This window comes from Mesocricetus auratus, unplaced genomic scaffold (genome assembly GCF_017639785.1).
Source record: "Mesocricetus auratus isolate SY011 unplaced genomic scaffold, BCM_Maur_2.0 Super-Scaffold_100025, whole genome shotgun sequence".
NCBI classification, from domain to species: Eukaryota; Metazoa; Chordata; class Mammalia; order Rodentia; family Cricetidae; genus Mesocricetus; species Mesocricetus auratus.
Genome location: NW_024429206.1, coordinates 9,642,766 through 9,786,944, shown reverse-complemented (window position 1 = coordinate 9,786,944; position 144,179 = coordinate 9,642,766). Strand labels below are relative to the sequence as shown.

The 144,179-nt window shown below is 48.9% G+C and overlaps 4 long non-coding RNA genes across 5 annotated transcripts; 2 read left to right on the top strand and 2 right to left on the bottom strand.

The window, feature by feature from the left end:
• Positions 1–56,379: 56,379 nt before the first annotated feature.
• LOC110342613 lies at positions 56,380–61,985 on the bottom strand. Its single transcript, XR_002384739.1, has 2 exons — positions 61,888–61,985; positions 56,380–57,525 (listed from the first exon to the last, which is right to left on the bottom strand). It is a non-coding gene; the product is annotated as an uncharacterized LOC110342613 (long non-coding RNA).
• A 9,855-nt stretch (positions 61,986–71,840) lies between these two features.
• Positions 71,841–93,572, top strand: LOC121134005. 2 transcript variants are annotated; one of them, XR_005871005.1, is made up of 3 exons: positions 71,841–71,914; positions 84,821–84,907; positions 92,002–93,572. It is a non-coding gene; the product is annotated as an uncharacterized LOC121134005 (long non-coding RNA). The 2 variants fall into 2 exon arrangements; XR_005871004.1 differs by lacking the exon at positions 71,841–71,914 and having other exon boundaries at positions 82,539–84,907.
• Positions 75,690–77,706, bottom strand: LOC110342601. The gene is made up of 3 exons (XR_002384726.2): positions 77,592–77,706; positions 76,446–76,588; positions 75,690–75,868 (listed from the first exon to the last, which is right to left on the bottom strand). It is a non-coding gene; the product is annotated as an uncharacterized LOC110342601 (long non-coding RNA).
• Positions 93,573–118,394: 24,822 nt separating the features above from the next.
• On the top strand, positions 118,395–120,611 carry LOC110342611. Its single transcript, XR_005871018.1, has 3 exons — positions 118,395–118,750; positions 119,215–119,321; positions 120,310–120,611. It is a non-coding gene; the product is annotated as an uncharacterized LOC110342611 (long non-coding RNA).
• Positions 120,612–144,179: the final 23,568 nt, after the last annotated feature.

Sequence of the window (144,179 nt, the reverse complement as noted above, 5' to 3'; positions counted from 1 at the left end):
GTGTTGAGTTTGAAGATGACAAAGGACACTTTGCTCTAACACACTGTCAGGGAAGCCGCATCAGCCAGAATTCAGAGGTTTAAGCAGCAGAAAACATATAGGTGACTTATAGCAGTAGGAAACCTGGACAAGGACAGGTGGGTGGACAAGGACAGGGAACCCCGGAACCTAGGGAGATAGGGTAAGTGGAGTTTCTTTAATGTCTCATGCACAGGATGTGTAAAACCCAACCATTTCCTCTTCCTGGTTCATTCATGTCGAAGGTTCATTTCTTTGGGACACATAGCAGGGTAAGCTGACAGTTGATCTAAGAGCACATGGGGTGTCAGGAAAATGGGGTCCTAGAACAGGACCCCTTACACTGAACAGATAGTATGAACTTCCATCTTCCCCTCTGCCTTCCTCCTTTGTCAAAATCAGGACAGGCTAACTGCTTTCCAGGGAACCCACAGGGCACCGGGCTGACCAATGAAACAGACTATTGGAGGCATGATGGTACAGGGAGGCATTCTGGGAAAGACTGTGATTTTTTTTCTTAAACGTTTGTTTATTTGCCTGGTGTGGTGGGTGGCTCATGCCTTTAAATCTAGCACTCAAGAGAGACAGGCAGATAGATCTCTATGAGTTCAAGGCCAGCCTGGTCTACATAAAGAGTTTTAGGCCAGTCAGAGCCACATGGAGAGATCTTGTCTCAAAACAAAAACTTTGTTTGCTTGTTTATATGTTTGTGTGTGTGTCTGTGCATCAGCATATGTGTGAGGTCACCAGGCCTGGTTTTCCTTTATAAGAGTTGCAGCAGTCACGGAGTCTCTTCACAGCAATAGAAACCCTAAGACAGTGTGTGTGCCGGGCAGTGGTGTCACATGCCTTTAATCCCAGCACTCAGGAGAGTTCAAGACCGGCCTGGTCTACAAGAGCTAGTTCCAGAACAGCCTCCAAAGCCATAGAGAAACCCTGTCTCAAGCCCCCCAAAAAGACAGTGTGTGTACTGCTGTTACAGAAGAACTCAAGTTTGGTTCCCAGTACCCACATCAGGCAGCTCACAACCACCTGTAACTCCATCTCCCCTGGGCTGACACCGTCTTCTGGAATCCAAGGGTTCCAGTGCACATGCATGTGCATTCACTTGCGCATTCTCAAGCATGCACACACACACACACATACACACACACACACATACCACTCACAATTTAAAAATACAAATTAAACAAAAAAAGATGCGGAACCTGGCAAGTCCCTGGGCCAAGTTCAACCAGAAGCCAGTTTGAATTTTGCTGTTTTGTTTTAGTATAGCCAGAGAGTTAAGAATGTTTTTCTTTTAAGCATTCTTAAAAGATTGTTAAAATAAATAAACCAAAAAGAACATGTGTACTGTGTTGACCCTCAGAGTGAGAGAAAACAGAGCGAAGGTTCTGAGGCAACTCGGGGGGAATGTGTACAGTGTGTCCAGTCTTACAGAATATAATTTTGAATGTCCATCTAAAAAATTATATTTGACATGATGTCAACTATGGGAAGCTATGTCTTGTGCCCACAGGACTCCAAGGAAAATGAAACCATTTGTTTGGGAGTTGTTTAAAATGGTTTGTTTTTCTTAACTGAATTCTTTCTTGAGCTGAGGGGGTAGATTAGGGAGAGTTCTTGCCTAGCTTATGTGAGGCCCTGGGATCAATCTTTGGAATGCTCTTTTTCTCTCTTACACACACACACACACACACACACACACACACACACACTTCTTACCTGAAACAACCCAGATGCTCATGGATAGGGAATTAATTATATGGATGTATCCTTATGATGCAATACTACGCAACTGATAAAAGTGATGGTGCAAATGCATTTTGCTTGAGTTGCAAAGATGCTTGTCGTGTATACTCAGTTAACATCTATCCATTCATGTATTTGCTGGTCGCAGTGCTGCCTATGAAACTACGATAGGCAAGTGCTGCCACTGAGTCATCCTCTCAACGCTTCATTTTGTTCTGAGACGAGGTGTCGCTATATAGCCAAAGCAAGCCTTGAACTCACAGTCTTCCTGTCTCCGCCTCTCAAGTGCTGGAATTTAAGGTGGGCTCCATCACATCCAGCCACTAAGATTTTCACCCATGTTATTTATTTGTAAGAATAAAACCCACCTTTAGATCCCGGCTATGCAAAAGTTGGTGGCAGGCTGTTTTCCAAAGATGATCTTTAGGATCTTTGAAGCTGGTTCCTAGATAGAAGGCAACTAGTACTGATGAACTGGGGCTGATCTGAGGCAGATAGAGCTAAGCTTCCAATTTGGAAGCCAGCCTTTGGGCTGTCCATTTAGGGGAATGAGTTGTTCAGCCATACGGGCAGCTTGAGGCTGTTGGACCGGCTCCAGCACACTCCGGTCCCCATCCCTCTTTGGTGACACTCCGATATCAATATTTACCCACTTCTCGCTCATAGCTCTCAGTAGAGTTTTTAAGTACAGTCAGAGCAGCCGGCACCTAGCTTCTTATCAGCTCTGTGACCATGCATGGTGGCTGTAAAACTGCAGATAAACTCCCCGGGGGGGCAGGGAGGGCCCCACCTTATCACACACCTACTGCAATAATTAACCATGAGGGGAAATGAAAACAAATGCTGAACAGCACATGCCTACTTGTACCTCAGCTTGTGAGCTCAGTGAGTTCCACAGCAGGTGTGCTGAATCCCCGCTTCGCTATTGCTCCTTCACCCGGAGACCCTGTCCTTACCTGCTGCCAGCCTCCCATGCCCTGCCTCCAGTTACCATACTGCGCCTGTCACATCTGGTCACTAGCAAGTGAGATGTTCCTGCCAGAGGCTGGCTGGAGGATTAGACAAGCTATGGACCATGATGGACCTGCCCCGCAAGGATGCTTTGTGTTCCATCACACTAGTAGTTGGGGTTTTGTCCTTTGGAGGTCGGGAGGGTGGGAAGGAGTGATTTTGGGGTTTTCAGGCAAGAGTTCAAGTAACCCAGATTGGCCCTGGACTTGATTTATTACCAAAGATAATCTTGAACTCCTGATCCTTATGTTCAGACCTCCCAAACGCTGCGATTACGGCCTGCTGGCACCACCATCTTTGGCTTTGTTGTTTTGTTTTTGAGAACAAGTATCCCTGTGTACTCATGTTTACATAGCTACTCACTATGCAGCTCGGACTGGCCTTGAGTTCAGAACAATGCTCCTGCCTCAGCCTCCTGACTGCTGGGGATTACAGGTGTGAGTCACCATACCTGGCTTGATGACGCAATGACTATTGTCTGCTTTTTATTGCCTGGTGTTCCCAGGCGTTCAGATTATACATCTATTACACAAATGCAACAGGCATCTTGCCACACCAAATAGCACACAATGAGCACATTCAGACATTCAGTCAACAGCAATGACTTCTAAACCCTGTTAAGTAAGTGGGACTGTTGGGTAGGCTGTGGGAACATTGAGTATTTCAAACAATTAAAACAAACTTATAAAGCTGTATCATGGAGATGGGCCTGGTAAGGAAGGCCTGTCATCCAGTTACCCAGGAGACTGAGACAGTAAGATCACAAGTTCAAGGCCAGCTTGGGCTACATAGAAAGTTTATGGCCAGACTGGGCAACTTAAGGAGACCCTGTTTCAAAATGAAGTGGAAAAAAAAAAGACTGGGGATTTAGCTCAGTGATGAATACCTGCCTAGGATATTTGAGGACCTAGGTTCAATCCCTAATGACACTACACACACACACACACACACACACACACACACACACACACACACACACACACAATGCTCCTGAACATCTGCTGCATAGATGTTGTATGCAAACATAAGTTGCATCAATGTTGCAGGCAAAGGGGTTAAAATGGGATGGGAGCACTGGGCTGTCATCCTTAGAGAGCTTCCACACAGTCAGTGGAGGAGCCTGGCTCACCACACAGGGTGTGTGTGTGTGTGTGTGTGTGTGTGTGTGTGTGTGTGTGTGTGAACATCAAAGGCAAAGTTCCGGAGGCTTCCAGGAGAGCAGCTTGGATTTTCCCAAAGAGCTCTGGAGTTGCCCAGAGTCTAAGTAGGGAAGCCACCATCCACCTCCCCATCACAGGGAAGAGGCCACATGCCTCTCAACACTCCTCTACATCAGCATTTCATTCCAATGCAACATGAAAGGATAGCCTGCTCCTAGCCCTTCTCCTGAACCCATAGTGGTAGCAATGCAGGGAAGCCTCGAGTCTTAGCTGCTGGAGAAGGTAGGCTTAGGATGCTACCAGGCCTCAGCAGGCCATCTAGCATCAACTACGTCAGAGGAGTGGATATGGGATGAGAACTCCAGGATGACATTCGCTATGCTTCTAGAGCACAGTCCAAGCTAGACATAATCTTGATCTCCAAACTGGCCAGTTTCTTCCCTCTTGCCTCTTCCCCACCCACAGGCAAAAGAAGATGGAGTGAATGCCACCTGTAATATATTAGTGACTGTCTTCAGACAGGGATAACTGTCTCTGAGCTCCTTTGACCATCTGGTAGACCTCATCCGTGGCTTACCTGGTTTCCACTCTTTTATTCTTCCTTGGAAGGGCTTGGCATGCAATGTGTCAGCCTGGAGTGGGAGAAGTGTAGGATCTGAGTGGATCTACTATAAATATCCTGGTCATGTGATCCAATTTTAGCCAATAAGACCTAAGCAGGAGGCTTCTGATTTCTTGAGGAATGAAACCACAGTTGTCATCATCTGGCTAGCACTATGGACCAGCATCTGGAGGAGGGTCTCTGAGACAGTGATCCTGATGTAGCTGGGTATAATTGACATAACAGGAGAGTCAAGCCAATACTAAAATTCTGTTTGGGCAAAAGATAGAACCTTATTTGTTCAGCCACTGTAATGATTTTGGTTACAGAGATCAAATATACTCCTGGCTGGTTGAGCACAAGCAGATCACACATGGGTGTCAGTTTAGAGCCAATAACAGCATCAACGGGATGTCTGGAAGCTTGGCTATGTTTACCAGGCAACCATGGCACCTTCAAACTCAACGCCCGATAGGGCTGGGACATGGGAGAACTGGCCCCCAGATGGGTGACTGTCCTGGGTAGGTTCAGTTGCTGTGATTGACATTGTAACCAAAGCAACTTGGGGAGGAAAAGGTTTATTTTAGCTTACAAATCTCAGGTCACACTTTGTCACTGGGGGGAGGTCAAGACAGGGACCTAGCAGTAGAAACTGATGTAGAGGCCGCAGAGGAGTGCTGCTTACTGGCCCTGTTTAGTCAGCTTTCCTATGTAGCCCAAGACTATGCAACTCAGGGGTGGCACCACCACAATCAGCTGGATCCTCTGACATCAATCATTTTGGGTTTTTTTATTTAATATTTTTTCACTGTATATACTAACCCCACTTCCCCCTCCCTCCCCTTCTCCTGCCCCACCTCCTCCCCATCCATCATTAATCAAGAAAATGCCCCCACAGGCTTGCCTATAGGCCATTCTTAAGAAGGCATTTTTCAGCCGGGCCTTGGTGGCGCACGCCTTTAATCCCAGCACTCGGGAGGCAGAGGCAGGCGGATCTCTGTGAGTTTGAGGCCAGCCTGGACTACCAAGCGAGTTCCAGGACAGCCTCCAAAGCCACAGAGAAACCCTGTCTCGAAAAACCAAAAAAAAGAAGGCATTTTTCTCAGTTGAGGTCCCCTTGTCTCAGATGCTTCTAGCTTGTGTCAAGTGGACGCAAACCTAACCAACACAGTGGCAGATGAGTTTGAAAGAGGTAAAAAGTGTCTCCATACAACTTGATAGAGATGAGGAGGTCCCAGACTCTCCGAATTCTGGCTGAGGCCTGGGGTTAACTCCCCCCCTGCTAGCCTCCTGTTTCCTCCGCAGGTGGTGACATCTTGCTTCCCTGAAGATTTTATGTTCCCACCTCTCTCCCCTGCTCTCCTTGCTGCTGGCTGCCCACCTGCTGTATCCCAGAACATTTGCTGAGTGAGGGAATCAACGCACCAATGAGCCTGTCTTACCAATGCCAGCCTGAGCTCCGGGGCTAATCCATGATTTTTCTGTTTGACTTGGGAAGGCACCCCGTAATTTGAATTCTGCAAATTTACCTTCCTAATTCTGTCCTTTGACTAACACAGAAATTGCTTTGCACGGCTGGAGGGAGGGAGATGGGCTATGGAGGGGATGGGGTTTACAGGCGCCAGGTGGATGGTCCCTATACCGCCAGTCCACAGCTGCCCAGAGAGAAGGCGAGCTGTCGGTATTTGAAGCATGGGTGTGTGTGTGGCATGGGGGTGGGGGATACCTGGTATCCTGCTTCTTCATTAGTTGACAGATGCAAATGGGTCAGATGAAACCTTACCTCTCACCTCAGGCTTTATGCTGGCCCCTGTCACCTACAGAGTGATTAAACAGTGCATTCCAAGACCCGGCTATGAGATACACTCATCACTGTACAAATGGAACAAGAATCTTTGAATGAACGGCATGATGGGGACAGGGGTTTAAGATTTAGACCCTGATGGAATCTGGCCTGGCCATGTGTCTTTTAGTTCATCCCACTCCAGCCTCAAGACCAGTATTTAATGTAAATGACAGACACCATTGCTTCCTCCAGAGCCTTCATTCACCTTGACCCAGCACACTCGGCTCCTGTCCATAAGAGCAGCCAGATGTCTTGCCTGTGCCCCTTGCGTGACCTGCAGCTGGAGGAGGGTTGTAAATGCTGGCTGTGAGCTCAGAGTGCCTGCTAGAACAAGGGTCCTGTCACTAAGCTAGGCTTTCTAATGTCAGCTACCTCGGGCCTTGACCCAATCCAGGTCTGTAGGTTCACAGCATCCTATAGCTGGCTTTGCCCTGGGCTGCCTGCCTTCCAGAACTAGAGGCTGATCTTTGTGGATCTTCACAGGCACAGACCCTATCAGGTGTCGCTGCTCTTTCCAGACAGCTGTCATTCATCAAATACCTATCAGATATCAACCATGGGTCCAACCTGTGCCAACTACTAGAGGCTTCACAGTGGTCCAGACAGATGTAGTCATTAACCAGGAACCCATGGGAGAGACAGACATGGAACTATAACTTCTGAGTGATGCATAAAGCCAGAACTGAAGATTAAGAGCTCCATGAATTCCCAGGGCACTTAAAAAAACAAACAAAAATAAGCAAGCAAACAAACAAACAAACAAAAAACCCAGGGTCTCATTTAGCCAAGGCTGGCTTCAAACTCACTATGTAGCTGAGAATAACCTTGAATTTATGATCCTTCTGCCTCCACTCCCAGAGTCCTGGGCTGGCATACTGCCAGTGTATGCTGTGCTGAATATGAAAGCCAGGGCCACATGCATGTGAGACAAACACATTGCCCACTGAGCTACCTGTGTCCCCAGCCTCCCTGGCACCTTATAAAAAGGAAAGGCCAGCAGAATGGGGAAGACAGACAAGATACCACATGCTAAATGGGCACCTGAGGGGCCTGACACTGCCCCCGAGATTCCTCCCTTGAAACCAGTTCTCTTCTCTTTCAGGAAGGGAAGATACCTTGCTAGCCAAGAGGATCCCAGTGACTTTCCTAGCCACAAGCCCCCAGCAGCCATGCTGATAACTCATCTCTGGGGGAGCATCCAGAACCTCCCATAGCAGCCTCGGTGGTCACCCCAGATGGTAGGTAGCTTTATCGTGCCCCACCGTGTGACAAGAGCATAATCTCTCCAAAGAGAATGTATGTATGTTCCTGCCTGAAAGGGAGGTCAGAGAGACGGTCAAAACCTCTAGGACTACACATTTTGGTCCCAGATAACACAGCAAGGGGCTTGGCAAGGCCTCTATGATTCTTAGAAAACCCCAGAAGGAAACTGTTGTCCCTAGGAGATTAGGTGAGACCAGAGACACTGAGACCCTGAGGTCTGAGAAGGTCTGGAGAGGGTGGGGTCTGAGCAAAGAGCCCAAGGCAAAAATGAACTTTAAAACATTAGGTTCTGTCCACAAGCCTGCAGTCCCAACGGAGAGGCAGGAGGATGAGAGTACGGGATACTGAGCTACATAGTGAAACCCTGTCTCAAAAATAGTAAATACTTTTTTGTTAATTAAGAGTAATAAAAATTCCAATTGGAAACTAGGTTCGTTCCTTTTTCTCCCCCATGCCAGTTCTTAACTGATGCCTACTCAGTGTGTTCCCAGAGAGACAAGTTGTTCATTTGGGTGTCACGAAAAGCCCAGCAGTGTGAATGCTTCCAAGGATGGAATTTATTTGGAAAGAAATTACTTGATTACTCAGGAAAAGGTGCAACGGCAACGGAAGTCCTGTCAGGAAGCAGGGGAGGCACATCTGGTAATGGGACATAATTTCTTTATGCAAATGAGGCTTAAGGTCCCCAGGAAGATGCTTTCCCACTTCCTGTGGGAACACTGCTCCACCATTCATGTTTGGGGTGGGGGTGAGGGTTGGTGGTGTTTACTGTCTTTTCCCTCTCAGCCACAAGTGCACAATGTGTCAGAGGAGACCCTGGCAGCAAGAAGGTCCCAAATTAGTCTACTATCCCAGGCGCAAGCTCATTTCTCTGTCAAAATCTTTCGTTAGGCTGGGATTTGAAAGTGGCTAGGAAGGTCTACGTGAGAAGCAGATGTTGGGGTGGGGGAGAATGGGAAGGCCACCAGACCCCCAAATGCAGGGGAAGATAGGTGGTGGGAGAGTATGGGACACCTGTGTGCTCTGAAGAAACAAGTGTGACCCTGGGAAACTCCTCAAGCTCCACAGGAACCCCCACATCTGCCATGGCCTAATGCTATCACTTTGGTTCCTCTGCAAGGCTCTGTCCCAAGAGGAAAAGTTGACCTGGTGTGTTGAATGTAATGTCTTTAAGGGCCCAGTTACAGGTTGATTTAGAGTGTCCCAAGAAGGAACCAATAGATACAATAAATTCCCCTTACACATACCCTTTGTCTGCAAGGGACACATCCCAAGACCTCCAGTGGATGCCTAAGCCACACGTGGTCCTGAGCCCCATAGACCTATGTTTTGTTACTCTTACAGACCTGTGAGAAAGCCTGATTTATAAATCAGGCACAGCAAGAGGCCAACAATAACTAGTAATGAATGAAGACAATTAGGGTCAGGAAGGTGGCTCGGCAGGTGAGGGTGCTTGCCCACAAGCCCAAGGACTTGAGTTCAATCCCTGGAATCCACACGATGGAAGGAAAGGACCAACTCCTACAGATTGTCTCTGACATCCACACATACATCATGGCACAGGCCTAGATACACACAGATGCATGCAAGATAAATAAATAAAATGTAATTTTAAAAAGTTTAAAAAGGAGTGGACCAATGATAAGATCCTGTAACAGGTTATATTTAAATCTAAATACATATATATATATTTAAATCAATGGCATAATTTTGAAACAAGGTCTCTCTAGGTAGCCCAGGCATCTCAGAACTCAAAGTCCTCCTGCCTCCACCTGCCGAGTGCTGGGATGACAGGTGCGTACCACCACACTTGACTGTAGATTTTTTTATAGTTTCCATAATTTTACAGAGACTGGAAGTAGATGGAGAAGGAACACAACTTATATCCACATAGCAGCATTAAGAGGTCAACAGGAGGGCTGGAGAGATGGCCCAGAGGTTGGGAGGGGAACACTTACTGCTCTTCCAGAAGACCTTAGTCCAGTTGTCTGCATCCACACGATGGCTCGTAACTGTCCTCCAGTTCCAGGGGATCCAACCCCTCTTCTGGCCTCTGAGTGCAGCAGGCACGGTGCACATACATACATGCAGGGATTCACACTTACACATAAAAATAACCAAGTCTTTTTTTTTTTTCCCAAGACAGGGTTTCTCTGTGTAGCTTTGGCTGTCCTGGAACTCATGCTGTAGATCAAGCTGGCCTTGAACTCATAGACCCGCCTGCCTCGGCCTCATGAGTGCTGGGGTTAAAGGCGTGTACCACACAGAGCTAGTCTTTTTTTTTTTTTTAAGAGTCGTTTGTTTTTAATGATTCACTTATTTTTATTTTTTTGTGCATTGGTGTTTTACCTGCTTGTATGTCTGTGTGAGCGTGTGACAGTGTCAAAGCCCCTGGAGCTAGACTTAGAGACAGTTCTGAGCTGCCCTGTGGGTGCTGGGAATTGAACTTGATCCTCTGGAAGGATAACCAGTGCTCTAAACAGCTGAGCTATCTCTCCAGCCTGAGAGAGATTAATACAAGTGCTTGCCTCGCATAATTAGGATCACATGGCAGTCCCATCACCCCTCTTTGCAGACAAGAGGCAGGGCCAGGTTTGGAATTCCCTATGAGTCCTAGTTCGAGTCCAAATGTCAAGGCCTTAGGGAGGCAGGCATGGAAGGAGAAGTGTCAGTCTTGATTGGAGCTTGAACCCAAGAGGAGTACAGAAGATACCTGTGTCCCTCAAGCCCAGAATCAATTTGTCCTCCCCTGCCCTCCCTTCCATTCACACTTTCATAGATGAGTCAGATGATGTCCTCACCCATACCCAGCTATCAAGACTGTCCATCTGTCTGGACATCAGCCTAGCCCAGGGAAGAGAGATTAAAGACCTCACACATCCTGTGGATGGAGGCCAGCATCAGCTGGTTCCCTGGCTTTCTAGGAAGTGACACTGGCTTCCAGCTCTAGTCAAATCTGTACATACCTACATCGGGGCTTTCTCTCTGGTGAAGCACTGAAGGATATGCATTTAATGTTTAAAATGACCTGGAAAACCAGGCATAATGGAGCTTGCCTGTGTTCCCAGAATTCAAGAGGCTGAGGTGAGGGGATTGTGAATTTCAGACTGGGTTACAGTGAAACTCTGCCCCACCTCTCGCTCCTATCCAGGTTCTCAAAACAAAGGCAAACAAGACAAAAGGGACTTGGAAAACGAAGGAAGAATTTTGCTCTCACTGTATACCTCTGGTTGGGCTGGAGCTCACTATGTAGACCAAACTGGCCTCTGTCTCTAGAGTGCTGGGATTTAGCAGTCCCCTCTTGGCAGAAAGTTTTGGGACACTCATTGTAACTTCTTTATCGGCCCAGACCCGATTAAATCTTGAGGGACTATTCTGGTATTCTTTTTACACATAAAAAAAATAAAAAATAAAGTTTTAGTGCGTGCACAGACGCACACTAGGGACAGGCACATGGGTATACCATGAGGTCAAATGATGGCTTTCAGAGTCAGAGGTAGTGAGACTCTAGGTCTAGCCTCAGGCTATTGAGCCACCAGCCCAGGCCTTTTCTGTACTGGGCCACACTGAAGATCCACAGGGAATTCACACCACGATGGTCAACCTTAAACCTGCTGGCCAGGAGGTCTGGGAAGGAGCTAGCCCTTGAATGGGAAAAACAAAACAAAACAAAAAACAAATAATTAAAAACAAAACCCACCACAATAGAGCCAATGAGAGCACAGTATGCAGATTAGAGAGTCGGGGCCACCCAAGCATTGGCTGATTACTGGCTGACGTCACAATGGCCCAGCCTGAAGAGCTGCGGGCAAGTTATTTGAAAAGCTTTGGGTTTCCTGCGTTTCCTGTCTTTGGGGAAATGTGTTCACGTGTGTATCGGGTCGACAGGCGTGGGAGGGGTTTGTTTGGTGGCTCTGCTGCCCCTGACAGTTAACCAAGGTTGGAAACAGAACCGACCGCAGGGGAAGCTGTGAATTTCACATGACCTATGGGGACTTCGCAGCTTCTTCGGAAGCCCAGGCGGAGCTAAGCTTCTATGATTCAACCCGGGTGATTTAAAAAAATAATTTAAAAAAATTTTACTTTTTCTTTTTGAGACAGGGTCTCACTGTGGAGCCCTGGCTGGCCTGGAATTCACTGCCTTTGACTCCTGGTTACTGGGATTAAAGGTGCGCCTCATCACTCCCTGCCACCATGTGACTTATTAAAGCAAAAACAAAAACCCTCCTTGCTTCTTAAAACCATGGGGACTCTCCCAACAGCTCTCTCCATGGGGAATTCCCTCGTCAACAACAAACCATTCACTCAAGATTTCACTCAGTCAACACAGGGAAGTCATCTCTCGTTTTCAGTTGGATGGAGAGGACACTGAAGTAAGTGAGACCCGGCTGATCTGTGTGTTTGTTCTGTCTACCCAATGGCCAGGCCAGGACCGCACAGCCACATACAACGGTCCAGTGACCACAGTACAAGCATCTGATGGGAGAAACAACTATGGTTGTATCTAACGGTGACTGTCTTTGTCCACATCAAGATGATGATCAATAATGAGCCGGGCAGTGGTGGCGCATGCCTTTAATCCCAGCACTCGGGAGGCAGAGGCAGGCGGATCTCTGTGAGTTCGAGGCCAGGCTGGACCGACATGCCTCCAAAACAATACAGAGAAACCCTGTCTCGTAAAAACCAAAAGAAAAAAAAAAAAGAAAAAAGAAAAAAGAAACAGGGGCCATCAACCTTTTCCTGAGAGCCCTCTGTGGAAGAGAAAGAGTCTTTTGTAGGTTCCCTGGGCAATGGAGGGACAGTGGAGAGGAAGGTCGGCACGGGGTGGGGGAGATTGGGGCTGGTCACAATGAGCTGCTCTGCCCCCTCTTCTCTACAGGCCACAAACACCTGCCCGGCCAGCAGGGCACACCTGCTACCCATCACTCCAGGAAAGGGCTCCCAGCCAGCCCTGGAAGGCAGCTTCTATTCTAGGCCAGATTCTGGCTGCTTGGAGTGTGGAGAGCTGTCAGCCTGCTCTGCAACCCCAGCTGAGCTCCAGGCCCTGGCAGACCACCCTCCTCCCACCCCCAACTTCCTTCCTGATGCAACTGTTGCTCTGACCCGGTTGTCCTAGGTGCTACACTATAGCCACGGAGGTGTGGAGGAGGAAGCCTGTATTTGCGGGGTTTACCGTCCATCACTCAAGGGGATGTGTGACGTAGCACAAGCTAATATCACCCCCACCTACCCACTCCCTGAGGACAGGGCTGAATCTGCCCATTTTACAAAAGACAAAACTCAGTGGAGGTGTATGACCAAGAGCCAAATCCTGATGTGACCTTCAAAACAGACACTCTGTCTGCCACACCAGGGGTTAATTTCACAAAATGCATTAACAGGCATCCCAACCGCCTAGGTCCAAGCTTTGCTTTTGCATCTTTTTGCTGACCTGACAGCTTTCCAGGCTGCTTTTTTCCTCTCCTGCAAGCCTGGGGTCAGCATCACCCTTCAGGAGGCTCTCCCCCAACCTGTAGCAGGCCATACCTTGTTTGCTTCCTTCTAAACAAGAGACTGAAGTACTACAGAGGCTGAGGGAGCACAGACGCTAGAGGAGTAAGGGGTTGAGGGAGCACAAGTCTGAAGGAGCACCGGGGCTGAGGGAGCACGGAGGCTGAAGGAGTAAGGAGTTGAGGGAGTACAGAAGTCAAGAAAGAAGGAACTCAATGAGCTCAGTTGAGGACCTGGAATCAAGCCCCCAGCTCTGAACTCTAGCTCATCCCATGCATTTCAGGGGACAGAGGGGCTCAGTGGTGGTACAGGAAGGGAATGTCCCCAGCTGCCTCAGAGTAGCTGCAGAGTTAACTTAATGATGAAGTAATTAAGCTGCCCATCTCTCTTCTCCAGGGAGTACAAACAGCTTTATAAACCCCAGGCCTAGGGTGACCTGGCAGACAGACAGTAAACAGTTTACCGGGTGGGGAGGGAGTGTGTGTGTGTGGAGTGGGGGATGGAGGATGGGAAGGCACTAAGGAAACTTGGAGACCAGAAGGTAATTGTCCCTCCAGGCCTGCAATTTAACTTAACCTTGGAATAAATCCACAGCTTCTCTATCAGCCCTGTGTCTGACACCTTTTGTCTGGCCACTCCCTGGGTCTGACTGTCTCCAGTGCCTGCCCAGGAACTCACTAGCCACTGATGGGGTTCTGCATGCGGAGGTGCATTCCTCCAGGGGCCATTTACATAAGAGAGACTGTTTATAGAGCTCCCCAAAGCTCTGCATCATATGATACTTTGTTGACTTGGCAGGGCCTCCTGTGTGGTGGACAGGAGCTCTGCGTGGGAGGCACCCACAGCCTAAATGCGTTGTGCAAATTGATGAGATCAATGGGAAGATCTGTGATGATCAGGACAGTCATTGTCATTTGTTCATGCAAGCCAGTGTGTGTGTGTGTGTGTGTGTGTGTGTGTGTGTGTGTGTGTGTGTGTGTTACATGTTCATGTAGGTGAGGGTAAGCACATGCATGATGGGGGATGTCTTTCTGTATGCTGTGAATATGTTTCTCTATTGGTTGATGAATAAATGCTGATTGGCCAGTAGCCAGGCAGGAAGTGTAGGCTGGGCTACCATACTAGGAGAATTCTGGATGATTTGGTGGGGAGGGGGGGACATATGTGAATGCATTCCATTTTAGTAGCATTAGGTATTATTATTACATATGACCTCCTGCTTTTCATTGGTGATTAGAATATTACATTTTTCACTTCAAATAACTTTGGACCAAGTTAAATGGCCCGGCATGGTGGTACACACCTGCACTGCGAGAGGCTGAAGCAGGAGGATTTCCAGTTTGAGGTGAGCCTGTCTTGGAACACCAGCACCAAAAACCAGGGTGTTGGTCAGTAGTCGAGCTCCTGCCCAATATGCCCACACCCTGGGCTCCAGCGGAGGAGGAGGAAGAGGGAAAAGGGGAGAGAGGGGAGGCTGTGGCAGATGTGGTCTGCAGAGGTGACACGACCATAAGAGAAATACTTAGACAGGAGATCTGCCTGTGCCCTTGTCCCCAACCCGGGCAGAGCCGTCCTCCCTTCTCTTCACTGGACAAATGTGGTTCTCGTCCCGAAGCTCACCCTATTTCTGAAAAGACCCCTGGCTTCTCAGAAATATGACCTTGATCATCCTGGAACATCTCTCCATGTTCATGCCAGACTCATGTCACCAGCTGCATGGAGCCAGCTGAAGGGAACCACTTCCAAGGACCCGAGTTACTTTTGCTTCAGTGGACTGGCTTTCCACATAAAGATACTGAAAACTGCATTTTACAACTTAGTCTTGGTCCATTCTCGATTCAGTTCACTTATACACTGACAACACACACAGTTATTTCAAGACTGTGTGTGTGTGTGTGTGTGTGTACTTTTTTTTTTTTTTTTTTTTTTGGTTTTTTGAGACAGGGTTTCTCTGTGGCTTTGGAGGCTGTCCTGGAACTCACTTTGTAGACCAGGCTGGCCTCGAACTCACAGAGATCCGCCTGCCTCTGCCTCCCGAGTGCTGGGATTAAAGGCGTGCGCCACCAATGCCCGGCGTGTGTGTGTGTACTTTTATGCTTGCACATGAATGTGCAGGTATGTGTATCTATTACTCATGTGGGACACTGGGTATTTTCCTCCATCACTGTCTACCTTACTACCCTGAGATAAAAATCTCCCAGTGATGTAGGTGCTGCTAACTGTTTCAGCAAGGCTGGCTCACTCCCATTCTTGGAGTCTGCCTCTCTGGGCTCTGCTGCACATTGGAGTCACAGGCATGTGAAGCCATGCCGTTTTTATATTGGTCCTGGGGGGTTTGAACTCAGGTCCTCATGATTGCAGAACAAGCCCTGATACCCAATGAGCCATCTCCCCAGAACCAACAGCCACCATTCCTATTCCTGCAGGTTCTGATGAGAGGCAGGCTTCAGAATGGGTTAACTGTGTTGAATGGCCAGCAGGCCCGAGCATCCCAGACCAGCATTCCTGTACAATTCAATTTAATGTTCATAAGGTATAAGACAGGTGCTCTTAGTCCTTGCTTACAACCGATGAGAACAAGGCCCAGAGAGATCCAGAAACATGTTCAACCTCACACAGTCAGCGAGCACTGTCAGGAAGGCCTGGTATTCTGGTCCTTGTTCTGGTCATCTGCAGGATGCACGGGGGTTAAGAGTATCTGGGCATGTCAGTGGTCACTCCCATCCCTCTGGTGGTGAGATGTCCTCAAAGCCTCTTGAGACACCAGGCACCTTCCTCCAAATCTCCAACTCCCTTCCAAGAAGCAGGTGCTCCAGGTTCCCTACTTCCCTACTGTTGAAAAGGAGAGAGACAGACAGAGACAGAGACAGAGAGACAGACACAGAGAGAGAGAATTTTGTATATTCACCAGAGCCACTCAGACTGTCAGACGGCTCCCCATCCCCTTGCAGCCTCCTCAGGCCTGACAAGTGTGGTCAAAGCCATCACAGTCCACATGAGCTACACAACAATAATCTCAAACAATTGTGACCTAAGACAAAGCTTCCGCTGGGGAAGGAAAATCCAACTGAGTTAGCAGTTTGCAGCCCGGGAGCTTCTTGAATTATACATGGGCAACCCCCCCCCCCTCCACCCGAAGGCGGCTGTTAGGGCCTCAAGGAGAAGATGTATAATTTTGGCCCTAGCATTCTTGGAAGACACTTGCTGGAGACAGGGCCCCCTCCCCAGCGGAGTGGTAGTTGCCTCCAAATCCATGGGGGGGGGGGGATGCTGGGTGTCAGATGCCACAAATCGTTTCCAGCCGCCAGCAGGAGAAATGCTCTTCTCCCCCTCTGTATCTAAAAAGATCTAGAATGCAGTCCTCTGTCTCTTGGAGAGGGGAGGTCTCTTTAATCGTGGCAGCTGTGTCGGAGACCAAGGTGACATTGTTCTCCTTCTGGGCTGGGAACAGGGAAAGGGTTGAAATACTCAGAGTCGGAGACTGTGGCCTTGGCTCTCAAAGACCAGTGGGCTCATCCAGGGTGCACTCCAAGACTTATCTCTGGCACTAGAGTTCCAGGTGAAGATGGCCTTGACACTTTACAGTACCTAGTAGGGAAAATGCCAGTCCTGGTTTGTTTCATGGAGAACCAGGACCTGTAACCATGGAATGCACTCACCCAAAGGAAGTCCCTGCTACTCTCTTCAGGTAAGGACATCTGAAAGATGTGAGCTGGCTGTGGCCACTGTGTCAGAGGTAGTTAATAGTGTGGGCCACTTGTGACAGTCATGAGACAGAATAGCGCTGTGTGGCACTGAGAAAGCTATTGTGACTCTCAGAGTCTCAAGTCCCCCCCCCCCCATCTGTAGACTGGGCTAGGAGCCTCATTGAAAAAAAAAATCCTGGAGGGTTTTTGTGTGTGTGTGTGTGTGTGTGTGTGTGTGTGTGTGTGTGTGTGTGTGTGTGTGTGTGTGTAGGCAACTTGAGTCATTTTTGTTTTGTTTTGGGACAAGGTCTCATGGAGTTCAAGCTGGCCTAGAAGTTCCTTGTAGCTGAGGCTAGCCCTGACTTCCTTGATCCTCTTGCTTCCAGCTCTCAAGTGCTATAATTACAGGTATAAAGGGCCATTCCTGGCCTGAAATGGGTTTTAAGTGGTCAATGTGTGTGGGGAGGAGTGGGGGGAGCAGTGAATTTTAAGGGCCTGCAAGCCTAGCATTTAGCTGGTTAAAGCAGAAAAAACATCAAGTTTAAGATCAGTTTGGATGCCAGCCATGGTGTTACATGTCTTTAGTCCCAGTACTCAGGAAGCAGAGGCAGGCAGATCTCTGTGGGTTCAAGGTCAGCCTGGTCTACATAGTGAGTTTCAGGATAGCCAGGGCTATGTAGAAAGACCCTGCTTTGAAAAACCAAATAAACAAAACAAACAATAACAAAAACCCCAACCAAACAAAAAGACTAGCTTGGGTAACAGGAGGAGAGTTTGATTCAAAAGTAATCCTCTAAGAGGGAGGGGACCGAAAAAGAAAGTAAGTGATGTTATTTGTATTTAAGCCTCTGTGTGTGTGTGTGTGTGTGTGTGTGTGTGTGTGTGTGTATCATTAGAATGTATGTGTGCAAATGCATGCATCAGCAGAAGAGACTAAGTGTGGAAACCCAAAAAGGGCAAATACTTCATTATTTAGATTCGAAAGCTACTCATTAAGCAAGACTAGAGCACTGAGGAAGAAAAGCTGACCTCCGAGTGTAAAACGTTATCATAAGTAATGATGATGATTAGGAGAGAGCGAGTGAGCTTGAGGCTGGAGAGGCCAGTGGCTGTGAACCTCGGGAAGCAGGAGGTCACTGCTCAACCCTGTTTATTTACCTCACAGAGAGCTCTTAACACATCAGAAAGGTATTTAACCCTCACCCCAACAATTGGAAGAGTAAATCTGGATGCAGTGGATTACCTCAGCCCTGCTATCACAGGCAGATGTCTGTCAGTTAAATAAAACAGACGCAAGGGCCCCGGGATGGGGATGTGGCTCAGTAAATAAAGTACCTGCTGCACACAAATGTGAAGGACCTGAGTTTACCCAGCACCCATGTAAGAGGAAGCCATGCTTCATTTACACAGGATCACTGGGAGGTGCAGACGGGAAGGGTCTTGTCACTGGCTGGCCAATTTAAGTTCAGTAAGAGACTTTGTCTTAGGAAACAGGGTGCAGAACAATTTGAGGCACATGCCTGACCTTGACTTCTGACCTACATACAGGCACACGCCTGCACACACACACACACACACACACTCATGCACTGGAACACATGCACACATATGCACACTTGAAAAGCAGTTGCTGAGACCTGCCAGAAAGATCAACCAGGAGCAGCTTGCATACTTGTTCATGATTGGCAGGTCCTCATTATTCACGACTTCAGTGATACAGGGACCCTGCCGTTCTGCTAATGTTCATAGCCCAAGTCGCACACAAGTAAGTCTCTTTTTTGGCCCTTGCAGGTAAAACATGGCTCAGTAGCAGCTGTGGCTGGCGTTTATTTGGTTAACTTTCTCCAGTTTTTTACTTTAATCCTACAAGGCATCTGGATACAAACTGTCAAAAGCCACAGAGATAAGGATTCTGTGATTGGGTTGTGTTTCTTTTCTCATTATTTTGTCAAAATACTGAACTGAAAGAAGCTACAGAGCTTATGGTCCATCGTGGTGGGGGCTATGGGCCATGGCAGCCTGAGGCAGGTGGCTACATTGTGTCCACAGTCAGGAAGCAGAGCCAGAGAAATGCTGGTGTGTCCAGGACCCAGCCCTGGGATGATGCCACCCATGTTGAGGGTAGCTCTTCCTATCTCAACTGACAGAGTGTAGATACTCCCTCACAGGTCGGCTTGGAGGTCTGTGCCCCAGGCACTTCTCCATCCTGTCAAGTCAACAATCGATAACCACCACCATAGTAACCACCCTGCTGGTCCAGGACTGAGGGATTCTTCTGGAATGTAGAACCACTGAGCAATCGGAGATAGCCACCAGTGACCCTCCCAATGCTTCCCCATGAGTGTGTCAATCAATCCCAAGAGTGACAGGGATCAAAATTAGCTTGTGTCTCGCCCCAAAGATCTCCCACCTACCCCTGCTTGGCAAAAAAGACTGTGAACCTATCAACAGCAGGAAATGGCAGGTTGAGGGGCCGAGGGGAGTCACACAATGCAGGGAGATGTCTAGAAGGTTCACTGATAGACTACTGTGGGATCAGATGACCTTGGGGATGGGAAAGCTTTGGGCATTCTGAGATCTCTGCCCCTCCTCCAGGTGAATGGAGCTGTGCAAGATTCGAGCCCCAGACATTTCCCTCCCTTCCCAGAGCTGATGTATAAATACCGTGTGTGTGCGTGTGTGTACATTTCTTGACATATTGACGAAGCCTCAGTTTGCCAACCTTCGGGGCATAATGCGGGAACTATTTTCCCCCTAATCTGCTGTAATGACATGTTTTATTATGCTATTTCAGGCATTTCCAGTGCTTTTGCTGTTTCATGTTTTATGTATTTTAACTAATGCTTTAATTTCAGTACACTGCACCCTAAGGGGACTTTATGAAGCTCACTTTGGAAAATCGACAGGGACTCTCAGAGATGGCAGGGGATGACTCGATCCATACACTGTGCTATGGTATCAGAGGAGGGGTGGGCCAGAGAGGCTTGAGCATTCTCTTCACAACACAGGTGTGTCCAACCTGTGACCTTCAGGCAGCATGTGTCCTGGGATAGCTGTGACTGTGGCGCTACCCATCTGTAGATAACCCCATCATATCCCAATTTCAAAAGATTGAACAGGGGTGAGCCTGCACTGTTGTTTGAATGAGCCCTTTAATTTACAGTTGGAGAGGCATCCCCACAGAGATAAAATGATGGTATCTGGGGTTGGTCCCTTTTCAGAGTCACTAGGATTGCAGGGGGCAACAAGGGTGAGCCCTGTGATAGCATGAGTGGTTTTATGTGAAGAGAAACTGAAACACACCTGTAATCCCTGCACTCCAGAGGCTGGAGAGGGAGGGTTGTGAGTTTGAGGCTAGCCTGGGCTACATGGTGAGAGCCTGTCTTGGAGGGGGAGGATGGGGAGAGATGGAGGCAGTGACTTGATAAAGCTTAATTAGAAAATCAACAGAGGGCCGGGCGGTGGTGGCGCACACCTTTAATCCCAGCACTCGGGAGGCAGAGGCAGGCGGATCTCTGTGAGTTCGAGGCCAGCCTGGTCTACAGAGTGAGTTCCAGGACAGCCTCCAAAACAATAGAGAGAAACCCTGTCTCGAAAAAAAAAAAAAGGGAACTGTGGAAATGGTTCAGTAAGCAAAATGCTTGCCATGATGGCATCAGAATCTGAATTCAATCTCAAAACCCACATTAAAAAAACAAAGTGTGTGTGTGTATTGTGTGTGGAGGTGTATGTGTGATTTGTGGTGTATGTGGTGTGTGTATGTGGTATGTGGTGTGTGTGTGTGTGGTATGTGTGTTTGTGTGTGTGGTATATGGGTGTGTGTGTGGTGTGTGTGTATGTGGTATAGTTGTGGTGTGTATGTATGGTATGTGTGTAAATGTGTGTGGTGTATGCGGGGTGGTGTGCAATTCCAGTACTAGGAGCCAGATGCAGGTGGATCTTTGGGGCCCGCTGATCCGCTAACCTAGCCTTATTGGTGAGGTCCAGGTTAAAGAGAGACCCTGTTCCAAAACCCAAGGTGGAGATGGCTCCTAAAGAATGATACCCAAGGCTGACCTCTGAGCAACATATGTAAACACACACGCGTGTGCGCACACACACATAGTACTCTCCTTAAAAAGAGAGACATTAAAAGGGGTGACTACATTGTTTAGAGAGACTATTGCCATTTACAAGAGAGGGAGTTTGTTCCTGCAACCATAGGAAACAGATGGAGACACTGACTTGATCATTGCATCTCCCAGCACATCACTGAAAGGTGGGCAATGAATGGCAAGTTTATTGGGCAGAAAAATCTTTGCTGCCTATTCCTGCCACCTGGATGACAGTCACCCGAAGATGTATTTCAGACCCTGGAGATGTGGTGTCACAAACCGCTGGGTTTCATTCTTAAGGGGACAGCGGGAGATAAGTGCTGTCATTTTTTGTTTCCTACATCAGAAGGAAGTAGGCTACAGCCCAGGAGCCAGCTAATTGTTTTTTTTTTTTTTGTAAATAAAGTTTTATTAGACAGAGCAATGCCCATTCACTTATCCATGGTTCATGTTTTTGGGGCAAAGTTGAATGGTTGCTGTGGAGACAGTGTGACTCATAAACATATTTACCATTTGGCCCTAAGCAGAAAAAGTGTTCCAACTCCTCAGTAAGTCAGGACGAAGAGTCTAAGTTCGGAGACACTTAGCAACTTGCTCCAGGGACATCAGTATGTCTCAAGAGCCTGGGCTGCAAGCCTGGCCTTAAGGGAAGTGTTTGGTCAGTGCCCTAAGTGCCTCCCTTGCTTTCTCCTGAGCTCTCCTTCCACAGGACTCCCAGTGCTGGGCATTGCCCTGGGCTCCAGAGTGGTGGCTCTTAGGGGCACCTGAAACACAAAAAGCGATGGCTGGAGAAGCCTCTTAAAGAACGCAGCTGCAGACCCACTTTCCAAACACTCACACAGGCAGTAGCACAAGGTGAGGGGTCCCGTAGTTAACTGCTCAGCTGGGCCCCGTTTCAGTTTGGGGGCTGTCTCAGTCAGGACTTATACAAAACAGGCTTCTCTCTCTCAGGGCCTCGGGTCTACCCCTCGATGAAGGAGACAACCCCCCCCATACACACACACACACACATTCCCACATCTAGGCATCTCTGCTGACTCCCTCCCTGTCACCCCAGGTTGGGGCTCTCACGCTGCCCCATCTTTACTGCAAACGACAGAGTTTCTTTCTCGTTTCCTCTTTACTTAATAAAGCTGCACTATGTCCCGTTGTACACCCCCAAACACCCCCTACACCCTCATCCCCCACCCCTCCCCATGCATTCCTCCCTTCTGAGTCCTCTCCTTCCGAGCTGTAGGAAATGTCTTAGATTCTCTCGCTGGGGTGTAATGGTTAAATTGCTACCAGCTGATTAAATAGCATAGCAGCAGCCCAGGCTGTAATCCTTAGCATCCAGGAACCCGGGAAGGCTGGGCCCAGCGCCCTGCTTAGCCCTTGTGACCCCCCCCCTGGCACCGCCCAGCTTCCCTCCTTTCATTTGTTCCAGCTGTTAACGGAATCCTCTGGGAAACCAGGGGCCAAGGGAAGAGGGGAAGCTTGAGGGGAGGAGGGGAGAGGAGAGGAGGACACTCGGTCTCAGCCATCCAGGCTCAGCTCCAGGAGTGTTGGCCCCCAGCCCTACCCCTCCAGAAGACACACACACACACACACACACACACACACACACACACACACACCCCACACACACCTTTGCTCACACTCATGGACATACAGCCATCCCTCCCCTGAACCATGCACAGCCACACAAGCCCTCTCACATGCAGAGGCACACCCTGCACCTTAGCTCATTCTTATGCACACAGACCTGGCACGTGCGTTCACACCCTAAAACCCCTTTCTACTCAGTTGAGTGAGGACCAGAAGAAAGAAGGAGCCCCCCACCCTTCCTCTTAGGGAACCCCTCCCATTTCTAATCCTCCCCACCCAACCAGGGAGGGATTGAAAAACCACTCCACTCTGCCAGATTCGGTCAGGTCAAGAACATCATGGCTGTCTTTTTGTTGTTGTTGTGCAGGGGTGGTGGTGGTAGGATTTGAAGCAGGGTCTTGCTGTGCAGCCCAGGCTGGTCTTGAACTCACCAAGCCTCCTGGGTGCTGGGATTATAAGTATAAACCTCCAAGCTCAACTAGGGCTCGAAGCCTCTCTGAGCCTCAGTCCCAGATAGGGACAATGGCCTTGCAAGGTGACTGTGGGGATGAGATGAGCTAGGCACACACCACCCTGGCCAGCCTGGCACAAGGCGTGTGTTATAGCATATCCAAAAGACTTGATGAAGGATAAGTACGTGCAACCCCAGAATCATCTTCCAGTGTGAAACTGTGTGCCCTGAACTTTCGGGTCCTCAACCCTGGCACTTTTAGAGTAGCCGGGGGGCAGTGCATGCTGCTGCCCAGATGAGCTGAGTCTGCACCAGCTCCATCCAACATGGAGCTTGCTTTCTTGTCGGGTGCTGACTCTTAGGCTCCTGCAAGCACCAACCCTGGCCTTATTGGAACATGAGAGAATGTGCTTCATACATCATAGGGCTGAGAAGATTGCTCAGTGGCTAGAACAGTGACTGCTCTTGCAGAAGACCCAGGTTTGGTTCCCAGCAGCAGACGGTGGGTCATAACCATCTGTAACTCCAGTCTCAGACCTCCTTAGGTACCAGACTCGGAATACACACACATCTATACAGGCAAAATGACACCCATTCACATAAAACAAAGCTAAATAAATCTTTTTTTAAAAAAAAATTTACACATGATAGAGTTCAGCAAGCATAGGGCCAAAGTTCAGATTCCCACCAATCACAGAAAAAAACCAGCCATGGGCACTTACCCACGAGCCCCGCATTATGGAGGCAGAGAGGAGAACCCTTGAGCTTTCTGTGCAGTCTGTCTAACTGAATCAGTGAGCTCCAGGCTCAGCGAGAGACCCTGCCTAGAAAATAGTAGTTGACTGAGGAGGATACTAGATGTTTACCTCTGGCCTCTGTGCGCACACCTGCGCACGTGTACGCGTGCACGGGCGCGTGCGCACACACACACACACCAACACACACCAACACACATGCACAGCTGCACACACAGACAAAATCACACCTGGTATAACCTTTCTCTATTCCTGCCACCACCACCACTCCCCCATTGCCAAAACTGATCAGAACAACAGAGGATATTTCAGGGGCCTATTGACAGCAAATGCATTTCAGAGTTGCCAAGACTGGGGTTCAAATCCTGAGTTTAGCCATTTCGTAGTTCAGCAACATTGCTGACATCAGTTTTCTCCTCTTTAAAATGGGAAGAAAAGTTGCCTCCTAGGTGAGTCTGCTCACCAAGTGCCTGGCACTCATAACCTAGCTCTTAATAGTTTCCTTCCTTCCTTCCTTCCTTCCTTCCTTCCTTCCTTCCTTCCTTCCTTCCCTCCTCCCTTCCCTCCATCCATCCTTCTCTCCTTCCTTCCATCCTTCTCAAAGAGATCCTCCTGCCTCTGCCTCCTGAATGCTAGGATTAAAGGCGTGCGCCACCACCTCCCCGCTTAGTCTAGCCATTCTAACTCTTGCTTCCAGACAGAGGAACACTGGCCTCAAATGGCTCTACTTGGCTCTTCCCTTCCCTGCCTCTTTCCCTCCTTCTCTTTCCCCTTCTTTCTTTTGTTTTTGGAGGACAGGTCTTTCCAGTAGTCCCCAGTTTTACAGCTCCCTCTACAGCCTGCCTGGCTTCCTTGCCTGTGGCTTGAACCCAGCACCTTCATCTGCCACCTCAGCTGATTCTTACTGCTCTGAGCTGCACTCATGAGGTCACCACCACTTACTGAGTTGATACTCCGCTGTGTCTCACGCAGCCATGGCAAAAAACTGCAAATACCCAATGGATCCTAGCACCTGGGAGGCAGAGGCATATGGATCTTGGTGAGTTTGAGGCCAGCCTGGTCTACAGAGCAAGTTGCAGCACAACCAGGCTAAACACACACACACACACACACACACACACACACACACACACACACACACACGGCAGCAATACTTCAAATGCATCCCTTGCTGTAATTGGCTGCATTTTCTGGTTATCCCTGTTCGTGAAGTCATTTGTGGTGATGGACTTGTGAGGAGAAATCCCAGTCCAGTGCTGTGTAGTTCTCCCAAGTCTGTCTGGTGACTGCATCAGTAGCTGGAGATGGTAAGCAGGGAAGCAGTTACACTGTGGAAATTCACACGTGGTACTCATCAAGTTTCCTTTGGAGGACCAGGCTTTAAACATTTTAGCACACTGTTGGATGCAATTTTGACAGTAAATCTCTGCCCACCTCTTGTTTTGTTCTGTTCTGTTTATTCTGCAGAACCCAGAGCTTCATGGGCTCCAGGCAAGTTCCCTAACCATAGAGCAACATGACCCAGCTTTTGGAGGCCTCCTCTTCACAGACTCAGCCTTGAGATTCAGGAATGTTAAGTGATTTGCCCAGGGTCAATGACTAGGAAGTAAGTGTGTGTGTGTGTGTGTGTGTGTGTGTGTGTGTGTGTGTGTGTGTGTGTGTCTCGGGGGTACAGCCAGAATGTGATTCCAGTTTATGTTATTTTCATAGCACAAATAGACCTTCCTGCCTGTTGAAGGATAAATAAATAAAAGAATAAATAAGTAAATGGCAGGTAGTCGTTCCTTCCCAAGCAGTATATGCCTCAGCACTGCCCTGGGTCTGGTGGTTAGAAGCAGGAAGTGATGGGATCTCCAACCAGCTAGAAAGTCTCTGAATCAGAGTAAGGAGTGCTGAATGTTCAGCAAGCTGTCCGCGGGCTGGAAGGGGAGCGAAACAGCAAGATGACAAGTTCAAGTTTAAAACCAACTGAGACCTCATCCTGAACACTTGAGCATCTGAGAGTTGGCGAGCAGCCGGCCAATTAAAAGCAATTTCATCTCTAGCGCCTCTTGGAGAGTTATTTAAATAAGACTTAAAAATTAATCTCTCATTTATCCCCAGAATAAAACAACATGCCTTCCTCCCCCTTCAGCTGAGCCACTTGATTCAAAACGACGAGGTGTACTGTGAAATTAACCTTATTAATCCCAGGCCCGAGCGCCAGCTCTTCCCTGCCTGCGCAGACCTGGCACAATCCCTTGCCTCTCTGCTACATGAGTATTTTTTATGTAAAATCAAAGTCCCTCTTGTGATGAAAGGAAGCATCAGATCAGCAAATATAAGAAGAGACAGAGTCTCACCAGTTAGCATCATTTGTAGGGTATTCAGGAGGGTAGAAAGCATGGCCTGGATACCCTGTGACCCCTGTGCTTAGGAACTTTCTAATCCTGGTGGGGATTCCAAGGTTGGAGGACAGTCAGGGAGGAAACACACACACGCACACACACACACACACACACACACACACACACACACACACACATAGGGACTGGAGAGATGGCTCAGAGGTTAGGCACTGGGTGAGTGTGGCATCTGCCTGTAATTCCAGCTTCTGGAGGGGGGGGCAGGAGATCCCCAAGCCAGCTAACTGGGGAGAGCAGCCATATAACTCTAGGTTTGATTGATAGACCCTACCTCAATAAAGAAGATGGAAGAAGAACTGGGGGTGATCCCTGGTGTCAGCCCCAGCCTCTATGCTCACACTCATATATCCACACCCACGTGAACACACACCGTCTCTCTGAACTGCACCACCACACACTCAATGACTCTTAAACTAAAACAATGCCGAGATGCCATTTTGATAAGCTGGACCTCAGGGAAACTGAGGCAGGAAGACAGAAAGTTCAACTCCTACCTGGGCTACAAATGAGTTCAAGACTAGCCTTGGCAACAGAATGAGACGTCGTCTCAAAAGCTAAGAAGGGGTGGAAAGATGGTTCAGTGGATAAGAGTACTGGCTGACCTTGCATAGTATCTGAATTTGGTTTCCAGCACCCACATGGCAGTTCATAATTCCAGTTCTAGGGGATCCAACATGGTCCTCTGGCCTCCATGCATACTGGGCACAAAAATAATGCACCCATACACATATAGGCAGAATACCCAGATGCAGAAAATTCTTTTTAAAAAACTTAAATCTTAAAAAAGATTTTAATTGCTGGGTATGCCTTTAATCCCAGCACTCGGGAGGCAGAGGCAGGTGGATCTCTGTAAGTTCGAGACCAGCCTGGACTACCAAGGGAGTTCCAGGACAGCCTCCAAAGCCACAGAGAAACCCTGTCTCGAAAAACAAAACAAAACAAAACAAAAAAAAAGATTTTAATTAAAAGGGGAAGGGGATGATGAATGTAGCTCACTAGTATAGCACTTGCTGAGGGACATACAAGGCCCTAAACTCAATCCATATGAAAAATAAAAAAAAAATGTGTATTCAAATTGATGTCAGGAGACAACAATGATGTTCATTGCTCATGAGAACTTGGTGAGCTGCATGAAGTGACTTAAATATGCAAGAGGACCTCAATGCCATTTTATAAATGAGACATTGGTGCTTGTGGATTTGGGGGGTCTACAGGGAGGAATGTAGCTCCAGCAACCTTCCCTAAAACACTAAAGCATAATCGACTTTTTTTCAGAGTCAGTTTCACTGAAGATAATCTGCCAAGTTGTCCTACCGTGATTCCCATCCAGGTCTCTGAGACCCCTGCAAAGTTCATGCTCTTAAGGGCAACTTTTAAAATGCATTGCCTCCTACAGGCCATGGGAAGCTAGAGAACGCTTGATCGGGAGTGAGCCTGCTGGAATATCATCATTTCAGAGGTCGGAAAGTTGCCTTTCCTGCCTCACATCAATCTCTTTTATGCTGGGTTCACTGCCTCTGGTTCGGTTTCTAGGAGACAGGCAGACCTGCTCATAAAACCCCCAAGCCCGAGGAGGAGGTAATTAAGTCCATCTCAGCTGGCTCCTCCCAGCCCTTTCTTCTTAAGGACCTGTTGGCTCTGGCTTTGATCTCTGCTGCTGTGCCCCGAAGCTCCCCAGCCACTGGAGTGTGGGAATAGCTAAGGTCTGGCACTCTTGGGACAAGAGAGGGGCGCAGGAGCCTCAGCCTGGCCCTGTCACATGTTATGTGTCCCCTAGTGACAGCTTCCGACGTCTGTCCTGTCTGTCCATCCAACCACTTTTGCACGACTGAGATCCAGATTCAGGGATTTCTTGGAGGGATTCTGCCTCTTACTCCAACAGGGAGAGAGAGAGAGGAGAGAGAGAGAGAGAGAGAGAGAGAGAGAGAGAGAGAGAGAGAGAGAGAGAGAGAGAGAGAGAGAGAGAGAGAGAGAGAGAGAGAGAGAGAGAGAGAGAGAGAGAGAGAGAGAGAGAGAGAGAGAGAGAGAGAGAGAGAGAGAGAGAGAGAGAGAGAGAGAGAGAGCTGGGAAGGGACAGAGACAGAGACACAGAAAGAGACAGAGAAACAAAGAGAGACAGAGGCAGAGACATACGGGGGGCAGTGAAAGAGAGAGCAGAGGGGGTGGGGAGGGAGCAAAAGCTGCTTCCTCTGTGTTGAGTCACTCGGACCCCTCCCTGCCCTGTGGTCTCCTCCCCCCCCCACCCGTTCTCCCTCAGTTCTGAGGCAGCAGCTCTTGCCAAATGACTCACTGACGTGGGAAAGTTAATTTATTTTGGCAGACATTCCCCTAGCTCTGAGAAATGGAGACTGCACACCTATTGCCTCAGAAGACACAAATTAGGGTGGTGATTCATTCATTCCCCTCCCTTCATTCATTCTCTGAATCCTGGATTGTTCCCACCCCATTAAAATTCTGCCTATTGTTTTCTCTTGGGGTGTGTGTAGGGGGAGATGGAAGCTTAACCAGGAGCTCTGTGAAAGTGCCTACTCAATGACAATGCTACACAGCTAATCCTGACGGAGCAGTCAAGAGGTGTGTGTCTGCCTGGCAAACCTTCCAGAGAGTCAGAGCCTGAAGTTCAGGGAGGTTGAGGTGACCCAGCCTTATCATTACAGCTGCTGCTAAGTGACAGTAAGCAAGTCCAGGAGCCCGGCTGCTGCAGTCATGACTTACTTGAGTGAGGTTCTGGGCAGGTGTGGGGCTCTGCTAGCCTCGTGTCATGTGTATCTATCTATGTATATATCTATGTATCTATGTATATATCATCTATCAATCAACCATCTATCACCTATCATCTCTCTATCATTTATCTATTATCTATCATCCAACTGTCTATCATCTGTCTATTTCTATCTCCCTTTATCTCTCTCCAGAGTGTTGCTGTGTAGCTCTGGCTTTGCCTGGAGCTCACCATGTAGTCCAGGCTGACCTTTTATGTTCATCCATCCTCACACCTCAGCTTTCCCACTGATAGGGCAACAGTCCCGATACCCCAGATATTTGAGAGACAGAAGCATGGGGGTCACAAGTTCAAGGCCTGTTGTGGCTCCTTAGTGAGATCCTGCCTTAAAAAGAAAAAGCTTTTTGTTTTTGTTTGTTTGGGGGTGTTTGTTGTTGTTGTTGTTGTTGTTTTACGAGACAGGGTTTCTCTGTATTGTTTTGGAGGCTGTCCTGGAACTGGCTCTGTACACCATGCTGGTCTTGAACTCACAGAGATTCACCTGCCTCCCGAGAGCTGGAATTAAAGGTGTGTGCCTCCAACACCTGGCTCAGGATTCTGTTCTTAACACACCATACATACCCACCTACTCTCCCCACCTCCCCACCCCCACACGCACCATTCTATTATTTATAGCTCAGGCTCTCAATATACAGTTGATGATGACCTTGAATTTCTGATTTACCTCTGTCTCCCATTGAAATTACAGGTGTGCAGCACCAGCTCAGGGCTGGTGCTGCTGGGGTTGGAACCCCGGGCTTTATGCTTGCTAGGCAAGGGTGTTATGGGTGAAATCTCTGACCAAGCCCCTGGCATCCATATACCAAAGATTCTGGAATTTTATGGTGGAGGTTCCACCCAAGCCTCCCCCCAAACCCTGCTGCATCTCAGAAAGCCTGACAAATGATGGCCCCTCCCCCAGAGAGACTCAAGACCACTCCCATGGAGTATTTAAACTGTCCCCCAGAGAACAGATGTGGTTTTTCCAATCTCCCTTGTCCTGTCTCCTCTCTAGGGGGCTGGAAGGCCATCCGGGAGCGTTGTATCCATTAAACGTGAGCTTTTTCTAATTTGATTTGATTTGGTCTGATTTGGATTGCTGCATCGGTGGAGAGGCTTATCAGGGTATAGAAACTTTTCAAAGGGCTCTACTAACTAGGCTGCAAAGACCATCTTAAGATGCCCTGTTATTTTAATTACATTTATTTATTTTTTGATGGGAAGGGGATCTAAGTACCACCCTGCCCATGTGGAGGTCAGAGGACAGACAGCCTGTGGAAGTCTGTTCTCTCCTGCCCCTGTGTAGTCCAAGGAATTGAACTGAGGCCGGTCAGGCTTGGCAGCAAGCACCTTTGCCTGTGGAGCCCTCTCGATGGCCCAGATACCCCTTTCTTATGTTCATACTCACAATCGGGTGAAGGGCGGTGTTTTAGCTGAGCACACCTGGTCCCAGACAGCAGATCCTGTGTTCATGCTGTGTTCTCACCAAATACCAGGGCTTCATTCTGTGATACAGACACCCCACTCCCACCAGAGTGACTTAAATTCTGACCAGTGGAATGTGAGTGTGAGGGATAATGGATGGTCACTTCTAGGATCCGCCTTACATCTCCCAGGATCCTTTGCTGCCACGGAGGATCTGAGGACGGGGATGTCAGGTTTACTGGGATGTTCTTATTATGGTTTGTATCTGAAATACCCCCAATGGCTGCATTTGGAAGCTTAACAATGACTTTTGTGGCACTTTTGGGGATGGTAAAAACTTTAAGAGGTGGGGGGGTCAAGTCACTAGAGGGGGAATACACTTAGAGACTATACTGAGCCTCTTCTCCCCTTCCTTCCCTGTCTCTCAGCCTCTACAGCATGAGCAGCTTCCCAATCTTCCACATACCAGACCCAAAGGCAACAGAAAAGTTAAGCTATAACACCATTTTCTCCATTTTTTTTTTCAAGGCAGGGTTTCTCTGTGTAACAGTCCTGGCTGTCCTGGAACTCACTCTGTAGACCAGGCTGGCCTGGAATTCACAGAGATCCGTCTGCTTCTGCCTCCCTAGTGCTGGGATTAAAGGCCTGTGCCACCACAGCCCATCTTCTCATTTAAGCTGATCTCCCACAGGTATTTTGTCCCAGCTATGGAAAGTTGACCAACACAGGAACCCATTGGGGAGGGCTATATTTACAGTTGTCAGCACCCCTCCAGGAACACAGTTGCTTTAAGATGGGTTCTGTGGCAGAATGTGGTCTCCCGTTTCTCGGAAAAGGGCTCGCCCTGTGAGAACTCAAGCTTCTTAAAGGCAACTTCTCCTATGTTAGACACAGGGCCTGGCACACGCTAGACCTTCAATGAATATTGATGGGACTGACTGGGAGAATTTCTCATCCCGGCAGCCACAGGTTCACAGGGGAGCTTCCTGGAGAGATGGGGAGAGACACTCAGGCATGGAGTCAACACCATCTTTACTAAGATCACAGGCAACTCTCCTTTTTCTCCTCCCTCCCGGTCCTCCTTTCTCTTTTCCTGCTTCTTCCTCCCCCTTCCTCCTCTTTTTCCCCTCCCCACCCCCAGCACAATGCAAGGGGACAACCCCAGTAGCAATGCCAGGAGCCTGTCTGTCAAGCCAGCTGCAGCTACACAAAAACCAGAGTTCGTTCCCTCCCATGACCATGCGCCGCCGTTAGGGAGAAGGCCCAGAAAAGTAGACTACAAGCTGGCACACTCCGCCCAGATGTTTACAGACAATCAACAACTAGGATTTGCTCACAGGCTAAATTTCCTCTTAGCCAAAGCCCAGAAATACCTTTTAAACCCTGAGCAAACAAGTGAGAGAGACATCGTCATTTTCCCCACAAAGGAGCCCTCAGAGCCTGAAGGGTTTGAGCTGTTCAAGGAAGCAAGCTGGTGCTGCAAACAGGTTTCAGGAGACCTCCAGCCTGCTGGGCTGCAAAACAGCCACAAGTCCCAGGCCCGACTTCAGGCTGCAGACAGAAGTAGAAAGCACATCCAGGTCTACTCAGAGACTGCCGGCTTAAAATAAAACCAAAGTAGCAATTGTTTAAAAAATAATAATAATTAACAAGGCAGAGGAGGGCTCAGCCAAGTGTGGGCTCAGCCTGGGCTACAGAGTGAGTGAGTTCCAGGACAGCCTGGGCTACACAGAGAAACCCTGTTTTGAAAAACAACAACAATTTTTTTTCCTAAATTGCTAGAATTAGCACTGATCTTACGAATCCTGGCTGACGTTTATTGAGCGTGTACCATGTGCCAAGTGAGGGTTTAGTACAAGACCCCCAAAGCATCCCTCCTACAAACCGATAAGGTGAGATTATTGCCACTCCTCTCTAGCAGGGCTGGGGATGCACAGAGATCAATATACAAGTTTCACAGACTTAGTAAGTAGCTGAGTCATGATGCAAAAACAGCACATCGAGGATTGACCGGATTGCTGACTGAAGCCCAGCCTAGCCAGCTCTATAATTCTAGTCACGTTATTTAATGTCTCTAAGCATGGGCCTCCCCACCTGAAGGGATTATTCAGATGGGACCTATTTCATGAGGTGTAAGGGAAATAACATACAAGTGGTTAATCTCGATTGTCAACGTGCTGGGCTCATCAGCTTTTTATTAGACCAATCAGGTGTCTTAGGCAGGCGAGGTGAAACAAATATAACACAGCCTTACATCATTAAACAACTGCAGCAGAAACAAATGTAACACATTTTTACATTGTTAAACAAATGCCGCAAAAACAAATTTAATATACCTTTACACAGTTAAAGTAATATTCCATAGCAGAAACAAATGTAACACGTTTTTGCCTAGTTAAATATTTCACAACACTGGCGTGTATCTATTTAAAAATAATTTATAGCATTGGCCTGTAAGTGTTTTAAATATTTTAGATAAATGGAATTATACTTGACTCCTCCTTCTCCTCCTCCTCCTCCTCCTCTACAGCACTGATGAGGAAGTGATCTTATTTTATTTGGGCAAGAACATATGAAGGGTTGCTGTTGATTTCTGAAGGTTAGAATTCTCCAGTGAAGTCATTTATGCCCAGGATTAAAACTTTCTAGGAAGTTTTAAAATCTAAACATTTAGTTGCTTCTGCTTCTGCTTCTGTGGAGGTTTTGTTGATGCTGTTTATTGAGTGGTTTTTCCTGGGCTCGTTCTCCAAAAGTCTGTATTTTCTGTTGTGTTTGACCACTCGAGTCTGTGATTAACTTTTTTTTTTCTTCTATCCAAGTCTGTAATTAACTTAATGCAATGAGGATTTTCTTAAATGCCTTGAGCTAGTTACTCCACTATCCTCTCTGGAAGAAAAGACTCTCCGTTTCTGTCTTTCTTTCTGTTGCTGCATGTGTATGCTGAGACAGCCTTCCAGGTCAGCTGGGCCACCTTCCTCCTCAACCCTCTGTCCTGGGCAAGGACATGCAGAGTTGGCACTGTAGGATTTTCTCAGATAATTCTTAGGTGCACACATGATCCTGAACTGCCTGGCCTTCTAGCTTTCTAGGAATGTCCCCAAGGTTTTCAAAGTCCCTTGTGGACAGTCTATAGCAGAGCAGCTCCTGTCTTTCATCTGTTAAGGCCAGCCTTTTACATCCTCCAGGGTCACCTAAGCTGCTGAGGAATCCCCCATGACCGTTTTCAACAGCCAAGGATGGGACTGAATGAGCTTGTGGTTGGGCTATATATCCTGAAGCCTTAGACACACTTCTCAGCACGCCCCATCATGCTTCCAGGCAGACAACCCTCCACCCTCCTTGGAGGTAGGCTGGAAACAATTCCCTCTGCTCCTCCAGTAGCTGCAGTGGTTACAAGGCCACCGGTTTTTCAAAGCTGCCACAAAACAGGAATGAGAGAATGAAGAGTGGAATGAGTTAGAATACCATGAAGCTCACCGTTTTCATTCCGATTCAGTCACTAAAAAAATGTTAGCCTTGGGTCGTCGTAAACCTTTAGTTAATTTCCAGAGTTCTAGGAAGTTTATTTGGGTCATTACAGCTTTCTATTACGTCTTATTTAGTGACTTGGAGTGTGTAGGTGGGGAGGGTGAGGAGGAGAGAGGACAGTTTCCAGGGGTTGAGTTATCTGCTTTCATGGTGTGAGTTCAGGACTAGAACCCAGCTCATCAGACTTGGTGGCAAGCACCTCTAACTGCTGCCTTGGTTACTTTTCAATTGCCTTAACAAAACACCATGATCAAGGCAACTTATAAAGACAGTATTTAATTTGGGGGCTCACAGTTCCAGAGGATTAGAGTCCATGGTAGGGAGCATGGCAGAGGCGGGCACAGTGCTGGAGCAGTAGCTGAGAGCTCACATTTGATAGGTAAGCTCAATGCAGTGAGAGAGTTACCCGGAATGGCATGGCAGGCCTCCAGCAACACACCTCCAACAAGGCCACGCCTCCCAATCTGTCCCAGTTTCCCCAACTGGGGACCGAGTATTCAGAACATCTGAGCCACTAGGGACCACCCTCACTCAAACGACTACATCCGCCGAGCCATCCTATCAGCTCCCATTTGTGTCATTTCCGATATGCTCTTGAGGCAGAACTCTGGAGGGCTAGTCCTCAGTCTGGAGGTGCATGTACATCCCCTTAGATGGGTGTGGGGATGTACATCTAAAACCATCTACTAGGGAGGCAGAGGCTGGAGGACTGGGGGCTCAAGCCCAAACTGTGTCATATAATAAGACCCTGCCTCAGAAGAAGATGAAATCATAGGGGAATAAGAGTTTGTGGGACTGGCGGTATGGCTCAGTGGGTAGAGTGCTTGCCTAGCACACACAAAGCTGTACCTCATAAGGGTGTAGCGGCGCACACCTGTAATCCTAGCACTTGGGCAGGAGAATCACTTTGAGTTTTCCTCTGGCTACAAAGTAAGTTCTAGATCAGACTTCTCTACAAGAGACCCCATCTTAAAAACAAAACCACAGAAGAAGAAAGAACCAAACTAAACCAAACAGGCTGTCTATGTCTGGTAACCAGCTTACAGTTCTCTCTGTTCTCTCCTAGTTGCTAGTTCCTGTAAGTGTAGACTTGGCTTGTTCATGGTGACGGTTGTGTAGTATTCCCCTTTTCCTTTCCACTGTCCATTATTTGCTATTGGGTGAGGCTGTTTCATGTGCAAGTTGAGGCTGAGAAGGATACAGATGTTCTTCTAACCTGGGAGGCCCCAAGGGAGCCCATTCCAGTTGTTGTCTGAGGGCTCCTGTCCTCCATCATTATAGATCTTATCCTGGGGGAGCCTCGGGAAAGACCACAGCCCCAGCAGACCTCACAAGCAACCTCAGCAGAGGGACAAGACGATCTATCTACCACAACACTCATATTCCATGGACATGGCAACATAATGCATATGTGTAATTACCATTGACCCGCATCACATTAAATCTCTGGTCTCAGCCTTAAAGCAAGGGGGATATTGTTATGCGGCACTGAGTAGCTAACACAGGAGAACAGATTGGCAGCCATTGAGTTCTATGGGGACTCCAGACTGGTAGTCCTTGGGTGTCCCACCTTCCAGGGGAACATATGACGGACTCCAAAGGCAACCATCTGTGTAAACTTCTGTCCCTCACTATGTGGCCCTCAAGACAGGGACCATGTCTGTGTTCCAGGGCCCTGTGCAGTAGTGTGGCTCAGTCTGGGGACCCATTCTTATCTGTCACATGCAGAATGGATGAGTGAGGCCCAGAGATCCACGAACAAAGGGAGAAAACCAAGCTGGGGATGAAGGCCAAAACCTTATGGGAAGGGAGACTATTTTCCAGGTCACATTCTGGGCTGCTGGGAGGGTACTGGATCCTAGGAGAGGTTCAGGAGTCAAAGGCAGTGTGGGGAAATGGCTGGTGCAAAGTGGCTTGTGCAAAAGTGCCAACACCCACAAGGCCTGTTCCTAGAGCCTGGCCATGCCCCTTCCTGGTTCTCTTTCATTACAGAGAATGTTTGGTTTCACACCAGCAAAATGGGATTCATGATGCTGCTTACCTTGCACAGGGTAAATGGAGAGCTGCAGAATTATTTGAACACAGTTAACACTTCCTGCAAAAGCCAAGTCTGGAGAGATCACTGAGGTGCAGGCTGCTAAATTGCCCGGAGCTAAAAATCTTGCAGGAAAATTTTGTTTCTGGGGCCATATGAAGGTAGTTCTGCCCAGTACACACTGGAGGGAAGGGGAAGCTTGGTTTCTGCCCACGAAATCACTAGTTACTCTTTATCTTACCTGCTGACTGGGTGGGAGCACCATGGGGGACAGAACTAGCTTATCATGAAAACAGGGTACAGGTGTCTCCCAGGATCCAATGGAGGCTGGTTCCAGAACACCCCAGCACCCCCTCCACAGGCACACATGCTCACATCTACCCTAAACCATCTCCTAGTGACCCCTGACACCTGACACCATGCATCTGCTACAGAAATGGCCACTGTATTGATTAGAGAATACTGGCAGGAAAAAGGTCTCTACATGTTCAGTACACATGTAATCTTTCTCCAAATAGCCACACTGTGTGGTTGTTTGGTGGATGCAGAGCCCGTGGAGATGACGGGTTGACTGCAGTAGCTGAGCTGGTGTGATAAGGAGGGGCACATAGCATGCCCACAGACTCCAATCTCACCCCTGCCATCATGTCTCCCGAATTTCCATCAGCCAGCCTGCTCCAGGGTCCCTTGGAAGTGTAATGTCTTTAAGTTCTTCTGCCTGCATCCTAAGTCTGCATCCAATAGCCTAAGAGAGGGCTGAGACCCCACATAGCTATCTTATACCTTTTTTGAGCTAATGGGGTCATCAGGACAATGTTGTGTGATGATTCCCATTTTGTAGAGGAAAAACTGAGACCCCTGCAGGGCAAGCTATGCTTCATCCCAGTTGCTCTCAAGAAGTTTACAAAAAGTCAGGGGCCGGGAGATGGCTCAGTTGGTAAAGTGTTTGCTGTGGAGACCTGAGTTCAACACTTAGAATTCATGTTTACAAAAACAAAAACAAAAACAAAAACCCAAAGCAGGAGGAGGTGGAGACAGACAGGTGGATAGCACCAGAGGAACAACACCTGATGGTCTCTGACACACACACATGTGTGAAAACACACACACACACACACACACACACACACACATACACACAAGGTTACTGGGACCAGGGTTTAGCAACCTTGCCTCTTTGGTATTCCAGGGGCTCCTAGATTTGGGAGGTGGGAGTCAGATAGCCAAAGTGGCTGGCTCAGGGCCCCAGGCTCCCACATGCCTTGGTCAACTCCCATCTTCTGTCTTTAGAGGTATGAAGGGTTTGATTTGTTGGGAGAGAGAAAGTGACTATCAAACTGAACAAGACTTTCTTGACTCTTGCTTACCCGGTCTGGAGCTGGGGACAGGAATGTTACTTCTAGTTCCTTGTGAGGCAGGTGCTTGCAAAACAACCCACTTGGGAAAACTTGAAGAAATGATCAAAAATTAAATAATGGCTCCACAGGGCACCAGATGGGCCTTCCCACAGCCGCGCCCTGTTCTCTAATTAATTGCTCAGGCAGTGAGTTGGGTGGTCAAGGACGAAAGACCTGCTGAGTCCCCGGTACAGGCTGCAGGGAACAGAAGCCCGAAGCCACGAAACCCGGGCCAGACAAGTCCTGACAGAGAGCAGCAATGCAGGAAGGGACTCTGTGGGAGCAGGGAAGGCTGCGTTAGGTGCAGCATTACCTCAAAACTGGGTGTGCCTCCATGGTCTCTGCACCCTGATAATGAGTCCTACCCCTACCTCTGTCTCCTTCTCCTCTTGGGTCTCACTGCCACTTGCTGGCCTACACCTCTAACGGGCAGGGAGTATGCCACACACAGCTTTGCCTCTGCAACGTGTGACTATGTGGACAATGGGCCCCCACTTGGTAGGGTTGCTGGAACTGTGAGCTAGAAATTGAGTCCAGGATCTGGCAGCATGAGCTCCAGGCAAGTGTAAATTCCCAGTGTTGCTGGCCCTCATACCCAACCACAACCACCACAGGCAGACTGAAAGGAAAAATCTTCTTTCTTAGCTTTTATCCGGTCACTTACCAAGCATTTAATGAACACCTACTGTGTGCCTGGCACTGTGCCACGGGCAGATAAAAACAGAGACCTGAGAAGGTGAATCTACCAAGAGGCCAAGGGGCAAAAGATCAAAGTTCTAAGTGAGTGTGGGAATGTGTGTGGTGGGGGAGGGGCAGTAGTACCGTGAATACACACCCAACACACATCATCAGAACACTCCAGTATCTGCTATGATTTTTTTTTTTGCATGAAAGTGTGTATGGACCCATGTGTGGGCATGCGGGTGGAGGTCAAAAGTTGACGCTTGCTGTCTATCTTGGTCACTCTCTGCTTTATTTATCAAGACAAGGTCTTTTGTTGGGCTAGTCTGGCCAGGCAGCTGGTCTGGGGACCCCCTATTTGCCTTCAGAGAGCTAGGAATATGAGCAGGCTTCCATGACCACCCAGCTTTTTGTGTGGGTGCTGAGGATCTAGACTTTAGTCCCCAGCCTCAAATGGCAAGTGATTCTTTCCCCAAGTCTCCTCCCTGCCCTCATTTGATTAGCTAATTGATTAATCAATTGCAGCACTGAGGTTTAAACCCAGAGCCTTGGGGGCTGCTCTACCACTCCAGCCGCTTCCTTGAAAATGTTTCAATTACGTTTATTTGTTTGTTTATTGCTGTGACAGCACATGGGTGGAAGGCACAGAACTACTTTCAGGAATCAGTTCTCTTGCTCAGGTATCCAGGTCAGGTCTTCAAGCTTCACCTCAGGCACCTCAGCCATCCTACAGGATACTGTTACTTATTTATGTATTGATTTTTGAAGCTCAAGTGTCTGTCCCAGGTTCTGAGAACAGCAGGTGTTAATGCGTACACAACTCCGGGATGGAGAGGAGTGGATAGTGGATAGTACCGGCAGGGATAGGCTTACGGGTTTGAGGATTAGATAGATAGATAGATAGATAGATAGATAGATAGATAGATAGATAGATAATAGAGAGGCTATAAAGAGATGATAGAGATAAAGGTAAATAAAGACAGAAGACAGATGATAGAGATGGATTTTTGACAGATAGATGATAGATATATAGATAGACAGATGATAGATAGATAGATAGATAGATAGATAGATAGGAGGTATATAGGTAGGCTGACTTTTCAGGCCACGAGATGTTTTTTATTTTCCTTAAAATATTTAACTTAAAAAAATTTTAACCCAGCCAGGTATTGGTGGTGCTTGCCTTTAATCCCAGCACTCAGGAGGTAGAAGTAGGTGGAACTCTGTGAGTTAGAGGTCAGCCAGGTCTACAAAGTTCCAGGACAGGCTCCAAAGCTACACAGAGAAGCCCTGTCTCAAAAAACAAAAAACAAAAACAAAAAAAGTGAACCCTGTCTGGAGAGATGGCTCCACAGTAGGAGCACTGCTGCTTTCCCAGAGGTCCTGGGTTCAATTCCCAGCAACCACATCTCTAACTCACAATCTCTAACTCCAGTTCTAGAGGACAGGACACCCACTTCTGACCTCAGTGGACACCAGTCACAAATGTGGTGTACAGACATACATGCAGACAAAACAATACCTATAAAATAAAATAATAAAAATATTTTTAAATTTCTATCCTGTGTGTGTGTGTGTGTGTGTGTGTGTGTGTGTGTGTGTGTGTGTGTGTGTGTGTTTTCCTGAAGGGGATGAATGTTTTGTTTCTGTTCTTGTTTGAAACAGTGTCTTTCTACATAGCCCAGGCTGGCCTCAAACTCCAATCCATCCTTGTGTCTAAGTTCCCTGAGTGCTAGCTAAAATTACAGCGCATCCTACCACACCTGTCTCTTCTTCTGCCACTAAGACCTTCAACTGATGGGATGAGACCTGCCACATCATTTTGGAGTGCAATATGTTTATTGGAAGTCTACTTGTCGGAGGAGGAAATGGGAGGAGAGGAGGGAGGGGAAACTGTGGTCTGTATGTAAAATAAATAAATAAATAAATAAATAAAAGGTTAATGAAATAAAATTGTAACGGGAGAGTCCCTTTGTTATTTAAATGTCAGGGTTATGACATGGCTCAGCCGGTAAAGGTGTCTGCCGCCAAGCCTGTGGATCTAGGTTGGTCTCTGGAGCCATCAGACTTCTTTCTGCAAGCTGTACTCTGAACACTCATAGACTCTGACATGTGGAGGGGGGTTCCCAATGTCAAACCTAGGACCTTCACACTAGGCAAGGATACTACCAATGAGCTGCACCTCTAAGTCCAAATGTCAGTCGTATCAGGAGAGGGGGAATGCCTTCACCGAAACATCCAGAATAATGTTTGACCAATTATCTGAGCACTGTGGTCCAACCAAGTTGACTCATAAAGTAAAACATGGGATCAAAGAAAGAATGGAATGAGGGTGTGGCTGGGGTGTGGCTCCTTGGTGGAGAATTTGCCTAAGGTGCCAGAGACCCTGAGTCAGTCTGTCTGCCTGACTGTCTGTCTGTCTCTGTCTCTCTTTCTCTGTCTCTCTCTGTCTCTCCCTGTCTCTGTCTCTCTCTCTCTCTCTCACACACACACACACACACACACACACACACACACACACACACACACACAGTAAAGGAACGTCTTAGGTCTCAGGTAGCCCAGGCTAGCTTCAAACTTTCTGTAGCTGAGGATGGCCTCAGACTCCTGAACCTCCATCTCTCCATCTCCCCAGTGCTGGGATTACAGGTGTGAGCCACCGTCTGAGTTTAGAACTCAGGGTTTTGTGTGTATGAGGCAAGAGCTCTATCCACTGGGCTGCATGGTCCAATCATCCCAGACAGCCCTGCTATTCTCACAATCCACCTGGCTGTGGTTTTGTGTCACCTACTCCCATATCACCTCTACCTGGCTCCCCTCCTGCTGAGTAAATGCGGTCCCTACAGCTTCCCAGGCCAAGTGCCTTCCACCCCTGCGTGGGCCAGCAGCAGTCTCCTTCTCCAAGGTCCAGGAGGTTCCCAAGGAGGAATGCTCAATTTACAGACCAATAAAAATAACTCAGGGGAGATAAACAGCCCCATGTCCCCAGGGCAAGACTCTTTTAGGCAGCCTATCTTGATTTCACAAGCCTCACATGGCACCATTAAAGAGGCCATCTGGGACACACACCTCAGCTGACCCAAAAGGGTGGGAGTTCTTTGGCTGCAATGACTATAGACAGTGACCTTGACTGTGACCTGCTCTGGTTAGAGGCATACTCACAACAAAAGACACCCAGATATAACAAGATTGGTTGATGACTGATTGGTTGATGGACTTATTTAAATACATCACACACACACACACACACACACACACACACACACACACACACACACACACAGGACATATTGTGCATCTGGAGGTCAGAGGACAACCTCGGGAATTTGGTCCTCACTTTCTACCTTGTTTGAGACAAGGTCTCCTGGTTCGATATTTCACGCTCCAGGCTAGTGGCCCTCGAACATCTAGAGACTCTCCTTGTGCCTCTCATTCCCCCACAGGAGAACTGGGATTCCAGACTCAGACCCCAGCCCCTAGCTTTACATAAGTTCTGAGAATTCCAACTCAGGTCCTCATGCTTGAATGGTAATTGCTTTACCCACTGAGTTATTTTCCCAGCCCTGTCCCTCTTAATTTTTGACAGGATGTGTGATGGGTGGTCTTAGAAAATTCAGAATATGTCTGGTCCCAAATTAAAGATTGTTAGTTCCTATAGTCCAACAATTTCTTGACAATTTGTAGACTTTTCTTAAAACTCTCTACCAAATGGGTATGGTGGAGAGTTTTTTCCCACACCATTTAGATTACTCTCACAAGTGTTTTTCTGCCAATAAAATGGCATTCCCTTACAAAGTGGATGCCCAGCGGGGTGTGTGGTTTTTTCTGCTTAAAGGAGAAGGTTTGGGCTGAACTCTCCGGTGACATCCTCCATCATTTCTCTAAGATAAGTTACAGTGTGGGAGACTTGCACACAGGGCTCGCATTTGATGGTTTTGCTCTTTTCTTGTGGTCTGTTTATAATAAAACATTCCAGCCTGGGTAGTCTATATAACAAAGAGGTTTCTTCAGCTCTCGGTTTCTGAGGCTGACCATCCATGATCTGCCAGCCACTGGTGAGGGCCTCGGGGCTTATGGGTATCACAATGGTGGAAGCCAGGAGGAAGGCATCGGTGGCCTGGCAGGAAGCCAGGGGGATTTGGAGGCCAGGCTAGTTCTATTACAATCTGCTCTTGTATGAGCAAAGTCAAGTCCCAAGACTACTACATTAACCTCTTCTACAAACGACGTCCCCAGTGACCTGTCTTCCACTAAGTCCCAAGACCTCAGCCGGGCTGTACTGAGGTCCAGAATTTCCACATGGGCTTCCGAAGACACAGCATTCAAACCACAAATTTGCCTCAGAAAAGCAGATTATAGTGAGTCTCCTGCCCAGAATACCCAACCATTGTAACAACCAAAGCCTGGTGAGCCGGCTCCTCATTGACGGAGGCAGGAGGATTGCCAGTTTCTGTGCCTACCTGAGCTACAGAGAGAATTCAAGACCCATCTGGGCAGTTTAGCAAGACCCTGTCGGAGAACTGAAAGGGCGAGTAGAACCGAGGAAGCAATCTCGGGGTCTAAGACAGCACCATGAATATCAGCTCCACCAGGACAGAGAATTCCCTTCTCATGCCAGAAAAGCCAGCATTTGCAGGGAGCCAATGGGAGTCCGTGTTTTCCTCCAGCTGTGCTGACCACCTGGGAGGAGGGGGGATGGGTGCACAACTAGAACCTTTGCTGGGGCAGCCTCTGCCAAATCTTATCATGAATAAAATGTGAATCAAAGTACTTCAAAAAGAGAAGGAGGGTGTGAAAACCCCCAGTGGGGAAGGCGGGAGAGGGCTGCAAGAACACAGAATGCAAATCATCTATGGCGAGCTCCACCTCTTTCTAATAACGTGGAAATGGGAGCATGTTACTTTCTGTCAGGATTTGGAGCCAGTTTCACCGGAGTCTCGCAGGGGAGGGAGACGGGTGGTGGTGGTGGTGTGGTTGTTAAGGCAAGATGCTATGTGTGGGTGTTAAAGGGTGGCCACCAAGGACCCCTTGTGATGTTCTGGTCACCAACGTGAGGTCAGAGGGAGGGGTGTGGTAATCTCCTTCGATCCATGTTAAGCACCCGCTGTGCATCTAAACTAAACCCTGGTGTGAGAGCCTTCTCTTGAGGTGATGGTGCTGGGGGCGTGGCTCAGTGGGTAGCTTGCTTACCCAGCATGCAAGAGGTGCTGGGTTCCTTTTCTACTACACACACCAAGTGTGGGGCTACATCTCTGTTGTCCAAGTCCTTTGGGAGTTGGAGGCAGAACGATCAGAAGTTCAAGGCCAGCCTGAGTTACCTGGGTCCCTGTCTTGCCCCCGGATTCTTCAGGATTCGGATGGTGGCTTTAGATGTCCAGACCCTCCTGGCTGTGACTCCCTGGGTCCCACACACAAGGGAAGAGGCTCCCAGTTCTAAGCCTCCTTTTCCTCAACTGCAAAAAGTTGATCTGGGCTTAGAAATGCATGCACTTGATCCCCCAAATGGGGCGGGGGAGGGGGCAGAGGCTGTGTCCTCTGACACGTGGTCAGATGGACTGGGAGGGCACTCGCTAAATGAACAAGTGCTGGAGCATGATGAAACCCGGTGGGTTTACATGCGGACGAGATGGTACTCACACGGAGGATGGAGTCATCCAGGACAACTCGAAGACCTGGCTTCAAATCACATCCATGCTGACTCTGTGGCTTTGAGTGAACAACCTTCTATTCATTGCTGGGCCTCCGTGATGTCTCCTGGGCTAGCACTCACCCTCACAGTGGGTGGAAACATCAAGTGTGCAGCTAAGAACTACAGACCACACTCTTAGGTGTCTCCTGATGAGGTAGACAGTACCCCAAACTCCAGTGCCACGGGGCTGCATAGAGAACAGATGTAGAGGAAAGCTCCGTGTGCTCGAGTGAGCGGAAGGGAATGAAAAGGAAGAGGGAGGGGCCGTCCCAGTGGGAATTCCTCTGGGCCTAGGCCTGCACATTCCACTGGATGCTGGGGGGTGGGGCAGAGCGCTGGGGTCTTGAAGGGGGGTGTTCACTGTATCTGGGTTTTATCTTTGCCCAAGACGGTGCTGCCCCGGGGTATGCCTTCAGATGAGGGTGACTGCGAACCCCCCAGAGAGCTCAGCACACCTCTTCAAACCCAAATTGCATCTGAAATCAGTGTATGGCTCTTTTCTTCCCTGGATGCCGGAGACACCAGGACCCTCAAGTGAAGAATAATGGGCTTTTCATCAGAGCATGGCTGCAAACTGCTGTGGCGATTAGTCTCCCTCTAAACAGCAGGAATACAGGGGTGACTGTCATGAATTCCACTGACCTGTCAAAGGGAAGCCGTGGCCTCCTGCCAGGGTGACCCCTGGGGGTCAGGGAAACCAAGGCCCCTTGCTGGGTCCTACTTACCTGCGGGCATGGCAGACAAAGATCTAGCAGCCTCTAGACAAAAGCAAATTGAGTGTCTGTTGATGTCTCCAGGGGGGAAAACCTGCACACCAGGGAGCACGGCTTATAGGAGAGTAAAAACAAGCCGGTGGGGTGGAACACTCTGGAAGTCCTTTCTCTGATGAGTCTGGATACCGGCAACAGTTGTAAACTTAAAGGCAGCTTGCAGGTCTCCGAAGGGTTTGGGCTCTCTGAGAATGACCTCAGTTTCCTTATTTTTAAAGTGGAGACAGCGTCTTCCAATTGTTTGAGTCTCATCACCCACACCATCACCATCATTATGATCACCATCATCAACACCATAGCCATGACCATCACCATCATCACCATTATCATAATCACCGTCATTGCAGTCTCCCCAGAAGATAGTAAATTGTTTGGCAAAGAAGTCTCCGCAAACCTACGCCAATACACACATCGGTGGTGACTGATACATGACGTTTAAAGCAGTGACTAGATTTCTTGGGGTCCCATTGTTGTAAACTGGCATGAAAGAGACTGACACACCATAAAAACAGTGCTCACACGGAGAGTTTTATTGGGGTGACAGGGAGAGAGGGTAGAGAGAAAGGGAGTGCAGAGTGGCCTCTTTGGAACAAGGATGCAGAGAGACAGAGAGATAGAGAGAGGGGAGAAGAGAGAGAAAGTGGGTAGAGTTCTGCCTTTTTTTTTTTTTTTTTTTTTTTGGTTTTTCGAGACAGGGTTTCTCTGTGGCTTTAGAGGCTGTCCTGGAACTCGCTTGGTAGTCCAGGCTGGTCTCGAACTCACAGAGATCCGCCTGCCTCTGCCTCCCGAGTGCTGGGATTAAAGGCGTGCGCCACCAACGCCCGGCGAGTTCTGCCTTTTAAAGGGAGGGGCACAACACATGTGCACAGAGATCACTTGCCTGTGTACTGGGCATGCTCACAGGGGTCATGCACTCTGCCAGGTCTCCAAGGGGCGGGGTCAGAATGCCTGAATGCCAACGCCCATTCCCTAGTTTTTCCAGGAGCTCAACAAGGTGGCAAAATTATAATCAACAATACTTGACCCCAAGATGGATTTTTTTTTCACCCATTATTCCCTTGAAACATCTGGCCAAAGTTTTGTGCCTACAGCCTCTGAAGGATGATTGTTTTCCAGGGAGTAGACATCCTGGGCAGGGGCTGTACCTGAGTGCCTCCAAGAGACCCACAGTAGGAGTTACAGGCTCACAATAGGAGGTCCCAAAATGGTGGCTCTGTTGGTTTAATCAGCTCAATCCAAGATCTGAGGCAGTTGAAACAACCTTCTGTGGTGAAGCAGGAGGTAGTTCAGTCCACAGACCTATCTTGAGATCTTGAGACCTGTGTGTGTGTGTGTGTGTGTGTGTGTGTGTGTGTGCGCGCGCGCGCGCGCGCGTGCATGAGTGTATTTGAGCATGCCTGTGTGTCTGTCTGTGTATGCCTCTGTGGGGGGGGGGGCAGCTACAATGGGTGTAGGGAACAGAATACAATGGCTCTGAGGTGCCTATTGTGGAATTCCCCCAGAGAGAAGGGACAGGGGTACCCTTTCTAAATCCATAAACCAAAGAGCAAGGGGAAGGAAAAATATCACCAGGAGTTGGTTGGAAACGGAACAGTGCTAGTTTTTGTTAGTTTGTTCGCTTTTTGAGATAGGGTCTCATGTAGCCCAGGCCGGCCTTGAACTCACTATATAGTCAAATCTGTCATCTCCAAATGAGGTACAGAGGTGCAGCACATGTTCCACTGGTGGTAAATCCATCAGTTTACTAAGGGCATGCTCTGGATTCGGGCTCAGGGTGGGAGTGCCCCTCTGCCTCCAGCCTGTTTTCCTTGCACCTGCAACTCCTCCCCTCCAAGAGCAGAAAGCCTCCTCTCAAGCCTTGACAGCATCATGGTGTGAAGCTGGTTGTGCCTTGGATTGTATCTACAAGCCTTTCAACTTGAGATCTGACACTGAGTTAGGGTCATATGATGTCCCCAGGGTGTTGTAGAAATGCACACATTATTTGTTCTTTAAAGCCACCTGCTTCTAAACTTTTGTTGTGTGATTTTATGTTTTGGTGGTTTTTGTTTTCTTCAGACAAAGTCTCATGTAACCCAGGCTGGCTTTGAACTTTCTCTTAGCCAAGGATGCTCTGTCACTGATCCCAAGTGACAGTATTACAGGTGTGAGTCATCGTGCTGACTGGTTTGAACTGTCAACTTGACACAATCTAGACTCACCTGGGAAGAGCCTTAATGAGGAATCTGTAGATCAGGTGGAACTGTGATGGTGTCTGTGGGGGTTGCCTTGACTGCTAATTGATGTAGGAAGACCCAGCCCATGTGGGCGGCACCATTCCTTAGGCAGGGATCCTTGAACTATATAAGAGTAGCTAGCAGAGAGTAAGCAAGGGTGCCTGCTCTCCTTCCTCTTTGGTCCTGTCTGTGGCTGTGATATAACTGGCTGCTTGATGCCTACCTTGACTTCTCCAAAATGGTGAACTATGACCTGGAATTGTAAGTTGAATGAATCCCTTTCACTCCTAAGTCACTTTTTGTCAGGGTATTTTACCATAGAAACAGAAATGCAACAAGGACACCACCACACAGTTTATAGGTGGTGCTGAGAATGAACCCTGGGGCCTCACACATACTGAGCAAGGTCTGAACCAACTGAAGCTACAATCCCAACTTACACCTTCACTTTCAACAACAAGCAGTTATTTTACTTTGACTTGGAGGATGTAAAATCCCAAACTCAGTTCCCAGTTATCACCCCAGAGAGTCATGACTTTGAACAATCACTTCATCTCTTTGTCTCCTCATTTGCAGCAGAGAGGATGGGAAATGCTTCCTCAGCTTCTGGGTACAAGTTTGAAATGAGCTGTTCCCAAACAAACAATTGGTTTATGCAGATAAATGTCTTCTAATTTTGAAAACCCCGGCTGGTAGTCATGGCCACTTCCTGGGTGAGATGACAGGCATCGTGGCCAGTGCAAAGTTACCAACATGACATCACTGGAGGAGTTGGAAGAGATAAGCAGTCACCTTGGGGATAGAACAGGCTTGTCACTCCCTGAAGACCATAATAGCAGCAATGTGTCACCCCCGCCCCCAAGAGATCTGGGGTGACACTGAATCTGGGCTTGTGGCTCAGCATGCACAGAGACTTGGAGTGGTGGTATAAACACTCCAAAGGTGAAGGCAAGATTACAAGGTCATTTTTGGCCACATAAATGAGTTGAGGTCAACCTGGACTACCTCTGTCTCAAAAATAACATGGGGCAGCTGGAGAGATGATGATTCAGTGATCAGGATCACCAACATCCAGCAGTTCACAACTGCCTGTACCTCCAGCTCCAGAGGATCCAACCCTCTTTTATCCTCCAAGGGAACTGCACTCACATGTGATGTACCCCCCCCCCATACACACAGATATGTAATTTTAAAAAATAAAATAAAAAATCTAATAAAAATTCACAAACAGCTTGTGTGGTTTGGGTAGCCTCAGTAATCCTCCAGATGGACTCTGGTAAAGATGTCACTGCCTCTCTTATAGCACACACAGAATTACATATGTGATCCCTCATCACCAGCAATTCTGGACAATGGTCAGTGCCACTAAAACTGCATCTACCCTACCTCCAATGGCATTTAGAAGGCACATGGCTCCATCTTCTTCTCACTCTAGGCTTCCTGTTAACCTGGCGAGGTGAATGTGATTGGTCGATGGAGTCAGGTGTGTGTCCTAGCTGCAAGGGAAGCTGGGAAGGTGAGCACATATATTTCCTGTGGTACCGTTTTATGTACCGGAGCAGCTGTTTCACACCCAGAGCTATGCAGTCTCTCTGCTCTAGAGACCAGAGATTCAGAATCAAGGTGCCCGAAGGGCTGTGTCCCAAAGTGTCCTGAGGAGAGCATTCCTTTTCTGTTGTCATTGTTGGTGACAGCCAACATTCTCATCACTGTAACATTCCCAGTCTCTGCCTTGACCCGAAATGGCCTCTTCCTCAATTTGCCTCTCCCCTGTGTGTCTCTTGTGGCATCACTTGTCACTGGGATTAGGGGACAATCCAGGGTGATTTCATCTTGAGATCCAAAATTCCATTACATCTTCAAACTTTCTTCTCCAAATAAGGTTGTGTTTCTGGGTCCCAGGCATGAGGAAGGGATGTAGCACTTGGGGACTGCCATCCAGGCAAGCATCTGTAATGAATACAGTGAACATTGAACTCTGTTCATCAGATGAAGGATTCATCAGTGGTAGAAGGCGGGGGGGGGGTCCCTAGGCTAAGGTGGCTGGGACCGATGACTGGTGCCTTGTAGAACTGAGGTGGTAAATTTTTTGTGTGCGCAGTGTTAAGTACGGGTGTGCTTTTGACTTTGAGAGGGTCACTGTCTGTGATAGTTACTATTTAACTGTCAACTTGGCAGGGTCTAGGATCATTAGGATGAGCCTCTGTGCAGGTCTGCGAAGAGCTATCTAGAATAAGTTCCTTCCGGTGGGAAGACCCGTCTTAAGGGTGAGCAGCACCGTGGCATGGGCTGGGCTCCTGGACTAGATGAAAGGAAGGATATAAACTGAGAGAGAATCTCTCTCTCTCTCTCTCTCTCTGTCTCTCTGTCTCTCTGTCTCTGTCTCTCTGTCTGTCTCTCTCTGTCTCTGTCTCTCTGTCTGTCTCTCTCTGCCTCTCTGTCTCTGTGTCTGTCTCTGTCTGTCTGTCTGTCTCTCTCTCTGTCTCTCTCTCTCTCTCCTGCTGCCTGACTGTGAACACAGTGTGACCAGCTAGCTATATCACACTTCTGCCACCATGACTCCCACCATAAGGAACTTTACCCTGGAACTGTGAACCAGAAGCAGCCCTTCCATCCTTAAGTTGCTTTTGTCAAGTATTTTGTCACATAGTTAGGCAAATAACTAATACACAGTGCTGGCATGAAGACAGCCATGGACATGCAAATCTATGGGCACAGTTGATCACCAATAAAACTTTATTTACAAGAGTGTGTGCTGGTGTGTGACTTTTCCTAGGGACTTGTAAATATACATCTCTTTACCTCAGACAGGACACTGACAGCTCAAGAGATGATTCCCCCAAGCCCAGTTTGGCGAACTGATAAGTATGTTGGGGTTGCCTTCACTAGCTTGGGTGACTGACACCTTGGGCAATGGAAAGCCCCACCCAGCATGGGTGGCTGCTGGAAGCTGCAGCCCTGGAACTATCTATTGGCCTTACACCCAGCTCCACCAGAGTGTCCTCTTCCCTGCAGAGCAGGCTGTTTCAACTCAGAGGAAACAGGTACAGCACAAATGGCTGTCTGGATTCAGCACCACAAGCTGTAGATGGCTGCAGCATGGAGGGAGCCCAGCTGGTCACCAGCACTAAGTGTGTACAGACTTGGTGTTTTTGAAACGTTCCGAATGCTCAGTCTGTTTCCTGTTGCACAGAGAGAGAGAGAGAGAGAGAGAGAGAGAGAGAGAGAGAGAGCTGATGCTTCAAAGAAGAGAGTTCCTCCTTGTTCTTCTGGAGGCTGTAAAGTCCAAAACTAAGGAGCCCTGTGTCTGCTAGAGACTGCTTTTCATGACAGAAGGGGGAAGAGCATGACAGCACGCCAGGAAGGTCACGCCCTTTATTGTCATCGTCATCAGTAGCATTGGTTTTCCCAGACAGGGTTTCTCTGGCTGTCCTGGAACTCTCTCTGTAGACCAGGCTGGCCTCGAACTCAGAGATCCGCCTGCCTCTGCCTCCTGAGTGCTGGGATTAAAGGTGTGCGCCACCATACTCAGTTAAAGCCCTTTTATGATGCATACTAATTCCTTCAAAATGGTAGCCGCTTCTCTTTTAACCTCCCCCCCTTAAACCTCTCTCTCCCTCCCTCTCCCCCTTCCTCTTTCTTAAAAATTTGAAGACAGATCTTGTTTTCAGCTGTCTTCAAACCCACCACCTGCCTGGGGACATGCTTGTCCAACCCTAGACTCTTTCTCCCAGCCTGTAGCAACAACAAAAAGTCATGGTTCTAGAAGAAGGTCAGAATTCCTGATTTTTCTTACGGGAGTGGCCATGGCTGCTGTACTCGGCCCAATCTGGAACTGGCTAAGATCAGCTTCTTCCCGGTGGCGCCAGGTCCTCTCCTCATTCTTGGAGAGTTAACTTGTCTTTTGGACAGAGCACAAAGTGTAGCAGAGCCAGAGCTGACAAACGAAAGAAGAGAAGGAGCTAGCAGGGGGTCGCCTAGGGTGATGAGACCTGTGAATGTAAAACGGAAACAATGGGGGGGGCGGGGGAGCACGCTGGCACAGCCTGGAACCTGGCTGGCATGGAGATGGCCTGCAGAGGAACTCCCAAGGAGCTGAGTGTTGGCAGCTTTACTTGCACTGAGGCCTCCTCAGAGGGAGGACTACTTGCTCAGAAGGAGTTCAGGTGTAGCTGCAAGCCCTGGTAATATCTTGTAAGCCTCATTTATTCATGTACATTTACTAGATACATAGTGAACACTGGTTCTCAACCTGTGGGTCTCGACCCCCTTGGGTCAGCTGTCCTGTGTATCAGATATTTACATTATGATTCATAACAGTAACAAGATTGCAATTATGAAGTAGCAACGAAATAATGTTACGGTTGTGGGTCACCACAGCATGAGGAATTGTATGAAAAGGTTGCAGCGTTAGGCAGGTTGAGAACCACTAGTTTAAACCAAGGCAATATTATGTTCCGTGCAAAAGGCACTACTAGAGCTGAGTCGTGTGCAACCTATAGGACCATGCAGCACCTTTGTTTTATAGACGAAAAATAGAGGAAGTGAATTATATGCCTAGGACCCTGAAGACATTTGATCCAGATCATTTAGGAGTTGAAGGAGTAAAGGGCTTGAGGAGGAACTTGCAAGCTCATGGAACATTCATTCAACACTAGGGAGTGGAGTGGGGGGGGGGGAGGGGTCTGCTTTAACCAGGGGAGGTGAGAGGAGGGTTAGGGGCAAAGAGGCTGAAGGCTTGGAGGGTGAAGGTGCTCAGTTTCCAGGACTGAGTAGCCTGTGAGTGAAGATCCCTCAGGGGCTTGTGGGGGTGGCTGTAGCAAAAGTTGGGGAATGTCAGACATTCCATCCCTCTGAGTGGGCCTCAGGGCCTCAGCCTGAGGACAGACTGAGAAAGAACTTCCGCGCTTTGGCCCGGCACCCCTCCCCCGCCCCTCCCCTCAGCTTAGAGGCTGTGTGTTTTACCTGTAAGACAATTAACCTCTCTGATCAGGTGTGTCCTTATCTACAAACTGGAGGTCGTTGTGCTGTGTGCTCCTAGGACTTGGAGACACAGCACGTGTTGTGAATATTGGGCTTTGTTTTTGTTTGTTTGATTTTTTTTTTCCTCTGCAAGCTGTGGTCTCTGCACCTTGGGTTTTTTGTTTTGTTTTTTTGGTGAAAGGACAGAGAGCAATAATCGAGTGCCCACGGCACGGACGCTCGGCAGGCAGAGTGAGCGGGCGCAGTCCCAGTCTGGAAGTCCGTCTCGAGGTTTTCATCTGCCCCTTTACTCTTTCCTTATCCCCTGGCAGCCCGGAGCGTCGGGGAGCCGGCTCTAGCCTCGCCCTTCCTCAAGGCTTTTAAAATGCAAACCTACCCCCTGCAGTTCCCATACCTCAGGGTAAACTGCTTTTACTGGAGTTTTTCTTTCAGCAGCAGGGGCTGGAAGCCAGGGTGCAGTTTACTCTTTGCCCCACAAAGACGGTATGACCCTGGGAAGAAAGGGTCCTCCGGTGCGGGGTCCATCTGGCATTCCGGACTGTGACTGGCGCGGGGCAGCTGGAGACCAAATAGAAATGACCCTCAAAGACCAAGGTGACACTGTCAGAGTCACCCACTGTGCTGGCAGGTTTTAAGTCAACTTGACACAGGCTGGAGTCATCAGAGATGAGGGAACCTCGATTGAGAAAAAGCCTAAGAACGGGCTGTACACAAGCCTGTAGGGCACTTTCTTAATTAGTGATTGATGGGGGAGGGCCCGGCCTATGGTGGATGGGGCCATCCCTGGGTGGGGATCCTGGATTCTGTAAGAAAGCAGGCTGAGCGAGCCACGAGGAACAAGCCAGTAAGCAGCTCCCTCCATGGCCTCTGCATCAGCTCCTGCCTCCGGGTATCTGCCCTGCTTGACTTCCTGTCCTGACTTCCTTTGATGATGAATAACGATGAGGAAGAGTAGGTCAAATAAACCCTTTCCTCCCCAAGTTGCTTTGGTCATGGTGTTCCAGGACCCACAGCGATAGCGACCCTAACTAAGACAGCCGTCGTCTCTCCTCTGCAGGGCTCTCAACTGCATCTGCCATTTCTACTCTGGAGGGTGGTTAATAACCGTGAGGAAGCGGAGGTTCGGAATGGATGTATGGCATGGCAGGCCGACCCCACCGACCAAGGTCTCCGTGGCTTAGCAGAAGACTGCCTCGTCTTCATTCAAAGATGCGCCTGTTCCGGCTCCCTCTCGCTCTTCCAAGGCCTGACACCAGAGGGAGGAGCTTCGGGGCCCGTTTCATTGATTATTGTGAATGAAATCCACAAGTCTCCCAGCCTTTGGGAGGCTGAAGCAGGAGGACCGTACATTCAAGGCCAGTTTGGGCTATAACAGAAGTGAGACCCTGTCTCAAAAAACAGAGGAACTAGTGGGACTGTCTGTAATTCAGCACTCTGAGGCAGGAGGATCATGAATTTGAGGCCAGTTTTGAGCTATGTAAGCGATTCACAGCTTTTGTTTTTTTTTGTTTTTGTTTTTAACTGAACAAAACCAAATGAGGGGTGATGGTGCACACATACAACCCCAGTATTTGTGAGGCAGGAGGATTAGGAAGGCCAGCCTCAGTTTTAGTCTGAGGCTAGCCTCAGCTACAGGAGACCTTTTCTCAAACAAATCATGCAAACACACAATTATTCAATCAAATTAACAACCAATCAAATAAACAAACATACAATTAACACCTTGAAGCCGAGTGAGAGGGCAGGTGAGATGAGATCTTTGGACACCCAGGGTGTATGATTACATTCCCAGAACACCCGGGATAACCACAAAGGAAACACCAGATTTGGGGTAGGGGACTGGGCCTTTGCTGTGGCCTTCCTAGAGGAGAGATCCCACCACACATGCAGTGCTCTCCCTCCCGTCAAAGGTATTTCCTAGACACTCATAGGATTTATTGAATGGTTCCTAAATAGATTAGGGCCAATGCTGGAATGGAAAATGGAAAGGATCGGCCCTTGTCCTCAGAGAGTTGATGCTCAACCCTAGAGATAAAGCTTATCAGGTCACAGGGATGTCGGTGGGTGTGTGGGGGAGTGGCATCCACAAGGCTAAATAGTGCCTGGAGGCACAGGGAAGGCGAGCGTTCGTGAGCAGCAGCAGGTGGGCAGGAGGGGAGGAGCAGCCGTTGAGGTGGGAATCACCGGCTGCTGAGTTTACGGGAGAGTGTAAAGAGATAACAGCCCAGGGTAATTACGAGCTCTCTTGTCTGCCGGGACCCTGGTTCCTAAAGTCCGTCCTCTTCTGCCCCAAGGCTCTACCCCAGCCAGTTCCGAATCAGAGTTTCAAACACTAGGTAGACTTGGGAATTTCCCTTGAAGAGAGGGGCGGGGAGCCTGCAGGGAGAACCGAGAAAGTGAGGTGGAGGATTTGTGGAGAAACTTCATCTACATAACAAGGAGGAGAAAGTGGGGAGGGAAGTCCTGGGGTGATTCAGGGTTTGGGCTCTGGAAAGAGCTCACACCAGTACTCAGCTGTGCTGAGCTGAAGTTACCACGGTAGCCAAAAGGAAACTTGTGACCACCCAAACTTCTACAACCTCTCTCTCTCTCTCTCTCTCTCTCTCTCTCTGTGTCTCCAAAGGCTCTTACATGCACTCGAGCACACACACACACACCACCACCACCACCACTACACATTCCCTAAAGAGGAAAAACACCGCACAATAGTTGGTAGGAGGGAGCAAGGCTAATTAAGGGTACCACTGGGAGTCCTCTTCTCTCCCTCAGGTGACATTCATGTAACAAGGAGCCACAGACTGCCTACAAAGTCCAGAGCCTGGCATCTGGAAAGGGACCACTTAATTCAGTCCACCACCACAAGCTCCCTCTGGTGACTCCGAAGTTGGGATGTTACAGAACAAAGGTCTACAGATGGCTTTTCCATGGAGACTGACAGGAAAAATCCAGTCAGAGAGATGGCTGGAAGCACTTTGCCCAGGCCTCTGTGACCCCTCTTCCTGCACTGTTGAAGCTGTGGATTCCGGTCCCAAAGACACAAAGCCCGGGATGAGAGGCAGGGGCACTGAGGAGCCCTCTTGCCTGAAGGCATCATTGCCAGCGCTCATCAGGGATGCCTCATATCTTTGTCCAACAAAAGGCTGGGGGTTGGTTGTGGCTAGTGGAGATACCCCAGGGGAACATTGGAGTCACTCAAGACACCTCTGAAGACATGGAGTTCGGGTGTTAGAGATGGGTGTTTCCGAGCAAGGGGCTGGGCTGGGCAACACCAGGGATTTGGCATTGGAGAAAGGCATGTGAGCAGCCGGTACTCCTGGCTTTCTGGAGACCTCTTCTGAGGCCGAACTTAACATTCCTGTCTGAGAAATGAAGCTGGGAGGTAGAGTGTCCAGAACAAAGAAGTTCAGCTCTCAGAGTAGCTCTGCCAGGTCGAGTGAGCCCCAGCAAGGGGGTCTGGACCCAGATGCAGAATGGTCCTCTAGGATGGGCCCTCAGCCCTGCAGAAGAGGCCTGTTTGTTTCTAGACAAGGTTTCTTTATGTAACAGTCCTGGCTGTCCTGAAACTCACTTTGTAGCCCAGGCTGGCCTCAAACTCACTGAGATCTGCCTGCTCTGCCTACCGAGTGCTGGGACTAAAGGCCCATGCCACCAACGCCTGGCATAAATTGTTTTTTGTGTGTGGTTATTTCTCTTAGTGTGACGTGTCTGGCACATGGCGTCTGTTGCTCGTGCATCAGTGCTTTGTTCCTGTCCGCTGCTGAGTCACCTTCCACCTTACCAACTGGCCACACCTTGTGTAGTTCACTGTCCGTCCTTGGATGTGTGGGTTATTTCCACTTGGGGGCTTTTTAAAAGAAGATTATTTGCATGATTATTTGTCTCTGTGTATGTGTGCCCACCACATGTGTGCCTGCTGCAGAAGAGGGCATCAGATCCCCTAGAATTGGAGTTCCAGACAGGGTGCTGGGAACTGAACCTGGGTCCTTTGCACCACTTGGGTATCTCTCCAGAGCCAAGACTTTTCTTTTTCCTTTCCCTCCATCTCTCCCTCCCTCCCTCCCTGCCTGCCTGCCTCCCTCCCTCCCTTCTTATTCTATAGGTAGAACCCAGGACTTTACATGCTAATCATATGATCGCCACTGAGTCCCACCCTGGCCCCCAACGTGCCTTTATACCTATGACTTCTGCTACTGTGTGCCCATCCTCTTCCACCTGCCTAGCTGTTCTGAGCCCAGCCCAAGGTGGCCTGCCCATCCATTCCTCTCAGGTAGGCAGCTCAGAGTCACAGTAGAAGCCTCCCCTTCTGCCCCGTTGGCGTTTCCACTCGCATGGACCTCCTATAACTGCTCCTGCGCAGCCAGACATGCTCAGTTCAGGCCCCAGGGCTGGTACCACCGGAGTGGCTGTGCCATAGCATGCCGTCTTTCCTGTGCAGGATGCTGAAGCTGAGATGACAGGGTGATCAGGGAAGGGTACCATGGTGGCAAGACCCTGAGCGGCGGGGGTGGGGTGTCAGAGCAAGAAGAGAACAGGGGAGGAAACAAGGCAAGTGTGAAAAAGCAAAGGAGACCCCTGTCACAGTGACAAGGCTGGGCAGTGTTGGTTAAATCGGTCAAGGAGCATGAAGGTGCAGAGAGACAGAAGAGTGTGGTGACATATTATTTATGATTTATTAAACCTTGCCTGAGGATTCAGAAAGCAAAGTCAGCCTCAAGCTATAGAGATCAGGCACTGATGGCGCACACCTTCAATCCCAGCAGCCAGAAGCTAGGAGGTGGTGGTACACACCTTTAATCCTAGGACTCAGGAATAAGAGGTAAACAGAACTCTGTAAATCCAAGGCCACCCACATCTATACAAGATTGATCCAGTCCTGAAGAGAAACAGCTCACACAAAGATGATCTCAGCCTATCACCACAGAAAAGAGACAAACAAGAGTTTGTCTTCATGTTTGGTTGCCGTGGCCTCCAAAATCCACATATTGGGGCTCATGGCATCCTTGCAGAGGACCCAGATTCAGTTCCCACCATCCCCATGATGCTCAAGGGATCCACACCCTCTTCTGACCTCTGCAGGCACCACACTGTACATGCATGCAGGCGTGCATTCATACACATAAAATCCCACATGTTGACATTGACCACCCAGGGTACTGATATTAGTTAGGAAGCAGGATGACAGGTCACTAGGGTCGAGTCCTGGTGAGCAGCAGGGAACTGGTTTGCCTTTTGCCTGTGTGTGGACACATAAAGCATCTGTACTTCCCAGCTTCTTCCAACATCAGTAAAATCAAAATCATTGTGGATTTGGGGTGCTCTGAATCCGTGGGAGACAATAGAGTTGAAGGCTGAGATGGCCCCAGGGAATAGATGACTTAGAGAGGCACAGCAGCCATCAGGGATGCAAGAAGCCATCTAGGACCAACCTCACACCTTGGCGCTTTGATGCAGAACCGGAATAAATTCCTTTGTTCTCTGCCACCACAGCAGTTAGGAGGTCATCCGGGTGGCCAGGCTGAGAGAACTCCAGGCTGGGCTTTAGGACTCAGTAGCTGGAGTTTGGCAGTACAAAGGCTCAACGGGAGTGCTGTAGGCAGTGGCTTCCAATTGCACAATTTTGGTGAGTGAAGGCCAAGTGCCCATGGGATGCTGTAGATGGAGGAGTCGCAGGCTCAGCTTCAGGACCCAAGGTGGGAAGAAGCCAGCACAGGAGTCAATTACTGGTCCACAGGTGGTGCAGACACTATCAAAGGCTGTACCTGGTGCACGTTTGAGGAGTATAGGATGACAGCGAATCTTCCTAGGTGTTTGGGTCAAAGCCTATTATCCCTTGTCACTTCTTGCCCATAAATTTACTGTCCTATTGAAAAACCATCCATTGAACATCTTGAAGATGGGATCTTCTGATGGGTCCTGGGTGTCTAAAGAGAATTTTAAATTGAAATCTGTGTTCTGATATGGTGGAGGAGACAGATTGGCACATGCAAACATACACACACACACACACACACACACACACACACACATGCAGATGAGACACCAGCCTCTGCTTTAGGGATTCCTCCTTATCTACCAGACTCTGCGTTAAGCATTTTACTGACATAAACTCACATAAACTGAGGCTCTGCTGCATGCCCAGCCCTATCCTAGGCACCAGGAGTTCTACAGAGGACGAAACAGACAAAATCATCAGGCACTGTGGCCCCTCTGTTCAATCCACCCCCAGCCCCATGAGACCGATTCTCTTCAGATTTTCAGTGGTAGATGGTGTAGGTAAAGAAGGTTCAGGGCTGGGGTTCAGCTGATAAGGCACACCCCCTAGCATGCACGAAGGCCAGGGTTCCATCCCCAGCACTAGAGAAGCCAGGCATTGTAGTGTACACCTGTGATCCCAGCATTCAAGAGGTGCAGGCAGGAGAGTCAGGGTTCAAGGTTATCCTGCTAGCGACTTCAAAGGCAGCCTGGGATACTGCCTTTAAAAGGGGGGGGAGGAAGGAGGAGGGAAGAGGGAGAACAAGAATGAAATTGAGATTCAGAGACTGGATGTGACTTGCTGAGCATCGCACAGCTTATGTCAAGGTTGGGATGGGGACACAGGTATGTCTAACTCTAAAGCTTAGGCTCTATCGGTGTGCCGTCCTGCCTCCCACTAAAGCAAAGAGGAATTGCCCCAGGTGGGTTGGCAAGGGGAAAGAGAACTGTTGTCTTGAGGTGTGGGAGAGCACTTTTCAGAGGTGAACACAAGGAAAGAAATGTGCCAGGTGGGGGGTGGGTGGGACAGTAGAGGGATGTGGAGGTAACGGGTACAGGGGTGCCCTAGGGTCATATCCGGAGCCTGATGGTTAGGACTCAAGACCTTTGACCCTGATTGCTTTACTGAGGAAGTTGATGGTAGGGACACTACAGGTGACAGAGGACTTTTGACATGTCCTGGAGGTAAGGTGAGACCTCTGGAGTCAGTCTCTTGCCTTCTGCCCTGATCTTTACCTCTGCCCATCAATTCAAGGGATTCAGACTTTCAGTTTCCTGGCTGAGAGAATGTTCTAGACAGTGGTGTGTGTGGATGGCTGTGTTAACAGGCTGTGGAATATATGGCCCTTCTGTGTTGCCTTGCGGGTAAGCAAGGCCTCATGCTGAGCCAAAGTGTGAGATACTTGGGGTGTGGTGGGGGGTGACCTGCAGGCTAACTTCAGCTTTTGGAGTCTTCCATTTGTCATTGGCAGAGTATGACTAATAATGTTTATTTAACTCCTTTGGTGTTTGGAGCTGTTTAAGCAAAAAGTATTTGGCATACAAAATGCTTGCTGAATTCTGTTTTGGTTCCTCTCTGGGCTAGCGCCCCAATTTCCCTCTTGGGAGTCATGGTGCTTCCTCCACTCTGAGACATAGTCCCTGGGCTTTGGGTCATATTAAATATATCCTTCAGGGCTGGCAAGATGGGCGAGTGGAAAATGGAACTTGCCATGTCATCCAGAATTCGTCTCTAGGAGCCATGTTAAAGATGGAAAGAGAGAAGCCGGGCAGTGGTGGTGCACACCTTTAGTATCAGCACTTGGGAGGCTGAAGCAGGCAGATCCCAGTGAGTTCGAGGCCAGCCTGGTCTACAAAGCCAGGGCAGCCAGGACTGTTACACAGAGAAACCCTGTCTTGAAAAAAGAAACAAAGAAACAAACAAAAAGGTGAACCGAGAAGGAGAGACTGCATGGAATTGTCCTCTGACCTCTGCACTGTTGTGGCACAGGTGCCCCAATGTTAATAATATAATTTGAAAACTCCTCCTGCTTCAGCTGTACCGTGCGGTTGCTGCCTCACCACATAATACCTCTGCCACATTGGGGCCAACACAGGACCCTCACCAGACATAACATCACCATCTTGTATTTTTTCAGCCTCCAGAATGGAGTTAAACAAACTTCTGTTCTTTACAAGTGACCCAGATTGTAGCATTCGGTTGTAACTACAGGAAAAACAAACAGACTATGACACATCGACACATCACCACAGTGACCGCCTGGGGTGTCTGTCTTTGCCTCTGTCATTGCCCTCTTCTCCTGGGCGTCACGCAGCTGCTTCTAACTTGTCATTTCTCCCAAGATGCCTTCTCGGGCAGCTTATTGAGGTGGCTTTCTCCTTCCACTCTTCACAGTGGCTCCCCCCTCCTCTTCTTCCTCTTCCTTTTGAGACAGGGTCTCAAGTAGTCCAGGCTGGCCTTGAACTCACAAAGTGACCAGGAATGACCTGGAATCTCTGATGCTGCCACATCCCTGTCTGAAGTGCTGGGATTGCACATGTGCAGCAGCACACATAGTGCATGCTGGGAAAGCGCATCACCAACGGAGCCTCTTCTCAGCCTGCATGTTTCCTACGGTGATCTTAGCCCACACGACGCTGCACGCTCTAGCACTGGTAGGGTTTGGAGGGGGTGGTACTGACCCCACGTTTTTCATTCATCTACTATTCCAGCTTTGTTGGCACTGAGCACGCAGTAGGGTGTTCAGTGCACTTTTGGTGAATGAGTGGAAGCCTTGTTTGCCCAGGCTAGGGAAGATGGGGAAGCTGCTTCCCAGCAGCGAGAATGCACGTCCGAGCTGGAGGTCAGGCGGTGAAGCCTGACCTCATCGCTCTGTTTCCCAGCCTGAGGCTCATCCAGAGGCCACAGGGCGCAGAGGGAACTGTATGTACGAGTATTTTCACAGCTTCTCAGACTTCCGAACCAGCTGCCTTCCCAAGAAAACACAACACCCGGAGCTTTCCCCCACTCCTGTGAAGGCAGCCAGTGTCCCAAGGAACAGGCCCTTTGTTTACAATAATAAAGCAAAGCCCATGGCAACTCGTTGTGACATCATTGGCGTGTGAGGTCACAGATCCTTCCAGGGGGAGAGTGGGACCAACCAGACAACGCGTTCAGAACCTCTCTGGCCCCACCAGGGTGAGAGAATATATACGTGTATATTAATATATATAAATACCAGGTGGTTTCTTTTGTTTTTCTTTTCCTCCCTCTTGTTCATTCCTCATTTGCGGAAGAAAATATTTAAATAAATAGAAGTTTTAAAAGCCTCTGAGTGGAAAGCTTTTGTCCTGGGAATTTCCTGTTGGCAGTTGTCCAGTGAGCTGGGCATGCCAGTAGTCATGCGGGTAAACGGGCAGGTCCTGGACCAGAGGAAGTACTAGATCTGCCGACTTCGGCTTCCCCGAGCCTGGGATGCTGGCAAGGAGGATTCCCTGACCCTGCTCTCTGCCCTTCCTCCCTTCTCCTGCTCTGCCTTTTCTCTGTCTGGACAGGACATTCTGTCCCTTTTCTCTCTCCTCCTCCTCCTCCTCCTCCTCCTCCTCCTCCTCCTCCTCCTCCTCCTCCTCCTCCTCCTCCACCCCTCTCCCTCTCTAATTTTTCTACCATTTTCAATCTATCTCTTACTGTCTCTGTGTTGCCCCCTTCCCTGCCGTACCCCATCCCAGGCCCTGCCTTACTGTTCCCTGCACCCTGATGTCTCTCTTTCTCTCCCCGGGCTCATGCTACTGAAGCACAGGAACATGTTAAACTCAAGAGGACATACCAGAGAGGCTGAGTGTCCACAAGTTGCATGGCCAAGCAATCTGAGTTCCCCAGGGTAGGACCCCTAAATAGCAGATGTGCAGCCATGCAGGATATCTGTTTGCACTCAGGAAACCCAGGAGGTGGTCATGACTAGTCACTGTTTCCCAGGGCCTGCAGACCTTCTAGCAGGATGGCCTTCCTGGCCACCAGGCCTTACCACAGAGAGGGAGGGAAGGGTCCTCAAACAGAGGGGTGGGGAACCTCCAGTCTTTAAGCACACTGGAACCCCTGTCCCACCTGTCTCCTTTTCCCAACTTGTGTCATGCCCTGCACCAAACTTCTTGTCTCATCTAAACCAGGCTTTTTGAGTCTCCAGCCCAGACTGAGCTGGGCCACTCTGTGGTGGAGAGTCATCCATGCACACTGACTCGCTGACCCCTGACCATTGGATTCTAGCAGCAAAGTCGCCTTGTTGTGACAACCCAAATTATCTCCAGATGTGGCCGAAGGGCCGCCAGGGGAGGGTAGCCTCATCCTTGGGGAAAAACTATGGTGGAAAACACCTTTGTCCTCTGTAGTTGGTTGTTTCTTACTCTTTACTCTTTGAGGGCCCACCACTCAGCCCCCAAATAAATACATGGACACTTATTCTTACTTATAAAGGCCCGGTCTTAGCTTGGCTTGTTTCTAGCCAACTTTTCTCATTTTAAACTATCCCATCTATCTTTTACCTCTGGGCTTTTACCTTTCTCTATCTTAGATGTCTTTCTTGCCTTCTTGCGCCATGGCTGGCTGTGTGGCAGGGTGGCTGGCCCCTTGCATCCTCCTGTCCTTCTTTTTTCCACTCCTCCCTCTTCTTTCCCCCTTTTATTTATTCTCTCTGCCTGCCAGCCCCGCCTATCCCTCTCCTGCCTCCTCTTGGCCCTTCAGCTCTTTATTAGACCAATCAGGTGTTTTAAACAGGCAAAGAAACACAGCTTCACAGAATTAAACAAATGCAACAGAAAGGAATGCAACACATCTTTGCATCGTTAAACAAATATTCCAAAGCATAAAGGAATATAACACATCTTCAACTGACAGTTTCCAACAGGTCCCCCTCACCCATGGCACTCCCTGTGCATCTCATTTTCTCTCTGTCTCTAAAATCCCCATGGCACTGTTAGTGTCACAGCAGTGTGGTCCCAGGGCATTCTGGGCACAAGAGTGTGTGATTGTATATGCAAGGTTGGTTTGGTTCCTAGAACCATCTGTGGCTGTGGGGTGGATGATGAGCAACGGAGCCTACTGAGGGCTAAGCCACAGGTTGCCCTGTATCATCATGAGGAGCCCATGTTCTTTGGTACCTACATCTCTTGTCCCAATGCTTTCTCATCTGTCCTCTCTACTGGGCACACCACATTCCCCTTTCCCACTAGGCCTGCTTCTCACATCAGGCACTGGTACAATCTGGTTCACCATAAATCTTCCGGGGGCTGGAAAGATGATTTGAGGGATACGGTGACCTGAGTTTAATCCCTAGGACTCACATGGTGGAGGATGAGAGCTAACTCACACAGGTCATCCTATGACCTCCCATCTCAAGTTCAGAAACTCCATCGAAAGTGAATGGCTTCAGAGTGAAGAGAATGAGATCTTGGCAGTGGGGCTGGATGGAAGCAGGGAGTACAGGCAGGAAGAGCCGTTACCTTGAGTGGGAAGCTGAAAGAGAGGGGCTGAAGGAAGCCTAGGGACTCCCTGCTCAGTTCTGCGCTCTATCTGGTGGGTTCCATTCCCATCACCTCATCTTAGTCCAGTAGGATCAGTCATCATTTCCTATTGCCATAGCCCAGGCCTGACCAAAATTGACCAGTGGGCATGCATGGGTTCCCAGTTGTTGAATGACAATCTTTGTGGGTTTAATTATTAACCTGGGAGCACAAGGAACATCAAAGTCCAGAAAGACAGAACAGAGGTCAGGCAGCCACTGTTTCTGCTTAAGATCCTTGGGCAAGCAGAACCCCAAGTTCTTCCTGGGCTTTCCTTACTGTTAGTGCCGTCTATTTTAGTGATGCTGTTTAGAGTTAGTTCTCTGACCCTCTTTGTTGCATCCCCTGAGTCTCAAACTGGTACCCACTGTCCCAGACTGGCTCCTACCTTGCTCTTCCAGCCCTGCTCCTACAGACAGCCCCTCACCCTGCTGATCTCTGTCATAAAGGCTTCAGACTTACCGAGGGAGGCCCCTGGGACCCACTTGTCTTTGCAGACTATGTTTCCAGAGTTCTCAGCTTGCTCAAGGTGACATGGCAGGAAACGAGAACACAGCATTGGTTCTCCAGGCAGAAGGAGGGGCCCCACTGATCCAGTGGCTCTCAGCTCTGAGGGTGTTCATCCTACTCTTTGCCTGGTCCAGGAACACACACCACACCAGCACTGAGAGCTTCCAGGCCCACAGGAAGACAGTGAACCAATGCGCACATGTGACTGCACAGCATCTTCACCAACAACGTCCAGATGGGTGAGCAAGTGTGTGCACGTGCACGTGTGTGCCAGCCCTCATGTGCCCCATGGGCTGCTCATTACATCATCTAGGAGTTCGGTCCTGGCACCTTAGGCATGTACTCACGTGTGCACATGGGATGCATGCACAGCGACTCTGCCTGAGCTACTTTGAGGCACCACTCGCAGCAGGATTTAGAATTCCAAATTGGGGCAACGGTGGGGTGTGGTACCAGGAAGCAGGGGGGGTTGGTAGGAGACAAGCTAGAATTCTTTACAGCATCCAAGGTGCCCTGCTTATGCTCCAAGGGTAAAGCCCGCTCCCCCACCATGATTGGGGATTCTAGAAAACCTAGAAGCAACCACCTAGCACTGCCCCTGACACTTCCCACCTGTGTGCCCAGATGGTGCCCAAGATATAATCACCACATACCGCCCCCCCCAACACTCCCCAAGGCTGCGAGCCATGGAATACATTTCTAGCCACGCTGTAAACTGTGCTTTTGGATGTCATTGAGCCCTCCCGTGCCAATGACATCACAGTTTCCATGGCAACTAATATAATTAACATGAGGGAAAGTACAAGGAGAAAGAGAAGGCAAGGCAGGAAACACTAGAGTCCAGCCTGAAACAGAGAAAAGGACACGGGATGCAGAGAGGTGCAGAAGGACTCGTAAACTCCTTTCCCGCCACTTGTTGGAATGGCCTCTGAATGTCACTCCCTTTGTGGCTGGGAGGGGGTGGGGATGGGGTGGCGGCTAATGAGCTCCTTGGCAATCTCTGTCTCCTACAAAAATACAGAAAGGGCTTTGTCACCTTTCCAGTTACAAGCTGGACCAGAGGAGCCTCAGGTGAGGTGAGAGCACCTCCACCCCACCCTGGATTTTGCAGGGTCTAATGAAGCCAGGGTCTGGAGGGGCTTTCTCAGAGCCTCACAAGGGACCATAGGTGACTGTGAAGTTGAAATCACTGAATAAGACAGCCAGTATTTGTCCTTCAGGCCACGACGATGACCCTTCGTGCCTGGCTTGGATGCCAGCCTGGTGTGAGCCACATTGGTTAAAGTCAGTTCTGGGACCTGTGTTTTGTTTGTTTGCTTGCTTTTTGTTTTTTAAGATCCCCAGAGGTCCATGTTTTAAAGGTGGATGCTATTAGGAGAGAGAGGGACCTTTAAGCATGGGGTCACGATTATGGTTCTCTAGGTCTCCGCTCCTCTCCTCGCTTCCTGCCATAGGTGACCTATTTCCCCCCACCACCTACTCCCACGCTGTTTTGCCACAAGCCCAAAGCAATGGGACCATGAACCAGATGTCTCAACTCCAACCCTTTTCCTTTGCAAGGTAACTAATCCAGGTGTTTTGTTATAGCAACTGGAAGCTGACTGACAGCATCCCGTGTGTCATTTTGCTCAACAGAGGAATACACTGAAGGTCAGAGAGGGCCCTGGACTCACTTGAGTTGGCCACAGAAAGCCTTAAAGCTCACTTCTGTTCAGCAAAGTCCCCATGATCGTCTTCCTCTCCCTTTCCTTCCTTCCTTCTTTTTTTTTTTTTTTTGGTTTTTCGAGACAGGGTTTCTCTGTATTGTCTTGGAAGCTGTCCTGGAACTCACTCTGTAGACCAGGCTGGCCTCGAACTCACAGAGATCCACCTGCCTCTGCCTCCCGAGTGCTGGGATTAAAGGCGTGCACCACCAACGCCCGGTTCCCTTCCTTCTTAAGTAAAGGTTTGTCTTTATTTTGTGTGTATGAGTGTTCAACCTGCAAGTATGTAAATGCACTGTGTGCACGCCTGGTCTCAGAAGAAGGCATTAGATCTCCTGGAGTGATGGATGGCTGTGAGCTGCCATGTGGGTGCTGGGAGTGAAACCCAGGTCCTCTGCAAGAGCAGCCAGTGCTCTTAACCACCGAGAGATCTCTCCAGGCCCCTTTCCTTTTTTTCCTATTTACTTATTTTGAGACAAGGTCTTGCTATGTAGCCTTGTAGACCAGGCTGGCCTTGAACTCAAGACAGTCTCCTGCCTCTGCCTCCTGAGTGCTAGGATTAAGGGCATGTGCTACCTACTTCCTCCCCAGTTAACTGCCTTTTCTGAGATTGGGTTTCTTAAAGTCCGGGCTGGCCTTGAACTCATGATCCTCCTGTCTCCACCTCCCAAGTGCTCAGATCGCCTGCATGTGCCACCATGCCCAGCAGTGTCTTTTCCATGCGCCCCGGGCCAAGGCTTGGCAGAACATGCCTTCTGAGTACATGCATCCGTATGGAACCACGGCTTCATTTCCTTAGTGAACTTATTGCATAATGGAGACTTAATTGGAGATGCTGGAGTTTATGCTACCGGAGTAGCTGATGGGGTGTGTCATGGAACTTCAAAGAAGATGTCTCTATAACTAAGAGACAGTCAGAGAATCATGGGCAGATCTAGACTGAAGACAGGGTTGCGGGGAGGTACAGAGGGACACGTTCTCATTGGGACTTCAAAAGGGAAGATGGCTCGGCCCTCTCCCTCCTTTCTCCTATGGCCCAGAAAAGTCCTTACAGTGAGCCACACTCTCCCCTCCTAACTTCCATCCCAGGCACACCCCAGTTCTGAAATCCAGGCTCACTTCCTTTCCTTTCCGAAGACTATTTTCTTGCCTGTCTTACCGAATCAATGCCTCACTGGGTAGCTCAGGCTGGCCTCGAACTCATGATCTTTGTGGCTCAGACTCCTGATTTCTGTGATTACAGGCATGAGCCAGTATGCCCGATTTCTGAAGACCACTTTCAGGGAGGAACAAAGCCATCCACTGGGGCATATTCTTCCAGCTCAGTGGTTGCTGCACACATGGGCTCCTTTTTAGCCAAACTTATTAGCCCTCCTGTGCCTTGTGCCTGACGCCTCCATGTGAACTCTGGACAAAAAGTTCCCCACCACCCAAGGCTGTGGGGTGGGCTAAGTGAGCCATGCCTGAGACACACAGGCAAGCGCTTGGTAATGCTAATTATTATTTATCCTTCTTGCACCAGGAGCTATGCCAGAACCTGACACGTATTAAATAGCAAACCACACAGCTCTTCTCCAAGCTGGATCTCATCTCCTTCCCAGGTGAGGAAGCTGAGGCAGGGGGAGCCTTAGGTGTTTGCCTAAGGCCACTATGTGAGTGTTGAGGGGAGTCAGACAAGACTAGGAAGCTGGGGAGGCCACAGTCTTGGGGGGGAGGGTTATGTTTACAATTTGTAGCCTTCAGTTCAATTCAGCAGCTCTTTATTCGGTTATTTCATTTTTAAATTGAGTGTTTGTGTGTGTGTGTGTGTGTGTGTGTGTGTTGGCACACATGCTGTATGTGTGTCTGGGTATCCTGCTCTGACATTTTTTATCTTATTCTCTCAAGACAGGACAATCACTGAACCTGGAGCTACAGTGTCAGCCAGCAGACCCCCCAGAGATCCACCTGTCTCACCTCCAACATGAACAGATTTTCAGGCTGCATCTGGTTTTCTTTTTATGTGAATGCTGGGGATTTGAACCCAGGCCTTTAGGTTTACACAGCAAGTGCTCTTACCCATTAAGTCATCTCCTAACTCAATTCAGCAACTTTTCATGGAATACCTACTATGTGCTCAGCAAGAGATCTCATTCCCCCCCCACTCACTGTCAAAGAGCATCAATGCATGTGCGAGGTGAGGCTCTCCCTTCTCTGTAGTCAGGAGCCTAATGCACAAACGGAGGGCCTTGTCTAGCACCAGAGTCTGTGGGAGCCAGGCTGTAGGACCTCAGAATGTGCCACCCTCTTGGAAGGCCTCTGGGCTTCTCTTCTTACTCAGTACCAACAGGAAGATGGCCCACTCGCCCTCCCCCATTTGCCTGGGACCTTCCACCGTTCAGTGCTGAACATCCTGAGTTACACCACTCAGCGCTGGGCAAACCAGAACAGCGGCTCTCCCTGCAGACTGTAGCAAGTTTCTAGTCATGGCTCAAATGCACTTAGTACCCTCAACCTGTGCTAGGTCATCTGCCCTCCAGCCAATGGGAGGCCCTGCGAATACACCCATTTGTTAGAGGAGAAGCTGGGCTCCTCTACCATCAATAACTTAGTCAAGGTCAAATAGAGGGTAAGCTGGAAATGGGGCCAACTGTGTTCAGTGGAGGAAACCCATGCCTGCCTAATGTCCATCATGTCACCATGTAGACTAGTCATAAGTTATTGAGTGAAACAGTTTGAGCTGGGGTTAATATTCCTTTAGCTTCTGGAGGCTTCATCATTTACCACCTAATTCCTCCATCATTCACATCACTACTTCTATATTGAGTCTGCAAACACACCTACCTTTTCTGTAGGGCGGTGGGTTGAACGCTTTATCAAGTTCTTTGCTTTTGAGGGGCAAGGCCTGCTCTTTGGAGCAGAGGATATGTGCATGAACACACCTTAAGTATAATAATTATGTTGATTCAAGCCTGGGTCCTGTTTAACCAGGTTGGTACAAGCTGCTCAGGTGGCCTTAGGCAGAGGCAAAAGTCTTTTTCCTGGCTCATGCATGACCTAAACTTCCTGTACTTGACCTCAATGAATTCCAAGGCAGCATGTGGCCATCTCCTGTAGGCTGTCTGTAAAGGCAAGCTTGCCAGACCTGGCATCAACCTTACTGGCAACTGGGATTGTTTTTAAACAGTGGTCTTGCCCACATTCCAAAACTGGAACCCAAGAGCCTGGTAAGTTCCTGATAGGCTAGCAGGATATCATAGTTCCTGCCCTCCATTGGAAATCACATAAAAAATTACAAGCCCCAAAGGAATGGCAAAAAACCTCAAATGTCACCAAGTAAAGTTGACCAGTTGTTCATCATAGACTTAGCTGACTTAAAGCAAAGTGTTTGTGCATGGTGCCTTGTTCCTTCCTGCCTCCTCCCTACAGTGTGAGTGGAGGGACCCTTGCGGGTAGCATCAGCTCCTTAAGCATTCGGATGAGTGAGAAACCCTGGCCAATCCCTTTCGCTAGTTGCCCTTCCCTCAGTGGCTACCCTCTTCACTTTCCCCATCCTCTTGGGTCGCCTCCTGGTACCAGAAGACCTGGCTGCCAGGTTCCAAGTGTACTTCATCAGGGCAGCTGAGCAGGGAGCAGGGGAAAGTCTTTGGGAGTAAACATCAGCCAGATGGTCTTGCAGAAGGACACTGGGTGGAGATGGGGCATCTATTAAATGGAAGGGACCTCCTTGTCCCTCTGGGAAGGCTAATTTTCACCCCCAGGGCCACCTTGTGGAATTGACCTCCCTGCCACTGACTGCTCTACTGGGCGGGCATGAGATGTGTCATCCTTAGCAGAATGGAGGGATTAAATGATGCAATGATAAAAGGCTAGGAAGTAGCTGTTGCTTGGCTAATCACTCAGGTTCTGCGCTCGCAGAATTCATGCTCTCCAGAAAGCACCTCATATTCATGAAAGCCCCCCAAGCACCTGTTTTGTGCCAAATGTGGTGGGTGACCCCTAGATGTGACTTTCCATCACCAGATCCCTGCTTGACCCTGAAGTGTTAGTACCCTGTGACAGAAGTAAATCTAATAACTGGAGCTCCTATAAGAAGAGAAGGGGGCCAGGCATTGGTGGCACATGCCTTTAATCCCAGCACTCGGGAGGCAGAGGCAGGCAGATCTCTGTGAGTTTGAGGCCAGCCTGGTCTACAGAGCGAGTTCCAGGACAGCCTCCAAAGCCACAGAGAAACCCTGTCTCAAAAAAAAAAAAAAAAAAAAAGAAGAGAAGGGGTGGGTGGGGGATCAGAGGTGGAGGGCGCTCTTCAGTGGAGTGTCTGCCCAAGCTCTGGCTTCTATCCCCAGCGCTACACAAACCAGGCATGGTGGTGCGTATTTGCAATCCTAGCACTGGGAAGGTGGAGCCAGGGCTATCCTCAGCAACATGGTGAATTTAAGGCCATCTTGGACTACATGAGACCCTATCTCAAAAATAAAAATAAAAGAGCAGGGGTGGGGGAGGGAGATTATAACAAACCACAGATTATCACCCAGCCTCTGCAAAAACTGCCTGTAACCTCAGGGCTTGGGAGGTGGCAGCAGGAGATCAGATCATCCTGTTCAAGGTTATCATCTACTACATAGTGAGTTAAAGGCCAACCCGGGCTACATGAGACCCTGTCTCAAAATAATACTATCGAGAACTGGGAGATGCCTCAGTCAGTCATGAGTCCATTTCATAGTCAGGAGGCCCTGGATTGAGACACCAGAACATTCCTTCTTTAAAGCCAGTGTGGTGTGCATGTCAGAACTCTAGCTAGGTGTCTTTGTCTGTCCCTCTCTGCCTCATCTTTTGAGACATGGCCTCTCACTGAACCTGAAGCTCACTGATTAGCTGATTGAACAGTGAACTTCAGGGTCCTCTTGTCCCTGCACCCCACAAGCACATATGACATGCAAACATGAACATACACATTAACACACACACACACACACAAACAACAACAATAATCACCCCTTTATGCTCATCACTCACCCCAATGTCCTCAAAACAAAATGTCCCAAAGGGTGACTTTTGTGGGCAAGAGAACATATAAATCATTAAAGAAACCAAACAATGCCGGTTGGTGGTGATGCATGCCTTTAATCCCAACACTCCAGAGGCAGAGGCAGGGGGATCTCTGTGAGTTCAAGACCAGCCTGGTCTACAAGAGCTAGTTCCAGGACAGCCTCTAAAGCCACAGAGAAACTCTGTCTCGAAAAACAAACAAACAAAAAACCCAAACAAACCAAAACCACAAACAAATAAAAAACCCAAACAATTCCCTGGGTGGTGGTAGAGCACTCCTTTAATCCCAGCACTTAGGAGACAGAGACAGGTGATGATGGAGAATGTCCTTCTGTATATATGTTTCCCTTATTGGTTGATGAATAAAACATTGTTTGGTCAATATAGGCAGGAAGATAGGTGGGACTAGAAGATGAGGAGGTTTTGGTAGGCAGAGAGAGGCCCCAAAGAGACACCATGTAGAGACTTGGAGGATAGGATGTACCAAGTGTTCTCTGGTAAGATCAGGCCATGTAGAAATACATAGATTAGTAGTTATGGGTTAATAAGACATAGCTGGCCAATAAGAAGCCCTAGCCATCGGCCAACAGTTTAATAATTAATATAGCATCTCTACATGTTTATTTGGGGCTGAGAAGGGTGGCAGGACATGGCGGGACAGAAAACTCCAGCAACAGGCAGGTCTTTGGGTTTGAGGGTAGCCTGGTCTACATAGAGAGTTCTGGGACAGCCCGGGTTACACAGAGAAACCCTGTCTTAAAAGAAAAAACAAAACAAAACAGCAACAACAACAAAAACTCAAACCACTCTCATTTCCCAGTGTAGAGAAGAGAAAACAGATATTTTTCAGCTGATTTTTTTTAATTGAAGGGGAATGGAAAGCAGGGAATGATGCATATTTCTTGAGAAGGGGGAGCAGGCATTTTATTCCATGTTTGTTTTAAAATAACCGGGCAGCAGGCACATTTATTCTGCTCTGGGTCAGTTGCTCTAGGGATGGAGTTCCAGCCCCACTTGGAAAAGGTAGTGAGGGCTTGAGGTTTCAGATTTACTACCTCTCTGCTTCTCTGGTTCCCGTGGAGCGGTCACTGGAGAAAGGCTTGGCTGCAGACGGTGTGGAAGCAACATGCAGAAATGCTGCTCATAACTAAATATAACTTGCCCCTGAAATACCTTTTGCCAAGTCCTGGATGCATCCACATATATTAAATCTGTTCTGGAATAGAGAGCAGGAGGGCTCTCTCTTATGGAGGATAGAGGGTCACCCATTGCACCTGCTGGGTTCCCGCCGGGCTCCTTAGAAGGCCCAGAATCCATGAAGGTGACGTGGGGCAAACAGCAAGGAGCAGACTATTAGGTAAGCCAATGCCAGCTGCTGTGACAAATGGACTTCCAAGTGTCTATGACCCAATGCCACAGATACGTATCCATCCCACACTGGGTGAAATCCCAAATAGGTGGCCCTGCTTGCTAGGCAGCTTTCAGTGGGTCCAGCCTCCTCCACTTCATGGCTGTGCCACCTCTCAGCCTCTACCCATTCTGCATTAGCCTGAACAGGGAACAGGGTTTTGTGAGCCAGGTCTGGTAAAGTCCCACAGGCTATCACTTCTATGCACTTCTATGCACATTCATTGGCTAGAGGTGGGTCATGTGGATACATACCTGCAAAGGAGGCTGGGAAATGTAGTCCATCTCTGCTGCAGACCAAAGAGGAAGGCGCCCAGCAAAGCCCAAGCTGGACTATTTCCTGATAACCTTGGCTCTTACCTATTGCTTTAAGCAGGTCAGTTCCAATTTTATTCATATCCCATATATTGCATAAGAATTAGGCTGAGGTTATGTTTAGGACACACACACACACACACACTTATGTGTCAACAATTAAAGAAAAAAAGACACCATAAAATTGAAAGCGAGCAAGCAACGTGGTATATTGGGGGGTTTGGAGTAGGAAAAGAGGGGGGATGATGTAATATAGTATAATCTCAGAAGATTAAAAATAAAAATTAGGCTGAACGAAGGGCTTGTTTGTTTGCTTGCTTCTTGAGACAGGGTCTCTCTATGTAGGCCAGCTGGCCTGGAATGTGCTATGTCGACCAGGCTGGCCTCGAACTCCAAGTGGTAGGTTTAAAGGCTGTGTCACCATACCTGGATCTAATTATCTTTTGCTTTTAAACCTCTCTCTCTGTGTGTGTGTGTGTGTGTGTGTGTGTGTGTGTGTGTGTGTGTGTGTTCTCCTTCCAACATATGGGCTCAAGGATCTGACTCAGGTGGTCAGTCTGCAGTGGGCACTCCTGGGCCAAGGCAAAGTTCTCAATCAGTGGTCTCCAGACACACCTGTTAATCTGGGGGCTAGGAGAAGCCTCAAGTGACAGGTTCGTGACCCATATCCTCGGTGATTCTGATGCTGTCCACACAAGATCACATGGAGGTGCCTGGACATCCATGTGCGAGTATGTGTGTGTGTGTGTGTGTCTATGTGTGTATTTATGTTTGTGTGTGTCTGTCTATGCATGTATTTGTTTTCTGTGTGTATGTGTGCGTATTTGTTTGTGTGTGTGTGTCTATGTGTGTATTTGTTTGTGTGTGTCTATGCATGTCTATGTTTGTGTGTATGTGTGTGTGTATGTGTGTCTATGCATGTATTTGTTTAGTTTGTGTGTATATGTGTGTGTTTGTGTGTGTTTATGTTTGGGTGTCTATGTGTGCATTTGTGTATGTTGTGTGTGTGTGTGTCCATGCACATGCATGAGTGCACATATATGGATAAGAATACAAGCCTGACATCATGTCTTCCTTCACCGTTCTCCTCCTTATCTTTTGAGACAAGGTCTCACTGGCCTCATGGATTGGCTGCACTTCATGGCCAGCCGTCTCAAGTCCACCAGTCTCTACCCCCTACTCCTGGGGTCATAATTGTTCACTAGCATGCCCGGCTTTTTATACGGGCGCTGGGGTCAGAACTCAGGTGCTCAGGCTAAAACAGCAGACAGTTTACTGACACCTCCCAGCCAAACAAAGTGAATCTTAATGAACAAACAGGAGCCCTCTGGCCAGCAGAGAAAGCAGAGGGACAGCCTGGAATTGGGAATGAGGTAGCACAAACATAGCAGCCAGCCTTGCAGTGACTGGGCAGCTGTGTTCCATGGTCTGTCTCCTTTGGCTATCACCCAGCCTGTAAGACAAGGTGAGTTTAACCTCATTTAAGATGTTTTGCAGAGTGGCGTGTGGCTCAGAGAGGGTCAAGGCTGGGGCTGCTGCTTGGAGCCAGCCTGAACACAGGAGGCTGTAAACAGGGAAGGCTGGTATCTTCAGCCCACCACTCTAACTCGGCAGTATCCTGGGGAGAGGTATACAGTGGAGAGTGACGAGCCGCTCTGATGGCCCACGGGAGATGTATGGGTGGAGATGGGGAGAAAAGAGCTGAGGAGAGGGAGATGCGGGGCAGTTAGCAGCTGATGGCTTGACACGGAGTGTCCCACCAGAAGGAGGAAGGAAGCTGCATTAGGCCCAATGAGCATAGCAACCTGATTGGAGGAGCAAAGTGCTCCCCTTTCGGTGTGTACAGATTAACAGCATTGTGCTTGTGGGAGAAAGCCAAGTCACAGATCAGGAGTTCAAGGTCATCCTGGGTTAGTTGTTAAATTAGAGGCTAGCCTGTACTACATGAGGTTCTGTCTCAAACAAACAAACTCAAGGCCTGAAAGATGGCTTGGAAGGTAACAGTGTTTTATGGGGTTTTCTAGACAGGGTTCCTCTGTGTAGCCCTGATCGTCCTGGGACTCCTTCCTGATGGGACACAAATACTGAGACCCTGTCTCAAAAAACCAAAAACCAAACCAACCGCAAAACAATAAACAAATAAAACACCCCCCCCCACTCCATGCAGATGGAATCACAAAATACACTCTGGGCCGGGCATAGGTGGCGCACACCTTTAATCCCAGCACTCGGGAGGCAGAGGCAGGAAGATCTCTGTGAGTTCGAGGCCAGCCTGGTCTACAGAGCGAGTTCCAGGACAGCCTCCAAAACAATACAGAGAAACTCTGTCTCGGAAAAAAAAAAAAAACAGTCTGTTTTGACCAGTTTCTCTTGCTTGCACAATTCCCTCTGGGTTCATCCACATGGTAACAGCCAGCCAGGACCTTACTCTTTGTTGTGACTAAGTAATATTCCATTGCTTGACTCTGCTGTTTAGTTTCTCCACTCATCCCTTCACGGGCATTTGGGCTTATGTGTCTTTTAGCTTTAGGATAATGGTACAAGGTTTTTATAGGGACTGTAATTTCACTCCCCTTGGAGTGTTTCCTGCTTTAATTGCTTTTGATTCATTCCTAGTCATGTGTCATTCAGTATTTTGATTACAAATAATGTGAGACCACAACATAGCTCAGGGACTGGCTGGCAAAGATGGCTCAGTGGGTAAGGGTGCTTGCCACTAAGCCCGATGGTCTGCATTCAACCGGGATCCATATCGTAGAAGGAGGGTCCACTCCTCGGCCTCTGACCACTTTATGTGTCATGGCATGCCCTCCTTCCTAAATAAATCAGTGTAATAAAAAATTCTTAAGGAATATAAAATAGTTAAGTGTGTGTACAGAAGATGCAGGATTAAGACAGCATAAAAAGGTACCTACAGAACAGTGGGTGAGCCCTCTTTCTTTCTTTTGTAAGGCTCCTGTGTGTGTGTGTGTGTGTGTGTGTGTGTGTGTACCCGTGAGCGCGCATGCATCCAAGCATGTGCTGACATCAGGGGACAACCTTCGGTGTCACTCTCAGGAACGCCTTCTACTTCCTTTGAGACAGTATCTCTTTTCATTGTGAGCCAGGTAATTTCCCCGGGGTTAGGGTCATGAACTGTACAAGACATGGGTACCGCTTGGCAAAGGATCTTATACACACACACACACACACACACACACACACACACACACACACACTTTATAGTTGGGGAAACTGAGGGTGAAGTTCACTGATGGGTGTCCGGAGGGAATTCTAGAAGAACGGCTTTGATGAACCACCCACACTGGGGTTGGGGGGGGGGGATGGGGAGGAGGTGAGGATGGAGTGGGTGTTGACAACTCACTATTCTGGTCGATTTCCTGCCCCCCCCCCCAGGGCTTGGAAACTAGATGCTCAAATAGGAGATGTGACTCCTAACTGTACCCAGTCTTGAGTGACACACCACAGGACCCTTGACTGTTGGAAAGGTCCTGGCCTTCCAGGGGCTCATGATGCAGCCCGTGTGCACTGAGTATTGTTTTACACACCAGCTGGGCTTCCAGCCCAGCTGTAAGTCAAAGATTTTGTAAATTGGATCATATTTTAGAGGATAGATAAAAGAGAGAGACTGTGACTCCTCGGGAAGAATCATGCACGAGGTGATAATCAGGCCAGATTTATGATTTCTGTAAAGATGGGGATCAGAGATAAATGTCAGCCAGGCAAACATCCGGTGACAATTAATTAAGAGTCTGCTGGAGTCATAGGTGTGAGTCTGGCTTTAAATGGCTTTTCTTGTTATTAAAATCTCGCAAAAGCAAAAGTCAACAACAGTGTTTTCCAGGGTAGATTTATTTACATTCCACTTAAGAGGTGGGGAGACTGAGGCTCAGGGAGGAAATGACTCACTCACGGTCACAGAGTTAAGTAGTGGAACTGAGATTCTGTGGACCAGAACTTTAAGGATGTTTCTGTTCATCCTGGGAGACAGTGATGGCGGGATGGTCAGCTCCACCTGTTGAGAATGACAACCCAGTCCTTAACCTGTCTGCAGGGTATCAAAGGTATTACAGAACCTGCCTCAAAGATGGCAGGGAGCAGGGTTGTGTGGTGGCACACGCCTTTAATCCCAGCACTTGGGAGGTAGAGACAGCTGGTCTACAGAGTGAATCCCAGGACAGCCAGAGCAACATAGAGAAACCCTGTCTTGAAAAACAAAACAAAACAACAACAAAAAGATGGCTGAGGAGATGGCTCAGCTGGTAAAGTGTTTGCCTTGCAAGCATGAGGATCCAAGTTCAGTTCCCCAGAACCCATTCCCAGTCCTCAGAAGGCAAATACAAGGGTGCTCACCAGCATCCAGCCCAGCCCAATGGGGAAGTTCCAGATTCAGCAAGAGACCTTGTTTCAAAACACAAGGTACACTGCACAGGTTGCCTTCTAGCTTGTTTACACACACACACACACTCACATCACCCAACTCCAAACTCCCATGAGACGTCTAGGACATTCAAATGAGAAGATGTGAACACACCTAACACACAGTAGGTACTCAATGAACATGTCATAGAACAGCCTCTTTAAACACCTACAGTATACAGGATGTCCCAAAGCCCAGTAGTACTGCGTGCTATATCACAATCAGATCCGCTAGTCAGAGCCACTTCCTGCAGGGTTTTCGGCTTTGAGCTTCGGTTGCAGACAAAGGGACCTGGGCAGCATCCATCCGGCAAGGCTGCAAAGATGAAAGAACTGTGTAACAGAGAGAGCTACTCAGCTGGACCCATGTAGGTGGCTGGACCCATGCAGGTGGCAACCCTTGTTATTAGATGCTCGGGGACCAGGTATGTGTTCTTCGGAGCCATCCTCACCACAACCCTGGGATGTAACTTCACTGGGGATCATTCTGACTTGGGAGTAGGTCAGAGTGGAATCAGATTGTATATTCTGTCCCATCTGACACCAAGCACACCCTGCAGGTGATCTGTCTCTTAGCTGTATCTGTGGACCCCTCTGATCTATTTAATGGATGCCATCCCACATGTAGGAGACAAGACTTATCCTAGCCCCAGAGGGATATGTGTAATTTGAGTCTTTAGGAAAGCAGACATAATAGGACATTTGTAAAATGCCCCCACAGGCTTGTGCATTGGATGCTTGCTCCCCAGGAGGAGGGGCTATTTGAGGAGACTGGAGAATGGTCAGGAGGTGGGGCCTAGTTGGCACAAGTAGGTCACTAGAGGTGGACCTGGTGCTGTGATTGTCTGTGAATTTAACAGCTCCGTCATATAAGCCCATCACCGTGATCCAAGAGGTCCCAACATGCCTCCCCCTCCACACTGGATTAAAACCCTCTGAAACTGAGTCAAAGTAAACCTTCCGTCCCCTGAGTAGTTTTTCTTCAGGTATCCTGGGTCACAGAGACACAAAAGCAACTACTAGGACCACAGATGCTGGAAGACTCACCCAGAAGCTGCCTGGGAAAGAGAAGGGGGGCGGTGGACAGATGGGCAGAGCCTGGGACTGACCAGGAATGTCTTATCACTATTGGTTGTCAGCTTGACAAGATCTAGAATCATCCACGAGGCAGGTCTCTGAGGACATCCGTGAGGGATTTTCCCCGTGAGGCTAGCTGGAAAGGAGAGATCCACCCCAAATACGGGCAGCACCCCTCTCTGTGTGGTAGCCCAGATATAAGGAAGCCCAAGGGAAAGGCTTTTGGCTTTTTGCCTGCTTACCTTCCAGCATTGCTGGTTGAGCCAACCTGCCCTGTTGCTGCTACAGCTGCTGTCAATACTGCCACTGTCCTCTGATGACAGCAGAACCCAGTATCTTCAGCCTTCCAGCATGGAGTGGAGACTACTGATATGACTTGACTACTCTTTCAGACCTGGCACTGCTGAAGCTCTTAGCTTTGTGAGTTAAACAGTCACTGGGTACTCAGTTTTTCCCAGGGTGAGACAGCCGTTGTTGGACTACCCAGACCATGTTGTGCAAGCCAATCTAGTAAATCCAGCCCTTCTATATACTACTCACCCTGTCTGCTCTATTCCTCTAGAGCCATGATTAACACAGGGAGTTGTAGCAGTCTTTCTTATGAGCCACCAACCAGCTCCCAAATCACGACATGGAGACTTCTTATTATGCTCAGCCTTATCTTAGCTCTTATTTTAATCTGTTTCTCTTTATCTATCTTTTGCCTCAGGGCTCTTTCCTTCCTTCCTTCCTTCCTTCCTTCCTTCCTTCCTTCCTTCCTTCCTTCCTTCCTTCCTTCCTTCCTTCCTATCTTGCTTGAATGGCTGCCTGGCTGCCCTGGGTGTGTCCCTTTCTTTCTCCCGCCTTCTCTTCTTCCCCTTTGCCTAGATTTCTCCTCCTACTTATGCTCTCTGTCTGCCAGCCCTGCCCATCCCTATCCTGCCTAGCTATTGGCCCTTCAGCTTTTTATTAGCTCAACCAGGTGCCTTATGCAGGTGAAACAAATGCAACACATCCTTACATAATTAAGCAGATGCAGCACAAACAGATGTAACACATCTTTACGTCATTAACAAAGGCAGCAGAAACAAATGTAACACACTTTTACACAGCTAAAATAATACTCTGCAACATAAGCACATGTAACATATATTTACATAGTTACAGTAATATTCTACAACAGGGAGTTACAACTCACCCTGGACAAAAGCAGTGGTTCTAGACCTGAGAGCTACACTCACCACAGTAAATTCTCTTACAGCAGAACTCAGTGTCTGAGGCACACGTCAGTAGTTCAAACCAATCAGTACTCCCTTTACTTAGTGGCTGGTGTGGGTGGGTGTTTGGAACACAACTATTTCAATGAGATATATGGGGGAGTCTATGAGGAGGCTAGTGGGAAAGGTACTTTTTCTTTTCCTGTCAGTGTAGCTGGCTGTATGGGATGTGGTGGCTGGAGCTGTGGCAGCCACTTTGCAATCATGAAGAAAAGACAAAGGCTAACACACTCAAGAAGGCAGCATAGAAGAAAGGAAGAAACAGGTTTTTGCGACCCCCGGGAAGGGACCCCCAACCCGCGGGGGTGAGGTGATGAGGGTCGCTACTAATTTGGTGGGCCTTCACGAGCAGATCCGATCTGGAAAGTAAACTTCAAGAGGTTAAGGGAAGCAGGCTCAAGACAACGGTCGCTGATCAAGAGCCTTTATTTTTTGGGGCACGCTGGAACTTATAGAGGAAGGACCTCAGGGGGTGGTACAAGCATGTCAATCAAGTCTCAATTCAAATATACACCAAATACAGTAAAGACAAAGCTGTAATTTTCCATCAGTCATCAGTTGCATTCCACAAATGCTTGTCAGCGTAAGTCAGGTGCAGGAATTAGGGAGGGGTAGGAAGTATTCAACAGAACATTTTAATCTTTTGTTAACAAAGACAATTACTCTGTAAGGGTACTTCCCCCTGGTCATGGAATAGAACAAAGCAATAAAACTGTGACATAAATGGATCTTCAGAGCCAGATAGTGGAAGTGGCAGCAGCATACGTCTTTAATCCCAGCACTAGGGAAGCAGAGGCAGGAGGATCTCTGTGAGCTCGAGGTCAGCCTGGTCTACAGAGGGTGTCCCAGGACAGCCAGGACTGTTGCACAGAGAAAGCCTGTCTCAAAAAAGAAAAATAAGCCGGGCGTTGGTGGCGCACGCCTTTAATCCCAGCACTCGGGAGGCAGAGGCAGGCGGATCTCTGTGAGTTCGAGGCCAGCCTGGTCTACAAGAGCTAGTTCCAGGACAGCCTCCAAAGCCACAGAGAAACCCTGTCTCGAAAAACCAAAAAAAAAAAAAAAGAAAAATAAATAAATAAACATATCTTGAAATTGTGATAGGAAAGGGAGTTTTTGTTGTTTCTATTCACAGCAAATGTCCTGAATACACAGAGAGTAGGATAGAGGTAGAGAGAGTAGATAGAATAGGAGTTCCCCAGAGCTGTGGTGTAGACAGAAAGAAGGATTGACAACAATGGAATATATTCCCAGAATTAGACAGCAAGGGTGATTGTACAATCTTGTGAGCATATATCAAAACCATTGCTTGCTCATGTGTATTAGAGCCTGACTTACAACATGAATTTTATCTCAACTGAAAAAAAACCAACTATTTTAATTCCACATGCCTGGTCATTCACGTTCTTTACTGTACAGAGATTTGTTACGGTGAATACTCTCAACTGTCCATTCTCCTGTTGGTGGGCCATTGTGTCAGTTCTCAGCTGTCTCGGGCCTACAATGGGTTCCCCTGCAAGTCTCTCTGTGTTTGATGGTGTCCCCAAGGAGCCTTTTGAGAAGCACAGGTGTAGGCTGCAGGATCAGGGGTTTACTGAGGAGCACGGGTGTGGGATGCAGGGTTAGGAGTCTACTGCTGTGCATGGATGCAGTTTCCGCATCTTCTGCTTCACAGCCCGGCTTTCTAGAACTCCTCTCTAAGCCGAGGGGGACCAAGCAGAGAAATAGTTCTGCCTCCCCGCTTGGCCCCGCGAGCCCCCTGAGGTCTCAGAAAATAGGGCAACCAGAACGGAAAACAAATCTCACCAATCAGGCGGCCGTGTGCTGATCTCCCCACCCTGGTGCTCTGAGACCCGCTGGACGGCAGCAGGGCCTCCCCCATCAGAAAGCATTAATGAATATTCACAGGATTCATTAAACATTTCCCCGCGTGGCTGAGCAAAACAGTGCTGAAACCCCCAAGCCATTAACAAAAAAAAAAAAAAAAAAAGGATGGAGAAATATTACAGGGGCTGGGGCACGGGCTTCAAGAGCCTCTGGCGAGAGATGGATTTTTAGTTTTGAAACACACTCAGTTGCATCCTTGCACTGGTATTTTGGAGGGGTCTGCATCCGGGGTCTCCATGGCTCTGAATAGTCAGTCCTGTGCTAGAACACTCTTTGAGATAGGCACGCACACTGCAATTTCCGGGTCACAACGATGCTTGGAGGGCACTTCTGAGTATCGAGGGTTTCCCTAGGAATCCCCTTGTTGGATGCTCATGGCTATTCAGTAGTGCAGTGCAATTGCTGTGACTCCACTTGACAGATAAGGAAACTGAGGCCCACAGCTACTAGTGTAGCATGCCAGACTCATTGTTCTGAGGCCACACCACCTTGTTCTTGAAGCTTTTATTGGCCTTGACCGCAGCGGGGCAGTCCATCATGGGCCCATCCCCAAACTGAGAGCCAGAAATGCAAGCGGAAGAGGGCAGTGGGTACAAGACATCACAGCGGGCAGGAGGAGCCTCGGGGCCCCTCTTTGTGTGTGAGAGACTATCAAGAGCCCAGGAAACGGACAGCCATGTGCGGAGAGTCCTCTCATGCCAAGAGTGACAAGAGTCATAGGAGTATAGCATCAAGCTTGAGCATGTCTGGGGCAGTTGATGGAGAATGTTCTGGAAGGGCTTAGGTCACAGTTGCCTGTGAGGGAGCAAGCAGGAGAGTGGGCTGGGGTGGGTCCCTGAGGATCTTCCACTGTCTGAAAGCTCTGGCTGTGGCTGCCTGTCGATGATGGACTCTCCTCCATGTCCCTGGATATTTGCCCTGAGCAGGAAGAAGAGAAGGAGGATGAGGGAGAGGAGGAGGAGGGGGAGGAGGGGAAACAGGGAGGGAAGGGGCAGAGAACAGAAGGACAATGGTAATGACTGAGCATCCACCATGTGACTGAAGCTGGCTAAGTATTCTCCACAGATTATCTTTTCAGCCTCACAAGGCCCTTTAACCCCCATTTTAGAGCGAAGCAACCAAGACCCAGCCAGGCAGGGTCTGGCTCGTGTCAGCCATCTACAGCTACACAACATATTCCCTGGCTGTTCAGTGGCTTGGAACCTTAGGAAGCACTGGGTTCAGGGACAAGAGAGATGGCGGTCCTAGCTTAGATGCTGGGATAATCTTTTTGTAAGATGTGTTTCTGTCCTTCCTCACTTGCCTAAGGCACCTTCTGATTGGTTTAATAAAGAGCTGAATGGCCAATACCTAGGCAGGAGAGGATAGGCGGGACTTCCAGGCAGAGAAAAGAACCCTGGGAAAGAATCTGGGGTGGGAGGAACCTCCGGCCAGATGCAGAGGAAGTTGGATGTACAATGCTAGGGAGAGGTACGAGCCACATGGCAGCGTGCAGACTGATATAAAGAGTTATTTTAAGAGTTAGTTGGGGCCGGGCAGTGGTGGCGCACACTTTTAATCCCAGCACTCGGGAGGCAGAGGCAGGCGGATCTCTGTGAGTTCGAGGCCAGGCTGGACCGACAGCCTCCAAAACAATACAGAGAAATCCTGTCTCAAAAAAAAAAAAAAAAAAAAAAGAGTTAGTTGGGAACAAGCCTAAACTAAGGCCAACCTTTCACAATTAATAAAAAGTCTCCATGTCATTATTCGGGAGCTGGTGGTCCAAAGAAAGTCCCATTACACTCAGATGTCTGAAGAAGTCACAGGCTGGGGGTGGCCTGCAGTGGCCACGATGGAAAGCCTTTGTGGGGCTAGGCTCTGACTCTCAGATTTTGCTGCTGTGATAAACACCATGGCAGAAAGCAACTTGGAGAGGAAAGGCTTTATCCCAGCTTACAAGTCTCAGGTCATAGTCCATCACTAATGGAAGCCAAGGCAGGAACTCAAACAGGGCAGGAACCTGGAGGCAGGAGCTGATGCAGAGGCCATGGAGGAGTGCTGCTTACTGGCTGGCTCCTCATGGCTTGTTTAGCCTGCTTTTTTATAGAACCCAGGACCACCAGCCCAGGGATGGCCCCACCCACAATGGTCTGGGCCCTTCCTTGTCACTCACTAAGAAATATCATACAGACATGCCTACAGGTGATCTGATGAAGGCATTTTCTCAGCTGAAGTTCCTCTTCCCAGATAACTCTAGCTTTCGTCAAGCAGACAGACAGACATACATACAGACAGACCGACCATGCATCCTCTGATGGGGCCACTGGCTGGTTCCTCTTCACATGGAACTTCTCTGGCATGAGCTGATTGTGTCTGTCATGTGGCTGCTGACTTCTCCAGTCAGTCTGAATGATCTAGAAGAGCTGGCAGACGTCCACCGTGTACTGAGGGATCCAGCTCGGAAGTCTCACTACGCCTCAGCCACATCCCTTCCCTAGAAATGAGTCACCAAGCCCTGCTATCCTTAAGGGGAGGGGGGCCACCTCAGAAGGGAGGGATGTCATGGGGTTTGTGAGAACCAAGACACCCCAGGGCTCCAATCTTGTAACCAGAGATGGGTGAAGCCAGGGCTTCCTGGCCAGTCCACTCCGTGGACACACGTTACTTTTTGCTGTGCAATGCAGCAGCCTCTAGCTTCATCTGTCTCTAGGTTTGTCCATTAAATGAAAAGTGAAAAACCTATCCATCCAACTTTCTAAAAAAATTAGGGTCTCTCATAGCACAGGCTGGCCTCAAACTCTCAATCCTCCCGCCTCTTCCCCACCAATGCTGGGTGGGATTGCAGGTGTGTATCACCCTATACCTTGGCTTGGGAAAACTTCTATATCTATTTGAAACCACTTGAGTGAGTGAAACCTTTTCTCCCCTTAAACTTCATAAACTCTATATATCAAGTGTTCCCAGGGAATAGCTAGCATTCAGACTGGATTTTGAAGTCAGTGCAAACAAAGAGAGTATGAACCATCACGTTAATGTTCTGATACTGATTACACATAAAGTTGACAGTACTCCTAATATGCTGGGCTAAATAAAGCCACTTAAAAAAAAAGTGGATGTATGTATGTAGGGGAGCATAGCATGGATACACATGTGGGGGCTGGAGGTGGGCCTCAGGTTTCTTTATGACTCTCTGCCTTCTTTTTTAATAAAAAACAGATTTATTTTTATAATTTTGGATTATGTGTAGGTATGTGTGTCTGCCCGTGGGAGGATTGTAAGTTCAGAGCTAGCCTGGTCAACTTAGTGAGACCTTGTTTTAAAATACAGAATGAGCCAAGTGTGCTAGCTGTACCCATCAAGAGATGGAGACAGAAAGATAAGGCTGCCCCCAGCTCCAGAGCAAGTAGACCAGCCCAGGCTACAAGAGACCCCGTCTCAAAAAACAAACTTGAAGCTAGGAAGATGGCTCAGTTCATCAATGTACTTGCTGTCAAGGCCTGTGACTCAAGTTCAAATCACATGGTAGAAACACGGAAGTGAATCCCACTAGTTGACCTCTGACCTTCATGTGTGCCACACAGCCCATGCCCACTGATTTGTCTTTTTAAAAAAGAATCGAATGCAAAAAAGCAAATGAAAAGTTGAAGGACAGCGAGGGAAATAGGTCAGTGGTAGAGCATTTGCCTGACCTGCCCATTAAAGGCCCTGGGTTCAATACCCACTACCACAAAAAATAAAATAACAAAATGGCACTAAGGTAGCCTGAGCCACCGTTTGCAGGGTGCTTAGTGGCTCAGGCCACCCCAGACCAACAAAATTCCACCTGCCATGACGTTTCAAAGTGAGTCAGTCTGGGAAAGTGAATCAAGGTGCTCACCCAGGAGGCCACACCCAAGGAAGGTTGGTTTGTCCTCTCAACTCAGTTCCGCTCAGCCTCCTGCCTTTGGGTCTTGGCATATGGGCTTCCCTCTTTCGCTGTGTGAGAGCACACAGACATTCTGCATACTCTAGGCATCTAATAGGGGAGCAGGCACTGACAGTTTTTTCCGTTCATGGGTGTCAGATACAGTGTGCCAGCCACCCTGTGTCTGAGGGGTGTGTTTGTGGGTGCAATGGAGAAGGAGATGGGGATGTCCAATTTGAAAAAAGGGTGCATGGGTAAGTGAGAAAAGTAGGTCAGAGACGATGCCCCTCAGACAACCCAGTATTTCAAAACGCAGATTCCATATTTACTTGTTTGTGGATAGAAAAGTCTAGAAAGGTAAGTCGCCAATTACCTTGAGGGAGGACAGGTGTGAGGTTGAAAATATGCAGAGAATTTTTTTTTTATTCTTCCTTACTGCCTTCTGGAGCTGAAGAAGTTCTTCGGGACTAAACTTCCAGAGCCTTCACAGTTGGTCTCTGCCGAGTCAAGCTGCCACTTACCAAGATGGACGCAGGTATGTTATTCTTGTAGCCAGACTGTGAGAGACTTAAGAGGGCAGAGCCTTCATCTCCTGTCTGAGTGATGACTGCAACCCCAGCTTTGACCCCATCGGGGCTGAGGGCTCAGCATGCTCTGTGTGTGCTGTCTGGCTCCGTCTCACACACGGCAGCCTGCTGGTCCCTGTACTCTGGAGAAGAGGATGGGGACCTGTGTGTCAGCAAGGTTTGGAGGTTGCAGAAGACTGGCATTTCCCCCTCCCACTGTGAACGACTCCCCGTGCCAGTGGGACCATCAAATGTCCCTCCCAACAAGAGACCACAGTTGCATGGATGAGTTCTACTTCCTACCTGGACCCAAGTTCCAGAACACTCTAGGGAACATTTCCCAGACTTGCACCATGCTCTGAAATAACAGGTTGCATGACCACACACACACACACACACACACACACACACACACACACACACACACACACACACACACACACACACACGCTGCCTTGAAGAACAGATCTGAGGGGGCCCATACCACATGCAATGGGGAAATGAGCGATGCATTAAATATCCCCCCAAAATTACTCACGGAAGTCCCTCAGCTCACCCGTGGAGGCTCTCTCTCTCTCTCTCTCTCTCTCTCTCTCTCTCTCTCTCTCTCTCTCTCTCTCTCTCTCTCTCTCTCTCTCGAACGCCCCACCCCCAATCTCCAGGAGGAAGCTGAGCCTACCGCAGGGAAAGTGTCCTGAATCAAAAAAAGCTGCCTGAGAAAACCCTCGAAGGTCCTGTGTCACGGGCTTAAACTACTAGAACCATCTTGTGTCTCGGGAGAAACTTAATGCGCCTTAAAAACAGAGGAAGAAAAGCAAACCGTAGAAAGAGACACAGAATTTGTGGCAGAAACTCGAACTAGCGGGTCTGGCTGAAGCTTTTTAGTTCCACAATGAGGCGGGGTGACCCTGGGTAAACCCAGCACCCTCTCTGAGCTTCCCAGGTAAACGCAGGGACAGGAGCGGCGCCGGGGCTCTGCAGGCCTGCTCCAACAGGAACACTGTCACTCCGCTGCCTCAGGTCCCTCTGGTCTGTCCACATCCCTTCCTTGCCTTGGGCCTTCGTCCTTTTCTTCTCCAACACCAACCTAGAAAGCGAGTTAAGGTGCGCTCTGGAGCGGATCAAGGTCACCTGCCTTCCCAAGCCTCCGGTCCCCCTGTGGGGCGGGGCGTCCCGGGTCTTTCAGGTCCCTAGAGGCGTCGCCACACTTTGCCTCGCGCTTGCCAATTAGGCCCTAATTTGATTTCTGCTCTATCCGTGCGAACCCCATTAAGCCCAATTCTGCTCATTACTGCGACTTCTCTGCTCGCAGTGCGCCCCCCTCCCGTGCGCCCCGAGTCACCTCGACGTTTCTTAGGAAACTAGACTGGGAACTACGCCTTCCAGGAATTCCTTGGATGCCCCTCACTGGTCAGTCCCTGCCGAAGCTTGGGTGGTTCCCGGCTTGGGGATCTCCGTGTTCCTCTGTACTTCCTGCCCAGGTGCCAGTTCCCGTCCCCTGGGCTGTGTGATCTTCAGGGATGCCCGCAACCTCTCTGAGCCGCTGTGTGCGGTCGGTAGGACTGTACCTCCCAAACATGTGAGCCTGAAATCCGAGTCACCCTCAAAGTCTTGCTGAGGGTTGCGCCAGGACAGGCAGTTCAAAGGGCAGGGACTGCGAAATCCAAAGTGGAAAATTAAGGACAAACCCAAAATCTCTGTGACAAGATAAGCCACATTTTACCAGCTGGGGATGTGTCTCAGGGGTGAGTGCTAGCATAGCTTGAGGGAGGCCAGGGCTTCGCCCCATCCAGAACTACAAAATTAATAATGATGATGATGATGATGATGATGATGATGATAACAGTAATGAAGTCCAGCCAATCTCCACACTATTTTCAAGAATTTAAAGCAAAAATCCAATAATGAAAACAAAAATGGAGACAGGACTTGAGTTAAGTCACGTGCAAAGTGAGACTAGCCATGAACTCCTGATTCTCCTGGCTCCGCCTACTGGTGGCCATACTCTGAGATTACAGGCTCCAGGCTTGCCCTAGGGATGGGACACAGGGTTAGTGTTTTATACCAGAGCAGTATTTCCAGCGGCCCTTCACACTTTCCATGGTTTCATGTGTGTGTTTCAAGCTTTTAAAAAAACATTCTATTAGTCCCACTTTAATCCCAGCACTCAGGAGGCAGAGGCAGGCAGATCTCCATGAGTTTGAAGCCAGCCTGGTCTACATAGTGAGTTCCAGGCCAGCCAGGGATACATAGTGAGACTGTGTCTCCAAATAAACCACCCATCAAGTTAGTTGCTTGCTTAGCACATATGAGGCCCTGGGTTCAAAGCCCATCGCCAGAATGCTGTACTAAATAATGTCTCTTGGTCCCTCAGTTTTGGGGGGCCCTTTGACTTCTCTAGCAAATGTGAACTTTACTTTAGTCACAGCCCTGAATAGAAGGCACAAGAAAAGCCTGCTTAGCCCCCATACCCCTTTATAATAAGTGGCCCTTCCAGCCTGTCTGGGACAGTTTGTGTGGCTTCAACTTTAAAGTGCTCTCTTTCTCTCTCTCTCCCCTGGGTGAGCGTGTGCTACTGCAAGCTATGGAGGTCAGAGGAAAACTTGCAGGAATGGGTTCTCTCCTGCCATGCAGGTTGGAGGGGGGACACCCAGGTTTGATGGCCAGGGCCTTAGCCACTGAGACGAGACACCTCACTGCCCACCCACCCCGTTTTTAGCTTCTTCTTCTTCTTCTTCTTCTTCTTCTTCTTCTTCTTCTTCTTCTTCTTCTTCTTCTTCTTCTTCTCCTCCTCCTCCTCCTCCTCCTCCTCTTCCTCCTCCTCCTCCTCCTCCCTCTTCTTCTCTTTCCTCTTCCTCGTCTTTACATTTATTTTTAATTTTATGTGTTTGGCTGTGTGCTAGAGAGTTTTGTCAACTTGACACAACCTAGAGTTCTCTGAGAGGAGGAGTCTCTATTAAGAAGAAGCCTCCATGAGACTGTACACAAGCCTGTAGGGCATCTTCTTAATCAGTGATCAACGTGGAGAGCCCTGCCCATCATGGGTGGAGCCATCCCTGGGATGGTGGTTCCAGGTTCTAAAAGAAAACAGACTGAGCAAACCACAAGGAACAAGCCAGTAAGCAGCTCTCCTCCAGTGCCTCTGCATGAGCTCCTGCCTCTGGGTTTTGCCCTGTTTGAATTCCTGCCCTGACTTCCACTGATGATGAACTGTGATGTGGAACCATAAGCTGAATAACCCCTTTCCTCCCCAAGTATCTTTGGTCATGGTGTTTCATCGCTGCGATAGTAACACTAACCCAGGACAGGGTGTTTGGTTTGCATGTGTGTCTGTGCACAGTTATGTGCCTGGTGCCCACAGAGGCCAGAAGAGTATGTCAGGTTCCCTGGAACTGGAGTCACAGCTAGCTATGAGCAGACATGTGGCTGCTGGGAATTAAACCTGGGTCCGGTAGAAGAGCAGCCAGGGCTCTTAACCACCGAGCCATCTCTCCAGTCCCCATCCTCAGTTCCTTATTCACAAAATGAGGCTAAGAAAGACTTTGCAGAGATGATCTGACACTCACCAGGCAGGCAATGTGATTGACAGCAGTTGTTTCAGACTCTGGCAGAGCTCATGGAGGCTCAAGGACCCTGACAAGCAGAGGACTTAGCCAGTAGAGTGGCCGGTACTTGTTAGTCACATGGCTAGAAGTTGGTTCTTGTTGCCATTGTTATGATCTGAAGGAGTAGATTTGACCTTGACTGTCCTTGGCAAGGCAAGGACCAGCAACAGGAAGGGGTAGTAAATTATATGCTGGCGTTGAAATAAGGAGCTAGCAGCTAGTGGGGCTCACTTGCTCAGAAGGTAGAAAGTCCTCGAACTTGCTGCCTACTCTAACGCTCCATTCCACACGTATGAAAATATGTTTGCAAAAATATTTGGAATAAAGCCTGGCGTTGGTGGCGCATGCCTTTAATCCCAGCACTCGGGAGGCAGAGGCAGGCGGATCTCTGTGAGTTCGAGGCCAGCCTGGTCTACAGAGCGAGTTCCAGGACAGCCTCCAAAGCCACAGAGAAACCCTGTCTCAAAAAACAAAAAACAAAAAAATATTTGGAATAAAAATTTTCGAGGTGGGCCATTCCACTTTTGGTTGCCAAAAGGATTGAAAAATTTTCCTCTCCTCTGCCTCCTTCCTTCCTTTCTTCTTTCCTCCCCCTCCCTCCCTTTCTTTTTGAGACAGAGTCTCCATATATAGCCCAGAATGGTTTTGAACGGGGACCCTCCTGCCTCAGTCTCGCCAAATACTGGGATTACAGCACTTCCATGCTGACTTTCAAGTTCTTTCAATTTAATTCACCCACAAAGCCCTTACTCTAAGTGAAATGCTGTCCATGGTTCCAGGATTGCCTGGGAGAGCTATCAGAGATGGGATTCTTTTTCACATACCCCTCTCACATCCAGATTTCTATACTAACTTCTAGAATATAGCAAACCCCAGAAGCCCCAAGTTGTCATGTCCCTGTTTTCTCAAACTCTGAAACTCTGCCATCCATCTCCAGAGAGGGTACTTGGCCTCACTGCCAAGTTCAGAGTTGCTTTAATTTAGCAGAACGTCTATGCTTTTGGTTTGGTTTTGTACATTTTGTATTGGTTGGTCTTTTTTCCCCCACCCTACATACCTGTTGCCATTTTGTTCCTAAAGGTGGTTAATTACTAAGGCCATTAATTCCGTGGATGAGGCACCTGAGCTGGCAACTCCTGCCTCACAGTCTTTCAGGCTAGTCAGTGCCAAGGAACCAGGGCGGGTCACGTGACCGCACCTGCAGGCTTCCTCCCATTGCATAACTTCTCACCCAGATGGGCTTTGTTGTAGAAGCCCAGATAGGTGAGCGAGTCAAAGCCTGTCAGACCATGCAGCTCTGAGCCCACCAGGTTCCCTGACTCACACCCCCTTGGGGGAGCATTGTGGAAACATCACCGGAACTGCCCCGTTCCCAGGTGGTCTGCAGGAGGGAGGGGGGTTTTTCTCAAACCTCAAGAACAGAGGGACTGTTGCGACATTTGCAGCTCGATTAGAGGAATCTGCTCTGCCTCCAGGTGAAAATAAACAAACAGAAAAAGGTGATTCAGGAGGCTCAAGACAGATCAAATTCAAATGCAGTTGTCTATAGAGGACGTCGTCCCCCCCCCCCGTGCTGCCCAACTCCACTGGCCTGTGTCTTGCACTCCAGAAACACTTCCTGTTCTAGGTTTCAGATTCCAGGACGTGACACATCAAGGTGGCAGGAGGGGGCGGGGACCGCTGGAGTCCCTTTTCTTCTCCCCTGTCCCCTTTGAATCTCCGAGATGAAGATGAAGAAATGATAATGGCTGTTTCTATTCCTAGAGAAGATGCTCCCTTTACCTAAGCTATCATTAACTTTACGACTTACCCAGAAGAGGTGGGGGAACAAGCTGGGCAAGAGGCAAGTGTGTCCTGTTAGGATCCCTGCAGGGTGTGTCAGGCCAAGGTGCTGGGAATGGCCAGTGTTTATTTACTGCTTTTGTTAAGTGCCTGAGCTATGCTGGGTCTGTGCTGGTGCAAGAAGAGGGCAGACATAAATCCCCCAGGGTCATCCTTCAGTGGATGCCTGGGGGCTGGCAGAAGCTCTTATATCTCTTTCCCTCCCTGCAAATCAAAACTTCACGGGCAGAACATGGTGCCAGCAATCCCCAGCAGTAGCTCTCACATCTTTGGGATGACCTCCAGTTGCTGGGGAACCTGGTCAAGGCATCTTATTATCAGGCAGGTGTAAGGTCTTGCCTGGCTCACAGGAAGCACACACCAAGTCAGCGCCTCTCACTCCTGCTCAGCCATTGGTAGCTGTGAGCACATCTTGGGGAGGATGCGGCTCTGGGTCCATGGACCACTGCTGGGCCAGGCCTCAGGTCCTGGTGGCAGCCTGGTAGAGGTTTGAAGGTAAGAGAAGATACTAATGCAGACAGCCTCCCCTCCTGCCATGCAGGTTACAGGTTTGGAGGAGGTGACCAGGGGTCAACAAGAAAACATTGAGTTAAGTCTCCGGAGCAAGAGAGCAGTTTGGAGACCAAGCACAGATCCAACTGCTAAGCTTCCCCTGCCCTTTAAACTTTGGCAGATTGTGAATAGCTTGGGGAAACCAAGGAGATCTAGTCCTTTGAAAATGCATGTTCACTCATATAGGCAAACACAGCATGCATACTTTTCAAACAAGTCCAGGGTGCGGCTGACTCCCAAAGCCCTTTTTTTTTTCAGGAGTCCTCAGCCCCTTGGAGACAGGTGTAGCATTGTCTTCATTCACTCACTGAAAAAGGTGTCGACCCAGAGGGGACTCAGCTTGTCCCAAGCACACAGTGGGTGAGGGTCAGGTCTGACCAGGGCCTCCTACCGTACAATACTAGGGAATGCTCCGTTTCAAACATCTGGTGCTGTGCTGTGCTAGTGATAGGAGATCAAATTACACAATATTGCCATGCTCTTGGAAGCCATGACAGTTCTCTCTCTCTCTCTCTCTCTCTCTCTCTCTCTCTCTCTCTCTCTCTCTCTCTCTCTCTCTCTCTCTCTCTCTCTCTCTCTCCTCTCTCTTTCTCTCTTTCTCCCTCTCTCTTGTTTCTTTTTTTCTTTCTTCCTTTATTTCTTTTCCTTCTTTCCTCCCTCCCTCTGCTTCCCTTTCCTTCCTTCCCTCCTCTCTTTCCTTCCTCCCTTCCTCCCTGCCTTCTTTCTTTCTTTCTTTCTTTCTTTCTTTCTTTCTTTCTTTCTTTCTCCTCTGAGACAGGGTTTCTCTGTGTAGCCTTGGCTGTCCTGGAACTCACTCTGTAGATCACACTAGCCTCAGACTCACAGAGCTCTACCTGACTGTGTCTCCTGAGTGCTGGGATTAATGGTGTGTGCCATCACCACCCGGCGTGTGTGTGTGTGTGTGTGTGTGTGTGTGTGTGTGTGTGTGTGTGTGTGTGTGTTTGAACCCAGGGCTTCAGGAATGTTATACAGATTTTCTACCATCAGTCATGTTACTTTACTAATCATTTCTTTGAATTTCTTTGCCAACGTCATTGCTAAAGGGCCAGTGGAGGGACAGATCTGTGGAATTCTGGGAAATCCAGCTGAATCCAGAGATGGCAGAGATTTGGATGCCGAAGTTTCCAAAGGATGAATGTTCCTAATTCCCTCATTCTGCACTCAACAAGTCATCTTTTGGAGGACACATCTCATCACTTTCAGCGCTCTCTCCAGCTGCCTTGAGTAACAGCTGAGCCTGTTACAAGGGCCTCCGTGACCCAGAAAGCACCTCTGCCTACCTCTTGCCACCATCTTTCTTGTTCATTACTCCAGCAACCCTGACCTCCTGTCAGTCCCAGCTCCTGCCAAACTTTCCCCGTCCCACACTGCCCCTGCTGCCCGGGGAATATTCTAGGTAGGATTGCCACATCCTTCAACTGTCAGCTCGAATGTCACATTCTCAGGATGTCTATTATTTCTCCACTGTTCCTTCCCAACACTACAGTCCAGAGCTGTCTTGTGTCTCTATTCACATGGCTGGACTAAGGACAGTTTGGGTCACCATTCTAAGCCCCATCTGAACTCAATGCTGCAAAAGGAATGCCTAAAAGTAAATATGGATGTAGAGGTGGCCCTCTGTGCTGAATGTTGGACAATCGGTGCCTGGTTCCACCCTGTGGATCCACCCCATGGCTATCCAAGATGTCATCTCTGGGTCCTTCCAAGAAACCAAGCTGGAAAGTATCTTAGTTAGGGTTTCTATTGCTTTGAAGAGACACCTTGACCATGGTAACTCTTACTGAGGCTGGCTTACAGGTTCAGAGGCTGAGTGTATCCTTGTCATGGCGGGAGGCATGGCGGCATGTGGGCAAACATGCTGCTGGAGAAGGAGTCCAGGGTTCTCCATCTGGATGGGCAGGAGCCTAGCGGGCCATTTCATTCATATCACTGCAGAAAAATAACAGTCCCATAACTTTATCTTTAGGGAGAAAGACCAGGTGAGGTGTCAGAGAAGGGCCAGGGTGCTTCTGGTTTAAGGACCCACCCTGTGAGCAGTTCAAGACTGTGGCATGAAGCAGAGATTCCAGGCTGCTCCAGGGTGCCAGGGGACTTTTCAAGCTTGTGTTTCTGTCTTAGGAAGATGGGGCTGGCTTCTGGGAGTGCAGTTTAATTACATTCAGTTGGCTGGATACTGTCAAAGGCTGCTCTGGGTCTTGCCAGCCTCATAGACTCAGGCATCTTTCCAGTAAACGTGTGAGAGAGAGCAAGCCATGTGGTACCCCTGGCAAGCTATGGCACCAAGGCATCCTCCACTCACCATCAGCCCACCCGGGCATGCACAGCAGGAGACCAAGGGACCTTCCAACCTCTGGGTGTCCCGGGCCAATGGGAAGGTCCTGTGGAGCCCAGCTGCCCCTGAGGAAGCAGAGGCATGGGACAGTAACCTCTCTCACCCAAGATCACACTGTTTGAAAGCAGCCAGAGTATAGATGGTTGCATGAATCAGATACTCTTTGGGGACCTGTATTATTGAGTATTGTCACTGTTCTGGGTGAAGCATAGCCCTTTGCCCTCAGAGGTCTTTCTGTCCGCCTTACTATATGTATGTATGAATGTATTACTTATTTCTGGACAGTGTCTCTTGTAATCTTTCAGTCTGGTCTCAAACTCACTACGTGACCAAGGATGACCTTGAATGTCTGATCCTCCTGCCTCTCTACCCATCAGGAGCTAGGTGTGCCATCCCCATCCCCATCCACTTTCTTATACTTTGTAGATTTGCTCTTGAAGGGCAATCCCAATACTTAAGAGGCTGAGGCAGGAAGATTGGTTTAAAGCGCGACTGGGCTCCATAGTGAGTTCTGAGCCAACCTGGACCACATGATGAGAGGCCATTACTAAAAGGGGATATGGGAGATAGTTCAGTGTGTAAAAGTGTGTGCAGTGCAAGCCTGGCTGCCTGAGTTCATGTAAAATAGCTGGATTCAGTGGCACACTTTGCTAGTGTCACACTCCTATGGTGAAATGAGAGCCAGAGCCAGGAGGGGTCACCCTGAAGCTCTCATGCCAGCTAGCCTCGATTACGAAGCCCGGCAGAGATGATCAGAGCCACCCAACCCAAGCAAGGTGGGAGGGGAGAAGCAACTTCAGAAAGTTGTTCTTTGACCTCTACAAGTGTACCATGGTGCATGTACCCGCCCCCATCACACACACACACACACACACACACACACACACACACAAGCACACACACACAAGCACACACTAAAGAAATAATTTGTAAGATCCACCTTTCACCCTGCCTCAGATTCCCAAACATGGAACATGAGCACCTTGAGCAGCTTGTTGGGGCCTTCTGGAACTCCATATAGAATATGGCTCCTCCATTCATAAACTTAGGAGGCAATACTGTAAGGCAGATGTTAAAATATTAACCAGTTCTAGCTGGGTGGTGGTGACATACATCTTTAATCCCAGAACTTGGGAGGCAGAGGCAAGTGGATCTTTGTGAGTTTGTAGCCAGCCTGGTCTACATAGTGAGTTCCAGGACAGTCAGGACTACGAGAAGAAACCCTTCCTCAGAATCAGTTAATTAATTAACCTGTTCTGTGAAACAGGAACCTGCAGATCTGGCTGCCTCCTGGTGTATCCCACCCCCACCCCTTGATCCCAGGGCCATGAGGGCCCCAATAAACATTGCATTCTATTCTATCTGCAAACACAATTCAGGATAGGAAAGCTTTTGTGATTGACATGGGAGCCCAAGTCACAGGGACATACCACAGCAGTTTGTCACCTATGTTCCCAGCAGAAGAAAATGAAGATAGCAAAGGGCGTTTCCCCAAGCTAAGACAGGTGCCCCTGAATTCTCCCTGGGCACACTCAAGAAGCCCTGGGTGATCTTAATCAAGTTGTATTTGCCGTCTGTGTGCTCTGACCTGTGTTCCCAGAACTGCAGAGTTAAGCTCAACAGCAAGCTTCCCGGAGTTAGCTGACTGGACGGGCTGCCTCAGTATGTTCCTGTCTGTGGCTAGAGAGCAGTGCAGGTCAGGTTCCTGTAGGTAATTCAGAGAAACAAACCAGCAAAGGCCAGGGGACAGAGTTGCTGAGAGAAGTCCCAGAGCCACAGGCGACATCCATTCACCTCTGATGGTATGGCTGAACTGTGTGGGCTTGGGTGTCCAGTTACAGGTAGAGGCTGACCTCTGCAGCCTGTGTACTCGGCCGAGATCGCTGCTGCTGGGAGTTGGCTGGGAGCGAGATTAGGAGGCGATGGAATGTATGGCAGCGAGACTAAAACATGCCTGAGTGTAAAAGCCATGCTTCCGGGTAAAGGTGTAAAGCCGCGTAGGATCCCAGCTCTCTGGTTGGTGACTATCTTGATGCTCTTTCAGTGACTCAATTAGACCTGCCTAGGCAGTGGCTGGTCACAGCCGGCAGAGTCTCTCTATGAGAGCTTTATAAGTGCCTCCCTTATTCCTCCACTCTCACTCCCTGGGACAGTCACTTTGGGACCTTGGGGTCTTTCTGTTTTCTCTTCTTTTTTTCAATTAATTTAACTTTTACATTACAATCCCAGTTTCCTTTCCCTCCTCTCCTTCCTCTCCTTCCACTCTCCTCATCCCATCTGCTCCACAGAGAGGTTAAGTTCTCTCTCTCTCTCTCTCTCTCTCTCTCTCTCTCTCTCTCTCTCTCTCTCTCTCTCTCTCTCTCTCTCTCTCTCTCTCTCTCTCTCTCTCTCTCTCTCTCTCTCTCTCTTTCTCTCTCTCTCTCTCTCCCCCCTCTCTCTTCCTCTCCTTCTCTCTCTCCCTCTCTCTCTCTCTCTCTCTCCCCCCTCTCTCTCTCTTCCTCTCCTTCTCTCTCTCCCTCTCTCTCTCTCTTCCTCTCCCTCTCTCTCCCTCTCCCCCCCTCCTCCCGCCCTCTCAAGATAAGATCTCATGGTCTCGAAGTAGATCTATGTAACCAAGGATGACCTTAAACTTCTGGTTCTCTTGCTGCCATCTCCCAGGCCGGGCCAGGGCCCCGAACCCAGGGCTTTGAATTTGCTAGGCAAACACTCATATCAACTGAGCTGCCTTAGCCTCCCTTCCTTCCTCCCCCATCTCTCTTTTTAAAAATCCTCAGCTGAAGCCAAGTTGCCAAGTGAATTGTTGAGCAAGTGAGCTGTCCTGGGTTTCTCGAAGCAGGTCTGGGCCAAGAGAAACTTGAGGAAAGCCAAGAGTGCCTGGTCCCTTGCAAAGAGGCGCCGCCCGCCCGCCCGTCTTGCAGGGCTCTGTCTGAACTTTCCCTCTCTTCCACCCTGTGATTAAAAGGACACAGTGCCTCAATCTCTTCCTTACCCCCTTCTTCCCCATGCACCTCCCTCCTACTAGTGCCAAGTTCCTTAACTGACAAATGGCCCTTGGATTTAAGGTCATCTGGCAGCAACCATTGGAAATGGCAGAGTAGCCCCAAAAGGGAAACAGAGAGGCCAGGGCTGACTGGCCTTTGGTTCCCTAGCTCATGCCTGCCCTCCCTCCCAGACCAGCCTGGTTACAAAGGGTCAGGCAGCCTCTCAGGCACTTGCCTGTGGCCCCTTTTCCTTCTTCCAAAGGGTCTCCTGGTTATATCAGGGTTTTCCATCCTGGGTTTTCCAGTCCAGGAGGATGGAACACTCTCTATGAGAGAAGCTAGGACTCCCAGAAGCTTTCTCCATGTGGCTCTGTTGAAAGTCTTGCCTGGGCCTGCAAAACAAGGCTTTCCGAGCCCCAGAAAACAAAGGCTGTGGTTGTGTTTCACACTTGATCTTGGGTCACTCGAGGCTATATTCTTTCCCTCTCTTTCCCCCTCCTTCCCTTCCCTTAGATTCTCTCGTCTGTCTGTCTGTCTGTCTGTCTGTCTGTCTATGAGGCAGGGTTTTACTATGTAGACCTGGCTGGCCCAGAACTCAGTATGTAGACCAGTCTGGCTTCTAACTCACAGAGATCTTCCTCCCACATTCTGGAACTAAAGATGTGTGCCACCACACTTGGCCCATGGATAGCTATTAAGTACCAACTGTGTATTGGCATCCTGTTCATTTGCACCCAAACACATAATATAGTCTCTACCAGTATTAGGTGAATGAATGAATGAATGAGATTTAGGTGTGACTTTCAGAAGTGGGCTGGGGTCCTGGGTTCTCCTAGAAGACTGTCAGTGTGGTTAAAATTTTAGAATAGAGATGCCAAGCAGGACCTGAGGGGAGGGATTAGGACCCAAGGAGAGACAACTGCCACCTCAGCCAAGCAGGTAGAATCCTCACTGTACTTTTTCTAACAGAGCACTGAGAGCAAGCCCGAGGCTTCTCGAAAACTTGGGTTCTCTAATCCTCAACAATCTCTGGGTTTTCCTCTAATTCCACAGAATCAGACCCCCCCAAAAAAACCAAAAGCCCTGGACCACAGACTCATGCAGGCACTGTGGACTGGCCCTTCTTATGACTGGGAAATGGCTATTTTTTTTTTGTTTGTTTGTTTGTTTTTCTTATTCAAAAGCATACAGTAGGGCTGAGGGCATAAGTGGCTGAGTTGGTAGGATGTTTGCCTAGTATTGCAGAAGCCCTGGGTTCCATCATCAGCACTATATAAAACTGGGTATAGTTGTACATGCCAATTCCAGCACTTAGGATTAGGAGTTCAAGGTCATCCTTGACTACATGGTGAGTTTGAGGACAGCCTGGGCTACCAGAGGCCCTGTCTCAAACAAACAAGAGTCCACCCTGTCCCCAAGGGCCCATTCCTTCCAGCCTACCGTGCATTTTAATACAAAACTCCACTTATCTCCCAGCACCGTGGAGCGGAGCTGGCCCTTCCAAGGCAGCAGCTCTCCCAGAATGCCGCTTCCGGTTTCATTGATCACTTCCAGATCTTAGTGATACAATGTTTCTAGTTTAAGTGGGTTTTGAATAGACCATCCTAACTCAAATCCTTACCCTTCACTCGTTCCCCTCCCCACCCAGAGAAACTCAGTGTCTGTCTAAGGTTATCCACTCTTGTTTCTTCCTGGCTGTGAGCAGGGCTTTCAAGGCGAGGGCAGGTCGCTTATCAGCTTGATTGGGTTCTAAGGTTGTTTCCAATCTCTAGCCATAATCTACACGGAGTGAGAAACATCTGTAACTACATCTTTTTAGGTGTCTGTCACCATCTTCTTGGGCTAAATTCCTAACAGAAGAATCATGGGATTAAAGGCTTTGAGATGGTGGGAGTATAAGTATAAGGATGGGTGGGGGTGGGGCACTTTGAGATCACTAGCCTTCAGGGAGGCTCAGCCCGAGAAAGAGATGTCCGTTTTTTCTTCTTGTTGTTTCGCTTTTGCTTTGTTCTTTTCAGTGTTTCAGATGTAGCCCAGAGTCCTGTGACCTAGAGGCAAGCGATCTGCATCTGCCTTTGAGCCACACTCTGTTTTCTCCCTCAGGGAAACTGGGCAGTTTAAGAGGCAATGCCAGTGGCTGGGGAACGGCTCAGTGGGTAAAGTGCTTGCTGTGCAGGCATTAGCTCGAATTCCGAGCAGCAGTGAAAACGACCCCAGTCATGGTGTTGTGTGTTTATAACCCCAGTGCTGGGGAGGCAGACATGGGTGGACACACACACAGAGTTTCTAATACTTTTGTGTTCTTCCATGCTAATACCCTTCCCCTGTCAGTGTCAACTTTCTCTGATTTCCAGAAGTTTCCCCTAAAGCAATACACTAACAAAGGAGGGGTGACTCTGCCTGTCAGTGTGACTTTAGCCTTGCCATGAAGGTTCGAGGGTTGGGAAGCAGAGTCCCTTCCTGGGTCCTTAGCACCTGGGGACTTCCCTCCCGCTCCCTGAACTGGACAGATGAACTGCTGCACTTCAGACAGCTGATTGACTGAAGTAGTAAGAAAATCTGCATGACACAATGTTTTTTAGCTTTTTCTAGAGATGTTTGCATCATACAAATGGCATGTTGGGTTTTTTTTTCCTCTCCCCTGCCTCTCTCTCCACCACTAAAAATGAATAAATCAATTGTCTTAATCAAACTAATGGAGACTGCCGTGACTGGAAAGAGGTAGAAAGGCTCTCAAAGGAGCCCGCCTGCAGCTGCCCTGTTGGAGAGCAGCAAGCCGGAGATGCCCTCAACCCGCAGCCTGTCTCCCCTGCTTGCAGATGGATGCGGTGGAATCTGACTAGTAAGGATTTCTCAGGGTAGAGATGGCCAGAGTCACCTGTGTCTCTGAAGAAGAAAGGGCAGCATGAATGTGGAACCCTCTTCTCTCAGCCCATTGGGTCTGCACATGGATGCAGAGTGGTCATATCATGTTCTAGTTGATAAGGTTCCTACCCCAAACCACCCCCAGACCTGACCTTCAGGCTGACCCAGATCTGTGGAAAGCCATGAAGCTCACCACGATTACTGTACCTATATAAAAATGAACGGTGTGATAAAAAACCAGAGGTCACCCTGCCATGCTCAGGTCACACCCACACTGAGCAAACACATTGTAATCTGCCTGGACACTCAGGAACACATGGGGCAGAATGAACACAGCGCTACACTAACCTCAGGCCTTCTGGTCAAATCCATGGGGGCTCTGAAGAGGTTTCGGCATTATCGGCAGTGAGCCTGCTGGTCTCCAAATTCTTCTATCAAAGTGACCTTTCCAGTTCCTAAGGCATGGCAGTTTGTGCATCCTAACAGACAGTAGGGAAAAAGAAAGGAGAGTTCACAAGGAGCGCTGTCCCTTTGTCCACTCTCCACATATAGTCTACCAGGAGCTGGGTTAAGGACACAGAGAGTGCCAAACAGGTCGTTGGCTGGGTGGTTAATATAAGGAAACAGAGATCTGAGCCCCAAAGTCTGGTGTGGTGATGCACAACCCCCACCCTAGTGTTTCAGAGGCTGAGGCAGGCTTGGGCTGCACAGCGAAACTTTGTCTCTAGATGTAAAACAAGAGATACCTGGAAGCTACATTAAGGGGTCTGTGCAAGCAAGATGTACATCAGAGGGGACAGGGTCGAGCCCTGAGGTGAGGGTGAGTCAGAACCCATAGGCGAGGGGAGGCAGACGAGGCACTGGGAGAGATTCTAGGTTAGACACTATGACTTGGGAGGAGGCCGGGGTGGGGATGAGGCAGGGGTGGGGGGAACCACACAATGGACACAGGCACACCCACTAGGAAGGCAAAACAAATGGAAATGAGCAAGCAGGCAGCTTGGCAATTCTTTAAACAGGCTAAATGCTGAGTTGTTATATGACCCAGCAATTCTTCTAAGTATATACTCCAAAGAATCAAAATCAGATGGCCAAACAGTATCTGCGCTCTGTCTCTAGGAGACATCCACTCTGCCCAAAAGGTGACAACAACCTTAATGCTGACCAACAGATAATGGATTAGCAAAATGCCGTCTATTCACACAGTGGAATATTACTCAGCCATAAAAGGAATGAATTCCCAATGTAGGCTACGCCACCAAATGAACTATGTCAATATTCCATTAAGTGAAAGAAAAGAGAAACAAAAGATCACCTTTGACTCTGCTCATACAACAGCCAGAGTAGGAGAATCCACAGAGACAGAAAGGAAATGGCGTCCTGGAGGCGGTGGGACCAAACAATGAGTATCTGCTAACAGTGCGGGGTTCTGTACATGGAGTAGTGATGGTCACACAACCACATGACTATGGAGCTATGCACTTTAAAATGGTACATTTTATGTTATGTCTTACACACACACACACACACACACACACACACACACACACACACACACACACACACCCTTTGGGAGTCCCTGAGCCACCATATATGTGTTTTAGAGGGCTACACTGTCAAGTTCAAGTTTTAGTTTTTTCCATTGCCCATTTATTTCTTTGTGCCTCAGTTTCTCCCCTGCAAAACCAGGCCTCCCAGGATCCACTTCATAAGCAGTGCTGTTCTGGGAAGAGAGAAGCCCATGGACCTGCTCCTATACCTCTGCGAATGCGTGGGGGCCCCAGATGAGCGGTTCCTTTTTCCAGGACAAGGTGAATCTTGCACAAAGGGCAGCCACGTTGGGGGCTGGTGACCTGTTCAGACGCAGGTCCTCAGAGTTGCTAAAGCTTCCCTTTCTCCATCACCTCGAGATACTAAAGGCTAGGTGATGGGCTGGCGAGATGGCTCATGAAGCAAGGCACTTGCCGCCAAGCCAGATTGCCTGAGTTGGACCACTAGGGGCAACAAAGTGGGAGGAGGGAATTGGCTTGCCCAAATTGTCCTCTAGTTTCTACGTGCACAACCCCACCAAATGAAATCGGACTAAAAAACAAATAATAGTAATACTTGAGACATTGTCTTCCTGTTGCCCTGGCTGGTCTGGAACTTTCAATGTAGACCAGACTGGCCGAAACTTCCCAGATCCACCTGCCTCTGCCTCTGAGTGCTGATATTAAAGATGTTCAACACCATGGCCACCTAATTTAAAACAAAAATTAAAAATATCACCAACAACAACAAGCAACAAAACTGAGCCCCTCAGAAACACTTGGCTTGCTTTCTTGCCCCTCCCCTTCCAACATGACCACGCCTCCGTCAGCACAGGCTCCGCCCCTCCACTCTCTGGCCCTGGGCGGGCTATTTTTGGTACCCCGGAGGGCTGAGAGGCTGCTGAGAGCAAGACACCAGCCAACTCCGTCCACTCCCTCCTCGCTGGCTCATGCCTTGAACCTTCATCATTCAGGGTCCGGAGGATGGAGATCAGGAGGGGACCCGCTGCCAGAGTCCCAGTCTAAGCCAACTCTGATTCTCTCCTTTTCTCCAATAAAAAGACTTCTTGTTGTGTTTTTTTTTTCTTTACAACACCCCTGACGTTCTTTTGTTTTATTTTAAATTTAAATTTCGGAAGCATCCATTGGAGTCCGGGTCTTGAAGGAGCTAAGTCCTCTGCACACACACCCCTCCCTCCCTTTCCTGGACAAATCCACCCACATTACAACTCCTCCCGCCCCGCCCCTCCCCCAGGCCTCCTGGGGGAGGGGGTGCTTCCTATGTTGTGGAGGGGTTCCGGGAGGACCCAGGCCAGTAAGAACAAATTAGATAATGAAAAGAATTACGGCCCTGGCGTCCCCTCTCCCCGCCCTCCCGGGCTCTGCTCTCTCCTCCTCTCCCCTGGCTCCCGCACTCCCTCTCTCCCGGCGTCGCTGGAACGTTCAGCGGCCCGTGATGAATGATCGCCTGTCACGGCTTGTTTATTATAACGCGGGCAATCAATTACACATCCCCAACGCTGGCCGGCCCGCGGGAAATTGATATGCTCAGCACAATCCAATGTGAAAATGGGAACTCATTTGCCAAATGTCTTTCTCAGGGTTCGGTGGCATGATTACAGTGTGTTTCTTCCAACAGGACGGTAGGACTGACAGCAAGCAGTATCACTAGTATCACTGTCTGGCTCACACCACCCCTCCTCTAAGGCGTTATTTATTGTGTGACAGAGGCCAGCACAGGCAGGGGACAAGGGTTTCTGTCCTGGATGTCACTTTTTTTTTTTTAAATAACAACAAAAAACGGTGGGCCGGGCCACATTTCCTGTTCGAGTTTTTGCAAGCTCAGCCCCTGGCCTCTGCCTCCAGGCCACTTTCTGCAGCACCTAGCTGCCCAGTCACCCTGGGGCCACCCGGAGGACAAAGCTCTGTCCAGTAGGAGCTCTGCAGATCCAGGAAGCAGGCAATTCTGTCTGCTGCTGATTTTGAGTCCTTCGAGACCGGCTCTGCCTATCTGCAAAACGGGAGTTTTATGTCCTTGGCAATACCGATGTCAGAGATCCGAGGAGGTGTCAACGGCACAGACTGGAACCCATGTCCCCGTCCTCAGCCTCCGTGACACTGCAGCCTGAAGACGGTTTCTCTTCCTGTTGAGATTTCGCCCTCTTCTGCATGCTAAGAAGATAAGATAGCCCTAGCTTTATGTTTCTAACTCTTTTCATGCCCCTTGCCAGGTATTTATTTATTTATTTATTTATTTATTGTACACGGGGGTGGGGTGGGGGTGAGCCTCATGGCATGCTTATGGAAGTCAGGGGACAGTTTTGTGGGTATCAGTTCTCTCTAATTTAGGTTGGCAGGCTTGGCTTCCCCCCCCCCCCCTTTAACCTGTGGAGCCATCTCGCCAGCCCCTCCCCTTTCCATCTTCAGTAGAAACAAGTCTTAGTAGTTCTGTGGGATTTTGAGCCTCCCCTGAGAAAGGAAAGAAGTGCTAAGCTAAGCTCACTGTCCTGGTCTGCCTGGCACCTTCCAGATCTCCCCCGATCTAAAAAACATGTCCTGTAAACTGGGAACCAGAGTTGTCACTTCTCTCTGTGGCATTTGCTGTCAGTTCTGGTCAGTCCCTGAAGTCTCATGTAATTTATTCCCTCAGTGCACCTGGCATCAGGTGGATGGCAGGCACAGGAGGGGGTGGCGCCGATGCTCACACACGTGTTCCGCCGTCCCCCCCCCCCCCCCGCCGTTCTTTACTTCACTTTGAGTTGTGTGTGCTTAATGAGTCTCTGACTGCTGGTATGAGAAGCCCAAAAAGCGAGGGACAGGTTGATGGCAAGCACTTCTGTGTCCCCAGTCTCTACTTGGCAAGTCCTAAGTGCTCAGTAAATATTTGTGGCTTTCACGGAAGGCTGAATGAATAGCATGAGAGCTAAACTCATTACCGGGGCAACCTCTGCTATGCAGAGCACAGCCCGGGAGAAGGAACATTTACAGGCTTTTTCACCCTACGGTATCCCCACAGAAACGGCTCATGCTCCCTGCACCAAGCCTTGCCCAGAACTCCGAACGAATGCTCCCTGGGCTCAGAGCACAGGAACTGGTGAGAGACCGAATGCGTGTGCCTGTCTGGCAATTCCCGCTTACCTTCCAAGCATTACACACAGAGTTTCTGTTAATTCCTCTTGCCTTGTAGTCTTTGCTGCTACCACCCCAGACTGTGGGCTCCTGTGGTCAGGTCTGTGTCTTACTGGCATCTGGTGCTTGTAGCCCAGGCTGGCCTTAAGCTCCTGCCACAATTTCCCGAGGGTCTATATTATAAGTACAGGCCGCCAAGCTAAGTTATCCCACCATGCCCAGCTGTCACTGCCCCCTCCTCTCTCTCTTCTTCATCTTCTTTCTTCTCAGTACTGGATTTGAACTCAGGACCTAACATATGCTGAGCAAAGCCCTAGGCTCAATTCCCAACACCAGACAAACCAAGTGTGGTAGGGTACACCTGTAACCCCAGGGCTTGGGGGTAAAGGGTTCATTGTCACCCTCAGTGACATTGCAAGTTTGACATCAGGGTGCAGCGACATTGCAAGTTTGACATCATGGTGGGGCAGGAGGAGCTGTTGATGTTGTGGAGTATATGTGTAGTTCAGGTTCACAGAAGGAGTTTCTTTCTATAACAGTTGTTGCTGTAACAGCTACAGTGGCAATACCAAGCCCCATTCCTAGCCTGGCCTAGACCCTCCGCTGTCATGCATCACTAACTGACTAATAGACCTTACTCCTTGGCTGAGTCTGCATCCTGCTGGTGCCAGCTTCCCTATATGGGAGAGAAGCAAGAGATAGCACTTTGGGACCCCAGGGAAACAGCCTACGTCTGCTGCACGTCGACCGTTGAGCTCTGAGGAGAGCTGGCAGACAATGGGAAATGAAACATTTGAGTGGTTGGGAAATATTAGGTGGGAAATCCCCCTCCCCCATGTACTCTGTGCAACAGCTGTAACAGGGAAGGTGGGGGATTTCAGTTCCCAGCGCTCCTGAGTAAACCAATGGCAGCTAGAATGTTCTCCCAGGGAAGACATGGCCTCATGCATGAAGTTGGCTAAGAAGCCAGAGCTTGCTCTGGACCATCCTCCATCCTTCAGTCATACACACACACATGCACATATGTACAAACACGTGCACATATGTACACATGCACACACAAACACACACACTCCTCCTACAGGTTTTCTGTGGCCTTGACAGGATGGAGACTTATACGACCTCGTGCTCCCTTCTGACTCAGCCTCCTCAGTAGGACTTTTGTGACCACAGCCACCTTCTTCTCCCCCAATCTAACGGTAAACTCCAAAGCAGAGACCCTGCTTGTGATGGCCCTGGTGTTTCTGGTTAGCCTGTGGCTTCCTTCCACTTTCTCCACTCCTGCTGGTAACAGACATTTTTCTGTCACACTCTTCCTCTTTTGTACAATAAGTGGGACTGATACCAACCGCTCCTTGTTTTGTTTGCTTTAAAAGTAGTAAATACCCCAGCACAGGCAGGCAGAGATAGGTGAATCCCTGGAGCTAGGGGGCCAGCCAGCCTCGGTAAAACCCAAGTTCAGATTCAGTGAGAGATCCTGCTTCAAAAACACAAGGTAAAATGTGATGGAAGAAGATACCTCAGTGTCGATCTCTGGCCTCCGAGCACACACACACACACACAAAACCTCTGGCCTGCATACACACACACACTTACACACACACACACTCCCATACCAACTGATAAACACTTTAAAGACCTCATAGCCAATGTCATCTCAGTACGGCATATATGATATATTTTATTTTTAGATTTGCTAATGGAATGGTATACAGGTTTAGAGACACTTAGTAGATGGGAAAACAGGAAGTTAGAAAGGTTAAGTGACCCCTGTGTATTAGTCATGAGGTTTCAGTTGCAAAATGACCCAGTCATGACATAAATGGACTCCTGCCTGATACAAAGTGGTTGGGATTATTTCCATCAAAAGTGTGGAACAGGGCTTCCGCCACGGCTGGATCCAGGTCCTCAGTGAGAGCATCCAGAATATGCCCCCTCCCCATCTGCTTGGTTAGAGTTTGCCTCCTTCTGGTTTCATGTTTAGATGGGACCTCTGCCTGTTTAACACATCTCCCCAGAGTCAAATCTGTCTTGGTGGCTTCTGCAAAAGTCCCAGGGTTGGGGCTAGAGGGTGGTTATAGACTCTGCTCACTTGCTCAAGTGATGATCGAGGTGATGGGTGGAATGAGCCGGGCTCTAGGCCTTTGGTTGCAGCCCAAGTCCAGACATACCTCAGGGACAGGACGAGAGAGACTCTCCCAAAGAAGATTGGGGTGTTCCTCCAGAAGGGGAAGGAACAGATGACAAGTGTGGAGAAAGATCTAGTGTGAAGGAACACCCAGGAGAGGGAGACAGGAAGATCTTCAGTAGGTGGGTTGGGGGCAGAGCACAGGGGGAGAGTGCTTGTTTGGTATGAGTAAGACCCTGGGTTGCAGCTCCGAAACCTCCAGAATCAAAGCCTGGCTCTCCTGGGTTCTCCTGATTAGACTCCTAATCAGCAGGCACACATGGCTCTCCAGTCCTGCTCCATGCCTTCCCATGCTGCTTGTGACACTCTGCGACCCCCGTGGTTCTGCCCTGTGTGCCCAGTCCTGTTGTGCCTGGTGAGTTCTACCCAGGGAGTATTAATCGCATCCTTGGGAGGGCAGGAGGAAGGAACCCAGTGAAGTAGAGGCCCGTGGCATCAGGATATTTGGGCCATGCAGAGTTTCTTGTATTTATGCAGACACTTTGACAAAAACAAAACAAAGCAAAACAACCTCTCTAGATTAAATTTGAAAAACAGGAACAGTTTCTCTGGGGTTTACCACGCACAGCAGGAGTACCCAGGGAGTGTGAGAATCCATGTGTCCCCACAACTGCCTCCTACCCTCTGTCTAGGAACCAGGGGTTTCAGGTTTCTGGGTGGGACTTGCATCCACCCTTTCTTACCTTCCTGTTGTATCACCCCAAGATGAACACCTTCCCGAGTGTGGGGCAGCACACAGGAGCAGAGCCAGAGGGTAGACCTCTGCACCATGCGGGGTTCTCGGGTTTCCATTCTCAGGCTCACCCGATAGGTAAAATCCAGCAGCCAGCGTCTGTTTCCCTCTCCCACTCAGAGCCTGCTTCACTCTTCCAAAAGACTGGACATAAGCCGCGTGCTGCCTCGGCTCCGGAGTGTTTACAAACAGCCACTCCCAGAAAGCAGGTCTCCGCACACCAGGCCTTTCTGCCATACCAGCTGTAGCAGCAGGTCATTAGGGGCCACCCCTGCGTGAGCCCCAGTGCGCCAGGAGCTGCGTGCCTGCGCACTTGACATGTATTGTCTCCCTGAGCCTCCTGTCGTTATTTTATTCATTGTGCGTAGACAAAAAAGAGAAAAGGAGACTCACAGAGATGAACGAATTTGGCTGAGGTCTCCGCCAGGTTCAACCCAGGCAATCAGATTGCGTGAGCGAGCGCCACACAGGCTCCGTCAAGTACATCCGAAGAGCAGTTAGCAAAGAAGCCCCCAGGCGAGGGCTGCGTGCCCAACCATTTGACTTTTCAACGCAATGTTGTTATCTACCGAGTTCACACTTGAGGGCCGTGCAATCAAATTATATACACACACACACACACACACGAGAGAGAGAGAGAGAGAGAGAGAGAGAGAGAGAGAGAGAGAGAGAGAGAGAGAGAGAGAGAGAGAGAGAGAGAGAGAGAGAGAGAGAGAGAGAGAGAGAGAGAGAGAGAGAGAGAGAGAGAGAGAGAGAGAGAGAGAGAGCTCTATTATAAAGCAGGTGGGCTCCCAAGGCGCCAGCAGGACCCAGGTGAGTCAGGTAAAATGAGGCGCAGCCCCTCCGGAGCCCACGTTGAACGAGCGAACGGGATTCTCAGGATCTTCTACTTGGAGTGCCTCCAGGCTAGCCAGCTGGCGATGTTACAAAGACTGGCTCAGCTTGTCCTAACTCAATTAACTAAGCTGGGCTGAGCCGGCTGAGCTAAACTCAACAAGTATTTTTTTAAGTGCTAAGCTGGCTTCAGGGAAATAGAGAGCAGTAGGCACTCGACTTTCACTCGGCCCCTCAGGAACTGTCTGCGCCTTAAGTAGATATAGTACAGCGCCGATACCGTATTTTCCAAATCAGCACCACCTTAGTAATTTGTCTTAACCACCATTCCTCCTGCGCTATTTACTGACTTCGTATTTTTCTTTAAAGGCATTGACAGTGGAGGCCAGGGAATTGGTTAGTTGGCAGAGTGCTTGCCTAGCATGCCCAAGGTCCTGGGTTTGATCCTCAGCGTAACACTAGGGAAGTGGAGTTCTGGATCATCCTTAGCTAAACTAGCCACTTCGAAGCCAAGCTGAGCTAGCCCAGACTCTGATTCCCAAATAAAATGTTAGCATCCTTTACCAAACTTAATTTCTGCTTTTATTTAGTGAGGTGAGGTCGACATGCCACCAAATCCACACTTTCAAGAGAACAGTTCAGAAATGATGACTGCTTAGTTCCAATACATCTTCGCCACCCCCAAATTAAGCCATACAACCGTGAAGCGGTCTCCACCCACATGGTCCTCTTCTGGCCTCTCTGGAAGCTGCATCTCTGCCTCCTACCCAGTGAGATCTTTATTCTGGGCATATCTGTGAGTGGGTTCATGCAATGTTTACATCCGAGTGTGGCTTCCTCTGCTTAGCATAGTGTGTCTCAGGTCATGCCTAGAAAGATCCGTTTTAAAAAGAAAATTTGTATATCTGCCACGAAGAAGAGACTTGCATTTTCCTGACACACAATAAAGCATACTGTGGGAATTAAAAATGTCCCCTGGGTAACATATGAAGCCATCCTTGGGACTCTCAGATGTAAAACCCCCTGGGTTCTAGGAGTGGCTGGTTTTGAGTTCAACTCTTACCTCAGCCTTCTGAGCCTCCTGCTCCAGCCTCATTTTCCTCATTTTATTTATTTATTTATTTATTTATTTATTTATTTATTTATTTATTTATTTTTTGGTTTTTCGAGACAGGGTTTCTCTGTGGCTTTGGAGGCTGTCCCGGAACTCACTTTGTAGACCAAGCTGGCCTCGAACTCACAGAGATCCGCCTGCCTCTGCCTCCCGAGTGCTGGGATTAAAGGCGTGCACCACCAACGCCCGGCTTTCCTCATTTTAAAATGGTTTCATTTACAACTCCTTCTACTATCGTGGCCAGTCATCAGGATTAAAGCCACCAGGACAATGTCTTAGGGTTTCTATTGCTGGGACTGTGATAGACACCATAACCAAAAGCAACTTAAGGGAGGAGAGGGTTAGTGTCACCCCACAGTTTCATATCACATCTGTCACTGAGGGAGGCAGGCCAGGAACCTGGAGGCAGGAGTTGCTGCAGAGGCCATGGAGGGTGCTGCCCACTGGCTTGCTCCTCATGGTTCGCTCAGCCCACTTTCTTATAGAACCCAGGACTCCCAGCCCAGGGATGGCCCCACCCACAGTAGACTGGACCCTCCCCCATCCATCAGTAATTAAGACTTGCCTACAGGCTAATCAGATGGAGGCATTGTCTCAGTTGACAGTCCCTCTTCCCAGGGATTCTAACTTGTGTTAAGTTGGCATAAAACGAACCAGGAGTGCTGTGGGGTCCTTGTTGATGACTGGTGGGTAGGGGGAGTACCAGCCCAGGGAAGACTGACTGACAATGCACACACTTCATGTGCCCAGGAGCCTTCCACACGTCATCTCCTCTGACCCCTTCTACCTCCCAAGAAACAAATGCTACTGTTGCACCCATTTTGCTGATTGTAAAGCAGAGGCAGAGGGGAGTAGAACCAGAAGGCAAGAGGCTACACAGTTCAAGACTTACACTGCGGGAGAGTTAAATGGGGGGGTTAAGACAGACCTCTCTGGAAGGAAAGGGCTACTGCTGAGCCCAGCCGGCCCAGCCCTGGGGACCAACCCTGGACGCTGCTTCAGACCTGGCTGAAGCAGCGCCCTCCTTCAGATTACCCTGAACGTGGCTCCCTGAGAAGTCAAGTCACCTTTGACCTCCACATCCTTTCTGGGTGGCCTTTGGCGGTGAGCCGGCTCCCCCAGCCCTTCCTGAGCCCACTGCATTCTGACAGGTCCCAAGCTGGAACCCCCCCCCCCCCCCCCCCGATCTTTAGCCTTTGTATGACCCCATATGGCATCTAAGCCCTCAGCATCCTCGTGGAACTTCTTGCTAATGACCCTGGAACCAAACTGGGCTGATCTCAAGTTCAAATGTGACTCTCAGCACCTGACACAGTTTCAGAGTGCGTGGGTATGCTGGTCAGTTTCCACTTGTCTGTTTATCAAGCTAAGATCGTATGGGAAGCGGGAACCTCAACCGAGGCAAACGAAACATAGCAAAACAAAGTGCTTCCGTGCGGTTGACTCGGGGGCAAGCCTGAGGGGCATTTTCTAAATCAGTGATGGATGCCAGGAGGCCCAGCACACTGGGAGAAGGGCCACCACTGAGCAGGTGGCCCTGGGTTGTATAGGAAAAGCAAGCCAAGGGGACCGTGAACAACCTGAATTTCGTTTCCGGGATCCACGTGGCAGGAAAGGACTGGCTTCTGCAAACTGTCCTCTGATCACCGCGTTGGCATCATGGCATATGTACATGTGTGCGTGCGTGTGTGTATTTGCACATGTGTGCATGTACACACACATACACACACAAACAAACAAATTAAAAGAAAGAAATGGCTTTAATCCCAGTAGGCAGAGGCAGGTGTATCTCAGAGAGTTTGGGGCCAGCCTGGTCTACAGAGTTTCAGGTCAGCCAGGGCTATACAGAGAGACACTGTCTCAAAACAAAAGCCCAAGAAACAACAACAAAAAAGAAAAATTTAAAAGGTGATTTTTAATCATTGTATTTGATATATTTATATATATATTTATGTTTTGCCTGCATATATATCCGTATACCATGTACCTGGTGCCTGTGGAGGCCAGAAAAAGGCATTGGGTCCCTTGGAACTAGAGTTACAGGTGGTTGTGAGCTGCCATGTGGATGCTGGGAATTGAACCTGTGTCCTCTGGAAGAACAGATAACTGTTGAGTCATCCTTGTAGCCCAGAAAAAAAAATGAAGCAAAATTGAAAAAAGGAAAAAACCCCAGCTGGACATGGTGGTGCACACCTATAATCCCAGCACTCAGAAGATGGAGGCCAGCCTGAGCTACATGAGTCCCCCATCTCAAATGCTAGCCTCAGCTACCTCCACAAAAAATGAATCAAAGATAAAATTTGGACATTATATTGTAGTCCTGTAACACATTCAGTTATGATATGAAAGTTCAACAATAGGATTTCCCAGCAACAATAAATAATAATAAACTGTAGCAAGAGAAAAGACAGAGATAGTGAGTATGCGTGGCAGTGAGATCCCACCTGGTTCTGCTTCCTGCACGGGAGACCTGAGGTCCGTGTTAGCATCCCTGCTTCCCTGCACCCACAGCTTCTGTTACCTAAGGCTAACTGTGGTCTGAGAACATGATGTGGGAAATTCCAGAGATTAAAAAATTCATAAGCTTTTAATAATTACCACGACAACATAATTCTCGGAACTGCATTATCATTTGTTACTGTGTCTAATCTCTCATTGTGCCTAGTTTAGAAGCTAAACTTGGGGGCGAGAGAGAGGGGTCTCAGTGGTTAAGAGCATTGGCTGCTTTTTCAGAGGAAAGGGGTTCAGTTCCCAGCACCCATGTTGGGCAGCTTGTGACCATCTGTAAATTCAGACCCAGCTTATAAAACAAACCTCCTCGGACCTCCAGAGCACCTGCACACATGGTCTCTCTTTCCCTCTCCCCCCTCCTTTCTCTCTCTCACACATACACACACATATACACACACCACACACACACCTACACACACAGAGAGAGAGAAAGAAAGAGAGAGAGAGAGAGAGAGAGAGAGAGAGAGAGAGAGAACAAATAAAATAAAACGTCCCGTACTGTGCTGTATTGAAGGAATTCAAGAAGTAGAAACTTGAGTCAAATTGCCGTCAGCCGGACTCTGGGCTCCTGTGTTTCTCTTCCAGGACTATTTTTGGTGAGTATTCAGAGACTGCACACACCAAAGTGTTTGGGATTTGAGATGCGAGCCTGAGAATGATTAAAATTAACCGCTGATGAGCATGCCCAGAATAGCTCTGTGTGTGCGTGCTTTGCATGTGCATGTATGAGCAAGTGTGTGTGTGTCTGTGTGTGTGTGCGCGTGCACGTACGTGTGTATACATCCCGTGGTGTGTCTACAAGGCAGACCTGCCCTCAGGTGACCTCACCGCTGTCCACAGGTGGAGATGGAGATGAATGCCATCACATGGCCTGTGTGACTATGTGCTCCCCACTTCCTTCAAAGTCTAGCCTTTTCCCTCTCCCCAGGGACCCTGGCATGGCCGCTCTCTGGACTCCTAGAGTAGGGGATAACAAACAAGTTTCTCCCTAAATGTCCACTAGGATGGAGCAAGCAGGAACTGCCCAGAGCACCGTGGGGAGGGCCAGGGTAAGGCACTGAGCCCATCTCTGAGGCTGTGGACCATCCGCTCACCCGCTGTGCTCACCCGCTGTGGCTGGCTCTGACATGAATTTATTCCCTCACAGATCCAGCCACCGGAGCTCTGAAATCCAGGGCAACGGGACCACATTCCCTGCAGAGTCTTCAGGGAGGAGCTTGGCTTTGGCATCTGTGTGGCTGTGGCTGCAGCATGTCCACTCTGTCCCCATCTTCTCTAGATGTGTGTGCCCCCCACAGATTTGCCACAATTCTCCCCACCTCATTGAGGAAGCATCAAGCTTGGTAGTTCAGGCCTTCTCTATTACCTATTCCAGAGGCTGAGGCAGGAGGATCACAAGTTCAAGGCCTGCCTAGACTTCATAGTTCAAGACCAACTTAGTGAGACTCTCAAAATCAAAATGGAAAGGAGGGTTGGGGCTGTAGTTCGGTGGCAGAGTGCTTGCCTGGCATGTGTGGAGATTTGGGTTCGATTCCCAGTATTGGAAAAAGGAGGATGAGGAAGGGGAGAGGAGAAGGAAGGCCTCATTTAACTACATTTATTTACAAAAGCTGTTATTCACCAGTTTGGGGCATTAGAACTTAGCATGTCTCTTAGGGTAGGGGCTATTCAAGCCTTAACAGATGTCATGAGTTAGTGACATCTCCTGTGGTGAGCAAGAAAAGTCAGTCATCGTCGTCATCCTGTCCCACCCCCCCACCCCCAACCTCCCTCCACCCCCCAACCCCGTCCTCCCCCCACCCCCACCCCCGCCACCAATGGCTAAGCCTGTGGAAGTTCATTTGGTTATAGTTAAACGGCGATGAGCTCAGGCTGCCATGCTGATTGCTGATCAGTTAGTTTTTGCTTTACCCATCTATGATCTATCATCAATTCCCCCTTTTAAGAGGTTCAGAAGTTATATGAGGCAGGAATTATAGCTCAAGGCCATTGCATCTCTGTACCACTGAGCCCCGTAGTTAACTCTCCATGCTTGCTGAGGTTAGACCATGCAGAGGACCTGTGACCTTCCAAGGGCTTTTGAGGTACAATTGGTTGTACCCAGAAGGCTGACCCCTCAGACTTGCTCGCCTGCACTGGGTCTACCCAGATCTTTCTCATACTCAGAGTCTTGCTTGTATAGGAGAGAGTGTGTGTGTGTGTTCGGTGGTCTCCCACTAATAGGATGGCACTGTAATTGCTTAGCAAGATTACAACATCAGGACCATCCATCAAGCTCTGCTCCTAATGGAATATGGTGTCCTGAACAAGGAGGGCAGCGTCATAATGTGGGGTGTCTGTAGTCTGCTTTCTAGCTATGAGCTATGGAGCTGAAATGATAGCTCGATCGATGTAGAGACACTAAAATATAGCCCTGTGAATCTGCGCATCCGTAAAAACCAGTTATTGACAACCCTGAGTGGATGGATCTCAGACCAGCTCTTTTAGGCCTGATCGGGTGTTCTCTTCTCTCTCTCTCTCTCTCTCTCTCTCTCTCTCTCTCTCTCTCTCTCTCTCTCTCTCTCTCTCTCTCTCTCTCTCTCTCTCCCTCCCTCCCAAGAGGGATGGAAATGCAGCTGACTGTTTTCACAGTCTGCACGACAACAGACCACCACCTAACAAGCTCCAAGTTCAAGTTCCACTCTGCGGAACTGCAAGGGAGAAATCAGCTCTCAGGGGCCTTCCCAATTACAGCAAAGCTTCTTGCCTGCCTGCCTGGTTTCCCTACACCAAGCCTGCCAGTGGGCCAAGAGGTAGGAAGCCTGTCACTTGGCCTAGGCTCTCTGTCTCACTGAGTGACCTTGAAAGCAGCTTCTCCATTGTGACTTCTGTTGCAATCCATCTTGCTGCCTGCAGAGTTCCAGTGTGAACTAGACAAACATCTATAGCTTCACATCTCACCCACCCAGCCCCAGGAAGACTTACGCTATTAAGACCCAGAGAATGGAACATGAAGCCATTACTTTTTTTCTGCCTTGTGTGTTATTAATTTGTGGGAATTTTGAATAATAGCAAAAAATGAATCGGTTTACACAGCTGAGTTCCCTCTCAGGACCTCCAAGCCCTTCTGGAGGAGTTGTACTGCTTCTCACTCCTTCTGTGGAGTGGGGATTGGCACAAACAAGGAACCAGGATGGCCTCAAAGGGGTCACAGCCCCAATCTGTTACGAGGGACCCCACTGAGGCACAGAGGCAAGGTACACCGAGGCTCCAGCACAGTGATAAAGCCACACCCTGGGCCATCCTCCTCCTCCACACACCAGGAAGTCAGCTGCTTTCCTCCTTTCGGACCATGCACCTGCCTGCCGAGAGTGGGGCTTGGCATACACACGCTTCCATTCTCCCAGACACCAGCATCAGGATCACTGTGCTCTGAAGATGTTCAGGATCCCAAGGACCCCAGCCATTAGGTTTCCTGCTTATCATTAGTTTAATGTCTGACTTTCCCTCACCAACGATGAGTTCACAACAGAGAAAGCCTCTCCATTTGTTTTTATTATTATTACTGTGATTCTAGCCGTAAAGGAAGACACACAGTAGAAGTGGAAAGATGTATGGGATGGATGGATGGATTAATAAAGGATGGGTGGATAGATGAACAAATGGTAGGATGACTAGATACTAGGTGGATCATGTATAGATAAATGGATAAATGATAGATTAGATAGATAGATAGAGGATGGCTGCATAGATGGATGGATGAATAGATGAATGGAAGGAAAGATGGATAAATAGATAGATGATGATAGATGGATGAATAGATATATGCATGAATGATGGATGGGTAGATAGATGAATACAAGGAAGGATAGATAGACACTAGGAGGATAATGGATAGATAAATGGATGGACCTGGGGTGGATGATAGATAGGCAATGAATAGATAATGACTGGACGGATGATAGACAGATGGATGGATGGATGGATGGATGGATGGATGGATGGACAGACAGACGGGTGGGTGGGTAGATGGATGAATGTATAGATGGATGGGTGGGTGGATGATGGATGATGGACAGATGGACAAATAGTTGGGTGGGTTGATGGGTAAAAGGATGGATGGGTGAACAGGTGGATGGATGGATGGATGGATGGATGGGTGGGTGGATGAGTGGAAGTGAGGATAGATGGATAGTTATCTTCCCTCTCACTGCTAAGTTGGTTAACTCTATTGTTGCTGCTGCTGACTCCTTCAGTGATATCAGGACCAGCCTTTCCAGGCTTCCATTGTTGACCAAAGACCAGAATTCTTTGGAAACCTTCCAGGTTTTCAGTATTAGATTGGACTGCTGAGGAGCTAAGCATCATGGACTGAGCAACGGTTGGGTTCTCAGCCTCTCCAGTTAGAGCCACCTTGATACTATTCCAAATGCTGAGGTTCCCAGCCTCAAGGACTGGGAACCTACTGGGTTCTCAGTCTCTCAGGTGTGATTCAACTGTAGTCACTATGTTGAACTAAGCTGAATTAATACATTATCTTAATGTATAAATTCATCCTGTTAATTCTGTTTCTCTAGAGAAACCTGGCTGATAAAAGATCAGCGAAATCCGTGTCAGAAGGGAACTAACTACCCCCCAAGTCTCTAAGTAGACCCCTCCTTTGCTTCTCCCTAGCTTCTGATGGTGGCCATCGATCCCCAGTATTCCTTGGCTTGCCGCTGCATCATTAGTCTCTGCCTCCCCCATCACATGGCTTCTCCAGAGTGTTTGCATACTTGCATTGCTTTCCTTCCAAGAACAGTAGTCAGTTGGAGCATAGGCCCTCCGTCCTCCAACCTGACCTCACCTTAACAAGATATATCCTGTGTCCAAACAAGTTCACACCCTGAGGTCCCGTGAGTTAGGTCCACCATACAGAGGCGTGCATTCTCTAGATGCCTGCAGAGGGTCACAAGGAACACTCGGGATGACGGTGGTGGTGGTGGGCTTGTTCATCATAGCAGGGATCCAGAGGTGGCCTCCGTGTCTGTGACTAGGGGATAATCGAAGTGATATCTGCAGATGTTAGATAGGACACAGGAGACAGAACTCGATCCCAAGCCACTGGTTTTGCATGTATCATCTCAGACGAGCTTAAGAATGCAATGAAACTCTAAACAGCAGGAACGACTTGGAGATGGACAACTCTTCCATGGACACTGGTTTTTAATTCCATGCTCAGAGTAACACTGTTTCCCGATCCAGAAAAGTGGGCTGGAAGGACTTTAGGAATAGAGGAAAGTAATAGCTACAACACAGAGACACAAGAGGGCCCTCGAGCAGGCAGTAACTGCGTAGTGTAAACAGAAACAGGGGTCCTGGGAGTGTGCTCAAGTGGGTTCCAAAATTTGCAAAGAGGGAATGTTCATGACGACAGTGGCACGGACGGGAGACCCAGCAGGGACATTTGATCTACCGATGACCACACAGAGGAAGGGGACCCTGAGTGGGGAGGGTATCGGCAGAAGGAACCACCCTCAACTCTGAGCTATGTCAAGCGCCCCACCTCCCACCCACGCCCACTTTTCTGTCCTCACTTTGGATCGGGTCTGGGGTGCTGGATCTTCACGAAGACTTGTGGAGGGCCTGCCCTGGGTGTCATGTGACTTTCAGAATCACTGGCTACAAAGAGAAACACCTGCAAAGAACGCCTCCAGACGTGGGGAGAGCAATGCAAAATCGCATTTGGAATTCACTGGTTTAGAGTTTAATATGCCCCTCCCCACTTGTAGAAATGAAGCCCACGGCTTCACACATGTTCAGCATGCCCTTTACCATTGGTCTCTGCCCTCAGCCCCTCTCCCCGATAAGGGTCCTGCCCCATAATATAGCTCTGAGGCCCAAAAGAAAGCCTGCTGTAGGTCCCATTCCTATCCCAGGCCTGTAATCCTAGCACTCAGGATTGGATGTCGAAAAATGAGAAGTCAGAGATCACCTTCTGCTATGTCGTGAGTTCAAAGCTAGCTCTGGGAAAAAAGGAAGGGAAGGGTGGGGAGCAGTAGGTGGCGGCGGGGCGGGGGGTTTATTTCTCCTCTTCCAGGGAAGGAAACTGAGACCCAGAGGGCTCCCCATCCAGGCGAGCATCGCACTTCCACTGCAGGAACACTCCCTGCCCAGAGGCATTCTGCAGTCACAGAGGACGGGAACTCATGTCTCTAGCCGGAACCCGTCCCGCAGGGCTCAGCGCTCTGTTCCAGTCTTTTACTTCGTCCCTGTCAGCAACTTCTTCATTTCCACAAACTGTACCATTAAACCAATGGCTTTGGGAGCTCCCTGCTGGCTTCAGCGTCCAAGCTGTTCCTTAGTGAGAAATTCCAGGAACCCAAGCCCATGGGGCAATACTTCCCAACGCCATCTTGGTTCAGGATGGCAAAGAGAAACAAATACACACACACACACACACACACACACACACACACACACACACACACACGCTGAACTGAATGTGGCGTCCTCCTTGAGTAGTCAATACCCCCATCAGGTGAGATCCTGCACGAGTCCCTTGCAAGAAGGGTTAGCTGGGCTCCATGGGTACAAGCTTCAGAGTGGGGGTTGAGACAGACAGCCTCTTTCGGTTAGTCAATCAGCAGCTGCAAGGGATGCGTAGGAAGGAGCTAAAATTATTTGTTCCTTTTCTTTCTCAGAACAGCAGCATCGTGGCTCAGAGGGCAGCTGTCTCGCAGCCACTGCATGGGAGCATTTTGCAGGCTCCTAGGTGCCCCAGGATTCCTTTCCCATCTCATTCCCTTCCTGTCCGAAGTTGGGGGTGAGAATCCTGGGCCAGTGGGTGGACAAAAACAAGCTGCCAAATGGCCCCCATGAAACTCAGCCAAGTGCATGCTGGTGGATGTCCCCAGGCTCCTGGGGCAGCAGCCTGAGGAAGGCCACACCCTGGAAAGTCACAGAGGGCCCACTGCCCCTGCTTTTACTTCACCCCTCCCATGGGAAAAGACACTCAAGTCTTCCAAGGAGGAGAAGGAGGGAGGAGATAGAGGAGGATGGAGAGAGAAGAAGGAGGAGAAGGAGGAGGGGGAGGAGGGGGAGGAGGGGGAGGAGGGGGAAGAGGGAGAGGAGGGGGAGGAGGGGGAGGAGAGGGAGGAGGGGGAGGAGGGGGAAGAGGGGGAGGAGGGGGAGGAGGGGGAGGAGGGGGAGGAGGGGGAGGAGGGGGAGGAGGGGGAGGAGGGGGAGGAGGGGGAGGTCTCCTTTTCCAGAATCTGCTGTTTGTGCAAAGCCTAGCCAAGGGCCACTTTTATCCAGGCCTGGAGCAGGCAGGTTGAGGCAGGTTTTAAAAAGCACTTTATGAGGCTTTCAAAGGTACCCACGGGGAAAGGAAGTGAAAGGAGTTGGGGGGTGGGCGCGGGAGCAGTGATGCTGGAGGAACAGCATCTTTATTTCTAGCCCCGCCTGAGCGGCTTCTTGACAGTTACCACTCTGGTTTTGCTGAGTCAGAAGAACCCCTCAGCTGCTTGCCGGAAACACAGCTGTTAGGCGAAAATAACCACAGAAGCCAGCAACATGTACCTTCCAGAAACCGCAAAACAAAAGAGAAAGATACAAGGTAATAAAAGAGGTACCGTGTGTGTGTGTGTGTGTGTGTGTGTGTGTGTGTGTGTGTCTTTCTCTCTCACACGCTTGTATCCTGATCTCTCAGAACCTGTGACTAGGACCTTATTTAATGGAACCATATTTTGAAAAAATAGCCTTTGCTAATCCTCCTGGATTCCCTGGGGAGTGCTAAATCCAGTGACAAGTGTCCTTGTGAGGCTGAGGTGGGGGACACGTAGAAGGCTAAAGAGAGGGTGGAGGTGACAACTGGCAGGGTACAGCCAAGAGTCGTCCACTCCAAAGACGGTTTACTACTACAGGAAACTAGTGGGGCTCAGAGTCCAAGCACTGGGTCATGCACCCCCACCTCACACCCCCAGCCCCCATGGAGGCAGCCATGACATCTGTTTTTTGTTTGTTTGGTTGGTTTTTTGTTTTGTTTTGTTTTGTTTTGCCAAAATTCTCTTCCTCTGGCAGCACAGACATTACTGACCAGGCTGGGTGGAGTTCAGGAGCAGCAGCACTGAGGACTCCCGGCATAAGGGAGGAGTCCTTCCTGGAGATCTGTCTCTGCCCCAGGCCAGGTGAGGCAGCTGAGAATGGAACCCCAGAGAACCAGACTGTGGGTTTGGATCTCAGCTCTGCCCTGCACTTGCTATGGGGTGAAGCATAAGCTAATGACTCTGTGTCTCCATTTCCTGTCTGTATACTGGGAAACACTGAGAAAGTTTCTGTAGAGTCCTTGCCTCATGTGTACGGAAGGCCGGGGTTTTGTCCCCAGCACTGGGCAAGGGGAGGCAGGGGGTTAGAAATTCCAGGTCATCCTTGGCTATATAGTGAGTTTGGAACCAGCCTAAGCCTCATGAGACCATTCGCAAATAATAAACAAACAATAAGTCTTCCTTATAGAGTAGCAAAGATGAAGCAAGTCTGTGTATTCCAAGCTGTGTTTGGAGGTGGCTTGTTCAACAGCTCTCATCTGTGTGCTGGGAGACCATCTCTCTCCACCCTTCTTACCCAAGGGGGAGGATTGTGATCTACACTGAGCCGGAATCCAGACTTTCTGATTCAAGTGTGTGATCCAGACCAAATGAGTTGAGCAGAGTGACTGGGTCACCCTTGGAGAAAGGCAACTCGATTGCTCTGGGCTCTGCCATGAGTGAGTTATCAGCTGCTGTCAAATGGCAGAGAGCAGAGATGTGGGCAGGGAGATCACTGACAGCCCTACCACGGAGGGAAAGACGCTGATGGGCCAACACGCGCCTCTTCTCACTCTCCTGTCTCTTTTGGATACTGCTGCAGTCTAAGCATGCTTTCTCTGGCACTTTGAGCTTTCTCTTTTTCTGCACCACCGATCCCTTCCACGTGTGGCTTTACCAGCATGCGGCCATGTGCTGGCCTCCAATTGCTGAACATGCTGCCTATGTCAAGGCATGGCCTCCCTTCCTCCGTCCGCATCCCTCTTCCCAGTGGCTGTCGAAGTTTCTAGCCTGCCCTGTTGTTTTCTCTCAAACACTGATAAAATTCTCCTGGTGCCTCCCACAGTCTATGTCTGAATTCTTTTACTCACAGGACCTAGAACTCTGGGGGAGAGCACCGATTCCCCAGTGACATGATGCCTAAGGTGGGACTCTCCCAAAGTTCCCAGTGGATACCTCTGGAGCAGGTGCCTTACCCCTGAGGCATCACCCACCCAACTTGGTGTGGTTATTTTTGATTCCTGTGTTTGCTTTTGTGTCCAGTTACCCCTGGCTCCCCATACTCTTATCTGTTTTTTTTCCCTTCCTTGTTCTTCAGTTTGAATGATGCCTGCCATGGCATTAAATGTATTGATATTGTATCAATATGCTATTAAACTAGTGAAAATCTTTAAATACTGATTTCCATCTCTAGCAGTTCCAATTTTTGCCTCTCCTCTTCCTTCTCTTCACCCTCTACTTCTTTATTTTTCAATCTCCACTCTGTGCGTGCATGCATGTGTGTGTGTGGTGTGTGCATGTGTGTGGTGTATGTGAGTATGTGTGTGTGTGTGGTATGTGTATGTGTCTGGTGTGTGCATGTGTGTGGTGTGTGTGAGTATGTGTGTGGGTGTGTGGTATGTGTGAGTATGTGTGTGGTATGTGTATATGTGGTGTGTGTGTGTGAGTATGCGTGCGGTGTGTGTGTAGTTCATGTATTATGTGCACCTACAGGCAGAGGCCGGAAGTCAACATCCAGTGTCTTCTTCAGGTGCTTCCTACCACATTTTTTAGAGATTTATTTTTTCTTATCTTTAGTAATGTGTGTATGATGTGTGTTTGCATGTGGGCAGGTACCCACAGAGGCAGTCAGCCCTTGGGTACCTCCTGAGCTGGAGTTACAGGTGGTTGTAAATCAACAAATATAGTAGTTGACAACAGAGCTCAGGTCCTTTGGAAGAACAGTAGAAGCACCTAAGTGCTATGCCATCTCTCCAGCCCCGGTGATAAAATCACTGAACCTAAAGCTCACTGACTCAACTAGTCTGGCAAGCTTGTGAGCCCCAGAGATCTCCTGTGTCTCCCCAGCTTTGGGATTGCAAGCAGTGTAACCATATCGGTCTTAGTTGGGTTTACAATTGCTGTGATAAAACACCGTGACCAAAAAGCAACTTAGGGAGGAAAGGGTTTGGCTTACACTTGCACGTCTGATGACTCCAGCTTGTAACAAGTTGGCACAAAACTAGCCAGTACAGCATCCTACTTTTACATGGAAGCTGGGAATTGAACTTGGGTCCTCATGCTTGCACAGCAAGCATTTACTGCACCATCTTCTTCATACCTCTGGCCTAATTTATGAAATTAGGCTCTGAGCATCTGGTATCTGTTTGTACTGCCTGATGATACTCTATGTAGGGAGCACATTTCTGTGCTTCTCCAGGTGTCCGGCCATTTTCACCAGTGCTGGACACTGTATGTGTCACACAATAGAAGGCCTGGTTTAGTTCTTTTCCTCAGAAGTTTTGTTCGGGCAGGTAGTTGAATTTACTTTCTGAGAAGCCCTGCCGCCTTCCCCCTCCCCCACACCGTGCACCCTCTCCCCAAGGCTGTTTTAGCCCTGCCACCGAGGTATAGACTCACCATAGTCTTCAGGAAATGCCTTGGCTGTTTAACCCATCGCTCCTGTTGTACTTGCTAGAACTTGAACGTCCCCAAACCCAGAAGAACTCCTGGAATGACTTGGCTCATGCCACCCCAGCGGCTGTGCTCTGCCAGCTTTGTAGCATATTGCCCAATGCCTGAGCAACTTGGCATTCAGTCTCTCACCCAATCAGTCCCCTGTGCCAATTTGTGGCACTATTAAGTGAGTGACTCTTTGGGATTTTGCCCCACAAACCTCTGTCTCATCATGGGAGGTCACACACTCTGCTGGGATCTGTCCCCATGTCACAACCTCAAGTGTCTGTCTTTCCAGGCAGAAATCTAGGCTCAGGTTTAGTTAGTTCGCAGGCCTCTTGTCAGAGCTCACAGCCAGTGAGCTGTAGCCAGTCTGCTTGTGTTCAGCTGGCAAGCAGCCCTGGGAGCAGACACCTTGGCCAGAGGCAGAATTGGACTGGCTATCTCGAATAGAGGGAAGACAAAAGCAATGTGAGCAAGCAAGAAAAAACTAGTAAGAGAGAGGGGCTAGGATGTAACTCAGTGGCAGAAGGCTCGCCTGGCACGTGTGAGGCCCTGCATTCCATCCCTGAACACACACACACACACACACACACACACACACACACACACACCACGCGCACACACACACACACAGAGACAGAGTGAGAGAATTAGAAGGGCCTAGAGAGATTTCTCAACATAAAAGTAATAGCCAAACAGCCTTGGAAATACACAGAGACTGCCGCAGCTCTGGAGACCCAGGGGAGCCCAGGGAAATTTCCACATGCCTGGATGGATTTGCTCCAAGGCCATAGAGTCCTTCTGATTTCTGAAAGACCTTGTCTGGCATGACCACAAGTGTGAGTTTACCTCTTGGCCAAAGAAGGGCAAGCTACTTTGGCTAATGGTCCTCACATTATGTTACTTTTTCCAGAAAGGAGACCAGGGGTGTGACTGCAGAAGTTACAGCCTGTTCCAGAAAGGGAGTCGAGCTTAACTCAGCAGCCTTAAGTAGGGTGGGGTTTGAACTCAGAGCCCTGTGCCGGCTTTCTGTTGTTGAACATCTAGACCTTTGTATTCCCTGTCCCCAGGCATGCTGCCCTGTCTGCCAACAGACCTTCACAGTAATCCCCCTGTAGGCTCACAGAAACAGCAGAATCTTCTCATCAGGCCAGAAATGCTAGTCGAGGGCTTGCTTACTGCATACAAAGCCCCGGGGCTGCTGACATTCAAGGAAGAGTTCCAGAGAATTAAGTTGGCTTGATGGTGAAGGGCAAGCTTGAACCTGTGTCCCAGGGGCAGCACATGAAGGGGGGGAAAAACGTGTCTATTCCTCTCCTGCTGAGTGCCAGGAAGAGAATGTTGTGGGGTGTTTTTTGAGAGGGAGTCCAAGGTGGCTGTGGGCTAGTTGGTTAAGCAGCCTAATCCCATCAACTATGGAGGTACAGGAAGAAAGATTCTCTGCAATTGTTCTGAAGAATTCCATTGCTTCCACTTTGCCTGGAGGCTAAAGTAAGTGTGTGTGTGTGTGTGTGTGTGTGTGTGTGTGTGTGTGTGTGTGTTTGCTCGAATGCTCACCTTCAAAAATCTCCACCTGAGATGAAGTTTTCCCCCAGTCCTGCTCTTTTTGCTGGTTCGCACTGGCTTCAGAGGTGGGCAATCTGAGATCTGGGACACGGACCAATGAGCCAGTGAGAAGTCAGGGACACAATTCAACACTGGAGCATCAAACTGGCCTGGGATGCTAGAGGACACATTTGATAGAGGAAACACAAAGGGGGAGAAGGAAAGGAGGAAAGAGAAAGGATGCAGGGGGAAGGGAAGAGAAAGGGTAACAACAGAGGAGGAGGAAAGAGAAGTGGAGAGGGAGAGGGTAGGAGAGACTCTGCCATCACCATCGTTTCTGAAACTTCAAAGCCCACCCCAAGTGACACACCTCCTAGTCCTTCCCAAACAGCTCTGCTCCCTGATGGTTAAAGTATTCCAACATATGAGCCAAAAGGAGCCTCTTTCTTATTCAAGCCCATCCTGCTTGAAGCACGTTTTGTTAAAACCCCTGTTGTTGGGACTGGAGAGATGACAGGAAGTTTGGTTTACAGCAAATTAGACAATTCCCAACCACCTGTAACTCCAGCTTCAGGGAATCTGAGAACTTCTGGCCTCCAAGGACACCCATGCTCTCATGGCATACATCCACACAAATACACATGCATACACATAAAATAAAAATAAATCTAATGGAACTTAAAAATAAAACAACACTTGTTGTCTGCTATTTTTTAGAGGAGTAACTTCCCAAAGAAATAAGGATGAAGAATACACTTGTCAACCAAATTTCAAACAAGTTGTGACTGGATGCCACCAAGGAGCTCACACTGTCTGCCCCTAGGTGTCTTAGTTAGGATTATCATTGCTATGATAAGACACCATGACCAAAGCAACATGGGGAGGGAAGGGTTTATTTGGCTTATGCTTCCATAGCACTGTTCATCACTGAAGGAAGTCAGGACAGGAGCTCAAACAGGGCAGGAACCTGGAGGCAGGAGCTGATGCAGAGGCCATTGAGGGTGCTGCTTACTGGCTTGTTCCTCATGGCTTACTCAGACTGCTTTCTTGTAGAACCCAGGACCAGCAGCCCAGGGGTAGCACCACCCACAATGGGTTGGGCCCTCCCCCATCAATCACTAATTAAGAAAATGTCCTACAGACTTGCCCACAGCCTGATCTTCTGGAGGTATTTTCTCAATTGAAGCTTCCTCCTCTCAGATGACTGTAGCTTGTGTCAAGTTGGCCCAAAACTAGCCAGCACACTAAGATAAAAATAAGGACCCTGTAGACCCTTTGGGGTCTTTGGGGGGCATCTCTGCAGACAAGACTCCCTCATTGCCCATAGGTCCCACCCCTCACTAGTTCAGAGCAGTCAGAAGACCTGAGAAGATGCCAGCGTGACAAGCGTGGTAACTGCCATTTGGTCCTCGCCTATGAGAAGAAAGAAAGGGCATATACCTGTCTGTGTCCAGTTCACATGAGTCCGTATACTAAAATTTTCCCTTTCTCTCCTCCCCCACCACTCTGCATGCCTGCGTGCATGCGTGCGTGCGTGTGTGTGTGTGTGTGTGTGTGTGTGTGTGTGTGTGTTGATATGAGTGCACACATGGACAGAGTGTGTGTGGAGGTCAGAGGACAACCTTGAGTGTCCTTCCTCAGGCCCCGCCCCTTCATTGGCTGGACGTTCACCACACAGGGCTGGCTATCCACCACACAGGGTTGGCTATCCGGCCCATGACTTCCCAGGACCCTCCCACCTCAGCTTCTGTGACAGAGCTGGGATGACAGGTGTGTAGCCACCGTGACTGGATTTCTATGTGGTTCTTTCTGGGGATCCAAACTCAGCCCTTGTGTTTGTAAGAGAAGCGTTTCACTCTCTGAGTTATCACACCAGCCCCTGACATTTTCATCTCAAAAGAACCAAAATGTTCTCTGTCTGAAAACGGAGGTGTGCCAGTGGAGTCTCTCCTTCACCAAGCATTTGTTAATACATTCCTTGATATTCTCTGGAACGTGCTAGAAAAGGGTGGTTAAATCCACTAAGAGAAAACAGGTCAACGGTCTTCAAACTAGGTTGAATAGCAACTCTTGGGGCTTGGCGACTCTGGAGGGGTTGAAGAGACCCTTGGCAGGTGGCAGTCCACCCAGGTTAAGCCAGCAACTCCTGTTTCAGCTCTACTAGGAATTTGTTTGGGGAATGGCTCAGTCAGTAAAGTGTTTACCTAGGAAGCATAGGGTCCTGAGTTCAATCCCTAGGACCCACACAAAAAAGCCAAGCCTGCTAGTGCATGCACTTGTAATCAGCACTGGGGAGGCCAAGACAGGCAGATCCCTGGGGCTTGCTAGCCAATCAGCTTTGCTTGTTGAATTACACACACACACACACACACACACACACACCACACACCACACAAATGCACACACATAATACTTACAACACACACATTTCTTTGTGACTGGAGGCGCAACTCGCTTGATAGAGTGCTTGTTTAGTGTGTGAAGGCCGAAAGTTTAACCCCTAACACCACACAAACTCCAGGACGATCTGGAGTTCAAGGTCATGGAAGCCAACCTGAACTGTCTCAAAAAATAATGATTTGTTTGATATGGCCAAATACAATATATACTTGTATGAAAAATGCCTGTATGAAACCTGGTACTGCATATAATAAATATATACCAATAAATACAAATAAATAAAAAGAAATTTGTTTGAATCTCAGCATTTCAAGAGGAAAAAGCAGGAGAATTAGGGATTTGAGGTCAGCCTGGACAAAACAGTGAGATCTTGTCTCAAAAAGAAAAGAGAAAAAAGGAAAGGAAAGGAGGATCTGATGGGCAGTGGTAGCACACAATTTTGATCTCAGCACTTGGGAGGCAGAGGCAGGTGGATCTCTGTGAGTTCAAGACCAGCTTGATATACAGAGCTAGTTCCAGGACAGCCTCCAAAGCAATACAGAGAAACCCTGTCCCGAAATCCAAAAACCAAAAACTGAAAAGAAAAAAAAAAGGAAGGGAGGGAGGGAGGGAGGAAGGGAGGGAGGGAGGGAGGGAGGGAGGGAGGGAGGGAGGGAGGAAGGAAGGAAGGAAGGAAGGAAGGAAGAGGGATCTGTAGAGCTGGTTCAGCAGTTAGGAACACTGACTGCTCTTCCAGGGGCCCAGGTTCCAAGAGATCCAATGCCTTTCTTTGGCCTCTACACAGACCCGGCATGCACATGGTGCACAGACATACTTGCAGGCAAAATACTCATACTCATAAAGTAAGACAAATAAATCTAACTCTAAAAAGAATTTGTCTAGAAATTCTAAAAACAACACTCTGGTTCCTTACAATTAGAAAGCACTTGTGAGTTACGACTTTAAACAAACCTCTGTCTGTGCCCCTTTTGCAGCTGGGTGGGTGCTGGGTTAACTACCTTAGTCACATCCTGGGGGCAGGAGCGAATAGTTCTTCATCCAAAGCGGAACTGTGGGAACATGTATCATAGACAGGGACTATTTACAGCCATCTAGTTAATAAAAGATTCCCGCCCTTAAATACAAACGGGCCCTACAAACGAATGAGAAAAGAGATCAGGAGACCAGGAAACCAGGGGCCAAAGCTATGGCTCTCAGAGGGACAAATGCAAACAGTCAGTGAGCACACGAGATGTTCCCTGTCATGGAAAAAACGCTAATGACAACCATGAGCTATTATTATTATTATTATTATTTTTTTGGTTTTTCGAGACATGGTTTCTCTGTGGCTTTGGAGGTTGTCCTGGAACTCACTTTGCAGACCGGGCTGGCCTCGAACTCACAGAGATCCGCCTGCCTCTGCCTCCCGAGTGCTGGGATTAAAGGCGTGCGCCACCAACGCCCGGCGGAGCTATTATTTTTTAACCTTTCGGATTGGCAGACTTGGAGACTCCATGGAAAGCATGGATTTGGGGGACAGGGGACAAAAAACCTTGTCCCCCACAGCAGTGTGGGTGAAGCTGACATGATACTGTGGTAACTCAACTGTCGGCTTTTTTGTTGTTGTTGTTTAATTTAAACTGGCTTCACATCCCCACTTCTGGGAATATATCCACGGGAAATGAAAATGCCCAGATATAAAGATGCTTATAGCAATGATGTTTTGTAACAGTTTATAAACAACAACCTGGAAACAGCCTGGGTGTCCATGAATGGGAGATAGCTGAGCAAATCAGGATATATTTATATCATGGAACACAGCATAGCCATTGAAAACTATGGCTCTATCTGTAAGCGTGTGATGCTGGGGAAAAAGCTCACAACAGCCTACTAAATGGAAAGAAAGCTGGTGTGGTCCCATTTATAAAAAGATCAAATCCTGCAAGTGTTTTTCTGTTTTTAAATAAAGAAACATCTATAACAAATTGTCTCCTCTCCAGGGTTTTTGTTTTTTTTGTTTTGTTTTGTTTTGTTTTTTGGTTTGTTTGTTGTTGGACAGGGCTTCACATAGCCCAAGCTAGCCCTAAACTTTCTATTTAGAAGTGGTTGACCTTGAATTCCTAATCCTCCTGCCTCTGCCTAAGTGTTGGGATTATTGACAGTTATCACCACTCCAATTTATAACAAGATGCTATCCTTCCAGGAAGGGGAAAGTCATCTTTATTTTGAATACTTTTTTAAATGATTTATTTATTTTCATATGCATATGCATTGGTATTTTGCATGCATGCATGCATGTCTGCGTGAGGGTGTCAGGTTCCCTAGGGGTAGAGTTATAGACAGTTGTGAGCTGCCATGTGGGTCCTGGGAATTGAACCCAGGTCCTCTGGAATGCTCTTAACCTCTGAGCCATCTCTGCAGCTCCCTATTTTAAATACTTTTAAAGAAAGACTTTATTTTTATTTCTGTATACATATGTAGCTCTTTTTTGTGAGTATGTGCACATGACTGAAGGTACCTTTGGAGGCTGGAAGAGGGCATTGGATCCCCAGGAGCTAGAGTTACAGATGGTTGTGAGCTACCCAACATGGGGACCAAACTTAGGATCTCCAAAAGAGCAGCGAACCATGTCGTGTGTGTGTGTGTGTGTGTGTGTGTGTGTGTGTGTGTGTGTGTGTGAGAGAGAGAGAGAGAGAGAGAGAGAGAGAGAGAGAGAGAGAGAGAGAGAGAGAGAGAGAGAGAGAGACTATGTATTGTGTAGTCCTGACTGACTATGTAGACCGGGCTGGCCTGGAATTCACAGTCATCCTCTTGCCTCTGCTTCCTGAGTGATAGGACTAGAAGTATATCTCATCATGCCCAGCCCTAAACACGTTTTATGTGGATGGATGGATGGATGGATGGATGGATGGATGGATGGATGGTTGGATGGATGAACAGATGAATGGCTGGGTGAACAGATGGGTGGGTGGGTGGATGGATGGATATACAGATGGGTTGATTGATGGATATATGAGTGAGTGGATTGACAGATGGATGAGTAGGTAGGTTGATTGATGAATGAGTGGATGGATGAGTAGATAGGTGGATGGATGGGGTGGACAGGTAGATAGATGTGTGGATAGATGGATGGATGGGTAAATGGATAGATAGGTAAATGTATTGATTAATGGGTGGGTAGATGGATGGATCAATGGGTAGATAGGTAAATGGACTGATTGATGGGTAGATAGATGAATGGATGGGTGGATAGATGGATGAGTGGATGAATGGATGGATGGATGGGTGGATGGATATATAAATAGGTAAATGTATTGATAGATGGGTGGGTAGATGGATGGGTGGGTAGATGGATGGGTGGGTAGATAGATGTATGAGTGAGTGGATGGATGGATGGATGAGAAAGTAAACAAATACTGAATTCATTAGCATCCTTAACCTCTTTGCCTTCCTCCAGCTTCCTATGCCCCTCAGCTGCCTCCTTGTTTTCCAGAGATTCTGACACATGCTCAAGGCCCCCACGACGTTCAAGGACCCATTCTCATTCCAACTCAGCACATGGACTTGCAGCTCCCACCTGGCCCCTTTTACTCTTAGCTCACTTGGTCTTGTGTGTGCGCTTCGTGGGATTGTGTGTATTTGGGGGCTTGGGGTGGAGGGCAGTGCCTACCCTTTCTTTTCTACAAAGCGTTTTCAAAACAGCCTTGAACACAGAGCCAAGCTGCCCTGCTGGCAGAGGCCTGGGCGCCAGAGCCACACTTGCCTGTTTTCTACCAGACCTGCCCTTCCGAGTTCTCGGCCTGGGCACTTGGGGCTAAGGGCAATCAAATTAAAACGGTCAAGGAAGGAGGAGGAAGGCAAGGGGCTGGTGGCCAAATCCAGAAAGACCAGCCTTCAATTTGCATAATAATTTTGTTAGCAACAATGGGCACGCAGGACATCTATTTAAAGGCTGTAATGTTAATTTAATGGGAAAAAAGCTAATACAATTCCCCCAGAATTTTTCAATTAAATTAATGTGATGGGCTTTAATGGATGGCTTAAGTAGAGAACGAGAATAGGGGAAATATTGCATAAATTATACATACATTTATATACACGCAGCCTACATAGACAACCCCCTGCTCTAAGGTTCTGACATATGAGAGGCCTGGTGCTTAAATCTGGCCACTGCTTACAACTCTATTTCAGTTAAACAGTAACCCTTTTATCATTTCATGATGGGGGCTGTTGCTCCCAGGGGAGTTTCCACAAACCCCTTCCTTTCAACACCACACAAGAAGATGCTGGTCTTAAAGAGACAAAGGGTATTGAGTCATAGGCCAGAATAACGCATATAGAAAGTCAATGACAGGGACCTATAGCTAGACATGTAAATCCCGCCTCTCTGTGTCTTTGGGATGATGGAGTAGGAACCAAATGGTGTGAGCTGTGTGAACCACTTGATTTTTATCTGTTTCCCTCTTCCGCATGGCTGTATGCATATTTACATGCATAGGGAGGGGTGCCTGTGGGGGGCTGCCTGTGCGTGTGTACAGATATGCACGTGGAGAAATAAAGATGTTATTGGGTGTCCTTCCTGGTTTCTGTTCACTTTATCTTTCGAGGTAAGGCCTCTCCAAACTGGGGGCCTTGATTCAGCTAGTCCAGATATCCAGTTCGCACTGGAAACCCGTTGTTTCTCCCTCCCCGTAAGCTGCGGTTACAGATGCCGTTGCTTGCACACGAGTTGTGAGAATCCAAACTCTGTCCCTCGTATCTGCACAGCAAGGTCTTTATCCACTGAGCCATCTCCTGGGCCTCGGGAATCGCTGCGGGAGAAAATGAGGAGCACAGGTGAGGGTCTACTGAGGACACTGCCAATGAGCAGGAAGCCCTGGGCTGGCACCGGGCTCTGCCACTTCCTGGCTGCCTGAGCAGGAGTGATCCGGGAGATGGGGCCCAGCCTCCCTTTTTCTTCTGTGAAGTGGGGATATTAATAGCTGTCTCGCAGCTTGCCTGCTCTTGCTCAGCGCCCCACAGAGAGCGTGGCAGAGGCAGCGGGAAATCGGATCTCTGCTCAAGCATCCAGCAAACTACCGAGTTTAACCTCCCAGGGACTGACTCCCGAGGGAGAGGTGCAGCTGCAACACTGGGCACCAACGCCTTGCTGGTCCAGAGAACTGGGCTGCAGCACGCTGGCCAGCTAATGACACCCTGCTGTCTGCTAGTGCAGGTGGCTTCCCCTGAGACTGGCTGTTAAGCTGGCCCCCTTTCTAGGGAAGCCTGAGGGCAACAGCAAAGGGGGGCAGGGGAAGCCAGGGCTCCTTAGGGAGCTGTGGGATGCTCTCCCTGGGGGCACAGCCCAGCTCGGAAGGGGAGGTAGGCTGAGAGCGCGAATCCCCAGGGACAACATACTTCAGAGGCAGTCAGAGCAAAGCTGCCTTTCTCGGGGCTTGGTTTCTTCTGCTTTGGAATAAGACCCAGTAGGAGCGCTGCTTTTCTCTGCAGAGAGGGAAGGAAGCCACAGGAGACCTGCCCCAGACATTTCCAGCCACCAGTGCATAGTCTGTCCGCAGGAAGATAGAGGGACTCTTTCCACAACAAAGCCATTTTCTCTCCTTACTGAGGGACTCCGGAACCTCATGAGATGAGGCAACCCCATGCTCCACAGCAAACAGCAGAAACCGAATGGAGATTCACCAGGCAAATAAGCACCTACTCCCTTTTGTTGGAAGAGGAAATAGACAGTGTCTTAGAAACCAGGGAGCCAAACAATGCGAGCTCTTTGGAAGCCTGTTTGTCCTTGAGGCTGAACAATAATCAAGATGGTAGCCATCAATTCACCTTCACCTGTGTGTGCATAATCTGTGTGAACATACATCTGTGTGTGCATACATCTGTGTGAACATACATCTGTGTGTGCATACATCAGTATGTCCACCTACTCTTCCATCCACCCATAAACCTATCATCCACCCATCCACTGATTTTTCCACTCATCCATCCACCCATCTATCTATCCATCCGTTTTTTCCCATTCACCCACCCTATCCATCCAATTGAATTTGTCTATCCACTCATTCACCGAATTTGTTTGCCCACCCATCCACCCACCCAACCATTTATTAATTCATACATCAGATCAACCCACACTGTCGATTCTTTGAGTCCATCCATCTATCCACCCATTTCATTCGTTCAGCAGACTGTTATGCTGTGTCTCCTGGGCTGTTCATCTAGGAGAGCTTTACAATTCTGTGAACATGAATAGCTGTGAGGTGCTAGGTATGCAAAGGGGAATTAGCCAGGGCTTCCCTAAGGAGTTTACAGGTTGTTTGGGGGGAGACACGGGGGTGGGGAGCTGGGAAGTGAATTTAAGGAGAAAGAAGGAAGAAACAAGGCAGTATGGAGAGTGGAGGGAGCCCCGAGTTTACTGTGTGTGGTTGATCCAGGCACAGCCATGCCAAGGATCCCAATGTTGCATCCTCACGGGAGTGGCAAAGCCTTTCTTGGGCGATGCTTGAAGACACAGCAAAGCCTTCCTCAAAGGTCCCAGTGCAAACAATTGACCAGGGTGCACGAAAACTAGAACCTGCAGCTTCTTCCTCCCAGATGTGTACGGCTGAGACCACTGGCCTGCCCCACCCCACGCGCTGTACCTAATGAACAAGCTGAGGTTCCCGGTTGCTCATAGTAGTAGGTGTGGGTCCATCAAAACGGATGCAGCCCAGCTTTTCAGTGTGGCGAGTGTCTGTGTGTCTGTCCTCTCTAGATTCTCTCAAAGTCCCTGGTCAGGGTTCCAGAACCAAGACAAGCAGAACGCAGCAAGACGGGATGGGGTACAGGCTCAGAGGAAGCAGTACCTCCTCACCTCTGTTTCACAGCTGGGGTCTCCATGACCACGAAGTGGTGAAATTACGTTTTTTTTCTCAGCGCCATTCCCCAACACGGAATCCTAGGAGGTGAAACTCACAGTCAAACATTCTTCTCAGATCACCCTAAAAAACCCTCCGAATTAAAGGCTCTGAAAAGGCTGCTCTGAAGACCCACCTCCACACATCTAGTCCCGTTTCTCTGAACAACCTTTAAGATTGGATGGTCTCAAACGTATTTCTCAACATGACAGGCTTTGGGAGCTGTTCTTACCCGGGCGTAGAGAGGGGACTGGGGTGGGACAAGAAATGGGCATGGGAGGGTCTGGCCAAGCACTTGCTTCTTCACACCGTACCCTTTTAATGCTGCATGTGGTTGACTGTGAATCCCCATTGAGCATTTCCAGAAGACACAGCTCCCACATTCTCACTGGCTTGCCAAATGTCCCTTGGGAATGGCAAGTCACGTCAGGTGAGCATAGCCCACAAGCATCTATAACCCCTGAGGCTGAGCAGGCTTCCTTTGTGTGTGCAACGCCTTGTGTGTACTGCTGTGTGTGCGCTACAGTGTGTGCTTTACTTACTCAGCCTCGGTTTAAGCTTCCTCCAGTCTTATGGGCAATGAGCATCTTTGGACATGTGCCTTTGACACCTATGTAAGTCTGCCTGCCGGATACACTGAGCAGCACTGTCTTATTCTCCACTTTGTAAATATTGCTTAAGCAAGCGCACATTTAATGGTAGGGGAAGCACTGAACAAAGGATTTCCGGTTCCCATCCTTACTCTCAAGTGGCAGAAATGCCACCTGTGGTTGGAGGGACTGAGGTCAGTACACAGAGAGACAGAACCCAGAGTTGGAATTATCATGTAAGCCCCTTGATCCAGCTGGGCCTGAAGCCACCCTATTCCCGGACTTGTTTGTTCTATAAACCATGGCTTTCTCCTTGCGGCTTAAGCCTGCTTGAGCAGAGGTTTGGAAGTTACACTTTAAAAAGTCCTGACTATCCAGAATCACCCTGCCTCTGAGAAGCAGGAGCTGACTCATGCTTCCTCCTTCCCTCCCAAAGCCCCGGGTGCTGTCTGTACTTGGCTAAGTAGCCCTGGGTGCTGTCTGTACTCAGCTAAGTGCTTCCTCTGTGACAGCCGCTGACCTTTCCCCAACCTCTCTGCCGGTTGGGGACCACAGTGGAAGGTTTGCCTGACAACTCTGCTAAGTGGAGGCTTGAGAAATCCTTGCAGAGGAGCCTCCTGGCAGCCATGAGCGAGCATCGGCTTAGCTGAGTTCAGTGAGTTTTGCCAACAAAGCAAAACCAGCACTGGTCTGTGAGAAAGGAGGGGTTGAAGGGGCAGTGGGAGGGGGTGGGGATCTTCCAGGAATCTCTGTCCTGAGCCGCCAGGCGGACGTCACTGGGCAGATGGCCCAGTGGCCCCAGAGCTCTGTGACTGTGTTTAAACTTTCCATTCATTTTAGAACAGGTTTGGGCTCAGTGACTCACGCCCTACCTGCCACACACAAAGCATGCTATTTACGTGGCTAATGTTTATAAAGTGCTCCGAGGGGCCTTGGACAAGAGCCTCCGCACAAGTACAGAACTTTACAGGCCAGGAGCAGTGGAAAAGAACCTTCCTGAAGGGTTTGCAAAGTGTGAAGTGTTCCACGTACACCAGGATTCCAGAAGGGCTGAAGAGGGCCAGGCACACTCCTTTCCACTTTATCTAGGCCATGCATGAGCACCTACTGTGTGTCAGGCACTGTTCAAGTTTTTATTCCCCTACCCTCTCCACTTGGTGAAGGAAATTGCTAGTCTCAAAAAGAGGGGATAATCAGATATGCAAATGAGGGATTTGCAATGCTGATATATGTTAAAAGGAAAAGTGGAAGATGAGGCCTTAGCGAGGGACTTGGGGGTACCCTGAAGTCACCTGCCCTAAACACTCAATTGGCACAACCACCAATGATGGAGGCCCCTATTTCATGGAAGGCCCCCAAGAGCACAACAGCCTACTCAGTCACAAACAGAAAATGCCAGCACTAAAGAGGCTGAGGCAGGAGGATTGCCAGCCCATGGTAAGCCAGGGTGGCACAGGGAGTCCTTGGAAGATAGAAAGGGATAAAAGGAAGGAAGGACAAAGGGGGGGAAGAAGGAATGAGAAAGAAGGAAGGGAAGGCAGGGAGGGCAGGGGAGAGGAGAGGAGGGGGGAAAGGGGGATGAAGGGGAAGGAGGGAGAGAAGGGAAGAATATTTTAAAGGTACTCTGATTTGTTCCTATCAGAGTTGTTAAGACTCAAACATAGAAACTATGTCACCAAGGACATGTATTATAACCAGAGATCCCTAGAAGTAAAAGGCATGGACCATGGGTTCAGGAAGTTAAGAGCCAAAGTGACTATAGGGAGGAAAATGTGTACAAACCTCGACTGTGATTTCTACAGGAACACGTGGTTAAGTAGACTTAGTGCTGACCAACTTGGCTAATTTGGATGCGTCTAGGGCACAAAATTGTCCTTTGTTATATGGGACACACAAACAGATGGGGGTGTGCCTGGAGATGGGGCCTGCCTGGCTGCTTGACACTGCTCCCTGGCACATCATTTGCTATCTACTGCATTCAGCATCCCTATGAGGGAGGGATAAGCCCTAGAGGAGGTCAGTAAGTCCCCAGGTATCTTGAAAGTTAAACAGGTAGATGTGCAGACCAAGGTGAAGGGTCTAGCCGTGGTCCTTCCTTGGCCACTTGCAGCCACCATAACAGCAAGGACTTTGGAAGCACCTTAGAGGGACTCTCCACTTTAGGGAGAAGGCAACCAGTTGTATCCCCGTGTGTCACCGATGATGCCTCAGCTGTCTGTGGCACAGGCTCTCCCTCCATCTTCACCAGCATGAAGGACAGAGGGTAAAGGGAGGCACAGTATTTCCAGTTGATCAAAGGGACAAAGAACTGTTGGGTGTTTAATTACACAGTCTCCTCATTTCAGTTCTGAGTTTGCTGTTGGGGGATGTCCCTAATGAAAACAACAAGAACACTGTTTTCTAGAATGTAGCTGTTGCCGCCCATGCTATTTTATCTTGCTGGACTGTCCAGCTTTCATGGATTTGATCCCAGACATGCTAGCTTGACTTATTCAGAGAAAAACACTATGTTTCAGCCACAAACTGTACCCTCAGCCCTTGCCAAACATATTGCAGTTCTTTCCAAAGGTCCCAACAGCAGTTGTCCAGGAATCCAAAGTTCATTTTCTGGATCCCATCTCCACACCCTCTGTGCAAGCCTTCCATCAGTCCCCAGGGGATTCATGCTGCATGGGAGAACTGCAGAGCTGATTTAGGCTAACAGCAGCACAAGACAAAGTACAAGCATATGATAAATCCTCTATGACCACATGCCACACAAATGAGGTGGCGATTGTGTGAGCTGGGCGGGTAGAGGGACTGGTGACTAGGAGGGTGGATGGATCGGTTTGCTGGTAGCTAGGTGGATAGATAGATGGATGAATGGATGTATAGATGGATGAGTTGGTGGGTGGATAGATGGGTAGATGGATTGGTAAATGAATGGATAGAATGGTAGGTGGATGGGTGCATACATGGGTGGATGGGTGGATAGATGCATGCATGCATGGATGGAGGAGTTGGTGGGTGGGTGGATGATTAGATAGATTGATAAATGGATGGACAGACGGATAGGTGAATGGATGAATACATGGAAGGATGAGTTTGTGGACAGGTAGGTGGATGGATGGATTGGTTGGTTGGTGGCTAAGTGTCTAGATGGACTCATGGATGAATGAATGGATGAGTTGGTGGCTGGTAGGTGGATGGATTGGTAAATAGATGATAGACTGGTAGGTAGATGGATGGATGTGATTGATGAATTGGGGTAGATGAACAGACAGATGGATAGGATTGGTAGATGGATGGAATTGTGGATAGATGATTTATGTATGTATATATGTATGTATGTATGGAAGGAAAACATAGAGGGCTGGCTTTCCTACTGATGAGCCTTTTGCTCTAGGGTGAGTTTAAGAACTGAAGGATGGGGCAAGTGCTCTGATGTTGAATAGGACTAAGCCTCCAAACTAAGTCATCTCTATTTTCTAGGCATTAGGAAGAGGATGAAGCATGCACCCAATATACCTTGGCTCAAGGGAGTGAGTGCTGGTGATTTGAGATGAACAAGGGTAAATCCTGCTGTGATTTGAAGCACACCAACAAGGTAGCCTTCTACTGAAAATGTCTCTAGACAACTCCACCCACCAACCAATCTATTTACCTACCTACTTACCCATCTAACCAATCATCCATCCATCCATTCATCCATCCACCCATTTATTCATTCACTCATCACCCATCCATATCCACCCACCCACCCATCCATTTATTCATCTTCCATCCATCAACTCTTTTATCCATTCACCCAACTATCAACTCACTCACACAATCATTCATTTATCACCCATGCATATATCCATTCATCCATCCATTCATCCACTCATCCATGCATCCAACTACCAACTTTCTCATCCCTCCACTCACTCACTCATCACCTATCTATATCCATCCATCATCTATCCATGTACCACTTATTCATTCATCCACTTATTCATCCATCCACTCATCCATCCATCCAGCCATTCATTCATTCATTCATCATCACCCATCCATATCTAGCCATTCATTCATTCATTCATCGCCCATCCATATACATCTACCCATCCATTCATCCAGCAAATAATTATTAATTTTATGTGTTACGTTTTACCCCTTTTACCCTTGTGATATGCTTTAAATGTAAAATTAAGGAAAACTTAAAATATAAAATGTCATATATAACATAACTCTAACTTTTTGAAACGTGTAAACATTCACAAACAGCAAATGCACAGAGGGACATATATTGAACCATTAATCAGGATGAAATATATTTCCATGGTTCTTATTTTCTTCTTTTATTTTTCTAAAAATTTTTACGATGAGTCCATCAAAAATATATACCAAGCCGGGCGGTGGTGGCGCACGCCTTTAATCCCAGCACTCGGGAGGCAGAGGCAGGTGGATCTCTGTGAGTTCGAGGCTGGGCTGGACCGATAGCCTCCGAAACAATACAGAGAAACCCTGTCTCATAAAAACCAAAAAAAAAAAATATATATATATATACATATATATATATACCAAAGTTTCTTTGGGTTGTTTAAAAGTTTTTACAATGAACACAAATGATGTCATTAGAAAAGACTATGGCTATTTTCATTTAAACAAAAAAAATCATAAAAAGCTAGACATGGTGGTGCACGCCTTTAATTTCAGTACTTAGGAGGCATAGGCAGGAGGATTTCTGACAGTTCAGAGCCAGCTACATGGTTAATTTCAAATCATTACAGGATGACATAGCGAAATCCTACCTAAATGGGTGTTTTAAGTTCTAAAGGTAGTTGCAGGGGAAGGCCTTTTTCCCGGGAAGAGAGGGGTCCCTGCCTCTTAGGTCATGGCAGAAGAGTGAGGGAGTGGGGAGAGCCCCCAGGCCTTCCTGAATTCACAAGGCTATGGACCCTGATCCTAAGAACCAGATGTATCTAGAGAACAGCCTTGCTTGCCCAGCACTGTGTACAATTTGAAGCATCTCCTGCAAACCCTACAGGCTCCTAGCTTCTTGTATGTGTGCATGCGCACATCTGCGCAGTTACATAAGGAGGCCAAGCAACAACTTCAGGTATCCCTCAGGTGACATCCACTGTTTTTGAGATAGTCACTCCCTGGTCTGCACCAAGTAAGTTAGGCTAAACAGGATAGTGAGTCCCTGAGATACACCTGTCCCCACCTCCCCAGCACGAGATGATGAGTGTGTCCCTCCACACCAGGCTTTTTTACATGGGTTCTGGGAACTTGAACTCAGGTTTACTGTCTGAGCCACTTTCCCAGCCCCTGGCTTCTTACAAATCTAGCAATGCCTTCCAGGAAACCCAAGCTGAGCAAGAGCCTCCATCACCCCTAGGCTTCTCCCTCCTCGTGTGTCAGACCCTGCAGACTTCTGAATCAGTAATTCCTCATGTCTGTCACATACTGCTCTTGTGCAAATGAGGACAATGAGACCATGCAGGAGTCATGGCTCGTCCAGTGTCATGCAGCTGAGCTGTGCCCAGTCAGTCCCCACAACTTTTATTCCCAACTAGGAACCCAATTCACAGCTGCTTCCTCCCTCACATGGTCCCAACTAAACTTCCAGCTTAGCTCTCCAAGCTAGAGAGCATGGTTCTACATATCTGCAAGGCTGGTGGGTAACAGGCACACATTCACGCTGGGGCGCACACCAAGACATACATCATCAGGTAGCTACGTCATCACCTAAGCATCATGGAGTATGTTTCCACAAATCTTGGTGCGCTAAGCCAACCAACTTGGCCTTTTTTAAAAAAAGACTTGTCCTAGTGCTTGCCTACATATGTGTCTACACACATGTGTGCAGTGCCCACAGACGGCAGAAGAGGTTGGAGATGCCATGTGAGTGTGGGATTCGACCCGAGGTCCTGTGGAAGACCAGCAAATGTTCTTAACCTCTGAACACCTCTCCCCGATCCCTCCTCCCCACACATACTACCATACCTTTTTTAAAGCTAGTATCTCATTACATAGCCTGAGCTGGACTTGAACTCACCAACCTCTTGCCTCAGCATCCCAAGTGCTGGGATTACAGGGGCATGCCACCAGGCCCAGCCGAGCTACCCTGTATTGTGTCAGGACACTGCTGGTACACTACAAGGAACAAACACCACAGTAAATGTTTTGCTTACACAAGCAGAGCACTGTGGGTTGGGGCTGTAGCTCAGATGGTAGAGTTCTTACCTAGCATGGAAGAAGCCCTGGATTTGATGCTGGCACCACATGAACCAGGTAGGGTAATGCACATCAGTTACCTTGGGAGATGGAGGCTGGAGGAGCAGAAGCTCAAGGTCATCCTCGGTACATTGCAAGTTCAAAGCTAGGGGGTGGAGGCTGTATGAGAAATGTGAAGGTGTCATTATGAGTTAACAAATTATCTTCCCTTTAATGTCTCTATGCTTCCTATGTCTCCATGCTGGCCTATGGAGAGAACCTGTTGGCTCTCAAGGTGACTTACAACAGAAGATGGACTTGATTACCTCTTCTTGAGGTACCCAAGATCTGGATATAAGTGATCTGTGAGCATCACTATCTCCAGGCATGGTGGGTTTTACTGTCCACCAGTTATGCCCAGAGGAAACAGACATTCAAAGACACTAAATGCCCATTGAAGGTCACTTGGCTCAACGACAAGCTGATTCACAGCCTCCACCCCCTCTGCCCTGCCTGGCTGCCCCGGAGCCCATGATGAAGAGATTTCAGTAGCGGAATGTTATGTCACCTCTCTGTCCCCAATAACCAGGTCTGGGCTTCGGACCAAGCATCTCCCTCCACGGCCATGGTGACCGCAGCAGCTCCCTCCATTGTCAAACGGCCACCTTCATCTCTTTTATTTTATTGTTTTCACTTATTTTATTGCCTTGGCACAAGGCCGACAGCAGAAGGTATGCAGAGATCAGAGCCCGGCCGCTCCTCTAGAAATGACTGTGAGCTCAGCCCTCCTCCCAGTGTCTGGAACCCAATGTCTGGAAAGTGGAACGCAGCATCAAATGCCGCCGCCGCTGCCGCTGCTGCCGCCCCACCGGATCTCACTTAGGGGCACAAAGCTGGGAAATTTCAGAGCCAATCTGGCCCAGGGGTGGGTAGGAGGCCTGAGCTCTTGAGTCAGCCTTCAAAAAGTGTCTCCCTGACAGCAAGGAATACGGTGGCCACCCGCCGGCCGGCCTGTTCCATTGCAAACAGGAAACCCCAGAGTTTATAGATGACCCCGTTACAAGGCAAATGTTTTGGAACAAATTGTTCATTTAAGTCCTTGTTTTCCACTAGCTCTCTTACTGGATTCCCTCCTCCTTTTCCTCCGGCCCGCTCTCCTTATTAAACCAGGGCAGTGGCGCCACCTGCTGCCCATCACAGGCAGTAGGGACTCAAGTGGGATTCAGGACCCTGGGTCCTCTTCCCAGCTCTCAAATGGGTAGGACATCGGTTCTCCTCATCCTGCCCCTCCCCCACATTGTAATTAAGATCAGGTACCAAGTCACTGGAGAGATTCTTTGTGGTCAGGTGACCTAAGATTCCCTGCCCCCATCACTCATCTTCAGGGACAACAGGGCTCGCATGTGCAGAAAAGACAAACCAGATGGTGTCACCAGGCAAAGCCCAGCTTCTGTCCCCCAAAGGTAGCTATGCCAGCATCAGCTACCCGAATGACTCTGTGGCCTCCATTTCTTTTGGATGCCACAGTACCTCTTATGCCAGGTAGGATGAAAAGGCTCTTCCTGCATGCTCACTTGCTCAGTCTAGACCTCAGGAGATGGATATATAAGAAGCGAGAGCCCCGAGTGTCTGGAGATGTGGGGCAGCTAATAGAGTGCTCACCCAGAATGCTTGAAGTCCTGGGTTCAGTTCCCCGGCATCACATTAGCAGGGCATGGTAGTATACACCAGTCACGCTGGTACTGGGAGGTGGAGGCAGGAGGATCAGAAGCTGTTCAAGGTCACATTTGCACAGAAATCTTGGTGTCGGCCCACATTGTGTGACATCCCATCTCAAAGGAGATAAGAAGGATAGAAACCACGAGATCTGGTCTGAAGTCCTGACGTCTCAGCCCCAATCCCACAACCGTGGGCAAATAAATCACTTCTGCCCCCAGAAGCCGCAATTCCCCTACTGCTTCAGGAGACAGTAACAGTTACCAGATCTCAAGGGGTTGCTGTGAACATAACGAGAGCAAGGACAGACAGACACCTTCACAAAGGGACAAGGTGTGAGCTGCAGAATGCTGAGACAACCTGGGTTATAAAGCCGCACGACATGGGAGGGACAATCAGCAAATGCCCCAGGGGCAAAAGAAATAATGCGTGCATCACAGACCCCACATCCAGGAGTTGCTTAGTTACAATCCAACCACAACCTCTGTGCCTCACTCTGAAACCCTGTTTTATGGGTAAAGGATCTCTGACTGGCACCTCTGTTCATCTATCTGTCAGATGGGCATGGCAGACATTTTACCTGGTTCCTAGAAACATATCAGGAAATCTGTCCAGTGGTTTATATGAAATTGCTTGGGGATTTTTCAAAGAGGGGGAGGGAGGGAATCTTTCACTTCATATTGGGTATTTCCATGTGCCTGATGGCTTCACTCTCACACTCCAAAGGAACTGAGGACCCCTTGAAATAAGTGAGGGTTCCCCCTGAACACACAATAGGAATCACAGTCATCAGTACCGGGGCAGTCTGACAACCCCTTTGCTACTGATGAAAGTTGAGCACATCCATGAAGTGGGTCCCCTAGCTAATGCATGGGATATAAGAGAATGCAAAGAGGGGCTCGGGTTATGGGGTGCTCATTCAGGAGCGAGGAGGACCAAATGATATCAAGACATAGCCCTGGGCCCAACTCTGAAGCTGTGGGGGAGGCATTCAGCTTGGTCCTATGAGTCCCAGGGAGCCACAGGGGGCTCATGAGCAAGGGAGGAGCCTACCTAGAAAGAGAACAGCTTGGGAGATGAATCATGAGGACCCCAGAACAACTTAGGGTGGTGCACTGCACCTGTTGGCCTGGGATGCTGTGGCTTCTTGGGTCGCAGGATCTTCAGGTTTCAACTCCCAAGATCCTGGAGAAAGATAACCTCTGAACTCATTGAGAATGGTGCCGTTTAGAATTACATCACACAGGGGTTCTACCTGGTGTCCTCTCTTCTGACTCTCTCACCCATTCATCTGTTCTTAGAGATAACTCGTCCTTCATCTCATGCCATCCTACTTTGATCTTGTTCCGACAGCCCGTGTAGCAGATTACTGCATTGGGCAGGGCTGCAAGCTAGCTTCTTTGTGGTAGTACTGTGCAGCTGGATATGGTGTCTTAATCCAATGGAGTTATTCTAAAGTTACAAACTTTAGCCCCATGCAAAAGCAGAATAGGGAGCACCACTGATTGCTGTCAGCAGCTACTCCTCTTACCCGGCAAAGAGGCCCATCTCCTCGGCTCTCAGCTCACCCATCCACCGACTCCCACCACGTGAACCTGCAGGAGCCTGTGCTGCTTAAATATTCTGTAAATAACGCTGACTGCAGAACTTTGAAGACCGACGTGCAGAAGCCCCACAATAGAATTGCAGAACGTCAACACAGAAGCAGATGTTTCCCTTGCATAGTCTAGGGTCAGAAAATACAAGGAACCAGGGCTGCTACTTTCCCCCTACTGGGCCACAGCAGACATTACTAATCAATCACCACACTGTCTAGCTGAGTTGAATACATTTGCTGTGTTGTTTCATCCATGTTTCTTTTCATTACTGTAATTACCATAGCAAGACACACCTTGTTCGGGCTGGACCATCCTTGGTGGGAGGGGACTGTCTTGAGCATTGTTAAGTCAGACCCTGGGCACTAGATGCCACTGTGAAACCTCCCCTAAAAACTGTCAAGCCCAAAACACCTCTGGCCAGTTGCCAAATGTCCCCTGGGGGAGGGTGGAGAAGATGGGAGCAAATTTGCTCTGGCTTTGTGACTTCTACCATTTTAGAGAGGAGAATTTTCAGATATTTAAAAAAAAGTATAGACAATGGAGCTGAGATAGAGAAGGAACACAGATGAGTTAGTGATCAAAGCAGGATGCACACTGCCCTTTCCCTCCTACATCTGGAAACCCCTTGTCTATGGAGACAAAACCCGCATGTAGAACAGTGACCCCAAGAATAACAAAGGTACTGAGTTAACTGCTTCTGTGGTAGCCTTGGGTGCCAGAGATGGCCCAGACTGGGGCTGTGTGGCGCACACACACATCTGACTCTTTCCCAGTCTGGAAATGGCTGAGCGTGGACCCAGCCCCAGGGACCACTGGCTCTAGCCAGTGGCACAAAGGCTGCCAGAGGCAGGGGCGGTACCACCACTAATAACCCACCCTATCTCCCTAGCGCTGACAAGCGGCTCCCCACCAGATCGGAGGCCTGTGTGCTTTGCCTCCGGAGATTTGGGGGTTGAAATCCTGACAGTTTAGACATACAGCCCGTGGGCAATGTCTCCCTTCTCCGGGGGCTTATGTCTGTGCCAAGAATTTCTAACAAAGGAGGAAGAGATTAATTAATTTTAAAAACCCATAAAAAATGCTCACGAATCCAACTCGCACGCAACTGTCCATTTTTTCTCCTTGGTAGCGATCAAAATGTCCCGAGTTCCTACACACATATTTTACAGACACTTCATAAATCCTCCAGCGGCGAGGTTTCCTATAAGTAAGGTCCCCGGGGAAGTCATTGCGGCTTCTTCTCATGTATTCAAGAGAAAATTGGATGGAAACACTTAAGGAAAGCAGCAGGGGGCGGGGCGGGGCGGGGCGGGGGCAGCGGAGACTCAGCTCCATTGCCAAGGACAGGAATCGGTTTTTCTTGGAAATCTTTGGAATTTCCAAACCGTTTTTGGCTTCTAG